This window comes from Enhydra lutris, unplaced genomic scaffold (genome assembly GCF_002288905.1).
Source record: "Enhydra lutris kenyoni isolate GAN:26980312 unplaced genomic scaffold, ASM228890v2 scaffoldscaffold7, whole genome shotgun sequence".
NCBI classification, from domain to species: domain Eukaryota; kingdom Metazoa; phylum Chordata; class Mammalia; order Carnivora; family Mustelidae; genus Enhydra; species Enhydra lutris.
Window position 1 is genome coordinate 7,877,234 of NW_019154091.1, and position 122,652 is coordinate 7,999,885.

Genomic DNA, 122,652 nt, shown 5'->3' on the forward strand with positions numbered 1-122,652 from the left:
GTCAAAACATTTTGGGATACACTGGTTTAACTGGAATGAACATTACTTTCCATCTCAGAACTTCTCAGAATTTTTAATATGCAAATGTATGTGGTGAATTTCCCGAAGGGAGATGATGTGGCATTTCCCCAATGGATTTGATCTTGGAATTCTTCCTCAACTCTCTCTCTCACCATGTGCCAGGGAATATTTATTAACCATAGTTTGGGAAATGCCGTAAGTAATTTTATAATTTATTTTGCAAAGTTAAGAAAGTCTATAGCCAACTTAGCATGCCAAAAACATTATGGGCAAATTTTAAATCACTTTAGAAAAGTAACTAAATAAATGTACTCATTATTTTGATTGTGACTTTTTAAAAAAAATTATGATAAGACTGGATAACATAAGATCTACCCTCTTAACAAATTTTTAAGTGTACGTTACAGCATTGTTAACTATAGGCATAATGTTGTACAGCAGATCTCTAGAATTTGTTCATCTTGCATAACTGAAACCGTATACCCATTGAACATCAACTCCCCATTTCACCCACCCCTCAGCCTCTGGCACTCACTGTTCTACTTTCTGCTTCTGAGTTTGACTATTTGGGATACTTCATATAAATGGAATTATGTTGCATTTGTCCTTCTGTGATTGGCTTATTTCACTTAGCATAATGTTCTCAAGGTTCATCCATGTTTTTGTACCACTTCCTTTTTTTTTTTTTTACAACTGAGTAGTATTCCTGTATGTGTATATGCCACATTTTCTTTTTTCATGTGACCTTTTTGTGACCAAATGAACTACTGAGGGATATAAAGGAAGAACCCATGGCTTTTTAGCTTTTGCTGCTCAACAGGTCTTTCTGGACCTCACCCTTTAAGTCCTGTTCCTCTTGCCCAATTTCTTTTCCATTAGTTCTTCGTTTTCTTCAGTATATTTCTCATGATTATAAGTTCTTATGAATTCCTTAAATTACATGTTTATTGCTAGAAAACAGTTCCATAAGGGCAATATCTTGCCTGTTTTGTTCACTTCTATATTTTCAGTGCCTAAGAACAGAGCCTGGCACGTCATATGCAGTCAGTACATATTTGTTAATGGAAAGAATAAATAAATCAATACAATCATTATCTCAGTTCTAATTATGAAATGTTTATTATGGTAATAAAACATGTAGGAAGAAGAAAGCGTGCTCTTTAGCAGCTTTAGATGAGGCAATTAGGACAATCTTTCGATTTCTAAGGAGTAATTCTGATCTAGTACTATAAAAGGGGAATTATCGATGTGAAAGTCAGGATGTCCTTCTGTAGAGTCACTTTTATTATGATTTTTAATACTTTTTAATACTTACTAAGGGACCAAAAAAGGGTAATTATTTTTTTAAATAAGACAAGTATGTGAAGAATACTTGGCATGTAAGTAGGCCTTATATAAATACCAATTTTTCTAACTCTCTAACTTTAAAAGACCTCTAAAAGTGATGCTATCTAACACTGATGCTATATTCTTCATATGTTACAAAGGTCTCTGACTTGGACCAACTGGAAGAGCATCATTAACAGTGTTTTGTTTTGTTTTTTAAAGCACACTTGTTCTAAAGGAAAGGTTCTGTTCCATATTTGCATTCATATAAGAATGATAAGCAAGTATTAAATATGTACAGAGCATAAATGTTGCTAATTTATGGATCCTGGTAATTTTAGAGGCATGGGAGAAGTCTGACTGAAATGTATGATTTTTGTTGGATATTACAGTAGATACATTCAACTTTGTCCAACAAAATAAGAGAAAGAAGTCAGGACACATTATTTTCAGAGGGAAAGGATTCATCCAGGAATCCAAGAAGATAATTATCAGATGTCCTTAGGACATAATGTGATTTGAAATTGCATTAAAAACTTACAAAGTCTATTGCTGAGTATTGAAATGGAAAAATATTTATATCTCACTTTAGCAGATTTTTATGTGGTTTAAAATTTTTTTTTGTTTAGGTTGTCCACATCCGGTCCCCATTCTTGTCTTTTCTATCCTCTCATTATCTCCCTCTAGGGGTTTGTTTGTTTTTAGTTTCTGCTTTTATCCTTATTAGTGGAAAAAAAAAATGGGTCAATATTACTTTAGTTTGTCTTCACTTTCACTCTGCTGTTCATTCCTGAACCAGCTTTTAGCTTCTGGGAAAGAACAAAGTAAAAATATTTACAGAAACTGGGCCAACCTCTTGGTGCCTCCTCCCCCCAAGAAAACAAAACCTAACCAAGGGCAACAGTAGTTCCTCTCTGTTCTCATATAGCACCTTGTGTTTCCTTTCTCATGAAGCTCAGATTTTTATTATAACTGCTTACTGAGAATCTTTCATCCCAGCTAGACTCTTCCATTCTTTGAGGACCTAGTGTATTGCCAAGAGCACAATGTAAAGAAATTAAATGAATAAATGCTGCGTGCGTGAATGACTGCTGCACAGGTACCCATCCAACCACCCCTAATAAAGGAGGAAAGTTGCAAAGAACATGATCAGGTGCGGACCCTCTGACATCAACTGTCTAAAAAACCGGTAGAGAACTGCGGCATTGGTGTCTGAATTACATAATTGGATAATTTAGGCAAGAGTTTTTGTTTAGTTGGGGGGTGGGAGAAGGATGAAGGAGCGGAATTACCCAGGTAATTTCTTGCTGTGGAGTAGCACTACCTAACCAATTCACCCCTCTCACCTCCCTCCCGCCACCCCACAAACCAGCAAGGCGAGAACAAGGCCCCCACCTCGGGGCGGGGGGTTTCCCGGGGATACCCCGCCCCGCCCTCTAGGCCCCGCCCCTGGACCGCCAGCTCCGCCCCTCTGCCGCCGCCAGCAGGGGTCGCGCTGCCCGCGGCGAGCTGCTCAGGCGGGGGTGGGGAAAGCTCCCGCGGCGGGTTGCTTTTCTCAGCTGCTGCTGGTTGGATCGTTTCAATATAAGTCTTTTTTCTCGCTCGCTCGCTCTCCTCCGGGGAACAGGCGGAGGCGTCAATCCGCAGCCGCCGAGTGAGAAGACGACGCACACGCAGAGAACGAAAGCGGCCGCCCGCCGTCTCCTGAGCGCCTCACGGTCCGGCCACAGCAAAGAAGGAGCCCTAGTCCGGGCGGGCCGCCTCAGCCGGGCTTCGGCACCTCCCTGCCAGCCGCGCTCCCGCCCGGGTTCCTCCGAGGGGATTAGTGGGCTGCCCGCGCGGCTCGGCGGCCCGGGAGCCATGTTGTCCGGGGGGCTTGGCAACGCGTGAGGGACCCGCGGCCCCTCCCGAAGGCTCCGGACCCTAGGCGAGAGCCGGAAGGCGGCTGCGGAGGCCTGCGCCTCAGAGGCGCCTTGGGTCCGCCAGCCGCTGGGACCCGGACCTGCATCCGGTCGCCGCGGGCGTCGGCGGAGCCGCTCACCCTCAGCGCCTCGCCTCGCGACGCGGCCCCCGCACTTGCTGGTGAGTTGGCGGCTGGCGACCGCACGGGGCTTTTCCTGCTGTCCGGCGGACCCTGAGCCAAGGGGGCGGGAGGGTGCTTGGGACAGAGGGCTGGGGCGGGCGCTGGAGGCTCAGGCCCGGCCGGGAAGTTGAGAGAGGGAGGCGCGGCCCGGGGAGCTCGCGAGTGCCTGTTGTCCCTCTGGTCCAGCGCGAACCCGGGTCGCCCAGGCATTTCCGGGGGTGGGGTGGGGTGGGGTATCCGACGGGCTCCTTCGCGGGAGGCGCCTGCAGTCGCCGCCACCCCCGGTGCGTGCTGACCATTTGGTCTCCGGGGGAGGCCGGTCTCCCCGCGAGGCCAGGGAGGGAAGAGGCAGAAAGTCCCCCGAGACACAAAGATTCCCCTCGGCGGGGGAGGAGCCGCAGGCGCGGGCGGCTGAGGGGAAAGAAGGGCGCGAGTCCGCGGGAGGTGGGCGAGGAGACGGTGGTGGCCGCGGCGCGTCCAGCTCCTTGGAGACACCGGGAGTGTGAGCGGGTGGCGAGCGCGGAGGAGGAGGAGCCCTCGCGTGGGGAGCCGGCCGAGACAAAGATCACCGCAGCCTCCCGCTAGCGGGTCACACCCCTGAGTGTTGGTCAAGGGCTGAGGTGGAGGGAGTGTGGGAAACCCAAAGAACCGATGGGGAGGGGGAAGATGGGGACCTGCCAAGTATTGTCGTCTCCGTTGCAGTTGCTTTTCTCAGCATTTTTGTGCCCAACGCTTTTGCGCCCCAACTCAGCTGGATAGCTCCAGATTCTCTGCCTCCTGTCACCCCCTCACTGCCACATTGACTCCCTTGTGGTTTTCCCTTCATTCTCCCCCCTACTTTTCACCCACTCCTTTTCGTGTAAGCGGTATTTTGCCTTCAGCTTGGGGGAACGTTTGCTAATGACAGGATGCCTGAGCTTGTTCTGACCCTGAACTGCCTTGAACTCCTCTCTCTCCCTCCCACCCTTTCCTTTCTGGGATCTTACAGTGTCACATGGCCACTAACAATTAGCTTTTCTTCAAAAATGGCAAAAGCAAAGCTGAAATCCGTGGCGCTCCTTCTTTATATTGATTCGTCCACTAAAGACACGTCGTTGGTTATGCATTATCACCTCTTAGCCAATTTTTCTAGGTAACAAAAGTGGCAAATTTTGTTTCGAGTTTTGGCTCTTCCTAGGGTCAGCAGTGTGTTCCTGGCAGCCAGACCTGTCACTTATCAGGAAATGCTTGACTTACAGACAATTCTTTCCTCAAACTTTGCGGATTCTTTCTTGAATCTTTGTTGCGGGATTTCTTTTAAAAGGCGCTTGTGTAAGGTCAGAGTAACAAATATGAGTTACTGTGTTTTAGACTTGTTAACCACTGAGCAGCAGAAAATGAATGGGATTTTAAGATCTTTGATGCTTTGAGTCAACAAAAGCCTCCGTTGAAGCTAGAAGTAAGGTTCAGTCTCAAATTTTAAGAAAAAAATTGGCTAGCAGTAGTATCATTGGTTTTTTTGTTGTTAATGAAGTCATATCAGTCTTTGTAATTCTAACATCTGCATACTTCCATAAACAATGGTTGTAACAAAAGAAAAAATGTGGCTATATTTGAGGAATAGGCTTTTTATGACAGAATTCTGGAATATAAAAACGTTATTCTTTTATCTGGTGAACTGTCTCACCACCCAGAAATACTAAAATTTGAATGCTGGACTTCAAGGAAAATAGTTGAGTCTTTGAATTTAAGCTGTTTTAAAATATTATTTCTTACCCCGAAAATAGACATTGAATTATGAGAAAGAAATTAAAAGTACAGTCTGTTTGATATAGCGAAGTTACTATTGATACCGTTCTAAGAACCGTCAGATCTTGCTGCCATTAAAAATGTTGATGCTGTAAAGATTGTGAAAGGGATTTTAGTCTAGGGACAAGTCTCCGAATTGTGGGACTCCCTCCCCCACCCACACCACTTCTCAGATATCTTTGTGAAATTAACAGGTCATATCATTAGTAATCAGTGTTTTATATAAGTTATCAAATGGCCAGAATGAAGAAGGTACATTGTTTTTTTCCCTACATATTTATTAGTATTTAATTAGATTATTGAAGTTTAATTCTTGGAAGGAAGTCCAGAAAGTTACCGAAGATTTCTGGGTGGTGAGATCTGTGGATGAATAAAAATACGGTTCTGGGGGTGCCTGGATGGCTTGGTGGGTTAAAGCCTCTGCCTTCAGCTCAGGTCATGATCTCGGAGTCCTGGGATCGAGTCATGCATCGAGCTCTCTGCTCAGCGGGGGGCCTGTTTCCTCCCTTCTCTCTGCCTACTTGTGATCTCTGTCAAATAAATAAAATCTTTAAAAAAAAAAACAACTATTCAAAAAAATACGGTTCTGTATTTTCAAAATTTTTACTTTCATTTTGCAATCAGAAAAAAAAGTATGAAATAGGAAGCCTTGTTAATAACCTAATTTTCCTATTACTAGAAGAAGCTTCTATAAAATTTATTTTCGTCCTTGAAACTATTAAAGTCACTTGCAGGTGTTAGTTATTTGAAATGTGCAGGTTGTTAGATGTGCTCTGACCTGAAGGGAGAAAGATAGGAAAGATGAATTGGAATAATTGGAATAATTGATTCAGTGTATGGTAGTGATCCAATATATGGTGGTAGCTTTGTACACCGGTAATCTTGTTCTAATAAGTCATTGGTTTTACAGAAAATAGAAAAAATAAGTTTTATTTTCTGTAGTGCAGAATAGTTGTTGACTAAACAGATCTTAATGTATACAGTTTTCAGATATTGCTCCAGTCCTGTGATTATGGAGGAAAGAGATGGCATATAAAATAATTTACTCTGTTGAGGCTTTTGTTTTTCCTGTTATTTTCAGCAATATTTTTCTCCTTTCTCTTTATTTATGAAATAGTACTAAACAACTGCAACTCTTGTGAATAGTAGAAACTATAATGGCAACTGAGAAAGATGTTCAGAAGTGAAGATCATTTCCTTTAATATTAGGAAAAATTATCTGTGAACACAAAATTTTTCCCTGGTGTTTTCTTGGTTATTGTCTAATAGTGCTGAATATTTATAAGACATTACATTTTGATCTTTATTACTGTTCTCTAATCTTTATAAAAATTGCAGCATCATGTCATGGCGCCTTTTTTTTTTTTTAATAGCTTTTATACTTCCATGGAGGATAATTACTTAGCGAATGTGTTGCTGTGTTGTAGAAAAAGGACATTATATGTTAAATTCAGTTTATAAAAATATTCATTGGAGTATTTTATCTATTTTAAAATTGTCTCCTTTATATAATGTGAGGAAAGACTAGTTTTGGGTTCTTTGAATTTTGAATGTGTAATTTTTGCTTAAATTTTTAAATGGGAAACTTATTTAAAATGCACTTTATAAATCGATTATGGCATTTTGTGTTTTAAATGATAGATAAAATAATAGGTTTATGGCCTTTAAAATTAAACTTTATGTAGTATTTTTGAGGTTAAAAAATTGCCCAAATAGGAAACTTGGTATAGTTGACTGGCATTCAACCTACAGTCTTGGCAATTTCTTGGAACTGGCGGCGGGGGTTGGGGGGGGGAGGACCTTTTTAAACAAAATTTTGTGAGAGATTTACAATATTAAGCCAAGAATTCTTACTGTCATTAGTGGATTCTTTGTCATTATTTTGTTCCCAGTCTTTTTAGTTGACAGTCTTTAATATCTGCAAAATTTGACCCGGAAAGAGAAATTGCCAGGAAATCGTATTGAATATATCTGAGTGTGGCTTACCTTTCCTGGCCTGTTTCCTCTCTGTTGGCCAACTTGGAAAACCAATAAATATCTACCAATAACTCTAATGGGAGGTGCCTCCTATAAATAACATTCTGCAGTAACATAATACTGTGTGTGAGGAGGTAGATTTACAAATCCATGGCATATTGGGATGAATGAAAATTATCTTGCTCCCCAAAGTCTCCTTTTGAAATTATTTTTTGATATAAACATGTGAAAGAAATTAAACTTACTTCTTTTGCTAAGTACCATGCCAGGTGTTAATTTGTTAAATCCCCATAGTAAACCCATCCTATATGAATATTGCGCCTGTTTTTCAAACAAAGACACAGATGCATTAGATTAATTGTCTCTTAGGTTCTACCTCTATGGTGAAGCTGAGGTTCCAGTTCGTGTTCAAACCGCTTTATTACAATGTTTCCATGGGGATGTGATGTTAAGAAGTTCTTTTTAAGTGTCTACTGTAGCAAGAACTAAAAAGTGGTAAATTAAAAAGCCCATCAAAATTAGATTTAAATTCCATTGAATTAGTTTCACTACACACAAAAAAATTGATCTAAACAAAATGTATAAGAGGACATATTTATAGCTCCAAATGAATTAAAGGCACTAAAATGATACTGAAAATGTTTGTAGATTTATTTTTTTTTAAAGATTTTATTTATTTATTTGTCAGAGACAGAGGGAGAGAGAGTGAGTGAGCACAGGCAGAGAGGCAGGCAGAGGCAGAGGGAGAAGCAGGCTCCCTGCCGAGCAAGGAGCCCAATGTGGGACTCGATCCCAGGATGCTGGGATCATGACCTGAGCTGAAGGCAGCAACTTAACCAACTGAGCCACCCAGGTGTCCCTGTAGATTTATTTATTTATTTTTTCCAAGATTTTTTTTTTTTTTTTTAATTTATTTGTCAGAGTGAGAGAGCGCGCACAGGCAGACAGAGTGGCAGGCAGAGGCCGAGCGAGAAGCAGGCTCCTTGCCGAGCAAGGAGCCCGATGTGGGACTCGATCCCAGGACGCTGGGATCATGACCTGAGCCGAAGGCAGCCGCTTAACCAACTGAGCCACCTAGGCGTCCCCTTGTAGATTTATTTTTAATCAAGGATTTATCAGTTAGTTGTTGAGCACAAAGTAAAATGAATATAGGTATTGAAAAGCAAAAATAATTATATTGCATATTTACTCTCATTTTTACTTTTATGTTTACTTACTGATTTTGATTTTATATATGTTAAAATTAGTTTGCATTACGCATATGCCATAAAAAAGACAGTCCAGATGCATGCTGTGTAGGTTGCTTCAGTATTAGGTAAGAATTTTGTCTTAAGGTAGATAAAATTTCTGTCTATGTGTACACACATAATTACCTATTGGTTTTGGTATTGTTTAAGGAGAGCATAAATTTTGATCTTGTGTTTTTTATTTCCACATCTTGTGTATTTTATTTCTACATCTTTACTTCTAATCCAGACCTTTCCTTTCCTAGCTACCTCCCAGATATTGCCTCTTAATTTTTTATTGATAGGTAGCTGTATATCACCAAAAATGGAAATATTAGATTATATTATACATTTTTGGCAATAAGTTTTTACACTGAAAGCCAACCCTTATGATGAAAATACTGCAAATTAGTATTGTTGATATATATCCTATCTCTTACTCCATTTGAAGAATAGAAAATGTTATTGACTTGACCTAAAGGTAGTCTGTTAAAGTGGGGAAAAAAAAAAAGATTTGCTTTGTTTTGTTGTCATAAAAGTTGTCAGCGGTTTTTGTTTTTTAGTAAAGATTTTATTTATTTATTTGACAGAGATCACAAGTAGGCAGAGAGGCAGGCAGAGAGAGGGGGGAAGCAGGCTCCCTGCCGATCAGAGAGCCCGTTGTGGGGCTCAGTCCCAGGACCCTGAGATCATGACCTGAGCTGAAGGCAGAGGCTTAACCCACTGAGCCACCCAGGCGCTCTGTTTCTTTAGCTTATTTAGCGTAAGCTCTATACCCAACATGGGGCTGGAACTCAACAACCATGAGATCAAGAGTCACATATTCTATACCAACTGATCCATCCTTGTGTCTCTTGTCAGCCTTAAAATACCATATCCTTGTTTCTTTTTATGCACTTGTTAGTGTAAATACTTTCAAGAATACTCTAAATTTCATATGCATATTTGTAAACAGTGGGGAAAGGATCCAAGAATAATTTCACTATATTCTGGGTTAGTTACTAACTCACTTTGGTATTTTCAAACATATTATTTAGTCCTTCTGTTCTTATAATTGATGGTTAATATTTGTTAATGGTGTGAGTTAATGTTAAAGGTTGGTAAAAATTAATATTTATGAAAAACCAGGTAACAACGTTGAAGCTCTTATTACTCCAAATTTAGAGGCATTATCTTTTAAGTTACCTAATATTAAAAAAAAGCTAATATGTACTTTTATGTATTATGTTTAAATCTTTTTCATAATTCCAGATTTTAATTGATTATTTTTTAAAGGTTTTTTTTTTTTTTTAAAGATTTTATTTATTCATTTGAGAGAGAGACAGTGAGAGAGAGCATGAGTGAGGAGAAGGTCAGAGGGAGAAGCAGACTCCCCATGGAGCTGGGAGCCCGATGCGGGACTCGATCCCAGGACTCCGGGACCATGACCTGAGCCGAAGGCAGTCGTCCAACCAACTGAGCCACCCAGGTGTCCCTAAAGGTTTTATTTATTTATCTGGTAGAGAGAGATACAGCAAGAGAGAACATACAAGTAGGGGGAGTGGGAGAGAGAGAAGCAGGGTTCTTACTGAGCAGGGATCTCAACATGGGGCTTGATCCCAGGACCCTGGGATCATGACCTGAGCTGAAGGCATATGCTTAATGACTGAGTGACCCAGGTGCCACCATAATTCCAGATTTTTATGTTTTATTGTACTGCTATTTCTGGTGGGAAGGAAGCCTTTCGTCGATTTTTGAAAAATTTTGGATTCCTTGAGTAGACTTGAGCCCCTTGAGCCAGTCTTAATGGAAAAAAAAATTTTTTTGAGAGAGTGAGGAGGGGGAGAGGTTGGGGGGGGTGGTGCTGAGGGAGAGGGAGAGAGAGAATCCCAAGCAGGCTCCATGCTCACCACAGAGCCCCAGGAATCCCACGTGGGGCTCCATCCCACCACCCTGAGATCACAACCTGAGTTGAAATCAAGAGTCCATTGCTTAACAGACGGAGCCACCCAGGCACCCTTTATTTATTTATTTATTTTTAATTTTTTAATATTTTTATTAACGTATAATGTATTATTAGCCCCAGGGGTAGAGGTCTGTGAATTGCCAGGTTTACACACTTCACAGCACTCACCATAGCACGTACCTTCCCCCCAGTGTCCATAACCCTACCCCCCTCCCCCTGGCAACCCTCAGTTTGTTTTGTGAGATTAAGAGTCTCTTGTGGTTTGTCTCCCTCCTGGTCCCATCTTGTTCCACTTATTCCCTTCCTAGCCTCCCCAGGCCTCCACGTTGCCTCTCAACTTCCTCATATCAGGGAGATCACATGATAATTGTCTTTCTCTGATTGACTTACTTTGCTAAGCATCATACCCTCTAGTTCCATCCATGTCATCGCAAATGGCAAGATTTCATTTCTTTTGATGACTGCATAGTTTTCCATTGTATATATATGCCACATCTTCTTTACCCATTCATCTGTTGATGGACATCTAGGTTCTTTCCATAGTTTGGCTGTTGTGGACATTTGGGTGCATGTGCCCCTTTGGATCACTGCATTTGTATCTTTAGGGTAAATACCCAGTAGTGTGATTACTGGGTCATAGGGTAGCTCTATTTTCAACTTTTTGAGGAACCTCCATGCTCTTTTCCAGAGTGGTTGCACCAGCTTGCATTTCCACCAACAGTGTAGGAGGGTTCCCCTTTCTCTGCATCCTCGCCAGCATCTGTCATTTCCTGACTTGTTAATTTTAGCCATTCTGACTGGTGTGAGGTGGTATCTCATTGTGGTTTTGATTTGTATTTCCCTGATCAGGCACCCTTTATTGAAATATTTTAAAGAAATTATCCTTTATGATTTCATTATATGTAATACATTTTGTTTTTTCAATTCAGCGGTATGTATAATCAGTATTTTAAAGCATTTGTTGTGTCCTAGGCATTGTGCTAGTATACAATGAGTTGGTATTGTGAGGTAGTATTGTAACATGTGAAATACCAGCAACACTAATTGAATGTTCTGTTCTTGGCCCTGTTCTCATGTTTTACATGTTTCCTGGGCAATCTTATCTATATTTAGTGCTTTTTTTCTTACTACCTATATGTTGAGGATTTCCACATCTTTTCTTCTAATCCAGACCTCTTCCTTCCTAGCTACCTTCCTACCTAGCTACCTCCCAGATACTGCCTCTTAGTGCTCCTTTACCAGAACTGAACTTTTTTTTAACCCATGCCTCTATTCTCAGCCAACACTAATGTACCACATGAGCCTAGTCATTAAAGCTAAAACCTTTGGCAGATTATTTTTTCTATTCTCTCCTCCCCTTAGTCCAGTCACACCAAATTTTAATTTTATTTCCTAAATATTTTTTAGATTTATCTTTTCCTGTTGTTACTTTCATATGTTGGGTTTTGGAATGCTTTATCTGAATTATGATGTCTAATTTTGCCCATTTTAATCTAGCAGTTACTCATTCTTTTTTACATTTCTATGTATATGTCTTTTTATCCTTCCTTTCCTTCTGTCTGTCTGTCCATCCATGTATCCATGTCTGAAGTGCACTTGCCTATGTTATACTAGCATTTATGGTCTGTGCTAGGAGATAAAGATGGGGAAACTGGTGTATCGGTGTTATGGTGCTGGGACACTTGAGAGAAATTCTCATATTTGAGGACAAATGTCACTTCCTTTGAAGTCCTCTTTTTTTTTTTAAGTCATTTTTGATCTAATCTGGTGGAGTTATGATTCTGCTGTAGCATTTATGTTTATCATAGTACTTAACACATTGTTTGTAATTAATTATTTAGAAATTTCTCTTTCTGGTTGGCTTTGTGCTCCAAAGGGACCATGCTTTGTTGGGATTCCCTCCAAATTAGGTATTGCATAATTGGATGAGGAAGTGATGGGATTAGGAACTGGTAATTTAGGGTCAGATTAGTCATCATGTTGAAAGAATCGAATCAAGAATCAGTTCTGATACAGGAGAAAATAAAAAGTCATCAAAAGTTTTGAGTATTGTTACATGTAGGTGGTATTTGTGTGTGAGCAATCTGGAAGCAATTTGTAGGCCAACTTAGAGGGACAGTAACTTCTTATTAGTGGGCCTTTTTAATTTCATGCAAATTGTACTTAGTTATCTTAGACAAATTGGAAATATAAAATTACAGTATTTATATGTAAATAAAATACCTATTTCAAAAGATCTGAAAACTGGTCAATATCAAATAAAATTTAGTTTAGCTGATAAAATTAATGAAATTGAGCTCTTTAGCTGTGTATAGTACTAGAATTAAATGCATTTACTGAAGTAAAGTACAAAATTGTACTCAGAAGGACAGAACAGTGCATTTACTGTCATCTCTTTTACCCTGATAGTTAATGTATACAATTGGCCAGGAATTTTGTTTTCATTGGGATTACTGTAATTTAAAAAAGTGCTTTATGGTCTACTTATGATTTAAAGACATTGATTTTTTAAAATTATACCTCTGTTACAGTTGTTTTATTGTAAGAACTAGATTTACTTTAGAAGTCAGAGATTAAGGCTTGTGACATCTTGAGATGTGACATTTAAAAATGAATTTTTAATAATTTGTAAGACTGCTTTCCATATTTCTCAACTTATGTGGTCTTAAAACATTAAAACATTTTATATCCACTACATTTTCATGATCATGATTTATATACTGGCATTTTATCATTTTAGTAACAGTGGAGTCATACCTCTTTTGCAGTAGTTTTTTTGCTCATAAATCTTTTTTTAATTAAAAAAAATTTTTTTAAAGTAAGCTCTAATGCCCACAGTAGGGCCTGAGGTCAAGAGTTGTGTACTCTCCTGACCAGGAGCCCCTGTCCATAAATTCTTGAGCATAGGTTTTCCCCTTCTTTCTCCCGATATTCTTATTTCATTTCTGTTTTCCTATAATCCCTTTTCTTCCCAAGAAACTATAAACTGGTTGACACCTTTTTTTATTTTATGTAGAATTTTTTGGAAAAAAATCTGAACTCTCATTTTTATTATATAAAGTTAGAATTGGTTGTATGTGTGTTTTTTTTTTTTTTCCATAAACTACTTCCATTGTAACTAATAACCATGTGATCTTGAGCTAGTTACTTAAACTCTTAAGGGGCAGTTTCTTCTATAAAATTGGGAAGTGGCAGAACCTTCTTCATGGGGTTGTGGGAATTAAATATGTATAAAGCACTTTGCAAAGAACCTTGCAGTTAGCACTCCCAAGTAGCAATTTTTAAAATATTACTCTTTGACATAATAGGAAGAATTATTGGTAATGGTACTAGACATGTTTTGCTCATCTATCCCTTCAAGTTGATTCCTTCAGGTTAAATAAGTGATTCACAAGGACAGTTGAATCAAAATCATCTCTTTGACTTTTAAAACTATATGTACCTATTGGATTTTCTCATACACCTGCCTTCTCCCATCTAATTTGAGAATCAGTGTTACTAATCGGAGTGTGTTGCATGCTTTAGGTACATTGTGGGGAGGATACTGTAGACTACTGGACCAAATATGTAGGCTATTCATTGTTGTTTCTTATCTAATGCCCATTAGGAATAATGGCTGTTACAGTCTTCCCGATAAGCACATTAATAAGCTTTTTCTTAGGACCAACCAAATTTTTCTTGTAACTGTTTGCCTTGTGTCCCTTCTTCAAACCTATGCTATTCTGCTTGTTTGACATCTTAACAGTCTAGACAGTATTTGTTTTTCTTTTTGATGACTTTTATGTGTGACTCAGGTATTCTGAAGTCAAAATAGAATAACTGGTCATATAGCTTATCCATTAAACAAAGAAAATGGTTTTGCCCTTTTTTTTTTTTTTTTTTTTTTTTGTTTTAAAATTTTTTTGGGGTTTTTTTTTTTTTTTTTTTTTTTTTTTTTTGGTGATGAAGTCTGCTTGGGTGTATACTATTTATTGTTTTAGGTTTTTATTATCTTATGTTTTTCTAGGTCAATGGCCTTAACTTGAACTTCAGAAGCACTCTTGTGATTTAAAAAAATAAAAAACGGCTAGATGCCTCTGTGTGTGTGTGTGTGTGTGTGTGTGTGTGTGTGTGTGTTGTAAAATCTGAAGCTCTGTCCCAGAACAACTGAAGTGGAATCTCTGAGCTTGGTTTTTAAAATGTTAAAGGCGGTGTTTAGAAACACTGTTTCAAGGTTTGGCACAGTGTTAAAGGGAGCAACCACTCATATATAAATTAAAGTAGGCAAAGTGATTAAAACTTTACATCATTGCATCTTATTTTTTTCTCTTTTTATTCTTTTTTGAATTTTGTAGTTTTATCATGTTTTGGGGGGTTTCTTTATGTATAAAAGTCTTCCAATTTTATTTATATTTTATCTTTTTAGTATCTTTTTGTTTTAGTTTTGTTAAAAGGTAAACTGAGGCATGTTAAAATTTTTCAGAGTTTAATGAGCATATACATTGACTGAATCGTGGAGCATCAAGCCAAAGGTTTTTACCTGTCCACCTAGGGTGGGCGGGAAAGGGGGGAGGTTTTTTTTTTTAGAGAAGACAGCGAAACAAAGGGAATTATTTGATTGGTGATAGTCTAAGCAGTTGTCTTATTTGGAAAGCCTAGAGGGTTGTTTGTGATTGGTTGTTCTTAAGTTTCATTTTCTCAGATTCTTGTGCAGTGACTCTGGCTTAGGTTTTGGTTTGCTTACAAGGCATTGGACTCACTTTAGTCTAAAGGCCTTCTTATTTAATTACTTTAACACCTTGAGTGTCTTACTGCTTTCTCTCTGGATTTTATTTGTGAGAGAGGGAGAGACAAGAGAGAGCACAAGCAGGGACAGGGCTGAGGGAGAGGAAAAAGCAGATCCCCACTGAGCAGGAAGCCCAAAATGGGGCTCCATCCCAGGACCCTGGGTTCATGATCTGAGCTGAAGGCAGATGCTTAACTGACTGAGCCACCCAGGCGCCCCTCAGTTACTATGTTTTTGAAAATTATTTGTTAAATACAAGAACATAATAATGTAGAAAATAGGGAATTAATTAATTCCCTAGCAGTGGTTTTCATCTTCAAATATTCCCTTTGTCTTTTTTCATATGTAGGGTTTAATGTTTTTGTTTAAGATCCTTTTTAAAAGTTTTTTTAAGTTCCCAAATAATTCTTATGGCTATCATTTTTGGTGGTTATAGCAATCTATCAAAAGAAGTTTAACTGTTTCATAGTGGTTGGTAATTAACATACTACTTTTCATTTTTCATTATTTTAAATTGTGCTGGGACAGGCTGTAGCATGTGACCACATCATCCTTTCACCCTCATTTTACATTTCCTTAGGGTAGCTAGATATTCAGAAGTGAAATTCTCACATCAAACCTGTGAACCTTTTCAGGTAATGCTTGTTGTGGCAGTGCCACTAGTAATGTGTCACATCTACTCTAAAATAGTTGCTTTAGATAATTTGTAGAAAGATGTTATTGCTTCTGTTTGGATTTCTTTGATTGCTTGATTTTTTTTTTCCCCCTTCTGTAGTCTCCACTCATGTTGCTTAGGAGGTAATGATTGCCATTCCCTGAATATTGACAGCTTCATTTTTCATTATTTTGTGATACCATCTTTTTTTTTAATATCATATTGCTATGTATACTTTTTTTTTCTTAATTTGAAATAATTTGTTTTTGTTGTCCATCTGTTCTTATTCTAGCTTCAGCTTATTTATCACTGCTGTGTAATATATCTTAATATCTGGTATGGCAAAACAGTTTTTCCTCTAAATAATTTTGATATTCTATATTTTTATTCTCTTTTACTTATTTTTAAACAGCAGGCAAAAAAGATGTAGAATAGGTGTCTCCATTTTTTTCTTTCAAGTTGGTCTCCAACTATAAAACTTCAATCCTAGATATGTCAGTACTTCTGTAAGAGTTGCATCAGGAATCAGGGTAGACTTGCATATCCTCATTGTCCAGGTTCTACCATGTAAAGAGCATCTCAGTAAAAATTAGGTAATCTATGATTTTATCCATTTATTCATGCTGTCACCAAAGATGGACTTAACGGTTGTCCTTTTTTTTCTTTTAAAGATTTATGATTTATTTATTTGAGAGGGTTCACGAGGGAGAAGGAGGGAGAATCTCAGACAGGCTCCCTGCTGAGCACAGAACTGAATTCGAGACTCAGTCTCATAACCCTGAAACTATGACCTGAGCTGAAATCGGGAGTTGGACACTTAATTGACTGAGCTACCCAGGCATCCCAACAGTTGTCCTGAAGAGAAGAGAGGAATGACATTCAGCCAATGGTATTAGATAGATTTCTTGGAGGAGATGATGCTAAATTTAATTAGCTTTAGCCCTTCCTAGGATAAAAGCAGTATATTTTAAGGAGGTAGGAAAAAAGATTTTACATTCTTTTAAAATAATTATTATTCTCCTCCAGCCTATTAAGTATTTGCATGTAGTAGAAATAGAAAATAAAGGTTGCATGTGGAGGCTGGTAGATTAGATAAAAAATGCAGCTATACCAGTAAGAAGCTTGGATTTTACTCGTCTATAGAATTGAGCTATTGAACAGTTTTTGGGCAGAATGTACTCTTTTCTACATTGAAGTCATTGGGAAAGTTTCTTGAACAGCTACAAATGAGCTACTTCTGGATGTTGAATGGACAACCTTTTGTGATATGTTGATCTTTGAAAAGCAGCTTCAAGGGATTGCTTTCCTACTTTGGGAATGCTAAAAGGAGCTATTTGAACCTTTTTTTTTTTTTTTCCCTGGTCTGGTTCATTTCAGAGACATGAAAATTACTGTCTCTTAGGAGCATTTAGAAATATGTATTTGCAAGCCAGCCATTTTTATCTTCCAGTGTTAGAAATTGGTTTCACCATTTTGTTGGGGAAATAGATAAAAATAGTAAGTTTATGACAATGAACTTGAAATAATCCTTTTATTTAACTATAAATGTTAGCATCTAATGAAGGATACAAATATTAATTGTGCCTCTACAAATGATTATTTAGTTCTTTAGACCTTACCTCTGTGCTACTATAGGTAACCATGTAACACTATCCATTTAACAGTAATTCAGTTAAATTATATGCAGGTACAGAGAATAGGCTAATTTTAGCAGCTGCAGTGTTTCAGTACTTTAAAGTCAACTGAATTTGACTCTACAGCTGATCTTGAACATCACATATCTGACTGCACTGGTCCATTTATACACCTGTTTTTTGGTGGGCGGAAGGTACAGTACTGATTTGATTCTCTTAAGATTTTTTCAGTAATATTTTCTTTTTTCTAGCTTCCTTTATTGTAAGAATACAGTGTATTATATATATGTATATATATAGAGAGAGTATATAAAATGTGTGTTAATTGAGTCTTTTTGTTATTGGTAAGGCTTCCAGTAAATGCAGGCTATTAGTAGTTAAGTTTTTGGGGAGTCAAAAATTAAATACAGGTGTTGGACCACACAGGGGTCAGTGCCCCAACCCCTGCATTGTTCATGGGTCAGCTGTACTTCCATTTTACTAATGCATCCAAAGAATTTTTGTTACATAATTGTTCCCAAGTTGGAGGTACCTTTTCTCATTGTATTTACTTTTCACAAATGATCATCTCTCTGCCCATTCCTTTCTTAATTTGAACTCTTCAAATCCTTCCATTTCTGTAGGCATTGAATATTTTTTAAAAAATTAAACTTGATTTTTCTGAATAGGTGATACGATGAACTTAAAACCATGTAGAGAGAGACAGAGAAGTCTTTTTTCCCTTTTGCTTTCTCCAGCCTCTCTTTCCTCCCATACCTTTTATAGGTAGACATTTCCTTTTGTATCCTGTTTAGCCCTCCAGTGTGTTTTTTGCAAATATAAACAGATACATGTATAATTTATTTTGGAGATTTTTTTTTCAGTGTCTACTTAAAGATCTTCCTTCCTTTATTTATTTTTTAAAAAGATTTTATTTATTTATTTGACAGAGAGAGACACAGCGAGAGAGGGAATACAAGCAAGGGAAGTGGGAGAGGGAGAAGCAGGCTTCCCACCAAGCAGGGAGCCCAATATGGGTCTCGATTCCAGGATGCTGGGATCATGACCTGAGCCGAAGGCAGAGGCTTAACCCACTGAGCCACCCAAGCACCCCTATTTTCTTTTATTTTTAATAGCTGAATTTTACTTCTGTGGATACATGGTAGTTAAGTCAGTCCTTTATGGACACTTGGGTCCTTTCTTATCTTTTGCTATTACAATAGCAAATGAATAATATACACACCACATTTTGTACTTACATAAGCAAATAAATGATTTAGATTCTAAGAACAAGGATCAATCAAGTGATAAATACATCTGTACACGTTTCCTTGCTCTGCCGGCTGGGAGGCCTAGAAGAAAATGACACTCCGGTAGCAGTGAGCACAGCTAGTACCCAGATCTTGGTTTCTAATACTAACAGTATTAGTAACTCCCATAAAAGGAACCAGAACTCTGGAAAAATGGCTGATTCTAGGACTGGGACAGGAAATAAATGTTTAATAATGCTGAAAAGTTAGGAAGTATTCTAACAAAAACAATGCATAGAATAAATAGGTATGTGAAGGGCACACAGGAACCAACTCAAAGAACTCCCAAGGGCTAATAATAGAATAATTTGAGGAACAAAATAAAATAGAATTTAAAAATTGGATTATAGGGGCGCCTGGGTGGCTCAGTGGGTTAATGCCTCTGCCTTCGGCTCAGGTCATGATCTCAGGGTCCTGAGATCGAGCCCCACATCGGGCTCTCTGCTCAGCAGGGAGCCTGCTTCCCCCCCCCCCACTCTCTCTCTCTGCCTGCCTCTCTGCCTCCTTGTGATTTGTCTGTCAAATAAATAAATAAAATATTTTTAAAAAAATTGGATTATAATTCAATTATAAAATAATATCCATAAATCCCCAATACTGATGTAGATAAATGACTGGGAAAGAATAGATCTCCTGTGCAGAGGAATTCTACATAATTTATGTAGCTACTCAGCCTTCAAATAGGTACAACAAGACTCTTAAGGAGTGGAAAAATAAGGAAAAGAGTAATTTGACATGGGGAAAAACCTGACAAACATGATCTCGGCTGTGTCACGAAGGTTAAATACTTAAACATACAGTATTAATACTGTAAACCAAATGTATCCCCTCATAATTCATATGTTGAAACCTGGTCCCTAATGGGATGGTATTTGGAGGTGGGGCCTTCGGGAGGGGGTTACATCAGGATGTTATGGATTTAATGCCCTTATAAGAGACCCCAGAGAGGTACTTCACATCTCACCTTTTCTGCCATGTGAGGACTCAGTGAGGAGATGGCAATATGTGAACGAGGAAGTGGGCTCTTACCAGACACTGACTCTGCAGGGAACTTGATCTTGGACTTCCCAGGCTCCAGAACTGTGAGAAACAAATTTCTGTTGCTTCTGAGCCACCCTGTCTAAGGTATTTTGTTATAGCAGCCTGAATAGACTAACGTTTAACATCAACAGTGATAAATCATGTTAATATGATGTGGTGGCAAATGCACTGGACTTCTAATATGGTCTTCCCCAAAAAAACATAATCCCAGTCTAATCATGAGAAAAACATGAGGTAAGTTCTAATCAAGGGATATTCTGAACAGTACTTCTTAGGTCATCTGAAACAGGGGAAGTCTGAGAAACTGTCACAGCCAAGAGGAGCTTAAGACATGATAGTACAATAAAGTAAAATCTAAATAGAATGGATCATAATGCATCAGTTTTGGTTCATTAATTGTGACAGTTATTACCACAGTAATATAAGATCTTAATCGCACAATCTAGGTGTTTGGTGTAGAGGAACTGTGTGTACTATCTTTGCAATTTTCCTGTAAATCTAAAACTATTTTTCTAAAAAAGATAGATGCTTCTGCAATTCTGTTAGGTATAGCCATATTGCCATTATGTACCTAAATGTTTTCCCAAGCCCTCACCAGCTGAATGTGTTGTCAGACTTTTGGAATTTAGCCCATTTGATAGATTAGAACTGGTGTAACTGAGACTTTTGTATTTCTCTCATTATGAATTATGTTGAGTCTTATCTTGTATGTTTAATGGACACTTTACTTTTTTCTCCCTTCTGTGAACTCTCACATTCTTTATTTCTCTGTTAGGTTTGGGCCTTTTCTTCCTGGTTTCAGGAGTTCTCTATAGAGAGATTAGCCCTTTTTGTAATATGGGTTTCAAAAAACACTTTTTCATTTTTTACAGTGTTTCTTATGCAAAAGTTTTCCTTTTTTATATGGTGATATTATGTTTTCTTTAATGTTTCTGGACTTTGAAACATAGTTAGAAAAGTCTTGACCACTCCAAGATTATAAAAACGTTAGGTTTTCTTCCAGTACTTGTGGATTCCGTTTTTACATTTAGATCTTAATATTTGAATCCTTCAGTTCCTCCCAAGCATTGAGGCATTCTGAATGTTTAACTTTCAAATTACTCCCATGTACGCATCCTTGTGGGCTTATAGGTGCTTTAAATGATTTATAGTAAAAGAAATGCTTATACATTTTACTCTTGGTGGATTGAAAAGTCTCAACTCTGTGGAAAATGTATTAAGCATTTCATTGTGTCTTAATTCCATATCATGGTTTAAAAATAATTTTCCAGTAATGAAAATTCCTTTAAGTTTCTTTTTACTGTTAAAATTGTAGTAAATTTAGCAAGTTTTTTTTCTTCTACTGATTATTAGTGTTGTGAATTATTCATGTTCCATTTATTCCCTATCCTGTTTCTCCTAAGATTCCTTTTTTTTTTTTAAGGTTTCTTTCTTTTTTTTTTTTTTTTTATTTGACAGATCACAAGTAGGCAGAGAGGCAGGCAGAGAGAGAGAGAGGAGGAGGAGGCAGGCTCCCTGCCGAGCAGAGAGCTCGATGTGGGACTCGATCCCAGGACCCTGAGATCATGACCTGAGCCGAAGGCAGAGGCTTTAACCACTGAGCCACCCAGGCGCCCCTTCTCCTAAGATTTCTGCTTCAGTTATTAAACCTGTCTGTGATTTACCTTCTGTTGTTCTCAGAACTTCTTACTGTTTTGTGGCTGCTCTGATAGTAATCTCTTTATTTGGTATTATTTAGAAATTTTATTTGTGGGCCAAATACCTCTTTTAACTCATTAAAAAAATGGAACCAATAGTGTCAGCAGATGCTGCCTAATGTAGGATGATAATTTCTTATGCCCTTTTATAAAGGTATTCATATTTTCCTCACATTACTTGTGATGAAACTAGTATTGCTGAACTGAATTTTCAGATATTTGGGAAACTCTGGTAGTACTGTGGAATGTTGACTTAGAAGGTAGCACCAGAAACTATCTGGTGAGTTTATTGCATAAAGGAGAGAACTACCTTTACCGACAGAGTTGGTAGGATCTGCTAGGGCAAGGGAAGGGTGTGTGAATAAAAAGAATAGCAAAGTATGAAGGGAGAGCAAAGTTGGGGTATTTATTGAGGGTTTGGAGTCTTTAAGACCGCTATTTCAGTGCAGGAGCTGATTGATTAGAATTGGGATCACGATATAATAATTCAGGATTGATACAGCAAAGCAAGGGTTTTGAGGTGAGATTTTCGAAGTATCTTGGAAAGTGAACAATCATTTGCTGCTATTTATTAAAAAGTTGAATAGTCTGCTGTTGGTTTATATGGGGTTTTGGGGAAGTTCCTGAAATGAACAATGAAGTTATTTGCAACTCTTATCTGCCTGGACAAGAGTTTCCTGGAATAGTAAAGTCACGTTGTCCAGGACAACTGAATAGTGATTTTAATGTAGACTGTAAAGTCTGGGTTTAGATGGTTGCAGTTCTCACTGCCCATTCAGAACTACAATAAACTTGAAAATGTAATTATAAAAAGTATGATTCTTAGGAACAGCTACTCAGTGTATTTTCTTGGTGAGAGGTTTGACATTGAATGATTTCCCCTAAAGAATGAGGCTTAACTTTGATAATTAAGGTGTCTGAGATACCTAAATGGCAGTAGGATATAGGATTCTGCAGCTAAGAAAAGAGCTATAAAAGGATCAGAGATAAATATTTGGAAGTTACTGTTTATATTGAATCCATGTACCAAGCTAAGTTTGCCTGATGAGGAAGTATAGAGTGAGAAGAAAAAGACTTTGGCTTTAAAAGTTCTAGTGCCTAATAGTTATATGTGGTTGTGTGTGTGTGTGCAAACCTGTAACAGAGTGGCTGGAGAGGTTGGAAGAAAACCAGGGTATAGTAATGTGATTTCTGGAGATGTGGCTGAAAACTAGCAGGGTCAGAACACAAAGGCCTTACATGTCTAGGTGGAGAAAGATCTATTGACCTAGCGATGAGTTTTCACTTAGTAGTTCTGTGCTTGTACAAAATACAGACTGTTCACAGAACTAGTCAGTTTTTCATGACATTCTTTACATAAGAATTGCCTAATGGGAAATTCTGTTTGCAGGGTAGTTATTTGAAATTGAGAATATTTTCTTAGAAATAATTTTACTAACTTGCTCCCACATTACCCGGTAAAAGTTAATCTCTCATTTTGACTGTGAGGAAAGGTCAGTGGTGTATAGCCTGCGATTTTATTGACAGTACATATATTTGGTGTTAATACTTTGGGAGTGAATAGTGGAAGAAGTAACATTTGTTGAATGCCTACATTATGCTAGGCATAGTCCATACATTCTGATTTACATCTCTCACCTTTTTGAGGTAGCTTATTTTCTTCTCCAAAGAGGGAATAACTGAGGTTGGATTTCTCAGTGTCATAATTCTAACTTTCCCCAGTGTCTATAAGGAGTCAGGATTTGAATGGAGTTAGGCTTAGTCTCAATTTTTGCTGAACCAAATCGACTTCCTATATGCCGTAAACCTTTGGTCAGCTAGTGCTGTGGTTGTATGTAATTCACATTTCACCAGATGTTAATTAAATGTAGGAATATGTTACCTTTCAGCTTTTGAGGAACAAGATTGAACGGGTATTAAGTAATAGTGAAGCAAAGAAGAAAGGATCTAGGCCCATATACTCATCTTTGATTAACTAGAATCTTTTATTAACTATAATCTCTTTAATTCCTTTTAAGGGAGCTGTTCAGGTTGAAGAACAGTATCCTGTTTTTTGTTGTTGTTTTTGTTTTTAAAGATTTTATTTATTTATTTGATAGAGATAATGAGTAGGCAGAGAGGCAGGCAGAGAGGCAGGCAGAGAGAGGAGGAAGCAGGCTCCCCACCAAGCAGAGAGCAGATGCGGGGCTCGATCTCAGGACCCTGGGATCATGACCTGAGCCTAAGGCAGAAGCTTTAACCCATTGAGCCACCGAGGCACCCCTTGTTCTTGTTTTTTGAACAGTATCCTATTTAACAGAATTCTGGCTAATGCAGACATTTGTATTTTTTTTTTAAGTATTTTTCTCTATCCTCATAGGAAATCTTTTTTTAAAAAGTCATTATTCTTCATGGGTATGCACATTTTGTCCTCTTTTCATTCATCTTAGTCTAATTTAGCACTTCATAGAAACAAAAACTACCAAAAAGTTGGAGTCCTGGCATTTTTAATTTAATTTTTTTTTTTTTATTTGACAGAAATCACAAGTAGGCAGAGAGGCAGGCAGAGAGAGAGAGAGAGAGAGGAGGAAGCAGGCTCCCTGCTGAGCAGAGAGCCCGATACGGGGCTCGAACCCAGGACTTTGGGGATCATGACCTGAGCCTAAGGCAGAGGCTTTAACCCACTGAGCCACTCAGGTGCCCAGAGTCCTGGCATTTTTAACATCTTGCCAGGTCTTCCACAGTTGGTCACTGTCCAGTAGGATTTGTCTTACAAAAGCTTTAATAAAGAGCTAGTTTTTAAAAAATGTGATAAACTGTCATTGTGTCATCAGTGACGGAGTAGCACATTCAGTTCAGTTATGTTTTGGTGAGAAAACTTAGAAGTTGCCTACATGCTTTTTTTTTTTAAACATTAAGAGTAAATTCATATTTACCTTGTGCCGGGCATGGCTAAGAACATTCTCAGTGAACCTATGAATATTTACAAAGTGGGAGATTTTGTGAGATTTGAGCTTTGAAAGTCTATAGAAGATAATACATAATTATTTTGTGGTAATTGAAAAATGTATCATGTGAATAGAATTAATTAGCTATTTTTGAAGGGAATTAAAGTTTCATTCTTATTGTACCTATATGAATATGACCTTTTAAATATCTAAATATTTTTATCTTTTTCTGTTAAAATAAGGTCCCGTAATGCTTTTTAAATTTCTTACTGTTGGAGTTAGGAGGTGTTTAAAAAAGTGAATGACTAGCTGAGCCTCACAGGATATATTTACATTAGTGGGGTCATCATGTATCTCCACGTGGTAAAGTCTGATCTTTCCACTTTCCTGAACAGTTCATTTTGAGGTGACGTGGGACTGTAGAATCCTTAATATGCTTAAGGGTAAAGTGTAGCATTAATTTAGAAAGATGCAATGAGAAATAATCTTGCTTGATATAACCAGTTTTGGGGGGATAAGGAGTGATAGGATGGGGGTAGGGAGGGGGGGACACAAAGATTAAAAAAAAATATTTCTGTCTTTAAGGAGTTTATAGTATGGTGAAACCCAGAAACTTTACATTTATATAACCCACTTAATTCTAGTGAGTAAATCAGTTTAGAAGACCAGATTTTAGATTTGAGGATTGGTAGAAAATGTCCTTAGAGCAGCAGCCTTTTTTTTTTTTTTTCCGTTTGAATCCAGGTGTGTTTTATTTATTTATTTTTTGTTTTGGGGTTTTTAAGGTTTTATTTAAATTCTAGGTAGTTAACATACAGTGTTATATTAATTTCAAGTGTACAATATACTGATTCAGCAATTCCACATACCTCCCAGTGCTCATCACCACAAGTGCACTTCTTATTCTGCTTCATCTATTTAACCCATCCCCCCACCTCTTTCCCCTCTGGTGACCATCAGTTTGTTCTCTGTAGTTCAGTCTGTTTCTTGATTTGTCTTTCTTTTTTTCCCTTTGCTGATTTGTTTTGTTTCTTAAATTCCACATGTGAGTGAAATATATCTTTGTCTGGCTGACTTGTTTGACTAGGCATTATACTCTCTAGCCCCATTCATCTTTTTGCAATTGGCAAGATTTCATTCTTTTTTATGGCTGAGTAATATTACATTATATATATGGATCCATTATATATATATTCCTTTATATATATATGTACATATATGTATATCACTTCTTTATACATATATCTGTTAGTGGATACTTGGGCTGCTTCCATAATTTGGCTATTGTTAATAATGCTGCTGTAAACATACAGGTGCACATTTCCCTTTGATTTAGTATTTTTGTGTTCTTTGGGTAAATACCCAGTAGTGCAATTCCTGGGTCATAGGATAGTTCTATTTTTAACTTTTTGAGGAATCTTTGTACTGTTTTCCACAGTGGCTGCATCAATTTGCGTCCCCATCAACAGGGCGGAGGTTTCCTTTTTCTCCACATCCTGGCGAACACATTGTTTCTTGTGTTGATTTTAGCTATTCTGACAGGTGGGAGGTGATATCTCATTGTAGGTTTCATTTGCAGTTCTCTGATGGTAGTGATGATGAACATCTTTTCATGAGTCTGTAGATCATCTGTAATGTCTTCTTTGGAGAAATGTTTGTTTATTTCTTCTGCCCATTCTTTCTCTCTCTCTTTTTAAAGATTGATTTATTCTAGAGAGAGCACATGAGCAGGGGAAGGGGCAGAGAGAGAGAATACCTAAGCAGACTCCCACTGAGCATGGAGCCGGACACAGGGCTGGATCCCATGACTGGTGAGATCAGGACCTGAGCTAAAACCAAGTCAGATGCTCAACTGACTGGGCCACCCAGGCATCTTCTGCCCATTTTCTAATTGGATTTTTTGGGTTTTGGGTGTCGAGCTTTTTAAGTTCTTCATATAGTTTGGATATTCACCCTTTATTGTATATGTCATTTGCAAATATCTTCTCCCATATCATAGGTTACCTTTTGGTTTTGCTGAGTGTTTCCTTTGCTGTGCAGAAGCTTTTTAATTTCATGTAGTCCCAATAGTTTATCTTTGCTTTTATTTCCCTTGTCTCAGGAGACATATCTAGAAAAATGTTGCCTTGGCCTTTATTGAAGAAGTTACTACCTGTGTTCTTTTCTAGGATTTTTATGGTTTCAGGTCTCATATTTAGGCCTTTAATCCATTTGAATCTATTTTTGTGTGTGGTGCAAGAAATTGGGCCTGTTGCTTTCTTTTGCATGTTGCTGTTTGGTTTTCCCAACATCATTTGTTGAAGAGACTGTCTTTTTCCCATTGGATATTCTTTCCTGCTTTGTCAAGATTAGTTGACCATATAATTGTGGGTTCATTTCTGGGTTTTCTGTTCTGTTCTGTTGATCTGTGTGTCCATTTTTCTGCCAGTACCGTACTGTTTTGATTACTGCAGGTTTGAATAGGACTTCAAGTCCAGAATTGTGATGCCTCCAGCTTTGCTTTTCTTTTTCAAGATTGTTTGGCTATTTGGTCTTTTGTGGTTCCATACAAATTTTAGATTATTTGTTCTACTTCTGTGAAAAAATGCTGTTGGTATTTTGATAAGGTTTGCATTAAATGTGGAGATTGCTTTGGGTAGTATAAACATTTTAATGATATTTGTTCTTCCAGTCCTTGAGCATGGAATGTCTTTGCATTTCTTTGTATCAACTTCAGTTTCTTTCATCAGTGTTTTATAGTTTTGAGAGTACAGGTCTTTCACCTTTTTGGTTGGGTTTATTTCTAGGTATCTTAGTATTTTTGGTACAGTTGTAAATGAGATTGTTTTCTTGATTTCTCTTTCTGTTGCTTCATTATTAATGTATAGAAATGCAACAGATTTCTGTACATTTGTTATGTATCCTGGAGCTTTACTTAATTTGTTTATCAGTTCTAGCAGTTTTTTGGTGGGGGTCTTCAGGGTTCTCTTTATATGGTATCATGTCATCTGCAAATAGTGAAAGTTTTGCTTCTTCTTTACCTATTTGGAAGCCTTTTATTTCTCTTTGTTGTCTGATTGATGTGGCTAGGAATTCCAGTACTATGTTGAATCCAGGTGATGGGAGTAGACATCCCCGTCTTACTCCTGACTGTAGAGGAAGAAGCTCTTAGTGTTTTTTTCCCATTTAGGTTGATCTTAGTTGTGGGTTTTTCATATGAGGCCTTTATTATGTTGAATTATGTTTCCTCTAAAATTATTTTGTTGAGTTTTTTTTTTTTTTATCATGAATGGGTGTTGTACTTTGTTAAATGTTTTTTCTGCATCTGTTGAAATGATATATGGTTCTTACCCTTTTTCTCTCTTTTTTTTTTAAGATTTTATTTTTAAGTAATGTATACACCTGATATGGGGCTCAAACTTATCAAGATGAGATTGCACACTCCACCTACTGAACCAGCCAAGCACCCTTCTTTCTCATATTGATGTGATCTGTCACATTGATAAGTTGTGGAGATTGAACCACCTTTACAACCCAGGAATAAAGCCCACTTGATTGTGGGGAATGATTTTTATAAGGTATTGTTGGATCTGGTTCGCTAGTATTTTGTTGAGGATTTTTGCGTCTGAGTTCATCTGGGATTTTGGCCTGCAGTTCTCTTTTGCGGTGGTGTCTTTATCTGGTTTTGGTATCATGGTAATGCTGGCCTCTTAGAATCAATTTTCTGTTCCTTTATTTTTTTTTTCCCCTGTGTCTTCCATTTTATTAACAAGAGGAAGCCTTCTTAGACTTCCAGCTGCAGACTTTTTAGATCCCACCAGCCTGGAATGGAACCTATAACCATTCTCTAGATAGGGAAAGCATGGCTGTGATAATAAGTGCCTGGTATTTTCAGCTTCCTTTTTTTCTTTTTCTTTTTTTAATAATTTTTAATTTTTTTAATTAACACGTAATGTTCTATTTTTTGGAATAGTGTGAGAAGACTAGGCATACTCTTATTTAAATGTTTAATAGAATTTGCCTGTGAAGCCGTCTGGTGTTGGACTTTTGTTTGTTGGGAGGTTTTTTTGATTATTGTTTCAATTTCTTTGCTGAGAATTGGTCTGTTCAGATTTTGTATTTCTTTAAGTTTTGGTAGTTTATATGTTTCTATGAATTACCTGTCTTCTCTAGGTTGTCCAGTATGTTGGCATGTAGTTTTTTTTTTTTTTTTTTTTTAATAATTCTCTTGTAAGTAATTATATTTCTTTGGTGTTGGTTGTTTCTTCTCTCTCATTTGTGATTTTATTTATTAGAGTCATTCCCCTTTTTTTTTGTTCTCCATAAATCTGTTTAGAGGTTTATCAGTTATATTGATTTTTTTTTTTTTCAAAGAAACAGTTCCTGATTTCATTGATCTGTGGTTGTTTTTTGTTTTTGTTTTTGTTTTTTTTTTTTAAGTTTCTATACTATTTCTGCTCTAATCTTGTTTATTTCCTTTGTACTGCTGGGTTTTGGTTGGTTCTTTTTCTAGCTCTGTTAGGTGTAAAGTTGTTTGGTATTTTTCTTCTTGAGGTAGGTCTGTATTGCTATAAACGTCTCTCTTAGAACTGCTTTTGCTTCATCCCAAAAGTTTTAGACCATTGTGTTCTCATTTTCATTTGTTCCCTTGTACTTCTTTATTTCTTTTATTTTCTGGTTGACCCACTCATTGCTTAGTAGCATGTTTTCTTTCTGCGTATTTGTACTCTTTCCAGATTTTTTTCCTGTGGTTGACTTCTAGTTTCAGAGCCTTGTGGTCAGAAAAGATGCATGGTATGACTTTGATGTTCTGCGTATGTTGAGACTCGTTTTGTCGGCCAATATATGATCTATTCTGGAGAATGTTTTATGTGCACTTGAAAAGAATGTGTATTCTACTGTTTTAGGATGCAGTGTTCTGAATGTATCTGTTAAATCCATCTGGTCCAGTGTGTCATTCAAAGCCATTGTTTCCTTGTTGGTGTTCTGTTTAGATGATCTGTCCATTGATATGAGTGGGCTGTTGAAGTCCCCTACATTATTATAACAAAAAGTATTCTTTTTTTTTTTTTTTTTTAAAGATTTTATTTATTTGACAGAGACACAGCGAGAGAGGGAACACAAACAGGGGGAGAGGGAGAAACAGGCCTCCTGCTGAGCAAGGAGCCCAATGTGAGGCTTGATCCCAGGATCTCAGGATCATGATCTGAGCCAAAGGCAGATGCTTAACGACTGAGCCACCCAGGCACTCCCAAAGTCCCCTACATTATTGTATCATTATTAATTAGTTTCTTTGGGTTGGCTAAACCGTTTTATGTATTTGGGTGCTTCCATGTTGGGTGCATAAATATTTATAATTCTTGGGTGCCTGGGTGGCTCAGTTGGTTAAGCAACTGCCTTCGGCTCAGGTCATGATCCTGGAGTCCTAGGATTGAGCCCCACATCAGGCTCCCTGCTGAGCTTCTCCTGCTGACCTCTCTCTTCTCATGCTCTCTCTCATTCTCTCTCTCTCTCTCAAATAAATAATAATAAAAAAAACTTAAAAAAAATAAATATTTACAATTCTTATATCTTGTTGGATTGTCTACTTTATTATTATATAATGTCCTTTGTCTCTTGTTAGTCTGTTTTAAATTCCATTTTGTCAGATATAAGTATTGCTATTCCAGCTTCATTTTAACATCCATTTGGTAAATGTTTCTTTGTCCCCTCACTTTCAGTCTGCGGTGTCTTTAGGTCTAAAATGAGCCTCATTTTTAAAATGAGTCTTGCTTTGTTTTTTAGTCCATTCTGTCACTTTGTGGGTTTTTTTTCCTCTTTTTATAGTTAAAAAAAAATTTTTTAATAAACATATAATGTATTATTAGCCCTAGGGGTATAGGTCTGTGAATCGCCAGGTCACCCTGTGTTTTTTGATAGGATTTTAATCCAGTAACATTCAGATTATTGGTAGATATGTATTTATTGTCATTTTATTGTTTTGTGTTTTTTTCTGAAGATTTTCTATGAATCTCTTGTTTTTCTCTCTTTCATGGTTTACTGATTTACTTTAATGACATATTTGGATTTCTTTCTCTTTATTCTTTGCATATTTATTAGTGGTTTTGGATATATGGTTACCGTCAGGTTTGTGTGTAACTTCTGCATATAGCAATCTGTATTAAGTTGATGGTCATTTAAGTTTGAACCCATTTTTTATTCCTCTTCTCCCCACATTTTAGGTATATTTTGTTACATTTTACATACTCTTATTTTGTGAGTTTCTTGACTGTTGTTTTTGTTGTTGTTGTTGTTGTTGTTTTTTACAGAAGTATTCATTTTTACTGCCTTTGTGTTTCCTACCTTTATACTGTCAATTCTGGTCTCTCCTTTCCACTCAGAGAGTCCCCTTTGGTGTTACTTGCTGGGCTGGTTTGGTGGTCATGAACTCCTTTAGTTTTTGTTTTGTTTTTTTGTTTGTTTGTTTGTTTGGTTTTGGTCTGGAAAGCTCTTTATCTCCTATTTTGATTGATAGCCTTTCTGGGTAGTCTTCTAGATTTTCCCATTCAGCACTTTGAATGTATCATGGCAGGCCCTTTTGGCTTGGAATGTTTCTGCTGAAAAATCCCCTGCTACCTTGTGTGTTTTCCCTTTTAAGTTACTGTCTCCTTTTGTCTTTCTGCTTTTAAAATTTTCTTTCTCATTATATTTTGTCAGTTTACAATATGCCTTGGTATGAATCTGCTTTTATTAATTTTGGTGGAAGTTCTCTGTGCCTCGTATATATGTCTCCTTTCTCAGGTAAGGGAAGTTTTTAGTTATTATCCAGATACATAGTCTGTCCCCTTTTCTCTCTCTCTCCTTCTTGGACTCCTATAATTTGAATGGTATTACATCTGATAAAGTCACTATGTTCCCTTTGTTCTCACTTTGTGTAATTCTTTTTTCTCTCTCTTGTTCAGCTTGATTACTTTCCATTACTCTGCCTTCTCAGTAATTCATTCTTCTGCTTCTTCCAGCCTGCTGTTCATTCCATCAAGTGTTTCTTATTTTGTTTATTGAGCCCTTTATTTCTGCTCTGTTATTCCTTATCTCTTCTCTCTGTTAAGGGTCTTACTTATGTCCTCTACTTTTTCCTTAAGTTCAGGGAGTATTTTTTTTTTTTAAGATTTTATTTATTTGACAGAGAGCACAAGTAGGCAGAGCAGCAGCAGAGGGAGAGGGAGAAGCAGGCTCCCCACTGAGTGGGGAGCCCAGTGGAGGGCTCCATCCCGGTACCCTGGGATCATGACCTGTGCCAAAGGCAGACACTTAACTGACTGAGCCATGCAGGTGCCCCTTCAGTGAGTATCATTATGATCATTGTTTGAAATTCTGTATTAGGTGTTGTACTTATATCAGTTTTGATTAGCTCTCTGGCCATGGCCTTTTCCTGTTCTTTCATTTGGGACACTTTTTTCTGTCTTCTCATTTTTGTCTAAGTCTTCGTGCCTATTTCTGTGTGTTAGGAAAGTCAGCTTAGGTCTCCTGTTTTTAAAGTTAATGGCCTTATGAAAAGAGATGCTGTAATGTCCTGCTGTGTAGTGTCCCGTATTCCCCAGGGCCTGGCACTTTAGAGAGTGCCTCTAGTGTGTGTTGTGTGCACTCTGCTGTTGTGTTCTGGCTACTCTATCCTTCAGGTCAGTTGTGTGTGGAAGCTTTCCTTGCCTGCTGTGGGCAGTATTTTGTCCCTTACTTGAATGTGGTGAGTTTTAACTAGGTGTGCTCTGGTCTGCTTGTGAAATGAGACTTGTTGCCACTGCCACCAGAACTGAGGCACCACAAAATTCTTGGGTTGAGAGACTGGGTGTGGGCAAGAATTCGGGCTGGTCTTGTTGGGGAAGGGGCCCACTTTGCTGGGACTGAGTGAGGCACTGTGAGACTGGAAAGGGTGTTTCCACTGGAGCACCAGAGGGCAGGGCTTGGTATAAGCAGGTTAGGTAGCCAGTGGTGGCACTGCACTGATAGCCTCAGGGGGCCTTTGCTTATACTGAAGTGTGGGGGAGGTAAATATAGTCTCTCCACGAAGGCTGCCTCTCTGTGACATGCTCCAGGATGAGCAATTAAACTCCCACTGTGGGGGCGCCTGGGTGGCTCGGTGGGTTAAGGCCTCTGCCTTCAGCTCAGGTCATGATCCCAGGTCCTGGGATCGGGCCCCACATCGGGCTCTCTGCTCGGCGGGGAGCCTGCTTCCTCCCCTCTCTCTCTCTGCCTGCCTCTCTGCCTACTTGTGATCTCTCTCTCTGTCAAATAAATAAAATCTTTAAAAAAAAAAAAATAAACTCCCACTGTGTGTCTGAGGAGCTCTTGAGATTACTGTTTCCATGCTGTGTGTGTTCATGGGTTGTTTGCCTGCATTCTTATCAAGAGCAAGACAGTGCCCTGGAGGTCTATCCCAGCCAAGCCTGCTGACCATTAAAATTCCAGGCATTAACCCTGTTAGTTGCGAGAACCCAGAATATTTGTCCATTCTTGTTTTCCAAGCCACTTGTTGTGGGGATTGATTTTCCTTGTGTGCTCCCCTGGGTGCTGGGCTCTTTCACTCACCTTTCTCTGCAGCTGTGCTTCTCTTCCCACCTCAGTGGCCAAGATCTGTTTCTCTCCCAAACCGTGTCTCAGCACTTCCTACCTTCTTCAGTGTGGCCTCTTCTCTGCTTTTAGCTGTGGAATTTGTTCTGCCAGTCTTTGGGTCAGCTTCTGGGGTATTTTGGATAATTTGATAGTTACATGGTTGTATTCATGGGACAAGGTGAGCCCAGGGTCTTCATACTGTGCCACCATCTTCCATTCTCGATCTAGAGTAGGAGCTTTTCAACCTTTTTGGTTCCTGGACCTTATGTTCTTTAATTTACTTGAGAAACATTACAAATTAATATATCACAGCACATATTCTAAATGAAAAATAACTCTAAAAACATGGCAAGAGTATTAGCATTGTTTTTACATGTTTGTAAACCTCTTTCATGTCTGGCTTAATAGAAAACAGCTGGATTCTTACATCTACTTTTGCCTTTCAGTCTGTTACAGTGTTTTTCAGAAAACTCCACTGTACACTTGAGATAAAAGTGAAAAAGGCAAATAACGTCTTAGAATCATTGTAAAAATAATTTTGATCTCAAGACACAACCCCCTTGTAAAGATTACGCAGACTACACTTTGAGAACTTCTGCTTTAGATCAAAATCAAATTGGATCCTAATTCTGCACTTGACCTTCCTCTCTCAGTTGGATACTCTTTTTTTTTGTTGTTGTTTTTTTAAAGACTTTATGTATTTGACAGAGGGAGAGATCACAAGTAGGCAGAGAGGCAGAGGCAGAGAGAGAGGGGGAAGCAGGCTCCCCGCTGAGCAGAGAGCCCGATGTGGGGCTCGATCCCAGGACCCCGAGATCATGACCTGAACCGAAGGCAGAGGCTTAACCCACTGAGCCACCCAGGCGCCCCTCTCAGTTGGATACTCTTAGGGGCAGTTTTTGTTAAGCTCCAGTAACTCAGCAAATTCCAATTTGAAATCTGTTCCTGGGTATCTTCTACTTCGAATAGCCTCAGAACTCTAGCCTTTGGTTCTTTTGTACCCCTCCCTCCTTTTTAATGTCACTTGGACACTATCAATTGGAAATGGTCAGACTTGCAAGCTATGTGATCTCAGGTAAATTTGTTAAAATTTTTGAGTCATTTTCCTCATTTGTAAAATGGCAGAGCAATATCAACTCATGTCTTTCATGGGGATCAAAAAAGATAAGACTTATATTCAGTTGCTAATAAAATCTTAACGTTGTTAGAGGTTAGTGAAAAACCGTTTTTCCAATTTTATTGGAAAATGTTCCAATTTTGTTGCATACATTTTGGACTATTTGATTAAATATGCAAAATATTTTAAACTCAATAAGATGTGGATCTCCTTTGTTTATAAGTTATTCTAGAGAGAGACTCCCCCCGCCCTCGCCCCACTGCCCTCTATTCTGTTCTGTCCAGTACTTGGGCCTTATTAAAGCTAGGCCCTTCACTAGGAAATGAATGGGATTTCAAAACACACAGCAAAATGTCCTTCCTTCTCTGAAAGTGTTTAAAATTGTGTGCTTAAACTTATTAGGTAGGAAGATGCTATATAAAAGATACATTATATAATGCGTCCGTGTGTGTGTGTGTGTGTGTATACACATGATTACAAGAGCATAGTGTGAGGAATACCTAATTCTGTAGGTAGAGAAGTAGAAAAAGGAAAGGAAAAAGAATTACATTGTGCCTTATTTCTCAATCACTGACTTTTGTAACTCCTAGAAGAAAAACTATTAAGCAGCCAGGCTTTTATTTATTGAGAGAATGTATGTGCTAAATGGGTGATGTTATGTAGCAGCGAAAACATGGACTTGGGTAGGGCATTTTACTGTTTGGGTTCCCACTTGTGCTTCTGCTTACTTGCTATAACAGTGAAGTTTTAGCTCATCAGTGACTGTTTCTTTAGATGTGTAAAGTGAGTATAATTAATTTTACAGAGTTACTATGATGGTTAAAAGTAAGTAGAGAACTAGAACAGATTGGCAGATTGTTCTGTTCACTAGTTTATTACATAAAAAGGGGAAAAGACATTTCCTTGATTATATTGACTTCTAGTAGTTTTATAAAGATCTTATATTTTAAAATGATGGTTGAAAAATTATATAATGTGGAAGGTTAATTTTATCTTTTTTTATTCCCTTGTTATTGTTATAGCACATTTTATTATGACTTGTGTAAGAGGAGAAAATTGATAAAAGAACAGATCTTTCAGCAATTAAAATGTATTTTTAAATTTTTTTTAAAAGATTTTTGTTTATATTTTTGACAGAGATCACAAGTAGGCAGAGAGAGAGAGAGAGGGAAGCAGGCTCCCTGCTGAGCAGAGAGCCGGATGGGGGACTCGATCCCAGGACCCTGAGATCATGACCTGAGCTGAAAGCAGAGGCTTAACCCACTAAGCCACCCAGGCACCCAGTTAAAATGTATTTTACCTAAATTCACATTAATGATTTTTTTAAAGTACTTTTCCCCCCCTTAAATTCATGATAGACACCTTACATGGTGTTGCTAGAGAAACTAGTGGGTAGGGAAGTATATAAACTTAAACCTCATTTGAGGAAAAAAAAATCATTGATATCACTAGGTACTAGTCATTTTATGTACATTTGTAATCCTTTTTGAAGGATATGGTTGCTAGGATATAGGGACATAAACTTGTGAATTGCGTGGTTAACTTTATAAACAGAAGGTTGCTCATATAATAAGAGATTTGCTCAAATCTGTCTCAAGTTGGTGCTTAATAAATTTCATGTAAAAACCAGTGTCGGGTTTTATAATAAGCTATAAATATTACTGCATCCTAGGGTGTTGATTAGTGAGACCTAAGTCTTTTGAAGCATCAGTGAAAATCATCAAATTTAATCTCTTTTGTATATAGGAAGAATAGAAAAAAGAATAGAAACCATTCTCTGTGCTTTTGTCTCACTGAGGATGTCAGAGGGATAGATACTAATGCTAATGAAATGTGTACACAGAGGGTAAATACGCATTAGAGCTCCAGGGAACACTTTAATTGAAGTGATGTGCTTAAAACAAGAGACTTATGCTGCCACTTTTTAATTTCCTAAAAATCAAATTGAGCGTCAAAAAAGACCTTTTTGTTTTCTCAGGGCAAAAGAATCCATATATTTGGAAGCAGTTGAAACCGCAAAGGAGGTCTGTTTTGAACTCATTGAGAAGAATTTTAATGCTCTAGGCTCTTTTTAATCTATTAACATTCTCTCTCACTGTAGTTTCATGATTTCTCTCTCCCAACCCCCCAGTATTTGAGTAAAGTTAATTAGAGCAAAATACATTCTGGAGTTCAGTAATAATGAATTCAGACCTATTTTACTGTACTTACTATTCATGAGTTATGGAGAGCCTTAGTGTACCATTAGGTTTTCTTTCATATTGATTATTTACATACCTAATGACTTGGATTTTAATAAAAATTTTAGCCTGCTGTTAAGAAAGTGGTCATATAAATAAATATGTATTCAAGTGCCTGGAAACTCACTATAAACCTTGTCCCAAATCATGAAAAAAACATTTTTAAGAATTAGATCAAATCCTATAGTAAGTATTTATTTTTAATTTCTATATAAAATAATCAACAAATCTTAGCAGACACCTACATATTTCAAACATTTATTTGTTGTAAGAGTAAATAGGAAAAGTCCTTTTTTCTTTTTTTTCCTTTTCTTTTCTTTCTTTCTTTCTTTTTTTTTTTTTTTTAAGATTTATTTTAGAGAGTGAGGGGAAGGGCACAGGGAGAGAGAGAATCATCAGGCAGACTCTCGCTGAGTGTGAAGCCTAATGTGGGGCTCAATCCCAGGACACTAAAGTCATGACCTGAGCCAGAGTTGAGAGCAGGCAGCTTAACCAACTGAGCTACCCAGGCATCCTGGGAAAGTTTTTCATATGCAATTTAGCTTTATTTTTTTAAGAAGATACCACATTCACAGAGTTAGGCTAACAAGATTGGGCATTAATTAAAAAAGATATATGCACTCCTTTGTTTATGGAGGATTATTTACAACATCCAAGATATTGGAAGCAACCTAAGTGTCCATTGATAAGTGAACAGTTATGGATGATGTGGCATATATCTATCTATATAGATATACAATGGAATATTACTCTTCCTTAAAAAAGAATAAAACTTGCCATTCATGACAACATGGATGGATCTAGAAGGTATTATTACACTAAGTGAAGTAAGACCGAGAAAGGCAAGTATCATATGATTTCACTTATATGTGAAATCTAAAAAATAAATGAACAAACACATGAAAACCAGAAACCGATTCATAAACACAGAGAACAAGTTAGTGGTTGCCAGATGGGAGGAGAGTTGTGTGGATAGGCAAAATAGATGAAGGGAATTAAGAGGTACAGACATCTAGTGATAAAATAATAGAAAAAGATTATGTGACAAAATTTTCATTTAACTGTAATACTGAGTTTAGTTCTTCCATTTTATCTGTTTATTTCTTTGCTAGGTTAAGAATGTTACTTGCATGGAAATTTTATTATAGTTCATCAATACTCCATTTAGAAAGGAAAGTTCAAATCATCCTGTACTGCAATTAAGAAATTTATTAACAAAGTGTTTTGGATGTCATAGATGGTTGCATGCTTGCAGAGACCTTTGTGTATAGCATTTAAGAAAGCAAGTGAGAGTATGTAGTAAAAGATCTGACTAATTTGGCCTTCATTCCTTCTGTAAGACTACTGATTGATGGCTATGACTTGTTTAGTACTAACTCGTAGGCAGTAGGCTTTTCTTTAGTTTGAGCTTATGTTCTTAACAGTTATAGTCCAGCTTTGTTATTGTAATTATATAATTTAATCAAATATTACCTAAACCAATGAAATACTAATGCATAAGTAGAGTCATTTCTGTGAAAACTTTGGAAAGACTTGATAAAGGCAGGTTGCTAAAAAATATTCTGTGGAACTGGATTTCATAGTTGGGATCCCTTGTGGTTATAGCAACAGTTACAAAACTTTGTATTCAAGCCATTTCCTTTAAGAATATTTTGTAGTATTTTGTCCCTAGGTTTTGGGACCCTCTTCTCCTTTTTAGCATTGTTTACCCCTTTTTAAAAAAACAAACAAAAACAGTGGCCTCCTTTTAAATTTCCTCTTCCAAGGAATCAGTTGATTTTTCTAAGGCAGATAGTTGAGCCAGTATAATGGTTTCATATAGAGTTGTTAAAATATTTCATTTTGGGGGCACCTGGGTGGCTCAGTGGGTTAAGCCTCTGCTTAGGCCATGATTTCAGGGTCCTGGGATCGAGTCCTGCATTAGGCTTTCTGCTCAGCAGGGATCCTGCTTCCTCCCCATTCTGCCTGTCTCTCTGCCTACTTGTGATCTCTCTCTCTCTCTTTCTGTCAAATAAATAAATTAAAAAAATAATTCATTTTCTAGTGAATGTTAGATGGAAATGCGGAACACTTCGGTTACAGCTTACTTGGAAAATTAAAAGGGTATTTTCTACTTACGTTTATTTTACTTCTTATCTTGGGGATCTGAAAATACCTTTTAAGAATTAGTGGGGGATCTGAAAATATCTTTTAAGAATTAGTGGGCAACAGGATTGGCCTATACCCAAATCTTAGGAGGGGCACAGTGCCCAGAGAGGACCCCAAAGCTGTTTTGCTGGCTGCCTACTCTGGAGCAGCTGACTAACCAGATGCAGAGCACATTGATCTAGTCATAACTGCTTTCATCCTGGAGCAGGGCAAGTTAACACAATTTAGATCAAGAGCCACATTAGAAGATCCTGACCTCAGGATAACCTCTCATTTCCTACCTTTGAAACAGGAACAATTCTAATCACTTCCTAACTTCTAACCACAAAATTGCATGGGAACATATAGCCACATCTAAAGATTGTGACCTTTTGATTTTTTTAACCCTTTATACATATGGATTCAGAATAAAAGAAACAATAGTCTTAACCTACTGTTCTTCATTGAATAGAGAAATAATCCCTCCCCTCCTCTACTTATTTTTTTTCCTATTGAAATCTTTCTAGGCCATTCCTATAGATGCAGTATAGGTGAAATAGATTGGGTACTGTGCCTGCAAACTCACCCTTTTCCAAAGAAAGTATATCACGAATGTGACAACTCTTGTTTGTGTTAGACAGCAGATCATTGTTTCTTGATAAACACATTTTCAGATCATTGCTCTTGGTAAATCTAGGCCTTCCATTATTCTCCACATATTCCAACCAGGTTTTATTGAGCTTTATTTTCTAGAGATTTCAACTTTGTTTCTGCTATAATGCACATGACAGAATAGATAATTTTATATATGGAAAACTGTAAGTTACTGGATAGATAAGAGGGACTGAGAATTGTGAGCAATTTTTAAAAAAGATTTTATTTATTTGAGAAAGAGAGCAAGGGGGAGGAGGAGAGGGAGAAGGACAAGCAGACTCCATGCTGATTGCAGAGCCCAACAGGTGGCCTGATCCCAGGACCCTGGAATCATGATCTGAGCCAAAACCGAGAGTCACATGCATAACCAACTGAGCTGCCCAGGCACCCCAATTGAGAGCAGTTTCTAACTCCTAAACTACAAAGCCACTTCCTATCCTATTCATTTTTGGGAATGACATTATTATAAGAATAACGCTAAATTTATTCTCGTACATTAAATACAGTTCCCAAATTTCTTACTTTGACTGTTAGTAAGAAATTCAAGTGCTTACAATGTGAGCATAGAATATTTATTGAAAGAATTAACTACAGAATCGAGAACTACTGTTTTACTTTGTAAGTCTGCCTGATACATGATACATGCCATGATAGAAGTCTCTGTGCTTAATTCTTGGAAGATGTATTGAGTTGGAACAAAAGGAGGAGGAAGAGCAGCGGTCATTAAAAATGTCATGAAATGAGAGGAAAAAAGGAAATATGAAAGTAATAAAATGTATTGAGATGTTTTATAAGTATTATAATTTTGTTGACTTAAGTATCTTTCTACTTAGAAAAAAACAGCAGGACCCAGATTTCCACACAACGTCACAGCCTTTGTAGCTGTATACCTTCCTGATGATTGATGGCATTAAACCACCTATCATCTTGGCTAAATCTTCATAAGACCACTGATATATATTTACCGTTTCTGAATGTCCAGAGGTATAGATAGGTGATTTTCCTGGTAGCGCAAAGTTAATTGACTAACGTAAGAATCAAATTATGGCTCTTGGCCATAGCCAGTTACTTTAAACAAGTACGAGTTACCATTAACTGACTTATTTTTTTTGGATAGTAGAATTTAAAATTTTTTTTTGAAGATTTTATTTATTTGAGAGAAAGTGAGCAATAGAGATAGAGCACAGGCAGGGGAGAGTCACAGAGGGAGAGGAAGAAGCAGACTCCTCGCTGAGCAGGGAGCCCCCTACATGGGGCTTGATCCCAGGACTCCGAGATCATGCCTTGAGCCAAAGGCAGACACTTAACTGACTGAGCTACCCAGATGCCCCTGAATAGTTGAATTTAAATAGCAGCTTATAATTCCACTTATTTTTCAGAGATGATTTTTATTTTCTTCATGTCTTGTTTGTCCTATCTGTTGCAGTATGGTAGAACAACAGATATTATATAATATGTAATGTTATTGTAATATATTAGTGGCTGTGGTTTATTATACTTAGAACTAAGGGACTTTTCATATGGATATTTATTTTTCTTACCCGTATTTGAAGGACTGGGTTATACTGCCTATAAATGTAATCACAGAAATGACTTGTTATGTAGGAAGATAACATCTGTGTTCATTTAGTAAAAGAGTGTGGCCTGTTTCTCTGATGGAATGGCTAACACTTGACAGTACTGTTCTCAAAAGAGTTTATTGATAATTGTAAATATACACTGGGTAGGTCTTTTGGGTGGTGGAAGCTACGCACTCCTCTGCACCCCTCTTAGCCATGCCTCACAAAATGGAAGAAATCAAGGACTTTCTTCTCACAGCCAGGCTAAAGGATGCCAAATCTGTCAAGTTCAAGAAAAATAAAGATAATGTGAAGTTTAAAATTGGATACAGGAGATACCTTTATACATTGGTCATCACAGATAAAGAGCAGGCAGGGAAACTAAAGCAGTCCTGTCCTCCAGATCTGTCAGTGAAGGAGCTGAAATGAACCTGGCATGCTAATTTGCACTGTATTAAGAATCTTTTAAACAAACAAAACATACACAACACACACACACACACACACACACACACACACACACAGGCTGATCTAGAAAGGCTGGATGGCAGTGGAAGGTTTGCTGGAGGTTTTTTTGTCCTTTACTTTGGAAACCTCCTCTCAGAAGTGTTGAAATAAAACCAGGATTCAAGGAAGGAATAGTTGAAAATTGTTATAAACCATTTGTGATATTGAGTCTGGAATTTGTATTTGTGAGTCTGCCCAAGGAGAAATGTTCAGAGGCCTACTGAAGGAGGAAAGAGTCATGTTTACAAGTTGCCTGCCTACATGTTTACAAGTTATCTGCTTTGTGTAAACCTAGTTCTAAAAATACTTTTAGAAAAATTGTCAATTAAAATACCATCATTAGGAAATAATTTACTAAGCATATTTTGCTATAGCTAAATGAAATTTGGCGACTTACAGATAATTTGATATTGCTAAAATTGCTTTAAGGTGTGGCTTTTCTTTTGAAAAAGATGATCATGCATGCTTTGACTTAATTTTACTCAAGAATATTACAGAAATTACAAGGAAAGGCAGTTTGTGGTTCACTTGTAATCCGCACATGGGCCAATTTATTGTGAGCAGATTAATGGTAGGAGCACGTAGTTTTTAAACTTCTGTTTTATCAGGATATACTTAGTAGCTTAAGGACTCTTTGGTGACCCACTTTTGAGCTTTTGTTTTCTCATTTGTATAACAGGAATGGTAAATAATTACACCTTTTTACCTACTAGAATCATTTTAAGACTCAAATAAGATGTAAAGACTGCTTATAAACTCCATAGGGCCAGGTACATATTGGAAAAGTAATTTCATTTAGATATATTTAGGGATAATTTTAAAGCTTTAAAATTTTTGTAGATAAATACATAATAAATATTAATACAATGTATAGACATTCAGAGGATTATTAAACTGACAAAAAGTATTTGAGGCAAAAAGACAAAGGTTTGGTGTCTGAAAAAGATTTTATCATAACCAAGTGATGTTTTTTGCAAATTAAGCACCTTCCTGTATACCTTGTTCTATCTCCTGTTTGTGATGACCTCCTAAGTTCTTGAACATATTTAATAGCTTTCATGGATGAGACTGAAGGTAGAACTGAATTTCTAGCATTTTCTCTAAAAGGGAGGAGTAACTTGCTAAACTTAATTTTTTTTTTTCAAGGAAATTTTTGGTTTATTTATGAAACATAGAGGAAAATATTTTCATTTCCCCATTTAAGAAGTAGTGTAGACCAAGCATACTGAGGTGCTTTCTTAAAATACTTGCTGTATTTCTTTCTAGTACCCACTGAGAGGGTTATTGCAAGGATATGTTTAAAGCACTAAGGAAACAAAATGGAAAGAAACAGAACAACATAAAAAACAAGTGTAGCTTAACCAGGTAAATTAACAGATGTATAATTGGAGTCCCTAAGTGTTGTGGTCTGAATGTTTGTTACACCAGATTTCATGTTGAAATCCTAATGCCCAGTGTGATGGTATTAGAATGTGAAGTTTTAGGAAGGTGCTGAGGTCATGACGGTGGAGCCGTCATGTGTGGAATTGATGCTTATATAAAAGAGATCCTCAGAAAGCTCCCTAGCACTTTTCACCATGTGAGAATATAGCAGGAAGTCTACAGCACAGAAGAGAACCAGGATCAAAAGCTCCTTGATCTCAGACTTTTAGCTTCCAGATTGTGAGAAATAAATTTCTGTTTATAAATTGTGTAGTCTGTGGTATTTTGTTACATTAGCCAAGCAGATTAAGACATTGATGAAATGGGTAGGGGAAAGGGGCAGAAACAATATCTGAAGAAATAATGGCTATTTTTCAAAACTGTTAAGACCACTGATGGAGGAAGCTCAGTGAACCCAACACAGGATAAATAATAAACATTTACCTTTAGTGTTTTAGAAACTTTTTCATAACACCAAGCCAAAAGAAATAATTAATAATTCTATTTATTTAGTAGTTAACAACTTAGTAGTAGGAGTTTGTAGTACTATGTCTGCCTGCTATTGCTGTGTTTCCCTCAGCACTTAGTTCCAGATCACAGTGCTAAAAACCACATATAAACAGAATAATCTTAAAAACAGAAGGGGAAAAAGACATGTTAGTTACAGAGAAATAAGAATCTTTTTTTTTAATAAAGATTTTATTTATTTATTTGACAGAGATCACGAGTAGGCAGAGAGAGAGAGAGAGAGAGGGAGGGAGGGAGGGAGGGAGGAGGAAGCAGGCTCCCCGCTGATCAGAGAGCCCGAGGCGGGGATTGATCCCAGAACCCTGGGATCATGACCCGAGCTGAAGGCAAAGGCTTTAACCCACTGAACCACCCAGGCGCGCTGAGAAATAAGAATCTTCAAAGATGATTTTTTAACCGTGTAACTCAGAAGACAGTGGAATGACACCTTTACAGCGCTGACAGAAAAATTGATAACCAGTGATTCTGTACTCAGTGAAAATATCCTTCAAAACCAGAAATGAGATAAATATATTCTTGGGTAAACAAAAGCTTAGAGAAGGCATCAGTGACATACCCACACTTCAGGAAATATTAAGGAAATACACTAAAAAAAAAAAAATTCTGAGGTAGAAGCATGACAGAATGAAGAGTATTGGAATAGCTAAATATTGTGGGCAGGGCTGTTAATTGCTTAAACCAGTAGTTTTAACAATCTCCAGTGTTCCATTGGAAATGTTATATTGGAAAACAATAGAACATGTCTAATTATATGACCGCAATAGCAAAAGGAGGAAGTAAATAGAATTAAATTATAAGAATCTCTCATTTGAGAGCGCCTGGGTGGCTCAGTGGGTTAAGCCTCTGCCTTCGGCTCAGGTCATGATCCCAGGGTCCTGGGATCGAGCCCCACATCAGGCTCTCTGCTCAGCGGGGAGCCTGCTTCCCACTCTCTCTCTCTGCCTGCCTCTCTGCCTACTTGTGATCTCTCTCTCTCTCTCTCTCTCTCTGTCAAATAAATAAATAAACTTAAAAAAAATAATCTCTCATTTGTATGGGACATGGTAAAAGTACTAATTTAAGATACAAAATAAAGATGCATTTTTGTATCTTACAGTAACCACTGAAAGAATTATGCTAAAAGATAAACCTATAGGGTACATAAAATAGAATGATAAATATTTGATTAATAGAAAAGGAAGATCAAAGGACAGAACAAGGGGACAAATGGAAAATAAATACAAAGATGATGGACTTAACTACATCAGTAATTAAATGCAAATGGAGTAAATGTATCAGGTATCAGAGTATCAGGTTGAATCAGAAAGGCAAAACCCAACTATGTGCTGTTTACAAAGCATAAACAGGTTCAGAGTAAAAATATGGGAAACAATGTACCATGCAGATGTTACCTAAGAAATGGCTATGTGACTATACTAATAGGAGATACAGTGTCTTTAGCCAAGAGACATTATTGGAGATAAAAAGGGATAATGTTAAAAGGGTCAGTTCATTAGGAAGATAGAATAGTTCTAATTTGTATACACCTAATTACATAGCTTCAAAATATTGAAGCAAAATTTAGCTAAAAGGAAAATCAGACAAGTCCATTATTATTGTTGTGGATTTAATAGACCTTTCTCACAGACCTCTCTGAGAAAATCTATAGAGAAATAAATAGTGACCTTTACCTCACACCAAATACAAAAAATAATTGAAAATGGTTAATGGTCTTAAATTGTACCGCTAAAAATATAAAACTTGAAGATACAAAATATAGAAAAAATATCCATAATATCCTGGTACCAAAAATTTTAGGATGCAGAGAGAACCAACCATAAAATAGAAGGAACAAAGGAGAACAAAAGGCAAACCACAGAACAGAAAAATATATTTGTAATAGATATGCCGGACAAAGGACTTAAACATAAGTCTTAAGACAACTCTATTTAAAGTTGACAAAAGATTTGAAGAAGTTACATGAATGGATCATAAACCCATTAAAGAGGTGGTCAGCATCATTAGTCGCTAGGATAATATAAATTTAAGTGACAGATGCATCTGGATGGCTAGAATTAAAAAAAGACAATACCAGTTTTTATATGATGTGGAGTAACTAGAATATATACATTGCTGGTAGGAATATAAAACTTGTACAGCCACTTTGGAATACTGGCCATTCCTTAGAAAGTTAAACAGACATCTACTATGATGACCCAGTAAAACAGATTTGTACAAGAATGTTCATAAGAACTTTAATCATAATATTCAGAAACTGGAAACAAGTGTTCATTAACAGGCTAATGAAGAATGTGTTACATCCTTACAGTGGAATACTTTTCAGCAACGGCAAGAAACTGTGGATGCACACAACAACATGGACTAATCTCAGAATCATTATGCTGAGTAAAGAAGTCACGTATGTAAGAGTAAATACTCTTTCATGACTCCATTTCTGTGGAATTTCTAAAGAATGTACTACCTTAAGGAACTGACAGAAAGCTGCTAAGGGAGCTGCTTGATCACCTTGCAGCACTGTGACCTCTCTTTCAAAAGTGTACAAAGTTAAAAAAAAATGTTTATTGTTTTTTAAGTCATGATCTCTTGAATAAGTAGTGCTTCATGGAACCCTAGGTTTCTTTGGAACTCTAGTTGAAAAAGTCTGTTCTGGGAGTTCTAATTAGTAATACAAATTGATGACCTATATATTTCCTTGCAAAACTGAAAATTATGTGGATTTTGCTTAGGTGTATAGGGTATACATCTGTGAGTCTTTGTCCCCTCAAATCTTTTGGAGGTGAACAGCACATGAGTTATTAATGATACATGTCTAAAGTCTGGCTTCTTCCATTATTGTACCTTGGATGCTGAGAAGATAGAACATTTGTAGTGTGGAAATAATTTTTCTTAGTCTTTACCTCTTAGTATACCTACCTCATGCACAGCCACAGTACATGAGAATTGAAATGAATTTCTCAAAGACTAAAACTGCTGTTGTGTTTAGTGTCTCCTCATTAATATTATCATCACTATGGGCTACATTTGACTGCTTGCTTTCTGGGAAAAAAAAATTTTTTTCTCTCCCCGCACCCCCCCACCCCCCGAAAAAAAGTAGTATGTGGTTAGAGCAGGGATCAACAAGCTATAGCTCTGGAACTAAGTATGGCTTTATATTATTAAAGGTTGTGTAATGTGACCTATGAAACCTAAAATATTTGCTGTTGAGTAATCGAAGATAAAGTTTGCTGGCTCCTGAACTAGAGAGTCTTCTAATATATTTATTTACAATTATTTCAGGAGTATTCTGTAAATGTTTTCTTTAACTATTTTGATGTAAGAAAGCAGAATTTATCATAAATATAATTTTAACAGCATTGTTGAAATATTTGTGTAAAACTTACCCCTTTAAAATGTGTAAGTCAGGGATTTTTTAAATATACTTATATTTGTACAGTCATCACCATAATTTTAGAACATTTGTGACCACCCCCAAAAAACCCTATATCCATTTTTTTTTTTTTTTAAAGATTTTATTTATTTATTTGACAGAGATCATGAGTAGGCAGAGAGGCAGGTGGGGAGAGGGGGAGCGCGGAGTAGGCTCCCTGCCGAGCAGAGAGCCCGATGTGGGGCTCGATCCCAGGACACTGGGATCATGACCTGAGCCGAAGGCAGAGGCTTTAACCCACTGAGCCACCCAGGCGCCCCCTTATATCCATTCTTCTCCATCCTCTCCCATCTCCTGCCTCAGCCCTGTAAATGTTGAATGAAATTATTTAGCCCACCAGTTGGAAATGAACAGAAATGAACTAAGGTTAATATTTGTGATGTTTGTTGAGTAAACAAAAAGATAAAACTACAAGGGAAATCAAAATAAAAGTTTAAGAAGCCAAAATATTTACATGCACTCTAAGAACTGGTATAAGAGAAATTGGCAATAAGGTTATTAAAATAATCTGAGATAAAACCCTTTAGCAGTACATTAGATTATATTTTAAAAACTATTTATTACTAGAGAGACGGCATGAGTGGAGGGTGGGGGAGAAGGAGGAGCAGATTCCGCTCTGAGCAGGGAGCCCAACTTGGGGCTCATCCCAGGACCCCAGGATTACGACTTGAGTTGAAGGCAGACGCTTAACCAACTGAGCCACCTGCATGCCCCAGTACATTAAATTATAGATTAGATTAATGTGGTAGAGTTCCTTCAGGGATTTTTAAAAGTCCATGAAAGAATCCACGAAGCCATAGTTTAACTTACAGCATTTTTTCCCCTTTTGTGATTTATGCAGTAATGCTGTGTTCTATAGTTGATGGCATCTTAAATTTGGTGAAACACGGTATGTTTGAAATGATGTATTCTTAAGTCACCTATTCCAGAGGAAGATTCAGAATATTTCATGCAATAAAAATATTAAAATTATTCACTAGGAAAAGATTTGGTCTAAAAGAAAAAGCTACTTATATTTCAAAGTAGTATAATAGCACTCATCTAAAATTTTAGTAGGTCAGGCCTTTCATTAATCTACATTAATCTTGTGATGATTTTTGAATATGTGTTTTAAAGTTTTCATATACACACGAAATTTGAGCCTTAAGATTGTTCTAGCTCTTGAGGTTCTGATTTTATTTTGAAGATCTGTGCATTGCCTAATTTATGGAGTATAGTCTGGTTGTTCTTTCAAAGTTTGGGGTTCTAAAATAGATACCTTTATTTTAGTGTGGTTTATTTTATATAATTTCCTCAGAAGTCATGAGAAAAATCAAATTGCTGAATTTAACTAGAGTTTTATAATTCTAAATATTTAAAGAATTTTACCTTAAGTATATAGAGAGGAGAAATTGTATAGGTGATGATGGCTTTTAAGGTATTTTTTATCAGCTTCAGACTCATCCTTCTAAATTTTTTTTTTTTTTTTTTTTTTTGTGGTGTAGGAGCTGAGACCCTACAGACTATATTTCTTGCTTACCGTCTGATTCCCTATTAAATTCTGCCTGTAGGAGGATGGGAAATAGGAAAGCAAGAGGAGGGGCAAGGGATTTGCTCCTTTATGTTTACTTCTTATCAATATTATCTTCACAGCAACGTGACTTCACCTTGGTAAGAAAAGGAGTGGCAGATCACTCCATTTTGCACTATTCCGCACTCATAGAACCCTCATGACGTTCCTCCTAGATAACATCAACTAGCCTTTTGCTCTCTCTCAGAGATTTGTGTCCCAGTTTTGCCGGGACCCTCCTCAAGTTCTTGGCTCTTTGTGTTCTTCGAGAAGTGCTTTATTTTTTAGAGATCTGGGCTTCAGTTTTATGTGGTTTCTCCAAACCTTTGAGTTCCAGTAATTCCAGTCACTTTTGTTTCCCTCAGCTCTGGGGGTCCTAGATGCTTCTTGTAATTACTTTCTTTGTAATTATATGAGTCCCTTTTTTGCCTTTCCAGTTCTTCAGTTCATGGTTAACAACTTACTCTAAACTCTGTTACAGTTTACTGGTGAGATTTTTGCCTTTTGACTGATACCTGACTAAAATAGCCTGGTCAAAATAATAGACCTTTGCAAACCAAGATCCTGGAGATCACATTTAGGTCATTCTTCATTTAGTCGTTATTGGACCTCTGTAATGTGCTGGGCCTTTCTTTTCTGTCTGTCAGATGTCCTCCCTTATCTGTGGTCCCAGAGCTGCTTGAGAATATGTCATTATTACACTTCATTGTCATTGCCTGCTTTTCTGTATTTCTCAACTTATGGCCCATGATTGATAATATGTTTTGTTTTTTTGTCTTTAGTTCCTAACACAGGATTTGTATAAACTAGATGTTCAATAAATATTTTAATTAACATACTTGTAAATATGGTTGTAAAGGTCAGAAGTCATGACAAAAATTATCGGATGAAGGGGAAGGATCTTACTTTGATTATTTTGGGCATCTGAAGGTCCTCTGATACTAAGAAGTTTAAGCCAGATGTTAATATGGTATCAAAGGTTATTTAATACTCTTCAAAAAGTCACATATCTAAGGCTTGATTTGGGTTTTCTGGTTCAGTTGTTCTGGTTCAGTTGTTCGTGAGATTGAATGTGCTTTATCTCACTACATTTTCACCAACTCTTATACAGTCCTGTTCTAGGGAAGAATCCAGATCCATTTATCATGATACTTCTCAGGTTATCAGGCCTGTCATGTCTCACTTAAGCTTGCCTTTCTCTTCCACCTTCATTGTGCTCATGGAGTGAACCCTATACTTCACCGTACTTTAGTTATTAGTGCATTATTAATGCTTGATACAGGACCACCCAGAAGGTTTATAAGTCTTCGAGTTATTTTGATTGCAATACACTTTCTCTTCAGTATTTATTTAGTAGGGTCACCCTGACCTACAAATATCCTAGTTCCAGACCCTTAACTCCATCATGGTAACACCTTATCGGCACCCATGTCATTCCTATTGTTATACTCTTAATATAGGCTCCCTCCCGCTCAGTTTATATTAAACAATTTAAATCTATAGTTACTGTTTTTCAAAATGAGAGATTTGGGGACATCTTTCTATTCCCACTTCTTATTTGTAGTAGAGGATCTTTTGATGAGCTAACTGGATAATTTGAATATCTTGGTTTACACTACTGAGATTTTAGGGAAAAAAAGTAAATATTTCCCTGAAATTTCTTTATACTTGTTGAGGGGTGTGGATTTTTTTGCTTTATCTTTAAGAATTTTGATGGGTATTTGGTCACTTGGCCATTTCTTTATTTGCTTTTTTGAGTTTTTATGTTGCTAAATCTTTTTGTTCCAGTGTCGTTAATGCACAGTGCTCTATTTGTTTAAAGTGTACAATATAGTGATCCAACAGTTCTGCACATTACTTAGTGCTCATCAAAACAAGTACACTCCTAATCCTCTGCTCCTATTTCACTAATCCCCTCCCTACCTCCGTTCTGGTAACCATCTGTTTGTTAAGAGTCTGTTTTGGGGTGTGTGTGTGTGTGTGTGTGTCTGTGTGTGTCTGTGTCTATGTCTCTCAATTTTACTTTTCTTCTTTGTTTCTTAAGTTCCACATATGAGTGAAATCACATGGTATTTGTTTTTCCCTGACTAGGTTAGTTTGCTTAGCATTATACTCTCTAGCACCATGCATGCTATTGCAAATGGCAAGATTTCATTCTTTTTTATGGCTGAGTAATATTCCATCACACACACACACACACACACACACACACACACACTCTCTCTCTCTCTCTCTCTCTCTCTCTCTCTCTCTCTATATATATATATATATATATATATATATATATTTATATATCTCCATTCATCTGTTCGTGGACCCCTGGCTTGCTTCCATAGGTCAGCTGTTGTAAATAGTGCTGGAATAAACATGAGGGTGCATATATCCTTTTGAATTAGTGTTTTTTTGTATTCTTTGGGTAAATACCCAGTAGCATGATTACTGTATCATAAGGCAGTTTTGTTTTTTTTTTTTTTTTTTTTTTTTTTTTTTTAAGTAGGCTCCATGCCCAGTGTGGAGCCCGATTTGGGGCCCAAACTCATGACCCTGAGATAAGACCTGAGCCATGATCAAGAGTTGGACACTTAAGCAATAAGTAGGGCAGTTCTATTTTTAAGTTTTTTGGGAAACCTCTGCACTGTTTTCCTCAGTGTCTGCTGCAGTTTGCATTCCTACCAGCAGTGCACAGGGGTTCCTTTTTATCCATATCCTCGCTTACACTTGTTTCTTGTTTTTGGTTTTAGCCATTCTGACATGTTTGACGTGATTTCCATTGTGGTTTTGATTTTCATTTCCCTGATGATGTGTGATGTTGAGCATCTTTTCATGTGTCTTACATGTGTCTGTTGGCCATCTTTGTGTCTTTGCAGAAATGTCTGTTCATGTCTTCTGCCCATTTTTAATTGCATTATTTTTTTTTAAGATTTTATTTATTTTATTTGACAGAGATTACAAGTAGGCAGAGAGGCAGGCAGAGAGAGAGAGGAGGAAGCAGGCTCCCTGCTGAGCAGAGAGCCTGATGCGGGGCTCGATCCCAGGACTCTGGGATCATGACCCGAGCTGAAGGCAGAGGCTTTAACCCACTGAGCCACCCAGGCGCCCCGCATTATTGGTTTTTGGGGTGTTGAGCTGTATTAGTTCTTTGTATATTTTGGATACTAACCATTTACCGGACATGTCATTTGCAGATATCTTCTCCCATTGAGTAGGTAGGTTGCCTTTTAGTTTCGTTGGTCATTTCTTTTCCTTTGCAGATTTTTTTTTTTTTTTAATGTAGTTTCAATAGTTTTTTTCTTTTATTTCCCTTGCCTCAGGAGACATATCTAAAAGGAGATTGCCATGACCAGAGTCAGAAAAATTACTTTCTGTTCTCTCTTCTAGGATTTTTATGGTCTCAAATTTCACATTTAGGTCCTTACTCCATTTTGAGTGTATTTTTGTGTATGGTGTAAGAAAGTGGTCCAATTTTATTCTTTTTCATGTAGCTGTCCAGTTTTCCCAAAACCATTTGAAAAGACTTTTTCTCATTGCATATTCTTAACCTGCTTTGTTGAAGATTAATTGACCATATAATTGTGGGTTTACTTCTGGGCTTCCCATTTGGTTCTTTTGATCTATGTATCTATTTTTTTGCCAGTACCATACTTTTTGGATTACTACAGCTTTGTATTATAACTTGAAGTCTGGAATTATGATGCTTCTGGTTTTGCATTTCTTTTTTTTTTTCTTGTTTTTTTTTTTTTAAAGATTTTATTTATTTATTTATTTGTCAGAGAGAGAGAGAGAGAGAGCGAGCGAGCGCCAGCGGGAGAACACAAGCAGGCAGAGCTGCAGGCAGAGGCAGAGAGAGAAGGAGGCTCCCCACAGAACAAGGAGCCCGATGCGGGACTTGATCCCAGGACCCTGGGATCATGACCCGAGCCGAAGGCAGCGGCTTAACCAACTGAGCCACCCAGGTGTCCCTGCATTTCTTTTTTTAAGATTGCTTTGGCTATTCAGGGTCTTTTGTGGTTCCATACAAATTTTAGGATTATTTGTTCTAGTTATGTGAAAAATGCTGCTGGTATGTACGTTGCTTTGGGTAGCATACGCATTTTAACGATGTTTGTTCTTCAAATCCCTGAGCATGGAATGTCTTTCCACTTCTTTTTTTTTTTTTTTTCCTTTTCTTTGTGCCAAAGAATTTATTTGAGAGAGAGAGAGAGAGAGAGAGCGAGCGAGCGAGCAAGAGAGAGAGAGAGGGGAGGGGCAGTGGGAGAGGGATAAGCAGACTCCCCACTGAGCAGGGAGCCTGACACAATCCTAGAACCCCACGATCTTAACCTGAACTGAAGGCAGATGCTTAACCAACTGAGCACCTCAGGTACCCCTGTGTTGTCAATTTCTTTCATGTATTTTATAGTTTTCATAGTACAATGTGGGGCTTGATCTAAGGACCCTGAGATCATGACATGAGCTGAAATCAAGAGTTGGATGCTTAACTGACTGAGCCACCCACATGCCCCAAGTGTTTTTTTGATTTCTCTTTCTGTTGCTTCATTATTAATGTGTAGAAATGCAACAGATTTCTGAACATTAATTATGTGTCCTGCTAGCTTTACTGAATTTATTAGTTCGAGCAGTTTTTTGGTGGGGTCTTCAGGGTTCTCTTTGTACGGTATCTTGTCATCTACAGATAGTGAAAGTTTTGCTTCTTCTTTACCTATTTGGATGCCTTTTATTTCTTTTTGTTGCCGATTGCTGTAGCTATGACTTCCAGTACTGTGTTGAATAAAAGTGAGGAGAGTGGGCATCCCTGTCTCATTCCTGCCTGTAGAGGAAAATGCTCTGTTTTTTTCCCCATTTAGGATGATCTTAGCTGTGGGTTTTTCATATGAGGCCTTTATAATGTTGAGTTATGTTCCCTCTAAAACTACTTTTTTGAGGGTTTTTATCATGAATGGGTGTTACACTTTGTCAGATACTTTTTCTTCATCTGTTGAAATGATATATGTCTCTTACACTTTCTCTTACTTTAAGATTTGATTTTTTAAATATTTATTTGAGAGCAAGGGAGAGAGAGCGAGCACCCACAGAAAATGGGAGGTAGAAACAGACTCCCCACTGAGCAGGGAGCCTGATGCTGGCTTGGATCCCAGCATAGGGACCTGAGCCGAAGGCAGATGCTTAACTGACTGAGCCACTCACGCGCCCCTAAGATTTTTTTAAAATTAATGTATATAGCCAGCATTGGGCTGGAACTTACCAAGAGTTGTATGCTCCACCAACTGAACCAGCCAGGCACCCCTTCTTTCTCATATTGATGCAATGTGTCACATTGATTTGTGAAGACTGAACTGCCTTTGCAACCCAGGAGTAAATCCCACTTGATTGTGGGGAATGATTTTGTAATGTATTGTTGGATCTGGTTTGCTAATATTTTGTTGAGGATTTTTGCATCTTTTTTTTTTTTTTAAAGATTTATTTATTTATTTATTTGACAGACAGGGATCACAAGTACGCAGAGAGGCAGGCAGAGACAGAGAGGGGGGGAAGCAGGCTCCCCGCTGAGCAGGGAGCCCGATGTGGGGCTCAATCCCAGGACCCTGGGATCATGACCTGAGCTGAAGGCAGAGGCTTTAACCCACTGAGCCACCCAGGCGCCCTGCATCTTTGTTCATCTGGGATTTTGGCTTGCAGTTTTTTGTGGTGGTGTGTTTATCTGGCTTTGTTATCATGGTAATGCTGGCCTTATAGAATGAATTTTCTATTCCTTCCTCTTCTGTTTTTTGGAATAGTGTGAGAAGACTAGGCATACTCTTCTTTAAATGTTTAATAGAATTTGTCTGTGAAGCCATCTGGTGTTCGTTGGGAGTTTTAAAATTATTATTATTTTTTAAAAGATTTTATTTATTTATTTGACAGAGAGAGAGAGATCACAAGTTGGGAGAGCAGGCTTCCTGCTGAGCAGAGAGCCTGATGCAAGGCTCAGTCCCAGGACCCTGAGATCATGACTTAAGCCAAAGGCAGAGTTTGGGTTTTTTTTTTTTAGATTTTTTGTTTATTTATTTGACAGACAGAGATCACAAGTAGGCAGAGAGGCAGGCAGAGAGAGAGGAAGGGAAGCAGACTCTTTGCTAGCAGAGAGCCCGATGTGGGGCTCGATCCCAGGACCCTGGGATCATGACCTGAGCTGAAGGCAGAGGCTTAAACCCACTGAGCCACCGAGGTGCCCCTGAAGGCAGAGTTTTAACCCACTGAGCCACCTAGGCACCCCGGGAGTTTTTAAATTACTGATCCAGTTTCTTTGCTGGGAATTAGTCTATTCAGATTTTATATTTCTTTTTGTTTTAGTTTTGTAGTTTATATGTTTCTAGGGGTTAACTATATTTTCTAGGTTGTCCAGTTTGTTTACATATGATAAATCTTTTCAAAATGGAGTATGTTGATTATTTCTTTGTATTCTTGAATTTATAATACATCATAGTATGTTAACATTTCATTTGATGTTTCCAAATTGTTAAAATTGTTCACATATATTTTTACTCTCCTCTTGGGAATTTGGTAGATATTCCTGCCAAATTAAAATTAGGCATGGCTGTGTGACTTGATTTAGCCGATAAAGCATTAGTAAAAGTAGTGTGTGATACTCCTAGATGGAAGCTCTAAGAGTTAGTATATACTTAGCCATACTGTCTCCTTCCCATGGCGCCTACTACTTTAGCCTAGATTTCTGAATACTTGGAGAACTCCAGTCAACTCTCAATGAGCATATAGCACAAAAGAATAAAATTTTAGTTATTTTAAGCCACCAAGATTTGTTGGTTTTTCTTATTGTAGCCTAACCCACTCGAACCCGACTTATATAATTGGTGTTAATCAATGCAACTTTTTTTTGTAGGAAAATTTATTGAGCAAACACATGTCAGATATAAACTGTTGTCCCAGGGTATATCTTTGAAGTTGAGTGTAAATGGTTGTAATATCAGTGGAAGTTATGAAGAGAATCTGCTGGGGTGATTATTTTTATTTGTGGGCACCTCTGTAGTGACAGGTATTAGATAACATTGGTAGGCTAGGAAAAGAAGGGAAGCCCAGAATGGAATGGTAAGTCCTTCAAAAGTGACAGATTTCATACCTGATAACATTAAATATAGGCCATTTGTTTAAGAAAATAAATCCATCTGAGCATAGTCTATTTTGGAAGGATATCTGTTAAGTGAGTTAAGTGACTAGCCTGAGATTACTCAGTTACTTAGTGACAGAACTGGGGGAAAAAAATCAACCTTTTTGACTCTAGCCTTGTTTTCTTTTTATTATTAAGACATTTCACTTATTCTCCAAAGATTTTTAATCCATTCAATCTGTAATTATGCCTTTCAGTCCTTTTTCCCCCTAAACTTAATTAACATTTTCCCATCAATTTGCACAGAATTGTTAATCATAATTCTTGGCTCTTGACACATTATTGTTACTGATTTGTGCATGATCTTATATAGAATGTATTTATACTTAAGAAAAATAACTAATATCTATGAATCCAACTTCTCAAGCATTGCCAATAACTTCAATCTTCCTGTGTGCTCTCCTTGACTCTTCCTAAATGGTAGGTATCATTCTGAGCTTTGTATTTCAGTCTCTTACATTTTATAAAAGTTTTATTATAGATACATTTCCCTCAACAATATTTTTTTTCTTAATTTTGTTTTTATAAAAATAATATGCTAAAATGTAGTCTGGATTTTTTTTATTAGATATTGTGTTACTAATACTCATTCTTGTTGCATGTAGTTATAGTTCATTTTTACCACTGTATATAATATTCATTCTGTAGACTTAATCATAATTGATCCATTTTCCTTACTATAGACATTTGGGTTGATTCTAGTATTATGCTGTTAGAGACATGTTGTTGTGAGCATCTACTTATATTTCTGTTAAACATGTGTTAAAATTTCTCTCAGATATGCAGCTAGAGGAATTGTAGACTCTTAGGGTATGCAATATTTAACTTTATGAAAGGGTACCTAATTAATTTCCACCCTTGTTATAATATTATTCATTAATTTTTTTTTTCTTGACCAGGATTGCTAAAGGTTTACCTATTTTATCAATCTTTTGAAAGAACCAGGGAAGCTATTTATGAGCCTTGTTGTAATTATTTAGATAATAAATTATTATGGTTTAAACTAAGGCTTAGCAGTGGAGATAGAGAGGGATGGGATTGGGAACTGTGAGGGATTTAAAATAACACAGTTTGACTTGATCCAGTTTGATACGGCATTTGAGGGAATGGAAATTGTAAAGAATGATCTTTGAGTTTCTGGCCCTTATATGAATCAGGAGTGTAAATGTAGTTACTTTGTATAATATCTTGTAATTGAAAAGTGCCTGGATCAGTTTTCTTTCATTAGTTTTAGTATCAGTATTTTTTGTTATTAGAAATAAAGCTTTTAAGGTTTTAAGGATTAAAGTTTTAACCTCCAGTTTGAAATACATGTGCATGTCTTCATCTGAGAGTAATTTTACTAAGTGATGAGAGACCTTAACTGATCAATTAATAAAGAGAAAAATATTTTTTAAAAAAAGAAAGCTTTTAGGGATACTGTTTATTTTCTCTAATACTTGGGAAACATTTTATATAAACTACTTTACCCTCCTTAAGAAGGACTTTGAAACTGTTGTCCTAAAATATTATCACTGGTTGACTTTTGTTTTGTTTTGTTTTTTAGATTTTACTTGTTTATTTGACAGAGAGAGATCACAAGTAGGCAGACAGGCAGGTGGAGAGAGAGAGGGAAGCAGGTTGCCTGCTGAGAGGAGAGCCGCATGTGGGGCTTAATCCTGGGACCTTGAGATTATGACCTGGGCTGAAGGCAGAGGCTGAAACCCACTGAGCCACCCAGGTCCCCTCACTAATTGACTCTTAACCAAATAAACTGGATTACTCTAGACGGAAGATAGGTCAGAAATAACACAAATCTGTAAATTCCCAGTACTTCCTCTATTGTTTAGAAGTATTGGTTTCTAAGGGACTAAGTAATTTAGAGTCCAGGATAATCAGTCTACTTTATCCTTTCTATATTTCTGCTTTGAGAAATACAGGATGTACATGCAAATTCATTATTAGGCACTCTCATCACTTAACTGAGATGTAGAATGATAATTGGAATTGCTTTCTTTGTTTTTGAATTACAGTGGGGAAGTTCAAGTTTTTTTTTTTTTTTTACGATAGTAGTTTTTCACTAGCTATCAAAGATGATGATTGATTTTCAAGGGCGTAGGAGGTAATTGGCAGAACAAGTGTTTTAAAAACAGTTTGTAGGGGTACCTGGCTGGCTCAGTTGGTAGAGCCATCATTTCTTGATCTCTGGGTTGTGAGTTCAAACCCCATGTTGGGCATGGAACCTACTTAAAATTTAAAAAACTAACATTGAAAAAAAAAAAAAGGAAAAGTGTTTGCATCTTTCAGGGAACCCCTGGTTTTATAATTTAATTTAAAGCTTTTTATTTAATCATGGAGAATTTGGTAAAAATTTATTTAGCTGGAATAAATAATAAAGAATTTGATCCATTTACAAAAGAATAAATAAAAATTAATGAAGTCTTATATTTTTCAGATACCATTTTGTTTTCAAATCTTTGCTGCTTTCTTGGTGGCCTTTTCCTTTTTTGTATATAACCACTTGTGTATCAAAATGAGGCACTACCTCAAATGATTACAATTGCTCTCTTGGTTCTGCTGTGAGTAAGACCATTATCATCAAAAACATCATATGACATTTCTAATAGATGACTTTCTCAGTTCACTGAAACCGAACAGCTGTTTCAAACAAATGCCCTTTCTGTGGGCATTTATCATCTGTGGATCAATTTATTGTTATTTGTGATGAAGATATCCACATTTCGAGTGATTTTTTTAAAATCAGAATTTAATATTTTGAATTTCAATGTATTACCCAACAATGTAAGTAAAAATATGTGTTTAAGCATTTTTTTTTCTTATTATTTTATTTGACAGAGATCACAAGTATGCAGAGAGGCAGGCAGAGAGAGAGGCAGGGAAGCAGGCTCTCTGCTGAGCAGAGAGCCTGATGTGGGGCTCGATCCCAGGACCCTGGGATTATATGACCTGAGCTGAAGGCAGAGGCTTTAACCCACTGAGCCACCCAGGTGCCCCTAAGCATTTTTTAAAAAATGTTATTTATTTGAGAGGGAGAGGATTATTATTTTGTGAAAAATGCTGTTGGTATTTTGATAAGGGATTGCATTAAATATGTACATTGCTTTGGGTAGCATATGCATTTTAACAATATTTGTTCTTCCAATCCCTGAGCATGGAATATCTTTCCATTTCTTTTTGTTTTTCTTTTTTCCAAAGAATTTATTTGAGAGAGGAAGAGAGCGCGCGCGTGGGCGCGCGTGGGCGTGCACGCATATGCAGAACATGAGGTGGGAGAGGGACAGAGGGAGAGGGAGAAGCAGATTCCCTGCTGAGTGGGGAGACCTGCGAAGGGCTAGATGCCAGGACCCTGGGCAGAGTTGTAATTGACTGAGTCTCCCAGGCAACCCAGCAAAAATACACATTTAAAGAAAATAACTAAAAAAACTAATGGAGAAAAGCCAGAAGGATTTGAGGATTATTTATCCCAGTGAATGTATTAAGATGCAACATTAATAGGCCTGTTAGAGGTTTCTTGGTGACTGGTTTAGGTTTTCTAAGATGCTACTGATCCCAAGGGATAATGATTAAAGATGAATAAGGGGGAGATCATTGCATGTTCCAATGTAGTGAACTAAATGTCTTAGCCAGTCAGATTTTATGTAAGTTGTCAAATTGGTAAAGCAGTTTTCATGAAAAGTACATTTTGAGTATTTTCTTTGTTGAATGAATTGTTTGCCTTTTGTGACAATTTTAATAGCATATAGTGTATTAACTAGCAGTTAACCCTCATTTGCAGTACTACAACTTTATTGTTCTGGAAATGATATAACACCTCTTTAAGACTAAGTTTCTAAATGATAGAACACTTCTTTAAGACTAAGTTTCACCTCTTCAAGACTAAGGCAGAGTTCATGTTATCTTTCTGCCTTTGGTGCCTTATATTGCCTGGGACATGATAGGGCCTCTGTGTTAATGTTTGTTGAATGAATAAATAAAAACTTTTTAACATAAAGTGAAAACCTAAGCAGAGCCATCAGAATGGGACAGTGATCTAAAACTTTGCCAGTTAATAGATTGACTTTAAATAGAAAGTTCCTAGTTTATAAAAGATTACTAATCTCTGTTATTTGCTTTCTTTCTTTCGTTCAAGAGGTTTGGTGCCTGTTGAGTGCCAGGTTTTATACTAAATGCTGGGTTTTATACTAAATAACGCACAAAACATTAAGTCCTTTCTCTCAAGGTGATTAAATTCTAGTGGAGGGAATGAGCAATAAAACCAGTATTTAGAATGTCAAGCCAGGCAGGCTACGGAGGAAATTAAAACAAGGAAGGGGGGTAGGGTGTGTAACCTGGGTACAGAGTTGTCACTTTTATACAGGGTGACCAGAGAGGTGCTGTGTGAGTAGAACCCAGAAGGAAATGAGACTATCTGGGAGAAGTGCATTACACACCAGGGAAGAGCAATTACAAAAGTAGCATCAGCAAAGAGACTGCTGTGCTGCTAGAACAGGGTAGGTGTGTGCAGAATAGCAGCAGATGAGGTTAAAAAAGGAGAACGGCAGACAGATCCTATAAGGCCTAGTAAGCCCTTTAAGGACTTCAGGGTTAATTACTGAGTAAAGTGCCAATAGTTGGATGATTTTGAAGAAGAGGGATGATGTTATTTATGATTTAGTCTTTTTGCTCTGGCTGCTGCATAGAAAATACACAGCAGTCAGTGGCCCAGGAAGGGGAAAAGGTGGTGGGGTGGAAGCAGGAAGAACAGATGTAGGATACTCTAAATATTCTAGGCATAGAGATGATCAGGGTTGAGTTAAGATTTTAGCAGTTTAGGTGGTAAGAAGTGGTCAGACTCTGGATATATTTTGAAGGAAGACCCTACAGGTTTGGGTGATGCATTGATTGTGGGATAAGACTATTAAGAGGAACAGGGTTTAGAGTAAGTGGAAATACATGTTATTTTTTCCTTGATTTCTGTCCCTGATGCTAGGCTTTAATTCTCTAGCTAGAATAGGAAAGAATTGCTACCTAACCCTGGAGTTTGGTACTATGGAAAGAAAACTGAATTGGGTTTTTAACTAAAGTGGCTTTTTAAGGCCTGATGCTCTCGCTTTCAGAGACTTGGCTAAATTATTTTTTTGAGCCTCTTCAAGCTCTGTTTCCTTAACCAGAAAAATGACTTGGTTGACCCTGATGGTCTCTAACATGATTTCATTTGTTACAATTTGTGTCTGTTTCATTATTTTTGGAAGTGCATTGATGACTTCCCCTTTATCCACTCACTAATTACAGGCATTCCTCTTATTTCTGACCTTCCCTCTTATCACCTGTATTCTTCCTGGCTTTAATCAGTTTTATAACTATCTCTCAGACCTATACTTTAAATTGACTTTTTTCTGAGTTCTAGATTCATTAAATTCATTAATTCATTAAATTTGTTCCAGTAGGTTCAATCCTGAATTCATTTTCTCTCTCCTAAACTTGCTCTTCTTCTTCCTGTGCTCAGCACTTGGTAATGTGGATTATAGATTTCTATTATTAATAGCTGATCATTAACCTTATTTAATTACTAATGTTCATTTTGCTAAGATAAATTAATTGGAATTAAGTTTGGGAAACTAACCTGGCAGATCTCACAGTGCAATCCACGATCCTGAAACCATTTCAGGGAACGGATCCTGAAACCATTTCAGGGAACCTGCAAGATCAAAACTTAATTTTTATAATACTAAAACATTTGACTTTTTAAAAACTGTGGACATTTGCTCTGATGGTACATATGCATTGGTGTATATAACTACTGGTTCCTTATTTCAGATCATAGCAGGGGCATTCTTCCCCTATATGCATTTGTGGGGAAGAAAACAATTTCACTTAAGGTTTTTTAAAGAATTTTTTTTTTTAATTTATTTGTCAGAGATCACAAGTAGGCAGAGAGGCAGGCAGAGAGAGAGAGAGAGAGGAGGAAGCAGGCTCCCTGCTGAGCAGAGAGCCCGATGGGGGACTCGATCCCAGGACCCTGAGATCATGACCTGAGCCGAAGGCAGAGAGAGGCTTAACCCACTGAGCCACCCAGGCGCCCCTTACTTAAGGTTTTTGATGAAGCAGTTAAGTATGTTAATTTTCTTAAATCTTATCCTTAGGTATATGTCTTAATATTCTGTGTGATGAAAAAGGTAGTATAAAACATTTCTGCTGCATGGTACAGTCACTTAAAATGATGTATAGCTTTGTTCATTTACGTATATAGATATCTATGACGTAGTTGAAGGAGAAGAGCTGAAATACACTATTATTAGGAAAACAGCCTAATTTGGGTCCCGACTCTGTTACAGCTTTAGTTTTACTTAGTACACCACTGGTATCAGATGTTCTTATTGCAGAATCAAGACTTTCCCTTCATTATGTCTTGGGATGTGAGCACTTGTGAGACTCAAGAAATCTCTTCATGCTTTATAGCCCAGCCAACAGTTCATAAAACTGTAAGAGATCTCTCTGTTTCACAGCCCAGCTGCTGGGATTTTGAGCAACTGAGACGTTTTCTTTTCTCTTTAGCCCCTCCCGGCTTTTCTCTCTTTTGGGGAAAGCATTTACCTAATACTCTCAAGGCATCCTGTAGTGTGTGGCCTTGCACTTCCTGAAGGCCCTATGCCCCTTGGGGACATTTTTCTTTTAGCTTTGCATCCCTGTCCCCAGCATTTTGGGGTCCTACCTCCCTATTCCCCTCTTGCAGCTCTAGTACTTGGAAAGCATCCTTTTTTCTCTGCTCTTTTAAAAAATTTAAATTCAATTAATTAACATGTATAATGTATTACTGGTTTCAGAGGTAGAGTTCAGTAATTCCATCAGTCTTATATAATACCTAGTGCTCATTATGTCCTGTGACCTCCTTACTGTCCATTACCCAGTTACCCTGACCCTCCTCCCCTCCAGCAACCTTTTTGAAAAAGTGCAGATTTGCCTTGGGAATGTGTCTGCTAAATCTGTCTTGCCAGTCCTTATGCTCCCCTTAAAAATCTGTTAAACAGGGGCGCCTGGGTGGCTCAGTGGGTTAAAGCCTCTGCCTTCGGCTCAGGTCATGATCTCAGGGTCCTGGGATCGAGCCCCGCATCAGGCTCTCTGCTCTGGGAGGAGCCTGCTTCCCTCTCTCTCTGCCTGCCTCTCTGCCTACTTGTGATCTCTCTCTGTCAAATAAATAAATAAAATCTTAAAAAAAAAAAAAAAAAATCTGTTAAACATTGGGCTGATTTTCCCCTTTTGTAGTAGGTTCACTCTTATTTTCACCATGACCGCAGCCACGGGCTTGTTCTTGCAGGAATTTTGTTCACTTATGCTTCTTTGCATCTCAGCTCTCTAAATTTAAAAAAAAAAAAAAAAACAACTATGACTTTATAGTCTCTCTGGTTTGTTCTTACTGTTGAGGAGGTGGGAGCAATGATAGTCTTTCGTGAGTTTCTGCATCCTAACTATAGTAATCCAAGGATTTACTCTGTTGTGTTCAAAATAATTGGTATTGGTTGACAGTTCACATTGAAATTATTTAGCCAGTTCTTTTAATAAAATTTTACTAAAATAAGGTATTGGCCGTACTTAGTCTTGATGAAAAACTGATACTAAATGTGTGCTGACACAGTAAAAAAAATTTTATTATGGTAGAATATATAGACAAATAAAATTGTACAGTTGGGATTAAATACATTCAGAATGTTGAGAAACTACCACTGCTGTCTATTTCCAAAACATTTTCATCATCCCAAACAACCTTCAGCCATTGGGTAACAACTCCTCATTGCTCTCACCTTCTTTCCCTTGGTAACCTCTGTTCTACTGTCTCTGTGAATTTGCCTATTCCAGATATTTCATAAGTAGAATAATATAATATTTGTTCTTTTTGTGTTTGTCTTCATTTAGCATAATGTTTTCGAGGTTCATTCATGTAGCATGTTTCCGAACTTCTTTTTATTGTAGAAATGTATTTTCTTCTGTCTGTGCATCTTTTACATTTTATCCATTCCTCTGTTAATGGACACTTAATGTTTTTACCTTTTGTTTATTATGATTAAGTCTGCTATGACTATACAAATATATAAGTGTCTGAGTCCCTGTTTTCACTTCTTTTTGATCTGTCCCTAGGAGTGGAATTGCTGGTTCAAAAGGTTATTCTGAGTTTAACTTTTTGAGGAATCCCTAGATGGTTTTCCGTAGTGGCTGCATATATTATGTTCCCGCCAGCAATGCACCAGTGTTAAACTTGTCCACATCCGCATGAACATTTGTTATTTGCTTTCTCTCTTTATTTTTTTGAACAATAGTTGTTATTTTCGGTTTTGGTTTTATAGTAGCCATCCTGGTGAGTGTGAAGTGATAATCTCATTGTGGTTTTTATTTGCATTTCTTTAATGAGTAGTAACACTGACCCTCTTTTCATGCACTCACTGGCCATTTGTAAATCTTCTTTGGTGCAATGTCTATTCAAGTCCTTTGCCCATATTTTAATTGTGTTTGTTGTTTGTTGTTACAGAGTTGTAAGAGTTCTTTATATATTTTGGATATTAAATTTTTTTTTTTTAAATTTTATTTTTTTGACAGAGAGAGAGAGCACAAGCAGGCAGAGCAGCAGAAGGAGAGGGAGAAGCAGGCTCCCCATGGAGGGTTGATCCCAGGACCCTGGGATCATGATCTGAGCTGAAGGCAGTCGCTTAACCAACTGAGCCATCCAGGGGCCCTGGATATTAAATTCTTACCCAGAGATATGATTTGCACATATTTTCTTCCATTCTGCACATTGTTTCTTCCCTTTCTTGATGCTATCCCTAGATGCCTAGAAGCTTTTAATTCTAATGAAGTCTAATTTGTCTATTTTTCATTTTTTGTTCCTGTGCTTTTGGTGTCATATTTAAGAAATGATTTTTAAATCCAACACCATGAATATTTCTCCCATGCTTGCTTCTGAGAATTTTATAGTTTTAGCTCTTAGATCTAGGCCTTTGATCTGTGAATTAACACACACACACACACACACACACACACACCGCCTTTGTTAGATCATGACTTGCGCTGAGATCAAGAGTCTGATGCTTAACCAATCAAGCCACCCACCCAGGCACCCCTTCCCAGCATCACTTTTCCCCTCACCCCAGCAACATTTTTGAAAACTCTGTCTTTTCCCTACTGAATGGTCTTGGTAACCTTGTTGAAAATCAGTTGATTATAGAGATGAAGGTTTAATTCTGGGCTCAGTTCTGTTCCATTTATATTTATGTCTCTCCTTGTGCCTGTACCATGTTTTGATTATTGTGGTTTTGTAGTAAGTTTTGGAATCAAGAAATATGAGTCCTTCAACTTTGTTCTTTTACTTCCAGATTGTTTTAGGTATTCAAGGTTCCTTGGCATTCTATATAAATTTTAGGATGTGTTTTCTTTTTTCTTTTTTCTTTTTTTTTAAAGATTTTATTTATTTGACAGAGACAGAGACACAGTGAGAGAGGGAACACAATCAGGGGGAGTGGGAAAGGGAGAGGGAGAAACAGGTTGCCCGTTGAGCAGGGATCCTGATGTGGGGCTCAGTCCCAGGACCCTGGGATCATGACCTGAGCCGAAGGCAGATGCTTAATAACGGAGCCACCCAGGCATCCCACATTTTTTTTTTTTTTTGAAGGTTTTTATTTATTTGAGATAGAGAACACACACAAGTCAGGTGGGGGGAGTGCAGAGGGAGAGGAAGAAGCATGCTCTCCACTGAGTCCTTTTGGAGCTGGATCCCAGAACCCTGGGATCATGACTTGAGCCACCCAGGTGACTTATGTGTTTTTCTATTTCTGTAAAAAACACCTTTGGGATTTTGATAGGGATTGTATTGAATCTATAGAATCATTTTGGGTAATATTGTCATCTTAATATTAAATTTTCCAATACATGAATATAGGATATCTTTGCATTTATTTAGGTCTTCTTTGTTAAAGCCATCATTTTGTAGTTCTCAGAGTACAAGTCTTGTGTTTCATTGTTTACAGTTATTCCTAAGTGTTTCATTGTTTTTTATGCCATGTAAATGTCCTTGTCATTTGTTCATGTAAATTTATAGAAATAGAACTGATTTTTGTGCGTTTATTTTGCATTCTTCAGTTTTGCTGAATTCATTTAGTAGCTCACACAGGTTTTTATATGTGGAGTCTTTAGGGTTTTCCACATATAAGATTCTGTCATCTATGAATAGAAATGTTTTTATGTCTCTCCTTTCAATTATGATGCTGTTTATTTCTATTTCTTGCCTAATTGCTCTGGCAGAACTTCTAGCTGTGTTGAATAGGAGTGGTGAAAATAGGCATCCTTGTCTTTCTTGCTCCTGATCTTAGGAGAAAAGTTTCCAATTTTTTTTACAGTTGTCCCCAAGTTTTCATGTCCGAGAGACCACCAAGGAGCCAAGCACCGATGCAATCACACGAGGGTTTATTCGACAAGCTTAAGCTTGGGCCCAAGTATAACCGACACAGCGGAGTAGGGACTTGGACCCCGAGCTTAGTTAAGGCAGGGGTATTTATGGGTTCCTGTTACTAAGGCAGGGTGGGGATTCCTGGAACCAAAGCAGGGTGGGGGGGGGTCCTCTGAAACCAAAGCAGGGTGGGGCTTACTAAAGCAGGGTGGGGGTCTCTGAACTAAAGCAGGGTGGGGCTTACTAAAGCGAAGTAGGCTAAAGTTCAGCCTTTGGGCACAGGGGTCTGAGAAGGCTGCCGGAGCTAAGATGGCTGTACTTATGCTAAAGCTAAACCTGAGGTGGGATGGCCTTAAATTTCTCGGCCTCCACATTTCCCCCTGAACAATTTTGACCCTTAAATCTTTAAGGTTGTTGAAGGTGGAAGGTCTCATCTTCTGTAACTTCTTACTGCTGAGTAGGGGCATAGAGTTATACTACCTACTCGGGTCAACATTAATCAGTTGGGGAATGTATAGGGGAGTTATGAAAGACAGAGGCAGCCGAGTCCAGGGGTTTAAATCAATCATTAAAGGAGAAAGGGACTGTTTAAAGTGCTAACCTGAGTAGGTCAGAACCCAAGAAATATTTTGTGATAATCTGGAACATCAGGATGGCTGCACTTTTGTCAGGGCTAGACTCAAGGTGGGTACAGCCTTGTTTTTCTTGGCCTCCACATTTACTATTGAATATAGTGCCCCTCCAGTGTTTTTTGTTTTGTTTTGTTTTCTGTTACTGATTTCCAGTTTCATTTTATTGTGATCAGAAAACATACTTTGCATGATTTGAATCTTTTAAAATGTATTAAGACTTTTTTTGTGGTCTTACTAATGTCTGTCATGGAGAATGTTCTGTTTGTATTTGAGAAAAATGTGTATTCTTCTGTTGTTAGGTGGAACATTCTATATATGTCAGTTAGGTCTAGTACAGTAGGTATCTTTGTTGTTCAGGCCTTTTATTTCTTTATTGATCTTATGTCTGGTTCTTCAGTCCAGTGTTGAAAATGGGATATTGAAATCTCCAATTACTATTATTGTAGAACCATCTGTTTCTTTTTTCAGTTCTGTTACTTTTTACTTAATATATTTTCAGGTTTTGTTGTTAGGTATGTATATGTTTATAATTGTTATATATTAACCTTTTACTAATATAGAGAGCCCTTTTTTGTCTCCAGTAACATTTTTTTCCTATGTAGTCTATTTTGTATGACAAAAATATAGTAATTCCAGTTCTTTTAGTTAACTGTTGTGTGGAATACCTTACTCCTTTATTTTCAATCTCTTTGTGTCTTTGTACCTAAGTTTTCTGTAGACAGTATGTAGATAGATGATATTTTTAGAATCTATTATGCCAATCTCTGCCTTTCAGTTGAAGAAGTTAATCCATTTACATTTAAAGTAATTACTAATAAGGATTTACTGTTTTGATTTAGTTACTTTCTATATATGTCTTGTTTCTTGTTCCTCAGTTCCTCTGTTATTGCCTTTTTTTACACAGTTGATTTTCTTATAGTGTACTTTTCGGATTCCCCCTTTTCCTCTTCTGTAATACTTTTTAGTTAACTTTTTTTTTTTTTAAGATTTTATTTAGTTATTTATTTGACAGAGATCACAAATAGGCAGAGAGGCAGGCAGAGAGAGAGAGGAGGAGGAAGCAGGCTCCCTGCTGAGCAGAGAGCCTGATGTGGGGCTCGATCCCAGGACCCTGGGATCATGACCTGAGCCGAAGGCAGAGGCTTAACCCACTGAGCCACCCAGGCGCCCCTTTAGTTAACTTCTTAATGGTTACTTGGGAATCACAAGTAACAGAGGGAGAAGCAGGCTTGCAGGGATCCTTATGCAGAGTTCAGTCCCAGGACCCTGGGATCATGACCTGAGCTGAAGGCAGATATTTAATTGACTGAGCCATGCAGGCGCCCCTGTTTGGTTCTTTTTATAATTTCTGCCTCTAAATTGATTTTCTCCTTTTTCCCCATACATTGTTTTCCTTATTTCCTTTATTTTATTTATTTTTTGTCATTGGGTTTCCTTTAGCCCTTTGAGCATATCTAGGACACTTGATTTAATGTCTTTGGCTACTAATTCCAAATTCTGGACTTCTTCAGGAATGGTTTCTGTCAGATGCTTTTTTTCTTGTGAATGAGCCATGTTTTTTTGTTTGTTTGTATGCATTGTAATTTTTTGTTGAAACCTGGACATTGTATTACAGTGTGGTAACTCCAAAAGCTAGATTCTCTGACTGCGCAGGTATGTGTTTGTTGTTGAGGCTGCTGCCATCTGTTTGTGACTTTCCCAAACTATTTTTGCACATATGTATTCTTGGTGGTGTGTGGTCATTGAAGTTTCTTTTCCATTACCTTTGCAGTTAGCTAATGCCCTGATGAAGATTTTCTTTAATATCTGGCTCAAACAACAAAAAAATGTTGCTGTCTCTAAATCTTCCAGTAGATGTTGTGGGAAGCCCCTGCAGCCTGCAAGGGCCTTAAGAAAGGGAAGTGTCTGTCTTGTCAGTCTTTGATCTGCCAGACTTATGAAAATATGTAACCCCCAGTTTTTTGATATCAAGGTTCCCATTGCCTGCTCCGGCACCAACCAGCTGCTTCAGGAATGCAGGACAGGGCTGAGGAATGGGCAATGTTAGCTGGTTTGCACACGAGATTCTCCTAGCAGCCTGTGTCCCTTTTAGCAAACACTAATGGTAGTTTTGAGTGGCCAGTCAGGCTCCAGAGTTTTGAAATAGTTGATTCTGTTTGTTTTTTTCCAGTTTACTGGTTGTTTTGGATGGAGGGACCAATCCCCATAGCTTCCTACTATTCATCTCAGGTGTCACAGTGGTTTTGTATTGGCTTTCTAATGTAGTGTTTATGAATAGAGGAATATCCTTCATAGGTTTCTTTTTTCTGGTTTGTGTGTGTGATTATTCATACTATAAAAGGAAAAGAAAAGAATTATCTTCAGATTTTAACACATAAAGGATTAAGATACTTAAGTGTTGGTGGGGGGAACATTCCTATAAGCATTATGGAACTTTTATTTCAGTGCTCTGTCGGTGTTTTGTTTAGTAACTTTGTTTTATGTAAATAAGAAATTTGTGTCTCTATTGAAAAAACTTAATTTTTAAATGTTAGTTATTCCTCACTGAGTGGTTAGCTTACATTTCTAGAAAGCATTAGATGTTCATTATGATTGTTGAGGGAAAAATAATAAAAAATTTGCTTATAAACCACTTAATGAATTTACCTCATTTACAACAGGTTTAATTTAAAGCCATAGTCCCTACAGAAAAGGTTATAAAGAAATAAACAAAACTGTCTTTATTGTGAAGTCATGCTACTCTACTTGATACTTTAGAACTTTGATCTGCCTTTTTGTGTATGTGTGTGTTTCCCATTCTTAGGACAAAACTGAGTTGGCATTTCTGTATTCTGTAAGTAAACAGAATGGTTACATTTCCACAATAAACAAAAACCAAAAAACCATGAAAAAATTTTCTTAATTTGACAGCAGACAGTCCCAGATCCAGTTTAGCCCCAGGTGATAAAGGAAGGATTTTTTTTAAGCACTTGTAGTTGGAAAGTGATACTAAGCTTTTTCAGTTGTATATATACATCTGTGTATAAAGCATGTTACATGCTGTTATTCTGAGTATCATTTATTGCCCTTTTACCTTTTTAATTTGATCTAGCTACAACAAAAAGCTTGAGATATTTTTGAAAGCTACAAAAGCATAAACATTTTGCATTGTATACACACATACGTATATACGTATTTGGGGATATATATGTGTGTATATATATGGGATATATATGTGTGTGTGTATATATATATGCAGTATATATGTGTACATGTGTATACATGATAAATGCAGTGAGTAAAAAAAAGGAATAGAGAGGGTCAGAGTCAGGAAAAAGTTCTCTGAAGATTAACTTGCTGAAATTTGAGAATTTATAATGGTTTACTATGTAGTTAAGTCTTTAAAATATCAAAACAGTTGTGGAGTTTTTGTTTAGGGTTTATTTTAAATTATGGTACATTTACTTTTAAGGTGAAAATAGCTTTTTCAATGGCATGAATTAAACATTAAACTAAAAATTTAGGCATTTACCATAAATCACATTGTTTATACTATCATTTTCAGGAATATTAAGATAGGTTAAGATCCCAACAATCCCAAATAAAAGTTTTTACTAAACTAGGTAAAATATTTTAGATTTCAGGAAGTCAGTAATTCAGTGCTGCTTTATTACATTACAGTAAGATTAATCAACCATAAAGGTAATGTAAACAATTGTTAATTCTTAAATTTTTTTAAAAAAGATTTTATTTATTTGTGAGAGAGAGAGAGAGCGAGAGCAAGAGCACAAGTAGGCAGAGTGGTAGGCAAGGGAGAGAGAGAAGCAGGCTCCCTGCCGAGCAAGGAGCCTGATGCGGAACTCAATCCCAGGACCCTGGGATCATCACCCGAGCTGAAGGCAGCGGCTTAACCAACCGAGCCACCCAGGCATCCCATTAATTTTTTTTTTTTTTAAAGATTTTATTTATTCATTTGACAGAGATCACAAGTAGGCAGAGAGGCAGGCAGTGAGAGAGAGGATGGGAAGCAGGCTCCCCGCCGAGCAGAAAGCCCAACTCGGGGCTCGATCCCAGGACCCTGAGATCATGACCTGAGCCGAAGGCAGAGGCCTTAACCCACTGAGCCACCCAGGCGCCCCTAATTTTTTTTTTTAATGTTATTTTTATTTGCCAGAGAGGGAGCATAAGTAGGGGGAGCAGCAGGAGAGCAGGCAGAGGGAGAAGCAGACTCCCTGTTGAGCAGGGAGCCCAATTTGGGGCTTGATCCCAGGACCCTGGGATCATGACCTGACCTGAAGGCAGGCAACCAATCGACTGAGCCACCCAAGCGTCCCAGTAATTGTTACTTCTTAAAGGGTGTTTTTATTATAGCATTTTATGTGTTTTTGTCCTCACCTAATGAGGAAAAATGTTGACCTGTGTAATTCTACTTAAAGGTAATTAGAAATGTCGAGGAATCTATTTAATTTGGGAGTATTTTTTCTTTAATACTGATCTAGACTGTGACAATGAAATTCTTTAACTTCTGTCTTTACTGATCATTTTGACTCAATTAAAATGTTACAGTTATACCGTGGCTGATTAAAAAAAGGATCTGCATTTGAGGATGTGGTTTTTGAAAATTTTGTAGTAGGATTTAGCTTTATAAAATAGTGTTTTTTCTCTCTTGCTAATATGAACTGGAAATGGCTTTCTTATAGCTGATAGGATAGAAAATACCTAAAGTTATTTTATAGACCAGAATTATTTTGATAGAAAATATTCTGAGTTATAAAAATAGAATGTCCCTTGATATATTGTTCAAATGCATTTTATGAAGAAAAGATGAAAAGTTATGTGACTCCTTTTTTACATTGTACCCACTTAGAACTACCAAGATCAATTAAGTGCTCTATACCAGCATTGTCCATAGAAAAATGTGGATTCCATACTTAATTTAAAAATATTTTTTTTAAAAAGAGTTAATTTTAGTAATACATTTTACATAACCAGATATGTCTGGGATTTTCTTAATGTTACCTATACAACAATTAATGAGTTATTTTTACATTCTTCTAAAATACTGAGTATTTAAAAACAAATTTTTTAAAAAGATTTTATTTATTTATTTGTCAGAGAGGGAAAAAGAGAGCACGAGCAGAGGGAGCAGCAGGCAGAAGGAGAAGCAGGCTCTCCACTGAGCAAAGAGCCTGATGTAGAACTCAGTCTCAGAACCTTGGGATCCTGAGGCAGATGCTCTAACGACAAAGCCACGCAGGCTTCCCTGAGTACTTTTTGTTTTTTAAAATACTGCATCTTCAAAAATCCAGTTTGTATTTTACATTTATAGTATAAGACAGTTTGAATTGACCACTTCTCGTGGTCAGAATGGGATGTTACTATATTATGTGAATTAATTCTGTAGTACCATTTCTGTTGTAGTTTGTTATTCAGGCCTTACTTGTCATCTGAAACAAGAGGCACAAACTTTTAGACATGATGTGCAAGATTCAAAAGTGGTGATGTCTGTATAGTTCAATAGACGTCAGTGATTATGCCACTATGTTTGAGAATATTGGAGTTGAAAACTTGGTAGTTGTGAGCTGTCAGCTTTTAAGAGTTTTTGTTTGGGCATACAGATTTCTTGAAGGAGTGTGTGTTGGGGGTTCCTAAGACCATCCTTAGGCTTGGTGATTTGCTAAAAGGACACAGAAATCAGATAAAAGCAGAGGAAAAAAACTCATGATTGTGATTTATTACAGTGAAAAGATATAGATTAAAATCAGCAAAGGGAAAAGTGTGTGTAGGGTGGAGTGCAAGGGAAACCAGGTGCAAGTTTTAGTTATCCTCTCCTAGTAGAGTTATATGGAAACTGCTTCTTTTTTCCAGCTACCTTGTATGACAACATGTGCAAGGTGTTGTCTACCAGGGAAGCTTACCTAAATCTTGGTGTCCTGGATTTTCACTGGGGATGAGTTACAGAGGCATCAAGTACCCATATGACTATCTTAGCTACCCTGTCTCCACCAGCTTCCCTTATCCTTCTTCTCCTCCAAGGTCCATCTGATAGTGTGACTCAACCCCCAGGCATAACAAAAGCAGACATTGACCATAATTTACATTGTTAACATGAATTGCCTGGTGTGGCCCAAGATCTTAGGCAAACAAAGAGACTTACCAGGCAGTATATTCCAAGGGTTCGAAGTTATTTCTCAGGAGTCAATCACCGTTAAGTCTTTTCTTTGGAAGGCGCGAAGTTTGAGTTCCTTTGCTCCCAACACTGCACCAAGCTTATATATAGAGTACTTCTTTACTACGCAGGGTGACCTGGATCCTTACAAAGGAGAGTGTCTTTAGTATAAATTCTTACAGTGACAAAAGGGTAGATGAGATTGACCATAGTTCAATTTATGTTAAATATCTAATATGTTTTAAACAAATGGCATGAGTTACTAACAAGGTGAACTGTGTAAGGGCTGACTGAGAAGTAAAGAATCTAGCATGTAGGACAGCCCTACAGTAACAGTTTTCTTAGTTGGAATCAACTCTTACGTTTTACGGACTGCCTCCTATAAATTCACCTTGCTTGGTGATATACATATATTATCTTATTTTTTATTAAAAATTTAATTGGAGTATAGTTGACACACAATATTAGGTTCACATGTACAACATAGTGATTCAGTATCTCTGTGATATGTTATGCTCACCACAAGTATAGCTACCATCTGTCACCACAAGTATAGCTACCATCTGTCACCATACAACCTTATTCCATGACTAGAAATCTGTATCATCATCCTTCCTTCACCCATTTTGCACACACTGCCCCCTCTCCCTCTGGTAACTATCCATTTTTGTTCCCTGTATTTGTAGGTCTGATTCTGCTTTTTGTTTGTTTATGCATTTGTTTTCTTAGATTCTACATATGAGTGAAGTTAAACAGCATTTATCTTTTTCTGACTAATTTCACTTACCATAATACCCTCTAAGTCTATCCATTGTTCTTGCAAATGGAAAGATTGCATCCTTTTTTATGGCTATGTAATATTGCACACCACATCCTCTTTATCCATTCATCTATTGATGGACACTTAGGCTGCTTTCAGATCTCAGCTATTGTAAGTAATATACTATACACCAAAAAGAATAAAATACCTGGGGTTAAACTTAACCGAGGAAGTGAAAACCCTGTTCTCAGAAAATTATAAGACATTGATGAAAGACATTGACAACAGCACAAATAAATGGAAAGATATTCCATATTCATCGATTAGAAGAATTAGTATTGTTAAAATATCCATACTACCCAGAGTAGTCTACAGATTCAGTGCAATGCCTATCCAAATACCAATACCATTTTGTTATAGAATTAAAACAAATAATTGTAAAATTTGTATGGAGCCATGAAAGACCCTTAATAGCGATAGCTGTCTTGAGAAAGAAGGACTGTGCTAGAGGTAACACAATTACAGATTTAAAGATCTTCTACAAAGCTGTAATAATCAAAACAGTATGGTGCTGTCACAAATATATTATCTCTTTTAATCCACACCTGCACTTCCATTTTTGCCTATTATAGAGCAACTTGTATTATATTACATGCCCTGCAGAGAACTATTTGACATGTAGGGAAAAAATGTGTTTGAAGGCATTGTCAAGCTTTGAAGTTAGTCACACCTTAAGGAGTTAAGATTCAGGAGGGAAGGGAGATATATTTCATGCTGGTTTCCCTCTTGAGGTGTTTTCTAACTAAGTTATTTTGGGTAAGACAATGAAAGCTAAACATTGTAGAAGGGATAAAAAGCAACTGAGGAAGTTGAGTGGAGTTTTCAATAGTTTTTTGTTGTTGTTGCTCTAGCCCTAGGATTGTAGCTGGAATCCTTTGAAGGGGACACACTAAGAGTGGGAACAAATCAGAGATAGACCAGTATTAATGGTGTTTGAAATCCAGTCTTATGCCAGCTCAGTCCTTGATTGGATTAAGGTGATCTGCTCCTACTCTGACTGCTTGTTAGAAAAAAATTAAATAATCTCTGGAAGAAGGTAACATAATCTAGAGCCTCTATACTTTTCATACATATTTTCATGCAGTCATTACATACAATGTGTAACATTCAATTAAAAATTACTAGGCATACATAAGGCCAACAGAGATAAGTCAACAAGAGAAATAGGTTATGTAGACTCCACATTACAGACAAGAGCTTTAGAGTATGAAAATCTATCCACAAAAATAGATAGCAAGGTGGAGAATGTAACTAGAGAACAGGAATCTATAGAAAATCAAATAGAAATTCTAGAACTGAAAAATATAGTAACTATAGATGGTTTTAACTTGATTAGAGACAGCTAAAAAGAGGATTAGTCAACTGGAAGATAACTTAGTATATCATACTCAGTACCATGGATTTGTCCTTTTCTAAGGAAGAGGGGTTTTTCAGTATCTCACCAAAAAATAGCAGTTGTGTTAGTGCTTAAGGATAAAAAGAGTCCTCATTAGAGTGTAGTTACACTACACTATTGCTATTTTAGCGTGTGTGGTTTTTTATATTTTTGTTATGAATTTTTTTGTTATGAATTATAAGCATGTAAAAAGTTGGTAAAATATAATATTGTCACTTACAAATTTCTACTCAGTACCCTCCCCTCAGCCTTAGAGCCAATAAAATTTATTCATATAACACCTTATGTAGAGTTCACTTGTTCAGCATATTTAGCTACTTCTGTAGACCTTAGAGTGAGAAAATAAGCAAAATATTTAGAGATTCAAAGTAGATGCCCAGAGCTGGATGGTAAAACATGTATTTAGTACAGGGGAGTTAAAAGGCTCATACTTTTAGTTGGGCTAATGGTTATATTATGTTTGCAATCTGGTAAAGTTCCTTATCCCAAGTAAGAAATAGTAAATTAGAAAAGAAGTTGCAAGTCAATTACTGAGGAATTTGTTTTGGCAGCAAATCCTTGTTTGATTTTATTTGAGACACTACTATGAATCGTACCATTACTGTATGTACCACTAAGAAAAAAAGAGGCTGTCTTTTTTTTCCCCCCAATTATATTTTATATCCTAATTTCAGAGAGGTTAAATTGTGGAGGAAAAGATAATCCTGGTTTTAAATCTCAGCTCTATTATTTATTGTCCATTTGACTTCAGCCAGGGAACTTTTTTGAAGTTATTAGTTTATTTGTGAAAATTGGGTATTGTAGCTGCTATAGATAGTCTACTCTTCAGAGTTAAGAAGACCTAATGAATTAAGCGCTATGAAAGTGTATATAGTAATGGGTATGCATTTAGTGCTATGAATTTGGCTTTTATTCTTCCTTCTAAAACTTGGCATTGTTAGGGTAACAGGAAGAGAGGTTCCTAACAGCTGACCAAGGGGGGGGGAAATGCAATATATTGGTTAAATAAGAACTTAAAAAAGAAAATTCCTGTTGGAATTTTATACTATTTAATAAAGTATCAAACATCATTCTTTATTCTCTTTCCAGCCCCTTTCACTTCTCCTATTCCCCCATTTATATATCAAGATAACACTGCTTCCAATGTGATGGTTGACATTTATAATGATGCGACCTACGCATCAAAATAGTATTGATATTTTAACTATATTGGTTTTTAAAAAACACATTTTAGGAAAATTTCTAACCCTTCTAAATTTGGTTGTGTTGCTGCAAACCTGTATTTTAATTTAGTTTTGTAAAATCCCCTGCTCTACTGGTGATATGGCATAAATATAGCATTAATCAAAGTGACTAGATCTTGACGGGGTTGGATTTTGTGGTGATTGGTGGGCATGAGAATTTCTTTTTATTTTCCTGGTTGGAAGATTCTCAGTAAACTCAGAATGACATTTTTCTTAAGCTTTAAAATATTTAAGAGCTTTAATTTTGTTTTCATTCTGTTCTGTTCTTTTAGGATATTTCAAGTTGCATTCAGTTGATAGGATGAAAAAATTTAAGAGAAGGCTATCCCTCACTCTTCGAGGAAGCCAGACTATTGATGAATCATTGTCTGAATTGGCAGAGCAAATGACTATTGAAGAAAACAGTAGCAAGGATAATGGTAAGTATTTGGGGGCTGGGGAGGAGAGGGAAGGAGAGATGCTTTCCCCTTTTAATTACTTTATAAATTGAATGTGAATTTACTTTTCTGATAAGTTCCCAATAGCTCCTTTTGTTTGTTTCTTTGTCTTGTTCTCTGGTTCACTTAGGAAACAGAAGACTGTGACTTTTGCTTACTTACTTATTGGAGTGTTTCATTTTTACTCCAGGAGTGTTACTATACCTAGTCTCTAACCCTTATGGATTCTCCTATCCTGTTTATCTTTGTTTTTTATTGTCTCTTAAATGAGAATAATTTCTATAATATTATCCTGGCTGTTAAATAACTATTTTTAAGTTAACCTAAATTAATACAGCTTAAAAGTGTAAGTTTGTGAAATTCCTGTTTGAGGCTTCATCGCAGCTTTTTAACATTGTATATGCATGTGGACCATAGAAGACAAGGTTCACGACGTGAGTGAATCTTACTCTTCTTATTTTATATTTACTGCAGGGTCTATCCATAATATTTAGCACACTTAATAGTAGATCAACATACAATATTTCACATGTTTGGCAGTTCTGTAGTAGTACACAGATGTTGATATAAAATGAAAAGAGCTTCTTTGAGTGGATTAAAATGTAAAATCCTGATGAAATTTACAGAACAAGGCTGCATATTCAAAACTGAAATAACCCTAGGGATGTCCTAATAATAACAAGGAAGGAGTTACAGGAATGACTGCCAGTATGTCATGAAGTACACATTCTCTGGCAGGCCTTTCTTGCCTGTACCTGAAATTCTTCTGTTAGAAATTTGTGGCCTGTGGGTGAAAACATGAATGAATACCCCTACCCATTTCTGCTGAATGTAGACGTCTTTGTTGTGAGAGAGGGAAAGATACAATGTAAAGGGCTCTAGACTTTAAGTTAGAAGTCATGGATTAGAATTTGGGGTACACTAGTACACTTATACCCTCATTATTTGTATGACTCTGAGTAAGTAAGTTACCTTACTCAAGCCTCAGTTTATCTCTTTTCTCAGAGGATCATTATTTACTCAAGTCTGTCTGGCTAGTTGTAATAGGGGAGAGGAGAAATAGATGATGAGTTCAGTAGAAAATTTAATAATAATTTGGATATAACTTACATGTAGGAGGGGGACACATCTTGCATTTGGGTCAAAACTCAAAAGACAGTTTTATGTCTTACTTTTTGTACCAGGAGCAAAATCCTTAATTCTCGTTCAAACCCCCCTTTGAATTCTTGGTATTTTTATTAAGCCCTGTGGGGTTTTTTTGTTTTGTTTTTTGTTTGTCTGTTTGTTTTTAAGAGAGGGTGGGGGGAGTGGCAGAAGGAGAGGAAGAGAGAATCTATGGGGTTCAGTCTCATTGCCCTGAGATCATGACCGGAACTAAAATCAAGAGTGGGATGCCTAACCTGACTGAGCCACCCAGCCACCCCAGTGATTGTCTTAATAGTATTTTAGACATAGCATAGAAAGTTAAGATATTTCAGGATCTTGTCTAAGTAGTTAACCTTACTCTGATGAGAAGATATATTAAAATTACTGAATTTGATGAGGGGAATAGGTGACAATTTAAATATGAGATGGAAAATAAATCACAGTTATACTAAAAAAAAGTGTTTTGTTTTATATATACTATTTGGGGCTTTCAACTGCAGCTACAACAAAAATTACTTTTTTTTTTCAACTGAAATTCTTCAACTAAGAAAACTGCATCTTAATGTTATTAGGAAGTATAATAAAACTTAACAGAATGCTGCTTCTCATGATTATTTAGAATCTGAAGAAACCTTAAAAGGCAAACAAAGCTTGAAATGTAATTCTCCAGATAGTTCAGTTTCTTTTCTTTATTACTCAGTCTGTGCACTGGGTCAGTTTATTACAATGTTTAGAGTCAACGAGCCTAATTGATGGATATTATGAAACTTTGTTGTACTCCCAGGTTGTTTCCTTTCTTCTGATCTGATACATGATAGCAGTGACAGGTTTTTTTACGATAGTGGATGACATATAAATTCTAAGTAGTGCCTAACTGCTACAAATAGCAGAGGTCCATGAGAGGATGAGGTTGAAAACACAGACTATGGATGTGTGTAGGGTCTAATTAGGATCTGATATTAATAGTGTTTGTAAGAGCAGGATTAGGAGTAGGGAATGACCAAGAGTACAGGATGGGCTACTAAATTGTATGTTCCTGCTCAGAGTAGTTCACATAATCAGAAGATCCAAGTGACTAAGATGCATAAAATCATAGTGATTGACATGTTATGATGTTAAAAGAATCATTGGGAAGTCTTACTTTGAACTAACTACTTTGTAGAATAAGAAAGATCTGCTGTTTTTCATATAGATTTCCATTACTTTAAAAAATTATGTTAAATTATACATAATGTGTAATTTACTATTTTAACCATTTCGAAGTTTCTGGTTTTAGTGGCATTAAGTACATTCACATTGTTATGCAACCATCACATCTCCACCATCTATCCCCAGAACTTTTTCATCATTCCAAACTGAAACTCTGTACCCATTAAATAATAGCTCTCTGTTCTCTCCTTCCCTCAGTCCCTGGTAACAACATTCTACTTTCTGTCTCTGTGAATTTGCCTGTTCAAGGTACCTCATATAAGTGGAATCATACAATATTTGTCTTTTTGTGTCTGACTTCTTTCACTTAGCATGATGTCTTAAAAATTTCCATTTTTTAAAATGCAACATATTATCTTCATGAATTGCCCAGTTCATTGCTGTCATACTCTTGAAATGTTGGGATATTTTATGATTCATGGACCCCCTTCTCCTTTCTGTACACTCTCCTTAGGCTGATGTTGTTCAGTCCCATGATTTCTGATAATATGTGTATACTGACTACTTTAAATCTATACTTCTAGTCAGGACTTTTGTCTGGATCTCTAGATTCATATCCAGATATTAGTTGACTTCTCCACATAGGTGTTTAATAAGAGTCAAACTTAATACTACCAAACCAGAATTCTTGATTTCCTTCCCCCCAAATCTGCTTCCTTTCCAACTTCCTTCACTTAACCTAAACCACTTAAAACTAAAAAATCAGTAATTATCCTTGATTTTTCTCTCTCCTTCACTGTTCTGTTCCCCCTTCTCCCCTTTTCTGCTATTCTACTTTCCTTTGTATTTACTACGTAAATAATTTTTAAAAACTATTAATGATAGTCATTTATATGCTTGATAACATGTTTCCAGCTATTGCAGCTTTAAAATTTTTCTTTAGATGTTTTTTAATATAGATCCTCACTAAAAGCTGGATGGGAGAGTATGTATGAAAGTAATTTTGCAGCCATGTCTGCTAGCCGTTTGGTTCTATCTTTATAATATATCCTAAATTTGCCTACTTCTCTCCATTCTAGGCCAGGCCAGACTATAATAGTCTCTTCCTTCCATTTCCCCTCTGTTGATTCCCTCTCATCTGTTCTCCAACAGCAGCAAGAGTGATGTTTAAAATTTTTAAATTTTAAAAATTTAAAAGTTTAAACAACTTAAACAACTAGTAAGTTGCAAATGTGGTATCGAGAGGTTCCTTGTGCCCTTCTCTCAGTTCCCTCCCTTAGTTACATCTTTCTTAACTGTAGACCATTATCAAACCCATGAAATTAATACTGGAATAAATGTGAGTATAGTTTTTGTCATTTTATCAAATGTAGATTTGTATAACCATCACTGCAGTCAGGAGAAGGAAGTATTCCATTATCAGAAAGAGATCCCTTTCACGCTACCTCTTTATAGTTATACCACCTCTTACCTCCCACCATCCCTGACCTCTCAGAATGATGTTTTTAAAACGTGAATGAGATCATATTACTGCCTGTTTCAAAGCTACCATAACTGATTCCAATTTCAGAATAAAATTTGAACTTTTATGGTTACATACAAACATGCTTATCTCTCTGACCTCACTAAATATATGTAGTACAGCTACACTTGCCTTTTCTGTGTTCCTCTAACACAATGTTTTCAGAGTTTGATCCCCAGACCAGCAACATCAGCGTCACCTGAGAATTTGTTAGAGATGCACATTTTTGGATTCTGTGTCAGATATACTGAGTCAGGAGGTCTGGGGGTAGAGCCCAGCAGTCTTGTATTTTAACAGGTCTCGAGGGTGATACTGAAACATGCTTAAGTTTGAGGATCTAGCAAGTCAAACTCCTGCCACATGTTGACTTTTGCAGTAGCTTTATCTTCTGGAATATCTTGTAACTCACCATCACCTATCTTCCCAAGATAGACTCTGTCTTGCATTTCTATCTCTGTCAAAAATACTTCTACAGAGAGAACTTTACTCAGTATCCAGTGTAAAATAGCTACACCTTTATTTTTTATATATTTTAATAAAATATAAAATATTTATATATATATGTTTATATATTTATATATATATATTTTATACCTCTTTTGTATATTACCTATCATATCTGATGTTTTTATTATTCATTAGTTTCTTATTTGTTTCCCCTCCGTAAGATCTTATAATCTTAGAGAGTAGTAGCTTGCTTGTTCTGTTCACTTGTTAATGCCCAGGACCTGGAATGGTAGGCATACAATAAATAAATGTCCCCTTAATAATTGAATGTTTTTATGCTCTCCTTTTTTTCCTCCTATATTCCTTAAGACTGTAAAGCTCTAATCCCCAGGATAACCTTATAGAGCAACTAAAATATGTCTATAGACAGATTATTTCTGTATTTTATTATGATTCCCAATATGAAATACTATAACCTAGAAAGAGAAAATTTTTTCTTACATATTCTAGCTTGTATCCTACACTGAATATTCAATTTTTGCATTTGTTTCAGATGCCCCTTCCCCATTCATTATTAAATCATTGGTTATTTTACTAGGCTTAAGTTAAGATCCCCCACATCCTTGATCAGCCAGCAACTGCCAAGGAATATATAAGCCATGGGATGCTTTGGACAGATGTTATCTATTACGAGTTAGGTACTTTTCTTTTTTCCAGTCTGGTATTCTACACAAATTAGATAATTTGGGCTCTATCTGAGCCCTAAGGACGCTTTGGCCCCATCTTCTTCTTCCCATTTTCTTTTATGCAGCCATTATCAGTAGAGGTGCAGGCCACTTCGTCGTCTTGTTCTTGGTGTCTGATAAAGCTTTACAGGTAGGGAAATACCCACATCAGGAGATATTCCTACTTCTGATGATCAGCTACAAAAGAAGAGCTGGCTCCATTTTAGAAGAGAAAAGATATTCAGAGAAGCCTAGTTCCTTTTAAAATTCCTTAGCTACTACCAATAAAACATAATTATAATACAAAAGGCTAATTATTTGTCATAGAAGACTTCATCATGTCTTTAACCTATATTAGAGCTCTTCTTTAGAGGTGGAAAGCAATCATGAAATTCCTCATAAGCATTACAAAACAGGATTTCTCCCATTTATAATTAAATAACTTTTAAGTATTATATATTTTGTAAATGTTTCTGCTTGTTTATAAGTCTGTGATTTCTTAAAAAAAAAAAAACTTTATATTAAAAGTCCCACATTTTGGGTAATAAATTTCAGAACCTCTATATTGATATGTGCTTAAGTACTTCTGTGTTTATATATTAACTGACATACCTTTTGAATGTCTAGAAGGGAAGGATACAAATGCCTTTAGGTCATGACTATGTCTTTATATTCTATAGCATGCCTAATTATAAGGCATATATGAGGCAGTTAGTCAACGTGGGGGTAGTTTGGAAACAAGCTTGGGATATATTAAAATAAGCAAATGGATAAAATCTATGGGCTGTGTTAGTTTTGAATGCTAACCAATTTTGGTTATAAAAGAAGTGGATACTTAAGTGATTAAACCAATTTCAAATATTAAAGCATTTTCTCTAAGTATTTTTTCATGGAAATTATTTTAATTCTGGTTCTTTGTATAGATAGCCAAAGAATTCTTAAATGTTACTGATCTCATAAACCTTTTGTTTTCTGTTTTGCTTTCTCAATCCTTCTCATGTGATCCTGGATCTTGGGCTGTTAATGGAATGATTTTGGATACTGTGAACCACAGAGCCTATTGTGAAGAATGGCAGGCCTCCAACCTCTCACAGTATGCATTCCTTCCTCCACCAGTACACAGGGTCCTTCAAGAAGCCCCCATTGCGGAGACCACATAGCGTTATTGGAGGAAGCCTTGGATCCTTCATGGCAATGCCCAGAAATGGAAGCAGATTAGGTAATTTAATGGTCTTTTTTTTTTTTTTAAACTTTCTGACTGTAGTTTTTTAAACTTTCTGAATGTACTGAATGTAGCTGTTTTTTTTATTGTTGTTGTTGTTGTTATTTAAAGATTTTATTTGTCTATTTGACAGAGACACAGTGAGAGAAGGAACACAAGCAGGGGGGAGTGGAGAGGGAGAAGCAGGCTTCCTGCTGGGCAGGGAACCCAGTGCCGAGCTCTATCCCAGAACCCTGGGATCATGATCTGAGCTGAAGGGAGACGCTTAAACGTCTGAGCCACCCAGGCACCCCGCTATTGTTGCAGTTATATGGAAGTCATCCAGCCTTCATTATCTGATTTTTTTTCTTTTTGTAAAATAAAGATCAAGTTGAAAATAACAGAGATAGCAGAAAGATGGAAGGCTATAGAAAGGTACTAGTATTGACACTACAGAGGAGTAATATTTGAAAACCCGTCCATCAGGAAGAAAACAAAGCCCCTAGGAGATGGATGCTAGATTTCAAGATGAATGGCATCTCAAGATGGTACTTAATTTAGGGTCATACCATAGTAACTTCAGATTATCACCGTACAGTAGCCCAGTGCAATGATTCATATACATGATTGTCCCCTGAGTTGCTATTCTTTTTTTTTTTTTTTTTTTTTTTTTAAATTTTTTTTTTTTTTTTTTGAAACAGAGAGAGAGATCACAAGTAGGCAGAGGCAGGCATAGAGAGAGAGGAGAAAGCAGGCTCCCCGCTGAGCAGAGAGCCCGATGTGGGCCTCGATCCCAGGACCCTGAGATCATGACCTGAGCCGAAGGCAGAGGCTTAACCCACTGAGCCACCCAGGCGCCCCTGAGTTGCTATTCTTAAGTCACTATTCTATTCTAAGTATTTAGGAAAAATGCATACCTGCAAGTTTCTGTTTATCTCTCTGGTCTTTTTTGATAGCATTTTACTATCACGTTGTGATTTTTAAAATCATTTTAAAATAATGGTTTTATAGTCTCCTGACATTTACTGAAGTTTCTGAGGTTTTTATTTTACTCCTTGCTTTATCTGCTTCCTTTGCAATGGCAGGTTATTTCCTCATGTGTTTTGTTAATTTGGGGAATATGAGCTTTTATTTATAGTGGGGTTTCACCTATGGGGAAATGTATGTAGCCCTGTAGGTTTAACCCTATGGAATGGTGTGCTGGAGTTAGCTCACAGTGGGTTCATGAGGGATGATTGTTAAATTTTCAGGAATTTTGCAAGCTGGTTGTTAAATATAGCCATTATTAAAATTTAAATGTTAAAAACCTGTAATTAAGTAAACTAATTAAAAACAAAAGTAATGAATCTTTAAAAGTCACTATTTCCAAATTATTTTACTACACTTTACTAATACCGCTACTTTTGGGGTTCTGTTGTATCTGTAATAGTGAAAATTTTATGTAATGGTTTATACATTTCTTCCCAAGTCCATACTCAGTGGTGGTCATGTTGTAGCTTGAAGTTGGCCATGAAGGGAGTGTTTGCCTTACAGAAATTGGATAATACTTCAGATCAGGACTTGATTTCTTGTTATGGTGCTCGCTTCGGCAGCACATATACTAAAATTGATTTCTTGTTATGTTGTCTAGATTGGCATACTTTTCTGCAAAGGTCCAGATTGTAAAATTTTTCAGGTTTTGTGGGCCACATATGGTCTCTGTTGCATATTTTTCTTTTTAAAATAACTCTTTAATGATACAGAAAATATTTTTAGCTTAGGAACTATATAAAAATAGGTCATATTTGCTGATTTTGGTTCTGAATTTAAGAAAGTAATATTGAAAGTGTTTGTTGTATCTGTAGCTTTTACAGTTGTGAATGGCACAAAATTGAGCCATCTGAGAAGTAAATATTCTTTCAGTACTCAAAAACTATTACCTGATTCAGCGAAGAAGTTGCTCACACAGTGACAAATGAGTGAAATTTTGACATAAGCCTTCATTGTTTCACTTTTTTCTTATTAATGGAAATTAAAATACTGATACTCATGTTGGAACTATACTTTTTCGTTAATGACATGAACAGTTTCTTGGTTGAGTCAGGTGGTACTCAAGTATTTATTCATAGTCTGAGGTTCATATGCTCCTTTGTAGTCCTTTTGCAGTAGAACAGATTTAAGTCTGCCCTTTTATTACTTTGAGAGTCTCATGCCTTTCTTTAGGAAACTCTCACTTGCACCTGGGACATCTGACACTTCCCCTTTTATCCCAGTATGGCAGCTAAACCCGGACACCTTCTTACCAAGATCTACGACCCCTCCCTGAGAGAATAATAGAGTTAATCTATACATAACAGCTTTTGACTCTCAGTTCTCTTTGTCTTTTCTTCCTTGGTATTAAGCACAAATGCTTGCAAACTCAGCTATACATTTTAAAATATTATTACATTTTACTCAACATTTCCTTGAGGAAGGAAGGTTTCAGATTCTCCCAGAAATAGAAGGCATGGTTAAATTATCTTTAACATTTTAAAAGTGTGACAGAAAAGAATACTTGGACTCATATGTGTTGTATACCATCAAATTAGGAATCAGTTACCATTACATTTTATTGCCAAGTTAATTTTTTGTTCAAATCTTCACCTAAAATTTCTCTAGAGATCTTTATGTAATTGGAGTATATTCTGAAATTACGTATCAGTCTATTATAAACTATCATATTTGCAACTGCTTATCAGTGTAAGAATTTTCTCAATAATGGGTTATCAAGGAGTGCCTGGGTGGCTCAGTTGGGTAAGCATCTGACTTGATTTCAGCTCAGGTCATGATCTCAGGGTTGCAAGATCGAGCCCTCTGTTGAGCTCTGCACTGGGTGTGGAATCGGCCTAAGATTCTACCTCTCCCTCTGCCTGCCCCCCCCCACTCATGCACTCTCTCTCTCTAAAAAAGAACATAATGGTTTGAAGACAAAAAACAAAAATATAGGAATTTTAAGTCTGATTTGATAAGATCCTTGAGTTCAGTTTTCTGTTAAACAGTTCTCATTTTCATAAAGCATATATTCTTTAAAAATACAAATTTGTAACTATAAAATACTATTTTGTTTTACATACTGGTATTTCATATAACATTTCATTGAAAGAAGAAGTACACTTATCTAGTGTATTCTTTGATTTTTAGTTAATATTCATTATTGGATTATTTGTTGAGCACCTTCTAAACACCAGGAACTTTGTTCATTTTGGGGAATATAAAAGTGAATAAGCTAAATCTTGCCCCCAAGGATCTCATAACTTGGTACAAAATCATCTGAAACCAAAAAATGCACTTCAGTGCAGTGGATGTGGTAAGTGTGGACACAATAGTCATCTGTGTCTGAGAGTAGAAAGGATATCACTGAGTGATGACAAATGAACATAGTTTTGAAAAATAAGTATGAGTTCACCAAATTGGTAAATTGGGGAAAGGCATCTCTTATGGATAAAAGAGGGGGGGAAAGTGTGTTGTGTCAAAGCACTCTAGCGTGAAGCAATATGATACTTTTTGGAGGATGAATAATTGTATAAAGAAAACTGTGGTGACAGATGTGTTTGATATCTAGCATTTGTTTCTGGTGTGGAACTCTTGCTAGATGAATTACAGGATGATTGACAGATGCAAATAGGGAGCAGGTATATACATGTATATAAGTTTGTTTTTAATATTACCAGATGGAATTAATCTTCCTCCTCTCTTCTCCCATTTAACTTTTATCTTTAATAATAATAAAAGAATGATGCCACTTTGTATTGTAATTTAAATGTATTTTTTTCCTCCAAACAGGTTTTTGGTGGTCACAAACTTATTTCTATAATTAAATAGATATTTAGAAAATAATTTTTGAATTTTTAAGTTTTTTTAAATTTTTAACACTGTGGAGAGGGGAAGCTGCATTAGTGGCTTTGAAAACTTTTTTTTAAAGCATATTCAAAGAAGTAGATCATTTGACTGTAGACCCAGTGGCACATTATTTTACAGAAAAAATACTAAGTAAAAGGCAGAAGACCAGGTTTCTATTTTAGCTCTGCCTTTAGGCTGTGTAACCTTTGAAAAATCATTTAACCTTTCAAAGTCTCAGTTCCAGGATCTGGAAAATGAGAGAACTGACTAAATAATCCTTGTGGTATTTCTAGTCTGTAATTTTATTATTCAGCTCTTGATAATAACTTGGATGTTAATTGTTTGCATAGTTTTTCATAATCAGAGTGTGAAAGGTTTCTAACTAGTGTTTCAAGACATCTGAGTTACATTTGGATCTATTAGCTACACAGAGCAACCAGAATGTAAAAAACTTTATGATTTTATGTGTTGGCTGTCTATTGTAGTGATAATAAATTGTGATATAGTAAGGTATAATGCCTCTCTTTGAAGATAAATGATGTTTCATTTTGTGATACAGATATTGTTCATGAAAATCTAAAAATGGGATCAGATGGTGAGAGTGACCAAGCTTCTGGAACATCATCTGATGAAGTACAGTCACCTACGGGTGTTTGTCTTAGAAATCGTATACATAGACGGATCTCAATGGAGGTAACCATATGCCTGTGTATGTGTGTTTGTGTATATGAATACACATATACATCTAATAGTAAATATGAAGGCACATGACAGTGTAAGAAAATTGTTTCTTTGTATTAGTAAAGAATAGTCTTGTGAATATTTCCTTTGTTCTAATTAATCTACTATCCCAAGGCAAGTATACGTTAATTGTATTTAACAGTCTGCAAAACACATGTAGGGTCTCTGTAAGGGAAATGTGAATTTTCAAAAATACTGGAAATTCAGAGTGATACTTTAGCAAAATGTTTTTTTTTTTCTTTTCAGAAAATAGGATTTTAATTATATTTTTCAGGTTCATCTGGATACTTAATATTTTATAAATATTTCAGATTTTAAAATGTATACATAAAATAAGCACCAGCTTTTTTTTTTTTTTTGCTTTATATTATAAATATAGGTTTCCTTTCCTTTATGGGTTATTATACCTACTAATTTCTATAGAACATACAAGTTATGTCTTCATATAAAAGAATTAATACCTCATGTATAACCTTAATATCGAAATTGATTATGAGTGTTATTTCAGTGTATATTATAGATTAAAATAGTTTTCTCCAAAACAATTGAGCTTGTTTTGAATTAAGAATATTATTAAATTTTTTGGTGCTTTTGAGTTGAGATTACAGTGCTTGGGGTATCTGTCCTGTTGGTTGATTTGCATTTTCATTGATAAAATATTGCTTCTAAATCAGATAAAGAGCAGTAAAAACAGTATCAGCTTTCTAAATGATAAATTAATATTTTCAGCTCTTGAGATCAACTTGATATCTGTTCATATCACTATAAATTATATCCGAATACATTTATCAGATTATATAAATATAATTTTAATCATAGGTTTAAAAGTTTTTTTATTACTAAGATTTTTATCTGAACTTTCTCCTTCTTCCATTGAGCTGTATTTATATTTTGCCCCAAAGGTGACAGTCTCTTGATGATACTCTTACTTTTGTTTATTATTATAGCAGAAAAGACTTCTTTCTTAACATCCTCCACATCTTGCATAAACATATGTATTCTTATTCAGAATGTTTTGGATATTACTTTTTGTGTATGCTTCTAGATAGATTTTAAATATTTGTTCTAATAATAATGTTATTGTGATTTGTTTGGGATTATCTAAAATTTAAAACTAATATGGGAGAACAATTATCTTTTCATTATTTAGTCTTACAATTTGGGAATATGGTATATATTTCTGTACTTGAGTCATATATCTCTCAGTAAACATTTACATAGTTCCTATATATCTCAGCTTTGTTTTATAATTTGGTTATATTATAGATAATAGGGATTTATGTTTTATAGGATTTATGTTTCTCCGTGTGACAATATATGCAAGATTCCCTTTTAAGTTTCTCCGAAGTTCACATTTTATAAGTAAATAGAGTAGAATAAAAATGTGCCCCCCGCCTGCCTTTTGAGAGCCACCCTTGTATCCCTGGAATAAATTCCACTTAATTTTGGTGAATGACATGTGTATATATATTTAAATTTAATATTCATACTTAAATTAGGCTTTGTTCCCAACGTGGGGCTTGAACTCATGATCCTCAGATCAAGAGTTTAGTGCCCTACCAACTGAGCTAGCCAGGAACCCCTGATTTTTTTTCATGTATTGTTGGATCTGGTTGGCTAATGTTTTGTGGAGTATTTTTATGTCTATGTTAGAGATACTGGTGTGCAGTTATTTGTGTGTGTTTGTGTGTGTTGTCTTTATCTGGTTTTGGTATCAGGGTAATGCTGGCCCCATGGAATGAATTTGGAAGCTTGCTTTCCTCTCTTTTTGGGATAGTTTGAGAATAGGTATTAACTCTTATTTAAATTTTTGGTGGGATGAATCTGTGAAACTGTCTGGTCCTGGGCTTTTGTTTGTTGGGAGATTTTTGATAACTGCTTCAATTTTATTGCTGGTAATAGGTCTTTTCAGATTTTCTGTTTCTTCCTGATTCAGTTTTGGGAGGTTGTTACATGTTTCTAGGAATTTATCCATTTCTTCTAGGTTGTCCGGTTGCTGGCTTATAATTTTTCATAATATTCTCTTACAATCCCTAGCTTTTCTGTGGAGTCAGTTGTTATTTCTCGTTTTTCCTTTATGATTTTGAGTCCTCTCTCTTTTTTAATTTTTTTTAGTCTGGGTAATGGTTTGTCACTTTTGTTGATCTTTCCTTTTCTAAATATTTATATGAGAGAGGGAGAGGGAGAGCATGCACACACACACAAGGGAGGGGCAGAGGGAGGAGAGAATCTGGAGCAGACTCCCCACTGAGCACAAAGCCCAGGCTCCATCTCTTGACCTTAGCCAAAAATCAAGAGTTGGATGCTTAACCAGCTGAGCGAGGTGCCCCAATTTTGTTGATCTTTTCAACAAACTAGTTCCTAGTTTCATTGATCTGGTTTTTTTCTTGGGTTTTTTTTTTTTTTTTTTTTGGAGTCTCTATTTCATTTTTTTTTTTTTTTTTTAAGATTTTATCTATTTATTTGACAGAGATCACAAGTAGGCAGACAGGCAGGCAGAGAGAGAGAGTGGGGAGCAGGCTCCCCGCTGAGCAGAGAGCCTGATGCGGGGCTCAATCCCACAACCCTGAGATCATGACCTGAACCGAAGACAGTGAGGCTTTAACCCACTGAGCCATCCAGGCGCCCCTATGTCATTTATTTCTACTCTAATCTTTATCATTTCCTTCTACTAAGTTTGGACATTGTTCTTTTCTGGCTTCCTTAGATGTAAAGTTAGGTTGTTTAGTTGAGATTTTTGTTGCTTTTTACTTCTTTCCATTGATATAGCTATAATAAAAGATTTCAGTTGTCTCACTGTGTTGTGTACAAAAACTTACAGTATCTGCTTGGTTAGTTATTAAACTGGTCACATTTTGTGGTAGTCTTTGCATCTTCCTACGTGGTATAATAATGTCTAAGTAAATTCCATGTGGGAATTTACCAGTGAAAGGACTGAGAAATAACTGGGTTGCAGAGTACCATTTCTGTAGAACTATGTTGTATACTTTTGCTTACAGTAAATGCATTTACATTCAGATATTATATAAAGTCAACATGGATAACTTTGAAATTGTAATAAGACTTAGTTACTTATCATTAATAAATAATATAGTAGCCCATGAATTCAAAAGTGAAATGCTCTTGTCTCTTCTATTTGTGATTACCTACAAATACCTTCTTTCTCCTTTTTTTTTCTTAAAGGATTTAAATAAGCGGTTATCACTGCCTGCAGATATCAGAATACCTGATGGATATCTTGAAAAATTGCAGATAAACAGTCCACCGTTTGATCAACCAATGAGCCGAAGGTCTCGTAGAGCTTCTTTAGTAAGTTTTCAGTCTCCTATATCTATGCTATCAAATCTGTTCGTTTGATTTTTCTGGGTGTAAACATTTTACATTAATTTTTATATTTACTTTTTGAATAACTAAATTTTATTACATTCCTTTTTGGATTTTATTGCTTTCCAGTTCTTAAGGGTTTAAAGATACATATTGGAATATAATTTAAGCTATAGTCTATTTTAGTTTTTGGAAAAATTTTATTGATATATGCTAGAAGTAAAGAATAAGTATTAAATATATAAATGTATACTAGGAATACAGAAAAGTACATAAACCATAATTGTATAGCTCAGTGTATTTTTGCAAAGTTAATATACCTTGTAACCAGTACCCAAATCAATAAAAGAAAATTACCCAAATCTAAGGGGCGCCTGGGTGGCTCAAGTGGTTTAAAGCTTCTGCCTTCGGCTCAGGTCATGACCCCAGGTCCTGGGATTGAGCCCTGCATTGGGCTCCTCTGCTTAGCAGGGAGCCTGCTTCCTCCCCCCTCTCTCTCTGCCTGCCTCTCTGCCTACTTGTGATCTCTGTCTGTCAAATAAATAAATAAAAAATCTTAAAAAAAAAAAAATTACCCAAATCTGAGAAACTCCCTCCTGCCACCTCTCTGTTCACTTTCTCCTCCCACTTCCTCATCTGTAACCACATCCCTGCTTTCTCATGCCAAAGATTAGGTTTACCTATGTTTTCCATTGTTTTGTTTATATAATGCTTATAGTATATTTTAATATCTCAAGACTTTTTAAAATCTTCATATACATTCACATTCTTATTTAAAAGATGCTTTTGTTATTTCTGATTATTCATATTTAAACTTTTGAACTTTAATTGGCTATATAAATTATTAAAATACATTTTATACAAATATATAAAAATGTATATTCACGTTTATATTATACAATATAAATGGAAGAATAGACTGTGTATTCTTTTTTTGGGCTGGCCTCTTGCTGAATGTTATGCTCATGTTTCATCTAGTATGTTGCATATAGTTCATTTGTTCTTATGATTGCATGGTATTCCATTGTATACTATATTCAGTTTAGTTGAATAAACTAATAAACTATTGATGGACACTTAAATATTTGGGCTGTTTTTAGTTTTTGGCTATTACCAAATAGTGATTCTATCATCATTCTTGTGCATGTATTTTGGTTAATATATGTAAGCATTTTTGTTGAGTACATACCTAGGAGTGGAACTGTTGGATCAGATTGTGTTCATATGTTCAGCTTTCCTAAACACTGTCAAAAGAGTTTCCAAAGTGGTCATACCAGTTTACATGTGAGCATCATTATTTGACAGTTCTGTTTATTCTCCTTAGCCAATTTTTGATATTGTCTTTTTTTAAAAAAAAGTTTTAGCTTTTCTGGTGAGTCTGTAGTGTTACCTTATTGTGGTTTTATTTGCATTTTTCTGATGACTAAGCTGAACACCTTTTTATTTATTTTTTTTAAAAATTTTATTTATTTGTCAGAGAGAGCGCACAAGCAGGCGGGCAGAATGGCAGGAAGAGGCAGAGAAGCAGGCTCCCTGCTGAGCAAGGAGCCCGATGTAGGACTCGATCCCAGGATCTTGGGATCATGACCTGAGCTGAAGGCAGTGGCTTAACCGACTGAGCCACCTAGGCGTCTCTCAGCTGAACACCTTTTTAGTATTTAGTGGCCATTTAGACGTACTGTCTTTTGTTATTTAACTGCTGAAGTCTGTCATCTCTCTTCTGGTTTTTCTGCCTTTTTCTTATTGATCTATGGAAATTCTTTATACATTCTGTATAAAGAAACTGAGTTGTAGGTCTTGTAGGTATCTTCTAGCATATGGCTGTTGACCTTTGCAATTGCCTTAAGCGTCACTGATTGAAAGGTCAGCTTTCCCTGTTGCAGTGTCACCTTTTTTTTTTTTTTTTTTTTAAGATTTTTTTTTTTTTTTTTTCAGAGAGAGAGCACAAAGAGAGAGAGGGAGAGAGAGAGAGAGAGAGAGAGAGAGAGAGAGAGAGGGAAGCAGGCTCCCTGCTGAGCAGAGAGCCCGATGCGGGACTCGATCCCAGGACCCTGAGATCATGACCTGAGCCTAAGGCAGCGGCTTAACCCACTGAGCTACCCAGGCGCCCGCAGTGTCACCTTTGACATAAGTTCAGGTGATTGTATATGTAAGGATCTCTTTCAGATGGTTATAGTCCTGTAGAATGAGTACATATTAAAGTGCTGTGGAACAACAGAAGAGAAAGCAAGTAAAATGACCTTGCATATCACACGCTTACAGAGGAGAGAGTGCTTGAGCTGGCTCTAGAAGTATGGGTAGGAACTTGTCAGGTTGATAATAGGTAGAAGGGTGTTCTAAGCAGAGGAAACTTGATGTACTAATACCCACAGTATGAATGTATGTATGTTGGGGAAATTATAACTGATATGAAGGGTAAATGTGGAATAAGATTAAAGAATAGGGCTTGAAAGAATAGGATAAATCCAAACTGTAAAAAGCTTTGGCTATCAGGCCAGGTGGAAGTCTGAACTTCATTCATCCTATGTAATGGACCTCAGAGGTATTGATTTAAAGAAGGGCTGACGTAATCACATTTTTGTTTCATAACAGTGGCTTCAGGAAAAGTGTAAATGAAGTAGAAGGACAGAAAGACTAAAGGCAGGGAGATAGATTAGGAATTTACTCAAAATTTGGGATGATGTGGCAGTCATGTGGAAATGGGAAGTAGAACCCAGATCCTCAGACCATAGAGATAAAATAGGCAGGACCTCTGGTAGTCAGCTGAACTTTGTGTCTGAAGGAGGAGCAGTTGGTGAGGATGACTGGATTGCTAGCAGTTGTTATTTTTCTTTTTGCATATTATATCATGGAATGTTTTTATCCACCAAAAACTTGTGTTTGGTTACATATTCTAAAGAATAAAATTACCTTATGCTGTGTCTCACATGAGCACATTGTTATTTGACATTCATCATTGTATAATAAAGTAAAAGTATAGTGCCAACTGGATTTTGGTATGTAGGTTTATGATCACCGTAGTTTTGTTTCACTGCCTGAGACATTTTTTAAAAAGTAGCTTTGCCATTTGAGTACCCATTTGAAAGTGTTCTTTGGCTATCGATTTTTATCAAAGATTAGTACTTAGGGTAAATTTTTGAGTTATTGAATGTTCACATTGGGACTAAAGGTATGATTTAATTACCACATAATTCTTAAAGCTGTCCTTTATGAGCTATCTTTTCCAGTCTCCACGAAATTAAGGAAAACAGTGCCCTCTAATGAATGTTAAGTGATGGAGTTTTTATTGTGGTTGAGTATTCCTACTCATCTTCCTTGCTTTTTGATCCAAAGTGGTTTATAGATTTCAGATTAATTATGCCAGTTGGTTTCTACTAATGCACCCTTTTCATTATTTATCTACCTTGCTGAACTAAACCATGTGGTTTCTTTTGAAGTATATTAGGAAATTATTCTTCGCTAGGTTTTTGTATGAAGTGGAAGGGTTAGGGAATGGATGGAAAGGCGATGGGAGAAGAAATACATTCTTCACCTGTGTTAGAGCACGTTTCCATGGATAATACACTCCTTTTATTGCAAAATTTATTTATTTTAGAGAGTGTGCATAAGTTGGGGGAGGAGCAGAGGGAGAGGAAGAGAATCTCAAGCACAGAGCCCAGTGCAGGGCACGAAGCCACAACTCTGAGATCATGACCTCAGCCAAAAAAAAAAATTTTTTTTTTTTTTTAAGATTTTTTATTTATTTGACAGAGAGCACAAGTAGACAGGCAGGCAGAGAGAGAGAGAGAGGAAGGAAAGCAGGCTCTCCGCTGAGCAGAGACCCCAATGCGGGACTTGATCCCAGGACCCTGGGATCATGACCCAAGCCGAAGGCAGAGGCCTTAACCCACTGAGCCACCCAGACACCCTGACTTCAGCCAAAATTAAGAGCCAGATGCCTTACTGACTGAACCACCCATGCATCCCTGGATAATACACTCTTTATCTAAAAAAATAAAATATATTTTCAAGATAAAATATAAAATTTTAACCTTGTCTTTCTAAAAGTATAAAACTTTTATTTTTGCATATTTAATAGCAATGTAAAACCAATAGAGTAGTAAAAATAATATAAATCCTTTGAGTAGCAATTAAGAAACAAATCACAATTTCTGATAAAGAGAGACCTATAGTAGAGCTAATTGATTCTTCTATAAGTGTATGATCATCATCGGCAGTAGCAGCAGCCTAAAATGAACCTTCAGTATTGCTTGGTTGCCCTATGTTGTCTTTCTCTGGTTAATCCTTCCCCTCTCACTCTACACAGATGTCCTATATGATAAAGAAGAGAGAAGCCATTAACCAGAAACCGCCCTCATTTTTTTGAATAACAAACATGCAAATCTGTCTCCACTTGTACACATTCTGGCCTTTTTTTTTTTTTTTTTTTTTTTTTAAAGATTTTATTTATTTATGAGAGAGAGCGAGTCATAGGAAGAAACAGGCTACCCACAGGGCAGGGAGCCGGATGTGGGACTAGATCCTAGGATACCAGAATTGTGACCTGAGCCAAAGGCAGACACTTAACCAGCTGAGCCACCCGGGCACCCTCTTTCCTCCCTTTAATTTTGAGGAATTGTCTTTCTTCCTATCCCTTCTCCTCAGGATGATTTAGAATATTTTTGCCATCCTGTATACTCATATATATTCAGTTTCCCTCTCTTGACTGAATTCTCCCTATTTTTATTTAAATACACTTTTCATTTTAGAAGAGTGTTAGATTTATAGAAGAATTTAAAAGATTATATAAAGAGTTCCCATACATATACCCAGGTTCTACTGTTACTAACATTTTAGTTTAGTGTGTCACAACTAAGGAAATCAACATTTTCTATATTACTGCTATTCCACACTTTATTATTTCCCTAGTTTTCCACTAATGTCCTTTTTATGTCCCAGGATCCCATCTAAGATACCACATTACGTTTAGTTTTTTTTATCTTGTGTATTGGATTGGTGAAGTGCTGTTCAATATTCATTTATGGTTAAGTAGAAGTGAGCTGTTCTAACTCTTAACATATTTAGTTACACATTAGATTAGTGAGTGGAAAGCCCACTTGCCAGTAGACAAGATTCATTAGAGCATTGATTCGCTTAGAATGATGGCATGCTCAGTGGAATTTTTGTGAAACTGTTAAGTGCAGCTCTAGTACATTGAAAGTCTACATATGAAAATATGCCTCATTATATTTAAATTATAGGTTTTACACATTCACAGAATCTGCTCTTCCTAACAATGTTTTGGACTCCTCATTTATGGCTTGAGCAATATATATCATATGTCCTTTCTTATTTGTAAGAGTAGGTGAAAAAGTAGTGTATCAAGTCCTGATGTCTCTTAGAAATAGTATATATATCATGGAGTGTGGAAGTGAGACTCAAAGCCCACTCACAATTTAATGTACCTTTGGTATATTATGAACAGAATTAAGATAGTACCATACTGATGGTAACATTAATTTTTGGAAGACAAAATTAGCAAGTAGAATAAAGGTTCTCAATCTCTTTTCTGCCCCGGACATTTCTATCAGTAACAGTAGTTCCATAATTCTCACAAGGAGAGAATTGGATGTTTGAAAAAAATCTCCCTTTGTCCCCTGTGTTTCTTATATATGCATTCACTTTTAGGATGGCATCTATAGAACTTTTGCACATACTTCATTTGTTTTTAAGCTCAGACTACATTGCTAGCATGTTAATACCTCTTAAGGAAGGCACTTCTGTCATGAGCACTGGGTGTTACACGTAAGTGATGAATCACTAAATTCTCCTAAAACCAATATTACACTATATGTTAACTAACCAGAATTTAAATAAAAGCTTGAAAAAAAATATTTACAGCTATGATATGGTGATTATGTTGGCAGAGCCAGAGTAACCTGGAAATCTCCCATAATGCTCAATACTACTTACAGGTTATATTTAATTATAGAAAGGCTATATAATTTATTTTGGATTTTTAAAAAGTTTTCATGTGCTTATGCTATAAGAGTCATCTGAACAGGAATTTGATTTGGGCTGCCAAGAAAGCCAGCTATTCTCGTGGAGCAATGAAATAACAAAAAATTATCTTCGTTTGTTTGGAAAGTAGAATTAAGGAGATTTTATATTTTACTAGTATATATAAAGTTGGGGCTCCTGGGTTGCTCAGTTAGTTAAGCATCTGACTCTTAATTTCATCTCATGTCATGATCTCAGAGTTCAGGATTGAGCTCCACGCTGGCTCTGTGCTTAGCGGGGAGTCTGTTTGAGATTCTCTAGCTCTCACTTTGCCCCTACCCCAGCTTGTGGTGGCACTCTCGCTGTCTCTTTTTCTCTAAAATAAATAAATCTTTAAAAAATAAAATATAAAACTTGCTGTTTGATTCCTTTAGCTATTTCTGTCTTTATGAAACTTTTAAACTATCATAAAGTAATCTAATGATGGAACTCAGTCTAGATTGTGAACTCAGGAAAGCTGGAATCATTTCTGTCGTCTTCACTGTATCCCCAGTACCTAACATTGTACTTGGTAAATGTTGAATAAATGAGCTTTGTCCTCTGTCCTCTGAATAATTTCTGTAGGAGAGCATGTCAACAAGCTAGTCATTATATCTATTGTTAATCTTGTCATGTTCAGCAGATAAAAATGCAAGCAAAATTTTCTAAAAATTCCATTTAAAGATTCAGTAAGTAATATTGACATGTAATTATTAAAGCCTTGAGGCTGGAAATTATTAAATGAGGTGGTTACACTTTATTCTGGCAGATAATTCACTAGTGTAACTGTACCTTTTGTCTGAATTCCCTGCCTGCCTGCATGATGAAATTCAGTAATGCTCTTTATCTTATAGATTGATTATTCAAATTTAAATTCAACTTTAAAATTATAGTACAGTATTTACCTTTTTAAAAAGCAGACTTTCAGAATATTTTAATGATCTCACTAAATGTCATTCTCTGAAGAATGACTTTTTTATGTCAATATTTGATTATCCCTTAGTTTATTCCTTATATACTTCATATAATACAGTAATCTCTATAACATTTTTATCTTTACAGGGAATTTGTAGTCCATTTACATACTCTTTAAAGCAAATATCAGCATTTTTGTCATAGCCACTAGACCATTGGACCAAAGTGTATTTAATGTTTTAAAGGAGTGCTAGTATTTATTTACCTAAAATAAAAGAGTGAACAAGAAAATTTCCCAACTCCTGTTAAGAAAAAGTTTCTAGCTTGCAGTCATATTTTTCTTTATGGTTCTTATTATTATAAGATATTTTTATTTTTCTCAGGGTCATTCATTGTTTTGTTTATACTAGTTTCCATTTATTATCAATACAGTTTTTTCCCCTTCATGTAAGATAGGACACAAAACTTAAAATTCATGGCAGAAGTGCAGTAATTCCATATTTGTGAGTTTCATGAATTCTAGAGATAGGTCTAAGAAAATAAACACATTCTACCATAATTTATGTGACCCTAGCAATTAGCTTTTTTTCAAAGTAGTTGTGATCCTAGCTCAATAGACAATAGATAACACTAAAAGACTATTCAGGATCAGGCTCTCATGTACCAGATAGTGGGCGATTTGCCACATTTTCCCTATTAAAGTTAAAAAACTCCATTTGTATTTGGAAAGTGTTACCTATTGTAGTTTTTATTATTCTGCAGTTACTGATAATAGAAAGCAAGGACTTAGTATCTCTCAATCACATATAAGACAGTGTACATGGGTGGATTGTGTGTGACGGTTCCAAAATCTCATTTTTTAAAAAAAATAAAATTGCTTAAAAATACCACATAGTGAGGGGCGCCTGGGTGGCTCAGTGGGTTAAGCCGCTGCCTTCGGCTCAGGTCATGATCTCAGGGTCCTGGGATCGAGTCCCGCATCGGGTTCTCTGCTCGGCAGGGAACCTGCTTCCCTCTCTCTCTCTCTCTCTCTGCCTGCCTCTCCGTCTACTTGTGATCTCTCTCTCTGTCAAATAAATAAATAAATAAAATCTTAAAAAAAAAAAAAAAATACCACATAGTGAGAAGAATTTTAGAGAGGGCAAAAAGTTTTGCAGTCATCCATTAATACCACCTGTGACTGAAGTTTTTATTAGTTTAGCAAAATTGAATTAAGTACTATTAGACATACAGTTTTCCTCATGGTTTTTAACATGATATAAATCATTGTAACAGAAGGATTAAAAATGTGTCAATTATGCTTTACTAAAAACAGTAAAATTTAATTTAAAAAGATAACAGCTTATTTGGGGGACCTGTGCTATTTTTGGCCTTTCAACTTTGGGCAATTTACCCTACCAACATGGTAAGTGATGTTAAGTCAAATTGTCAAGTACTGTTTTTATTTTATTCAACACTTGTGGAAAAATTGCATATTTGAACCTTTAGAATTGGACTAAAACATAGTATTTAAGGACCCAGTGTTATTTATACAACTTTGAGAGCTGAGATTGTGTATAAAAAAACATTGTTTCCTTTCACTGGCTATTTGTTTAAGGGCGTGAGCGGGCGTGAGCACCATTCTCAGTGAGAAGTGAATCTTTAGACTATTACCTTTTCTAGGACCTACAAAGGAGTAAGAGAAAGCAATTTTAAGAAAATTCTTAATTTATCTGTTGCTGCTCTCTCAATTCCTGAGTTTTCATCTCTGTATTTTTTTCTTTTTCCTTAAATTTTTTTGTTGAGGCTTTTTGTTTTTAGTTTTTAAATACTAAGTTTCCATTACATATTTGGGTGTATTCCATCTACTTCGTTTATTGACTCCATATAGAAATGAGGCAAACAAGCTCAAGGTTTAAAAGCAGTGGTTTTACAAACTTATTTTTAAGGACTTTTTGAGAAAGGGTAGGGGTGTCAGATTTAGACTTACTACTTCTGCGTTAGTTTCCTGATCCATAATGGAGTGTGACTTGCACTTGTCTTTTTCATTACATTTTGGTTAGAAAACCTGAAACAAGTAGTATTTTGTTGTTTGCAGTCTTTCCTAGGGAAGTAGAAGATTAGTGAAGGAAAATATGTAGGAAAATTACTTACTTTGCAGTTTTGCTAAAAAGGAAATCATGTAGTTGTCTTTTATAAAGTTCTTTAGTATCTTAAAATGCCTGTGGTGTCTTAAAATCTCAGGGCCTTAAATGAAAACATTTTTTCTTAGCAGAATGTTAACCAATCTATATAAAAAGATGATTTTTTTTTAATTGTGAACTTTGATGTTTTAGAACCTTTGAATGTTCCAACATTGGATGTATTTTAAAACTTGACAGATGTTCAACAATTTAATTATAATCAGATTTTTCTATTTCAAGACACTCTTTAGATCAGGAAAGTTTCAGAAGTTGAGGAAGAGGGGTGCCTGGTTGGCTCAGTTGGTAGATCATGTGACTCTTGATCTTGGGGTCATGAGTTCAAGCCCCATGTTTGGTGTGGAGCTTACCTTAGAAGAAATAATAAAAATAAAGTGCACTCTTTTAAAAAGAAAAAGGATAATATTTAAAAAAAAATTGGGGAAGGAATAGATTGAAATTTTAAGAATACTAAATTTGTAATTGTTTGCTTTCAGTCAGAAATTGGGTTTGGAAAAATGGAAACCTATATCAAATTGGAAAAGCTTGGAGAGGTAAGTAAATATTTATTTCAATAATATAAAACACCTTTTTTTTTCTTGTTCATTATCCAAAGTCCACAGTTAGTCCACAGATTTTTACAACCTAGGGGGGAAAAAGTGTAAGCACTGTTGTCTAAAAGATTATATCTTGTACAGAAAAGGCCACAGAATGTTAGAAGGAAGAAAACCTTCAATTCTTGAAATTATGGCATCAATTTGAAAGGAAATGAGTTTTTTTAGTTTGTAATCTTTTATTGAAGCAAAAAATACTGTGCTTTCTTGGTAACAAAATAGACATCTATCTGTTAACCTCCTGGTAGTCTGTCATCTGTGCTGTCATATGGAAAATTAAATGAGTTCAAACCTATGAGAAATCAAAATTTTATCTCTAAAGATGAAGACACATCTTATTGAAAGTTAAGGAAATTTTTGGCTAAGAAGACCTTGGTTTTCTTGAACTTGATACTAGTCCTGACTAATTTCGAAGTGGTCTTCCTCCCAGGTTGAGAAAGGGCCAGGCAGAAGATAATGGAATTAGCTAATAGAGGAAGCTTAAGAGAATTTGTGGGCTATCTTGGCAATGATAGAAGAAATCTCCTGTAGAATATATTTGAATATACTTGTTCTTTAAAGGAGAGTGAATGTACACAAATTCTGAGAATTCTGAGAACTGATTAAATTTTTCTAATTTAACATTATGTCAGTTACGTTTTCAGTTAATATACTCAATTAGTTGCCTCAAAGTCCACATACCACTGCAGGTAAAGTACCTTTGATTCTAAAGCTACTGATCCAGTTGCTAATCAGATATTCTATCTAGGTTTTCATACCTTGAGGCACTCCATAGGATTCTAAGAATATGAAAGCTCTGTATATGGTACTGAAAGTCCTCTTAGCTATAAGAAAACCAAGACAAAACATTGTAGAGTTTTCCTTGCAAAATGGACTTTAACGTATGATTACAAATTAGGAATTTAGTTAGGGTTCTTTATTGTGTAGATGCTATAGATGGACTCAGGATATTTTGATGTGTCTTTCAAAAATATATTTTACAGGGTACATATGCAACAGTATATAAAGGAAGAAGTAAATTGACAGAGAATTTGGTGGCATTAAAAGAGATCCGGTTGGAACATGAAGAAGGTGCACCCTGCACAGCTATAAGAGAAGGTAAAATTTGATCTTTGCGAGCAAAATGAATAAAAGAATTTATATAGAATGTTTTAAAACCAAAGCTGCATAACAAGAGTTCATTTTTTTTGTAAGTAGAAAGAGCTCAGAGATAGGTAACTGGGAGATATATTTAGACATTTAAAAAGCTAATATTTAAAGTCAAAATATTTAACAGTATTAATTATTATCATATAGTAAGATACTATGAAGTCATTAAAAATTATTGTCCTGGGTAAATATTTGACATTGGGAAATGTTATGTATTATCTATGGGGTAAGGAAACTATAAATTAATATACACAGAACGTAAATACCAGGATACCATTTTTTTTTTTTTTTTTTTTAAAGCTAGATTATCCAGAAAATGGCTTGAAGCAACTCATGAGCAGTTTGGAGGGAAAAAATGGTATCCTAAACTACATCTAAATTAATCTTATATGTCTCAATAAGTTAATATTTGAGGAAAAAACAGAAGAAGATATTATGGAGAATATTATTGTAACATTGGGAACAGTTTGAAGTATTAAAAATAAACCCAAAGCCATAAAATGAAAGAAGAAAAATGATTCTGTTAAAATTTATACTATACTATAGATAGTATAATTTATGCTATAGATCACATTGGTGAAGTTTTAGTTTACACTTAAGAGAATCTTAAACTCACTTCATGTGTTAAACTTCAGATTTTTATAGTATGGCTACCACAGACTGAGTAATTGACTTTTTTTTTTTTTTTTTTTTTTTTGCAGTTTCACTATTAAAGGATCTAAAACATGCAAATATAGTAACCTTACATGACATTGTTCATACAGATAAATCTTTAACTCTGGTCTTTGAGTATCTGGTAAGCATTTAGTATCTGGTAAGCATTTAGCGAAAATTCAGTATGTACTTTTACAATAATAAGACATAAGAAATTGAGTTAACAGCTCCAGGGCATAGCTGTTGAGTTACTGATATTTAACTAATTTTGTGTTGCACATAATTGAACTATGTGTTGCACATTTAATATCTTTACTCAAAGGAAAAAACGCTTTTAAAAATTAAATAGTATTGAGTAAATCAGCCATGCCTTCTGAGAAGTATGTATCACATAGTAAAGTACTGTATTTTTTCAGGATAAGGACCTAAAACAGTACATGGACGACTGTGGAAACATCATGAGTATGCACAATGTAAAGGTATGTTTTAGTGTGTCATTTTAAATAGCCCTTATATTTTTCAAACATAGAAAGTAACAGGAATATATAGAAATAGTAATTTTAGAGTTTTCAAAATATGCAAATATGTAGTGTGTGGAAACTGCTGCTTAGAATTTCTTCAGGCCTGTTGTTCAGCTTCCTGCCTTGGCTTATTAATGTCCTAATGCTCTACTTTTCACCTATAAGTAAACTGGTGATACATTCTTGAATCCTCTGTACTTGAAGCTCTTTGTTGTCAACTCCATAGAATCGAAGACCTGTGTTCCACATCCCTTTTTCTACCAAAAAAAAAAAAAAAGTCTACCATTAGCTTTATAGGAATTGCTTTTTTCAGAGAGTCATTCAGAGCTCTACAGTGCTAATTCCCTTTTCTGAATCATAGCAGATTTTGAAGGCTGTGTAGGAGGTGCAGAAAGTAAAGTACCCAGAGGGTGGGTGATGGAAGCTGGTTTAGGTTATTTTTATAGCACGTAATTTGCCAGAGCTATGCAGCACCATTCTCTTTGACACCTCAGAATCTTTATAAAACCACCAGTTCCAATGCCTTATTTTAACAACACTGTCCCAGATCAGGTTTTTTTTGGTGAGGGGTGGGGGGTGGGGGGGAGTTTTGGTTAGTTGTTTTGCCAGAATATCATAAATTGTAAGCCTTAGTAGGCCTATACACTTATCAGGATATATTTATTTTAAATCATTTTCTATAACAAATGGACTATTATTATACAAAGTTTCATTTCAGTTCATTTTCAGTGTTTATTTTTGTAGAAATTGTCAGACTAGAAAAATAGATGCTTCAAATAGAATAATAAATTGTAAAATTTGGAGAACAACTATATAAGGAAAGGCTTTGTACTTAAGGATGCAGGTTTTTTTCTTTGACTCTTCTAGACCAGTTGCTTTTTGTTTACCATAACATGCTTACCAAAGTGTATCTTATTACTTCTAAGACTGATTTCTATTCATTTGTTTCTGTAGCTGTTTTTATACCAAATTCTACGTGGTTTGGCATATTGCCACAGAAGAAAGGTATTACACCGAGACTTGAAACCACAGAATCTACTCATTAATGAAAAAGGAGAATTAAAGCTAGCAGATTTTGGTATGGATGTATGAGATATTTATAAATAGTTCCAAGTGGTTACATTTATAAGAACAACTGTTGACACTGTGTGATTGCTTTTATGTGGTTTGGAAATTCTGTAGGCCACTGAATAAGATGCTTGATAAAACTTTGGTGGGTGAGTTACATTCATGATGCCAGAAGGCACTAATTCCCAAGTATGGTCTTTAGACCCCTAAGCATCCTGACACCCTCTCAGGGCATCTCCAAAGGTATATATTACCAAAATTATACTAAATGTTTACTTGACTTTTTCACTGTGTTAATATTTGCCGTGATGGTCCAAAAGCAGTAAGGGGTAAAGCTACTGGTAAGTAACAGTATAAATTAAGACAGGGGCACCAAATTGTACTTAGTAGTCATTGTGTTCTTCACCACTGTATACACTTGGAGGAAAAAAGTGTCAATTACATATAAAATGGTATTTGATGAAGCAGTAAAACTCATTAAGTTTATTAAATTTCCATCTTTAAGTACATGTCTTTTTAGTATTTTATGTGATGAAATGAGAAGTATACATAAAACCCATCTACTATACATGGTAATACTATGGTTATCTCTAGGAATAGTGCTTGTGTGAGTGCAAACTGAACTAACCTTTTTTTTTTTTTTTAAGGAACATTATTTTTACTTGACAAAAATGACTGATGGACAAACTGGGGTGTCAGACTTAGGTATATTTGGTACACGTTTTCTTGGAAATGAAGTGAGCCTGTCACTTCAAGGAAAACAACTGAAAGTATTTCTTGCCAATAGGAAGGTTTGAGTTTTCAAGCAAAAATCAGATTTTGGAAATTTGAATCTGCCCCTTTGAGCTCAGTATTTTCCCCTTATTTGAAGAGTTTACTAGTGAGATCAGTGGTGATACTAACAAATACGGTTTTTTTGATATGTTTAGAAATCTAAGCATTTGGAATACCTGTATAACATAGGGAATCAATATTTCCCAAATGACTAGTACTTATATTATAGAATTATGCTTGGGTAAAAGATCCACTTAAAGTGCAAGATAGACCAATGAATTTGAATGAAACAAGAGTATGAGAAGTTTACTAATATAATTTCAGTTGCCACATAATCTTTAAGAAATTAAAACTGGTGTAGTTTCAGAGAAGAATATGCAGTTTTCAGAAAAGGCTCTTTAAATGTTCTTCCTCTTTCCAGCTTCATGCCTGTGTGATCTGTGTGAGATCTGCTTCTCTTTGTATAATTCAGTCAAGGCAGCATATCACAACAGATTGAATGCAAAAGCAGTTGTGGGAATATAAGAGTCGTCTTTTAAAATAGACTGCAAAAATATGAATAAGACCATTTGTACTAATTTTTATTTTCCTTTAGAAAAAATCTTTTTCATAAAAATTCATGTCAGTATATAATTGGTGATTTTAAATGAAAGCTGTTTGGGCCCTCAATAATTTTAAATCTTAATAAAAGGGTCCTGAGACTAAAGAGTATAAATGTCAGTACTGAAAGGTTGTTTCTTTAATATGCTTGCCACCAAGACTTTGTATTTATATGCTTATTAACTAATTAATGCTGTTTATCTGTCTTTTTAGGTAACCCAATTTTAATGAGATTACATGTTCTTTTTGTTTCTAGGAAGTAAATTTTTTTTATATTGAAGAAACTGTATAGTAATTTTTGTTTTTTGTTTTTTTTAATATTCTACATTTTGAGAATTTCAGTACTGTAATAGAACATGGTCTTAAAAAGCCAGTGCAGTTTTCACAATTAGCACTTAATCCTTTTTCGTAAGTGATAATAGTAGTTTTACTTATGGAATATTGCATTACATTTGAAAATATAAGTGTTTCAAGTATTGCTTGGTTAATAACATTAAAAATTCACTAAGTGGTGAATTTGTTCAGGAAATTCCTAACTTTTACTCATTTAACTTTACTGTTTGTTTGAAAGTATGCTATAAAGTAGCATATTTGCATATGTTCACGTATATTATATAGTCTTTTGAGCACAGTTGATGTTGTTACTTTCCTTGTAATTTTTATTTTATTTCGTTCTGTGTTTTTTTTGTTTTGTTTTGGTTTTGTTTTGTTTTGTTTTGTTTGCTGAGCTGCATTTACTACTGCTCCTTATTCCTTAATCCTAAAATGAATAGCAGTGATAGAGAAACCCTGTTTGCCTATTAGAAATGCAAAAATTTACTTTTTGGAGGGAATGCTATGAGTGCTTTAAATTTTGCTTCTAACAAAGCAAGCCAAGCAAATCTTACCTTTTACAGGCCACCGAGAAATTCTGATTATTCCATGAGATAGTACAATCAGTTTCAACTCTGCTTTTAGTTATTTATTTTTTATTGGTTACATAGTAAATATACTTGACTGCAAGTAATGGAGGGTCATATAACTTTGAGTATTTTATTGTAAATTGTTCTTGATCTCTATGAAAATTTTATCCTTTTTGCTGTGATTGATGAAATTCAGATCTAGGGAAGTACTAATATAGACAAACATTTTCATTAATAATAGAAAATGGCTTCTGTAAATATACTGTATCACAATTAATTTGGTTTGGAAGAGATTATTTCATTTCATATCAATATTGAAATTCTAATTGTGAAACGGGAGTCTGTTTGAACAAGCATCCTAGTTCAGAATCTCTCAGGAGCAAGAGAGTAAGGTACTGTGAAAACTGTAACTTGTAGTTGCTTTGATGCTATGCTTATTTGTTATACAATAAGCAAACTTGTGGCCTTGTCTTTTGTTCCCACAAAACCCACTGTTAATATCAGGAAGAGATATTAGAAAGCTATCCACATTTTGCTACCAAAGTTGGTAGGAAAATAATTTGTTGAACTTATTTTACCAAGTTGGGTTGGTAGAGTAAGACTTGTAATTAAATAAGATAGTGTCAGCATTGTTCCAGTTACACCCTTTAGCTGTTATACTAAACAAAAATAGTATGAGTGCTGCCTAACTATTTCAGTTTCTGGTTTTGAGTGCCTTTATCCAGTTTAATAAAATAATTATTCTTTAATGATATTTTTTATATTTAATATTTTAATCAAATATTAAAAGTTATACATAACAAATCACAGCCTAAAAATGAATTATTCCTTGTTATTTGAAATAGATTATATGTTAGAATAAATTCATATTCAGGTATCTTTCATAGTTACTTCTTCAGGTGATCAGAATTTGGAGGCTTAAAGATAGTAAAAACAACTCTCACACCAGTGGCTCAAGAGATGAAGTTGTAACTCTTGCCTTTATTTCTGGATAATCAGTGAATTCCATTTTAAATTGGCAAAGGAATGGCACATGGTTTTCATCAGTTAGCCAAACGCAGTGTGGTCCGTTTTATTTAAAATTATCATTAAATATAACTTAAAGTACACAATAGTAGTGTAATTTAGTCTAAGAAAACTAAAATTGGTATAACAAGTGAAAGTTGGAATCAGGTTAAAAAAAGGTAAGAGAAGCCTGTAGTTATAAGAAGTAAAACTCTTTTTTATCTCTGTCTCATTGGCCTATTTAGCATTAATTTAAGTTGCACTTGGAAATAATTTTGGCACCATGATTCATAGAAGGCAAATATCTTAAGTTTAGATTAACCCAGGCACTATATCAGGTACAGTCACATGCATAAAAATAAAAATAGTCTCTGATTGTGGAATTGTTATTATTTAATTACATAAGGATTTGCTTACACAAAACCATGCACATTCGGAAAAAATTCATAAAACTGATTTTTTAAACTTTAGGAAACTAGACAGTAGCTGTCTCAAACATCCTTTTGACTGAAGTCATGGTAAAGATATGGGTTGGAAAGTCCATTATAGACATTTTTAAATTATTTTCTTTTCCCTATGAAGGGCTAGCCAGAGCCAAGTCAGTTCCCACAAAGACCTACTCCAATGAAGTCGTCACACTGTGGTACCGGCCACCTGATGTGCTTCTCGGTTCCTCAGAGTACTCAACACAGATTGACATGTGGTAAATACATGCAGATGTTATTGCCATTTGAAAGAATGTAGCCATTAACATAGGGCATGCTAATAGATATTTGACTTTTAAGGAGATATTACTTTAAAGAGTGACAATATAAGCAATAATTAAAAGTTTTGACACATGAGTAAGATTACCTAGGTTTACCAATTCTACCGCTTACAACTATATAATAATCTTACTCAAATTACTGGACTTGCCTGAGTTTCCTCATTTAAGGAAATGGGAATAATAATAATAACTACTTTAAAAGGCTGTTTAAAAGGATAATGTTAAGACCAAATGAGCTAATACATATAAAGTATTTAGAAGAATGTTTAGTACATTGTAGTTTAAAATAAAACTATTCTTACCATTTAATATTCATAAAAATCCACTTGGCCTTAAATTGATCCAAGAATAATAAAATATTGTAGCTGTCTTCCTCATATCCCACTCTGATCATGACATTTCTTTACTCAAATACCTTTGCTGCCTCCCCATTTATTACCTATAGAGTAAGGTGTATAATTCATCAATCTGATACTTAATGATCGCCGTAAGACATCTCTAAACTATCTTTTTCAACTTACATTAGACTGTTCGTCTATATGAATATTCCCTCAGAAATAACCTGGGCTTTCCCACCTTTGCACTTACATTCATACCAATCCACCCATCCGGAATGCCTGCTGTGCATCTCTGTGCCTGAACCTTAAAAATGCAGCTTTTCATAAATCCTTCCTGAATACAACCTAGCATCCAATGACAAATCCCTTGCTCTGAAATGTGGTTGCATTTATTGACTAATGCAATAATAAGTCATATGCTTCCTTCTGTTGTCTTACATTGAACAATTATATATAATTTTATATAACATCTTAAACTTATTTTTTAAATTGTGGTAAAATATACATAACAGAAAATTTACCATCTTAACCCATTTTAGTTGTACAGTTCTTTGGCATTAAGTACGTTCGCGTTGTTGTGCAACCTTACACTCCAGAAATTTTTTCATCTTGAGAAACTGAGACTCCATACCCATTAGACAACTTCCCATTTCCTCCTCCCTCCAGCCACGGGCAACCACCATTCTACTTTCTGTTTCTGTGAATTTGACATTTCTAAGCACCTCATAGGAGAAAAATGATATAGCATTTGTCCTTTTGTGACTGGTTTATTTCACATAACATAATTGTCTTCAAGTTTCATCCATGTTGTAGAGATATTTGACTTTAAGACTGAATAATCATGATACATGAATGCTACATTTTGTTTATCCATTTGTACGGGCTGTTTCTACCTTTTGGCTATGATGAGTAATGCTGCTATGAACATGAGTGACAAATATGTCTTTGAGACTTTTTCAGGTCTTTTGGGTATTTACTTAGGAGTAGAATTACTGGATCATATAATAATTCTATTTTAAATTATTTCGAGGGACAGCCATACTATTTTACATAGTGGCTCCATAATCGTAACTTTTTGTATACCGTTTTAATATGTAAAATTTTACATATAGTGGTTAGATTGTGAGTCCTTTAACAGAAGGGACTGTGTATTAAAGGGACTGACATGGATCCTTGAAGACAGTGTTCATCCACTGAATCCCCATCCATTTTTTTTCCCTTCTCTCACACACGAACATACTCCCCATCCTGCCACCTGAATGTTCTCTCTCTGCTCCTGCATAGAGGTATCTTGAATCATATGGTTCTTCCTATCCCTGCTACCTACTATCTAATACATAATAGGCATTAAATCACTATTAGCGATGTTTTTCTTCAAGGGTCATGCAGAAGAGAGCTGGACATTTTAAGGCAGGACAGAGGAGGGGAAATGGAGGAATGGACAAAGCAATATAGAAGTTGAGACAAAAAGGCTACATATTAACAAACTAGCTTAGTTCGAGCTGAAAAAAATCTCTCTGTAGGAGGTTTTCTAGCTGGCTAATACAAAATTGTCCATCTCCAGAGGCAATCTTAAGGAAAAGATAATTTTCTTCATAATATGTAAATGGATTGCTTATTTATTTATTTATTTTTTTATGATCTCTCTTAAAGGGGTGTTGGTTGCATTTTCTTTGAAATGGCTTCTGGAAGACCTCTGTTTCCAGGCTCAACGGTGGAAGATGAACTGCACTTGATTTTCCGACTGCTAGGTAATAGAAATATTTTCCCAGTAATTTGTTTCCTGCATTTGTGACTAGCTAGATAAGACTGTATATTTAAAAAAAATTTTTAAAATTTGGTACTGAGACTAGGATAGCTGTCGCAAGAATTATAATTAGTTGGGGCACCTGGCTGTCTCTGTCAGTGGAGCATGGGACTCTTAATCTCTGGGTTGTGAGTTCAAGCCCCATGGTGGGTGTAGAAACTGCTTAAAAAATCTTTAAAAAACAAACTAATTAAGAAGAAAAGACTTATAATCAGCGTAATTATAGAGGCTTCTGTGTAACTTCTCCTTTTCATTTACTAAGTTCTGCCTTTGCATTAAAAATTGTATGCAAGAACAGAGAAGAGAAATACTATAAAATTGATCTTTAGCTTATTAGGAAGTATTTCTAGGTTAGGTATCAATTAGGCATTATCATTTTTATGGCATCATTGCATAGTCCCCAAAAAAGTCAGTATGTGTTTATTATCTCTTTCATTTTGCTTTCAGTTGAAATAGTCAAATCAGCTACTAAATGTAAATTGTTCTTTAAGATACTTTCTTAGTTCTCCTTATTTATGTATATTTGTGTATATATAAATTTTTATATATTTACAAATAGAAATTTTTTTTTTTTAAATTCAGGAACACCATCTCAGGAAACTTGGCCAGGTGTTTCTTCAAATGATGAGTTCAAGAACTACAACTTCCCAAAATACAAACCACAGCCTCTAATTAACCATGCACCCAGGTATTTTTTTCTTTTTCTTTAAGGGGGGGAAAACCCACATGATTCTTTCCAGTGTCTTGAAACATTAGCCACAGTAAGGATTCAGGGAAAAATATATAATACACATACAGAGTTCTTAAATATTTTAGGATCTAATTTAAATGAATTTCTTCCTTTTGTCAAATTAATTTTGTAATTCAGAGACCAGGGTACATAACTCACAGAGTTGAGCTATAAATAAAATGAATATAGAACATCCATATTAGAATTCTAGAGTTTATGTAGATTGTTCACTTTGTCAGAAGGAAGACATTGGTTAATGCCGTATTCAGTACCACAAAGACCATGATGAAATTTTTGTTTTGCTTCCTACAGAATTATTCTGTATTTTCTTAAAAAACCTAAGTGTTAGAAGTGAAATCTTGACTCTGACCCAAGATAACCCATCAGTATTTGGCCAGTATTAATGACATGATTTGTATTTGAGGGATGTAAATTCTCTGACCCCTCATATCCTTAATGTTGGCCATTTCATTAAGGTTTCTCAAATCTACCCCCAGATCCGTTTAAAACCCCCATTAAAATTTCAGTCAGAACATTTCTGCTTATAGAATTATTATATTTTCAATAAGTAACAAAGAATAACTAACCCCTTTGACTGTGTTTTTTCATGATCCCTTAAAAAAATAGAGTACACCCAAATAAGGTCATACATACCAAATAAGGTCAATCTCTGTTTTAATCAAAAGCCATTCACATTGCTCATGATGTAACACACTTGGCTCTACTTCCATTTATTCTCAAGCTAAAGAGAGTAGAAAAAACAGTTCTGATACCAAAAATATTTTTCCAAATATTTATGTGAATTGATGTTCTTATTGTTACTATAGCAACTAATAACATTCTAAGTAGACTTTCTTAGGAAGAATAACACTATGTGCGGGGCTTTTTGTGCATATCTCTTCCTTCTAAGTAGCATAAATCCTATTTTTGTCATTTATATAATGCTTGCTATTGTAGTGTCCAGTGCAGAAAATTGAAGCTGTTCTTTAAAGCAGATTCTCCATGACCTTAGCCCCTAGTTTGTCTGTGTCCAAGGAGCTCTGGATATTTGTCAGATGGCAAACTACAAAGAATTAAAAGAGTCTGGAGAATGTCTAGGCCACAGCATCCACAGTACCCACTAAGAGCACTTGGGAAATATTTCTTTGTTCACAGTTGTGCTTTTTTCCAGTGAAAAGCATGCAAAATAGAACCTGTGATTTCTGATCAAGAGGTTATCCCTTTAAAATAGTCCCTAAGCTCTCTACTACTTATTAAATGGATTTCATCACTATAATTATTTATCTTTATTGACTACCTCATTGATTTTCTAGCCCTAATTTTTAATTAAGTTTTATGATGTCATTGTGGCATATTTAAATTGAACTTTATAGGGTCTAGTACCCAGTTCTCCGTAGACTACCCTATAAAAATGTACTGAATGAATCATCTGTGTTTATTGTGAACCACAGTGATACATTTGGAGTCACTTGTCTCTTTGTTTTCACCTATACAGTAAGAAAATGATGCTTTTATATCTTGCCTGTAGTGGAACACTATGAAAACGATACACTTAAATTTTTGTGATAATAGGGGTTATTTTGAGACAGATGGTGATTTTAAAAAATTATTTTAATTATATAATTTGTTCTTCATTATTGAAAATTTGAGTTGAAGCCCAGTTTTTAAGAAACAAATGTCAAGATAAGTCTTCTAAGGATAAAACAGATTTGAGTCTATTTGAAAGTAGTAAGGGTGGCTGTTTTAGAGCACTTGAAGTTAGCAGATTAAAACCTTGGAAAATAGTTTTATTTGAAAAGTTACTATTGGCTAAGATCAAAGAATAAATTGCTACTTGTTTTTTGTTGTTTCTAGATTAGACTCTGAGGGAATCGAGCTAATAACAAAGTTTCTTCAGGTAAGTTACATCTTACTTTGTAATCACTAAGCCTCATAGAATGGGGTCAATAATAAGTATTTGTCATGACCATTAAATAAGATTATTTATGGTAGTATCTGGCATGCTTAAGGCATATGCTTAAGTAAAATTATAATAATAATAAATGATGGCTTCCCTTAATGTGTATGGGTCTCTCATTGTGACCCAGAACAGTCTGAGGTAGTCCCCTCCTGGCATTGATCAACTATGTCAAGGCCATGTTCTCTGCAGTTCATAGTATCTTAGGTTCTTTTTCTTTTCTTTATACTTACAGCCTTATAGGCTGCTGGACCTACAAATACCATTCATATCTTCTATTCAAAGCAGTAAGAAGAGAGGATAAGGGTGTCAGCCATAATAGTCCATTTGTATCTGGAAAGCAAAGGCTTTTCCAGAACCCCTGCAAAGCTTCTTCCTAAGTCTCATTGGCCAGAACATTAATTGTAAGAGAGACTGGGAATTGGGGAGCAAGATTATCATAGTTAGCCTAAATTTAAAACAGTCATGATTCATGATTGATCTGCTAGATTTGGAAGCATGGACACCTTAAACAAATCTAGATTATCTCATCAAAGAAAAAAGGGAAATGAGTATCCAATAGGTAATTTAATAATATGTCATAAAAGTATTGGATATATTTCCAATGATCCTTTGGTGTTCATGAGGAAAAGGAACAGCAAAGGTGAGATATTTTAATTTTTTTATCACTTCAGAAAATACAGGTAATTAAATTTTTAGTGAAGATCCGACTTCATCTTGGAAATTTGGAACTGAGATACAGTCTTTACTACATAATCTCAGTAACAACTCACATTAGTGTTTGTCTGGTGTACTCCAAATTGATTCTGAAAAAGCAGTCATTGTAGTTCTAAATGCTAATCTGCCTCCCTTCATATGTGTAGAGAAAACATTAATGAAGCAGTTCTTTGCTTTTTCACAGTACGAATCTAAGAAAAGGATTTCAGCAGAAGAGGCCATGAAACATGTATACTTTCGAAGTCTGGGACCAAGAATACATACTTTACCTGAAAGTAAGAGAAATTCTAAATTCCCCTTGCCTCCTCATTTTCATTTGTTCAGTGTTGGAGACTGTGGTGAATTAGGGGTGGAAGAGATTGTTGTTGGTTTTTAAGCATAAAATTTTAGTCTTTTTGTAAACAGATCAGAATTCCTTGAAGGGAAGTGTCTCATTTGCATATGTTTTCATTTGTTTTTCTTTTTTTTTGTTTTAAGACTTACTTAATTTAGAGAGAGTGAGTGAGTGAGAATGTGCCCCTGCGAATAAGGGGGAGAGGGAGTCTTGAAGCAAACTGCCCACCGAGCTCAGAGCCTAATGTGGGGCTGGAGTGGGGCTTGACCTCACAACCCATGAGAACTTGACCTGAGCTGAAACCAAGAGTCAGACACCCAACCGTCTGAGCCACCCAGGCACCCCCTTAATTTGTTTCTTTTAACACTAAGCACATTGCCACTACTCTGTAAGAAATCATTAGTACTTAGGCATGGGTTATTAATCTTACTGGACGTAAATTGGAAAATGCCATCTGATGATAGACATTGTCATTAGGCCCATTCTGGATTGCTTTGATTCAGTTTCTAAAAATGGTTTCAGGCAAAGAGTAATGAAGCATAGCCGAAACATAAAATTGCTTTCTTGTGAAAGTATTTTCTTTTGAAGATATAAAGATGATTTTTCTTTGCTATGGTCACTCTGACTTTACTATCCTCATGACAGTGGTGAGTATATTGTCAGTCACTAAAAGAGCTGATTTCTCATGCCTGAGTTAACTGCTTCGTTTTACTCATAACCTCCTTTTCAAAGATTACTCCAACATTTTACTTTAAAACCGAGTGAAGTAAATGGGGAGTTAGGATATTTAGGAAGTGAGATTCCAAAAGCTTTCATTAATTTCCCATTCTGATTTATAACTCAAGAACATTGATTCATTGAGTTTTGCTAATTGGAATCAAGAATCCTTAAGATTTCTCACTTAGAAATTACATGGATTTTTTTAATGAAAGATTACTTCTCTGGCAGAGATGGAAAGGAGAAAGATGAATTACAAGTGTTTTTTAAGATGGTATTTACATTTCATTACTTAGTACTCAGTTTCATAGTTTGAGGTGGGCAGTTAGGGTTGTATGGAACCCTCCTGTTGTTTTTTTTCTGAAAGTCTGTCATTATGTTGACACCCTGATACCTTCGTGCCATTATAGGAAGACAGATAAAGGGCAGAGAGAGTAAAAATCAAGAAATACCTTTTGATTAGGTCTCCCAACCCCAGTAAGTCCTATAAAGAGACAGTGTATATTCTCTGTATGTACATATTTGAGAAGGAACATATTAGAAGCATTAATTGACAGGTCTTTTTATTTCAGACCTACAGAGTTGGAGAGAAAATGTTCTGAGGGGAGATTATTTTGTTTGGTTTTCTTCTCAAAACATTGGCACAAAGGGGAAAATAGTTCAGGAGTGCGGTAACCTTGTAAATGTATAATAAATGTTTCATGTTGAATCAATGTACATTTTTAAACGTTCTTTGTGTAGTTGGGTTATATTTGTTTTAATAATGTTAGACCTTCACCTGATAGTTTTTGTCTATGCATTTTAGGTGTATCAATATTCAGTTTGAAAGAGATTCAGTTGCAAAAGGACCCGGGTTTTCGAAATTCTTCTTATCCAGAGACAGGTGTGTTTGTCATAAACCATTTCACATGTCGATCATGAAATTTTGCGTGGAACCAAGTTTTTGGTTTATAAATTGATCAGTAAAATTATTGATGTAAAAACTAATGTACAGTGCATTCCACAACTGTATGTTTAGCATTGCACGTACTCACTTTTCTGTATGATATGGGCAGCTCAGTAATTCTTCAGAGAGAAATCTGACTCAGTCAAGTCAGGGATCCTGAAAGCTGCAGATGGCACAAAGACCTTTTACAAGTGGCCTGGCTTGATCACTTCACACGCCATCCCTGGTACCTGAGGCAGAAGACACATCTTGTGCTCCCCTAGTCTTCAGGTTCATCACTTCGAAGCATAGAAGCTGTAGACTGACCCCATCAACAAAAGGGTCATTTAAGACAGTGCTGATCACTCTTATCGTGGAACATTAGTTTTGCTGGTGGGAACATTAGCTTCCTAGAGTCATCAAATATTGTATGTGGGATAAAACTGAACCTTGAACTGCCTCATAAAATGACTTTATATTTTAGGACATGGGAAGAACAGAAGACAGAGCATGCTCTTTTAAGTCTGATAAAATGATTTCAAGCCCAGCCCCCAGCCTTTCTTATCAATCAAGGACTCAGATCTGAAGGCAATTATTTCTTTTGGTGGACTTGGAATCTCCGTTTGTCTACACTGTCCTCTTCACAGTGGAGTCTTTTTATTTCAGACCTACAGATTGTTTTTATATTTGTTGTCACAGTGTGACAATTTTTTTGTACAGTTGGTTTTAAGGTCTTCTCTGCCATTAGAGCCAGTAGGTTACAGCTGTTGATGTAACTGTAGCTGCAATTTTTGTGCAGGACTGAGAAACACAGTGCATTATTTATTGCGGAATCATTGCTGCTAAATAACTACTGTCTGTTTATTTAACACAACAGTTAAATGCCTGAAGAAGTTGCAGTGGCTTTATTAGATGTGAATGCATCTGTTTCTCCTCACGAATTGTTTTACTGCTGCATTTCTTGTTTGTTTTTAAAATTAAACTGCAGTGTTTCCTGGAATGTAAATTTAGCTTTGCTTAACAGTAAAATAAGTGAGCCATCTTGAACACTCTAAGTTCATGCTATATAATTTTTTATTGAACATCCGCAAGTAGAGTAGCTAAGAAATTGATGAGCACATTATGTTTAGGAAAGCATGTGATGCAGAAGTTGATTCAAGCAAGTGAATATCTGACTTTCTGGGGATCTCACATTAGATACCAGTAAATTAAAGCACCGAAATTATTTATTTTTACCTGTCCTCATTTTAGATATATTTACTGCATATTATTGGATATGTGTATACTAATACACTTACCTATTTTCCATTGTGTTTTAATTTAGTTAAAACTAAACCATACAAGTCCAGTGAAATATGTGAGGTCTTATTTTCATCTTAAATACGATTCTTTTATTAGAAGGGATGATACTTTTTTGGGGAGCCATTTATTTCCTTTGGGGGGGTGCTGTGTGTGTATTTGTATGTTTTAATAACCTTCACTTGGAATCAGCTAAAAGCTGTAATATGTCTTTGAAATGAGCCATGATAAATACAAATGAGAGAAACAAGAACTTAGAGGATTGTTTTAAAGCATTGTGGGTATTAATGTGTTTATCAGAGATAGTAAATATTACAGTTTCAATTATGCATCTCTTTGAACATCATAAACACACCTTGGTGTTGGTAAGTGTTTTAAGCATTTGTGTTAACTTTTAAGGACGTTTGTTTATTTAGTGCATCTTACAAACTACAAATCTTAATTGGTATATTTTGAAATGGTCATGTAAATTTTTGGCTTATATATCATGAAAATAATCATAACTTAATTTTTTTTTTCCTGATATTCACTGTAAAACATTCAGGGGTCCTACCATTTCTGTTCAGGAAATCTTGTAGTTTATTGCTATTTAACAGTATTAAGTGAACTTTTGTATATTTCATTTTAACTTTATTTGTGAATAGTGATTGTGGCATGTTTGGGTGTTATTTTAATATTTCATGATACAGAAATTTTAATTTTTAAAAAAATTTTCTGGAAGAAACAGATTCATGTGTAATGGTGAATATTAGACCACTACTGCTTTTCACAATTGTAAATTGGTTTTATGTTAAACCCTGTAGCCTAACAAACTGCTGTTATTTCTAACTGACAGACATGTATTAATATTGTACTTTGAAGGTTATATATATTATGTGGAAATTCCTCCATTTTGTTTTGAAATTTATAACAAGATCTTCATGTTGTTAAAATGTGGTTTTGTTGAGTCACAGTTCTTTCTGGGGGAAGAAAGCTATGCAGAATGGGATCATTTTCCTTTATGGTTTCATTTTTAAGATCATGAAGTCTCACTGTGCCAGTTTTGATATTTAATTTATATTTGTGCTGGCCATTCATTTAGAAATCTTCACTGTAAATTTATAGGATAGTACTCAATTATAAAGCTGTGAGATTTTTCATTTCATAGGTTATATAAATGATACTTTACAAATTTCATATAGCTATCCATAAGTTTGATATTCTTACATATAAAAGGTGAAGAAATACATCCAGTAGTTATATAAAATTCTTCTTCCTAGGAAGTCCTAGGGATGGTTCTTCATTTTATTAAGGAATTTGATATTTTTTTTGATACTTGAGCACCACCATTCAGATCCTGAAAACTTTGCAGTGAAGAGAATTGAATCTCAGAAATTTTGAACCTTGAACACTTAAACTGACATGGTTTGAAAGGTAAGAGAGGATACCTTTTTTGTTTTCCTTCCAAGTGATATTGTTAACACACATTGAATATGTCACTCTAGGTGTATAGAAGTGGCTCCATTCTATCTGATGCTTTATTACACTTGGAATACTACTTGTTAACATGTTACAATAATCTATCTTTTGGATCCAGGAAAATTCATGAAGTTGTTTTTTGTATGCTTCTGTTTTTACGGTTTTGTTTTGTTTTAATTTGCCATTTTTACCCATTGTAAGTATTCAGTTTAGTGGCATTAGAGTTTTGTATAGCAGTTACCATTATCTTTGTCCAGAATTTTTCATCTCCAAACAAATGCTATACCCATTAAAAAATCCTCCCTCATTTCCCTCTCCCCACAGCACCTAGTAACCTCTAATGTGTGTAGGCATAATTCATTTTACTGTGCCACACTTTATTGTGCTTTGCAGATACTCCATTTTTTTTTTAAGATTTTATTTATTTGACAGAGAGAGAGAGAGATCATAAGTAGGCAGAGAGGCAGGCAGAGAGAGGGGGGGAAGCAGACTCCCTACCAAGCAGAGAGCCCAATGTAGGGCTCGATCCCAGGACCCCGAGATCATGACCTGGGCCGAAGGCAGAGGCTTAACCCACTGAGCCACCCAGGTGCCCTAGGTACTGCATTTTTTAATAAATTGAAGGTTTGTGGCAACCCTGCTGGCACCATTTTTCCAACTGCATTTGCTCACTTTGTGTCTCTGTGTCACATTTTGGCAATTCTCACAGTACTTAAGATTCTATTATTATTATATTTATTATGGTGGTTTGTGATTAATGATCCTTTATATTCCAGTGTAATTGTCTTAGGGGTGCGACAGATCGCACCCATGCAAGACAGTGAGCTTAATTGATAAGTGTTGTGTGTGTTCTGACTGTTATACCAACAGGCTATTCCCCTATCTCTCTCCCTCTCCTCAGGCCTCTCTATTCCCTGAGATGTAATACTAAAATTAGGCCAATTAATAACCCTAAAGTTAAAGTGGCCTGTAATTGTTCAAGTGAAAGGAAGAGTCCCACATTTCTATGTTTAAATTAAAGCTAGAAATAATTTAAGCTTAGTTAGGAAGGCATGTCAAAAGCCAACATAGGCTGAAAGGTAGGCCTCTTGCTCCAGTTAGCCACACTGTGAATGCAAAAGAACAGTTCTTGAAGGAAATTGAAAGAGCTACTCCAGTGAACACATAAATGATAAAGTGAAACAGCCTTATTGCTGATACGGAGTAAGTTTTATTGGTGTGGGTAGGTCAAATCAACTATAAACGCCCTTAAGCCAAAACCTAATCCAGAGCAAAGCCCTCTCTCTCTCCAGTTCTGTCAAGGCTTAGAGAGGTGAAGAAGCTCTAGAAGAAAAGTTTGAAGCTAATTGAGGTTGGTTCCTGAGGTTAAAGGAGAGAAGATGTCTGCATAACATAAAAGAGCACGATGAAGCAGCAAGTTATCCAGAAGATCTAGCTAAGATAATTAATAAAAGTGGCTACATTAAACAGATTTTCAGTGTAGGCAAAATAGCTTTCTCTTGGAAGAAGATGCCATCAGGGTCTCTCAGCTAGAAAGGAGAAGTCAGTTCCTGGCTTCAAAGTTTCAAAAGATTGAATGGGATGCCCAGATGGCTCAGTTGGTTGAGCATCTGACTCTTGATTTTTGGTTCAGATCATGATCTCAGGGTTGTGGGATCAAGCCCTGCATTGGGCTCCACACTTGGTGAAGAGTCTACTTCTCTCCCTCTGTCTCTCTCTCTCCCTCTACCCCGCTCTCTATGAAATAAATAAATCTTAAAAAAAAAAAAAAAGACTGACTTATTAGAGACTAATGCAGCTGATGACTGTAAGTTGAAACCAGTGCTCATTGACCATACTGAAAACCCTTAGGAATTATGCTAAATCTACTCTCCCTGTGTTCTGTTGATGAAACAACAAAGCTTGGATGACAGCAAATCTCTTTATAGCATGATTTACTGAAGATTTTAAGCCTACTGTTCAGGGAAAAAGGTTTGCAAAATATTATTGGTCACTGACAATGCACCTGATCCCCCAGGAGCACTAATGGAGACGGACAGCTAAAATTAATCTTGTTTTCATGCCTGCTAACACAACATCTGCTCTGGAGCCCACAGATCAAGGAGAAGTTTTGACTTTAAAGTCTTACTCTTTAAGAAATACATCTTGTAAAGCTATAACTGCCATAGTAGTGATTCCTCTGATGGATCTGGGCAAAGTAAAATGAAAACCTTCTGGAACGGATTCACCATTATAGGTGCCATTGAGAACATGGAGGTTTCGTGGGAAGAGGTCAAAATATCAACATTAACAGGAGTTTGGAAGAAGCTGATTCTGAGACTTCAGCAGAAGAAGTAATTGCAGATGTGGTGTATAGCAAGAGAACTAGAACTAGAATTATAAGTGGGGCTGGGAGATGTGACTGAATTGCTGCAATTTCATGATAAAACTTTAATGATCAAGAAGTTGCCTCTTATGGATGAGCAAAGTGGTCTCTTGAGGTGGAATCTACTCCTGGTGAAGATGCTATGAAGATTGTTGAAATGACAGCAAAGGATTTAGACTATCACATAAATAAACTTAGTTGATAAAGCAATATTGGGGTTTAAGATGACTCCAATTTTGAAAGAAGTTCTGTGAGTAAATTGCTATCAAATAACAGCATGAAAAGACTCTTCCATCCTTTCCGCAGACCTCGTTGTCTTATTTTAAGAAATTGCCACAGCCACTCCAGCCTTCAGCAGCTATCAGCCTGATCATTCAGCAGCTATCAATATCAAGGCAAGACCCTTCAGCAGCAAAAGGACACACTGAAAGTTCAGATGGTTTAGCATTTTTTTTAACAATAAAGTGTTTAACAAAAGTATATATTTTTTTAGAAATAATTGCACACTTACAAGACTGCAGTGTAGTATCAACATAATTTTTATATGCACTGGGAAACCAAAAAATTCATTTGACTCACTTTATTATGGTATTTGCTTTATTGCAATGGTCTGGAACCAAACCAGCAGTATCTCCAAGGTAGGCCTGTAATTTTTCTTTTAAGTTTTATTTTGATTTATTTACTTCAGTATATCTCTGCGCCCAACATGGGGCTTGGAATCACAACCCTGAGATCAAGAGTCGCATCTCCTCCCAACTGAGCCAGCCAGGTACCCCTGATATGCCTCTATTTCTTGTGTCTGAATTTGCCTATTGTAGATATTTCATGTAAATAGAGTCTTACCATACTCGTCCTTGGGTGTCTGGCTTTTTTCATTCACTTAGAAGGATGTTTTCAAGTTTCATGTATGTTGTAGCATGTATCAGAATTTACTTATTTTCATGGCTGAATAATACTCTTCAAATGTATATTTCATTTAAACATTTATCTGTTGGTTTCACATGAGCTTTTTTGGCTTTTGTGAATAATGCTGCCATGAACATGGGTGTACAAGCATCTGTTTGGGTCCTTGTTTTCACTTCTTTGAGGAGTTGAATTGTTGAGTCATTTAGTAATTCTATGTTTACCTTTTTGAGGAATCGTCAAATGATGATCCATAGTAACTGCACCATTTTACATTCCCAGTAGTAAATTATGAGAGTTCTAATTTCTTATCCTTGCCAACACTTATTTTCCTTTTTAAAAAAAATTATATCCATTAGGGGCGCCTGGGTGGCTCAGTGGTTTAAGCCTCTGCCTTCAGCTCAGGTCATGATCTCGGGGTCCTGGGATCGAGCCCCACATCGGGCTCTCTGCTCAGTGGGGAGCCTGCTTCTCCCTCTCTCTCTGCCTGCCTCTCTGCCTACTTGTGATCTGTCTCTCTCTGTGAGAAAAAAAAAAAAAAAAAAATTATATCCATTATAATACATATGACATGGTACCTCTTTGTGGTTTTGATTTGCATTTCCCTAGTGAGTAGTTTATTGAATATCTTTTAATGTGCTTACTGGCCATTTGTTTATCCAGTTTGGAAAAGTGTCTATTCAAGTCCTTTCCCCATTTTTAAATTGTTGTTGCTGAGTTTAAACTATAGTTCTTTACATATTCTACTTTTTCTTTAAGATTCATTTTAGAGAGGCGTACAGGAATGGGGTGGGGGAAGGGCAGAGGGAGAGGGAGAGGGAGAGAATCCCAAGCCCGCTGAGCACAGATCACCATGAGAGGCTCAATCTTATGACCGTGACATGACCTTAGCTGAAATCGAATCAGATGCTTAACCAACTGAGCCACCACCAAGGTGCTCCTCTTTATATATTCTAGATATTAGATGCGTATGAGGTATATGACTTGCAGTTATTTTTTTCTATTCTGTGGGTTGTCTTTTACTTTCTTGATGGTGTCCTTTTAATACATAAAGTTGCTCATTTTAATGATATCCAACATCTTTTCTTTTTTCTTTAACTTCTGGTCTTGGTGGCATATTTAAGAAACTACTGCCAAATTTAAGGTCATGAATATTTTCCTCTGTTCTAAGAGTTTTATAGTTTTAATGCTTACAGTTAGGGCTTTGATCAATCTTGAGTTAATTTTTGTATATGGTGTAAAGTAAGGATCTTAACTTCATTCTTCTGCATGTGAATGTCTAGTTTTCCCAGCACTGTTTGTTAAAAATACTGCCCTTTTCCCCTTAAATAGTCTTGGCACCCTTGTTGCAAATCAGTTGGCCATAAATGTGAGAGTTCTATTTTGAGGCTCTCGATTCTATTTTATTGGTCTACAACTCTGTCGTTCTGCCACTACCACAATGTTTTGATTACTTGTAGCTTTCTAAGTTTTGAAATCAAGAAGTGAGTCTTCCAACTTTGTTCTTTTTCAGGATTGTTTT

General features: G+C 36.1%; 1 protein-coding gene and 1 pseudogene across 1 annotated transcript; both read left to right on the plus strand.

Moving 5' to 3' along the window:
- Positions 1-3,043: 3,043 nt before the first annotated feature.
- Positions 3,044-117,986, plus strand: LOC111142077 (cyclin dependent kinase 17). Its single transcript, XM_022495026.1, has 17 exons — positions 3,044-3,429; positions 76,158-76,304; positions 82,366-82,530; positions 86,930-87,063; positions 90,295-90,420; positions 100,025-100,081; positions 101,125-101,239; positions 101,992-102,086; positions 102,361-102,423; positions 103,420-103,543; positions 107,397-107,517; positions 109,572-109,669; positions 110,308-110,413; positions 112,310-112,352; positions 113,314-113,404; positions 114,986-115,063; positions 115,590-117,986. The coding sequence occupies exons 2-17, from the start codon at positions 76,187-76,189 to the stop codon at positions 115,625-115,627; spliced, it is 1,572 nt and encodes a 523-aa protein (XP_022350734.1). The 5' UTR covers positions 3,044-3,429; positions 76,158-76,186; the 3' UTR covers positions 115,628-117,986.
- LOC111142078 lies at positions 40,856-41,068 on the plus strand (annotated as a pseudogene).
- Positions 117,987-122,652: the final 4,666 nt, after the last annotated feature.

What these genes read in the sequence shown, in the direction of transcription:
- LOC111142077 (XM_022495026.1), top strand. Translation starts at nt 76,187, where the DNA reads ATGAAAAAATTTAAGAGAAGGCTATCCCTCACTCTTCGAGGAAGCCAG. An exon ending in ATAGACGGATCTCAATGGAG is followed by an intron (nt 87,064 to 90,294) that starts GTAACCATATGC and finishes TTTTTCTTAAAG; the next exon opens with GATTTAAATAAGCGGTTATC. An exon ending in TAATAACAAAGTTTCTTCAG is followed by an intron (nt 112,353 to 113,313) that starts GTAAGTTACATC and finishes GCTTTTTCACAG; the next exon opens with TACGAATCTAAGAAAAGGAT.